Below are 142,437 nucleotides of genomic sequence, written 5' to 3' on the forward strand. Positions count from 1 at the left end.
CCTGACTCCAAAGTGACAATTTTAGCATGTGAACAATATGATAGTGCAAATGCGACAAAGTCTGTCAGTTCTCATGTATCTTCCAAAGCATGCATGGATGTCAACTTTTTTATGCCAGTGTTTAGCTTTAAATGGATTGATTTTCCCATATTCATAACCCTTATGAATAAGCTGGACAGCCTTTTCCAAAATCGTGAACAATTACGGCGCTGGCCACGTCTATCCTTGAGACATAGCCAGGATCTACATGCCCGATGGATTATCTACCCATGGAGTGAAAACTTACGGAGCTTTGATGGAGCGTGCAAGAGAGCCCGGCATGGCGATGGTAAATTGGATACGGATAATGGTCAGGGCTAACCAGGCCCTTTATCTGTAAGAAAGGAATAGTAAAAAGGTGTAATTAATTATGACATGCTTTAAACTGTATGTACTTAATATTTTGAATTAAATAAAATGGTTTTAAAATTGTATCTCACCCCTTAATGAACGGGAAGCTCTCGTTTTCTCTCTCACCCCGGTCTGTCGCGGAGAAAAATACTTACGGAAAAGCCATGGGCGTGCCTGTGTGTGCGTGCGTGTGTTGGCGTGTATGTGTGTGTTTCAAAAACAAAAGGGTAGGGGGTGTGTGTTCAACAGTGCCCAGGCATCTGCACTCAAGGCTCTCTCTCTCTCTCTGCAGGGGTCATTTGAAACCAAGGTTTGCACTATCATGCAAACAGTATGGACAGATATCTGCCTACCCCCCATCAAAAAGTGTGTCGGCGTCTCTTAAAATGGGGACATTCGATTCATTAACACATATGTCTTTCAAATCCTAATTTATCTCACCCCCCAGATGATGTGGGGGCTCATAAGTCAAACAGCCCCCAGAAAGAATAAAATATGTCTAGACCGACCCCCGGGGTTAAACATTGATATTTCTAATCAGCGCATATACTAATGGTGCCCCCACCCCGGTCTATAAATTTACATCGGACACTCCCCAAGGTGCTAACCCTGAGGATGTAGGAAATCAAAAGGCAAAACCGGCAAACAGAGTGTGTCTCGACACCCCTCCTGTTGTTTGAAATCACTACCTTTGTAATCTAAACCAAATATACAGGGTGTTGCATACAGGATATCGCCCGAAAAAACGACACCCCCATGCCCTGTAAACGCATTCCGTAGTATTTCTCCTTTTGAGCCAAGACCGCGAATGAGTCTAGTGACAACCGATCCACTCTGTTAGCACCGCTTTAGCGCAGGTACAAACCCACAGGGTTAGTTATCGGACTGAACATTTAAAAGGATAATCTGTGAATCCATCCTAATGGAGCTTTCTGAAGGTGAGTTCGTGAAAAAATATATATTAGATTTGGATGCGTGGAATTGTTTGCACATTAAGGATATTATTGTAATATTAAACATGAGTTATACAGTGGGGAGAACAAGTATTTGAGACACTGCCGATTTTACAGGTTGTCCTACTTACAAAGCATGTAGAGGTCTGTAATTTTTTATCATAGGTACACTTCAACTGTGAGAGACGGAATCTAAAACAAAAATCCAGAAAATCACATTGTATGATTTTTAAGTAATTCATTTGCATTTTATTGCATGACATAAGTATTTGATCACCTATCAATCAGTAAGAATTCCGGCTCTCACAGACCTGTTAGTTTTTCTTTAAGAAGCCCTCCTGTTCTCCACTCATTACCTGTATTAACTGCACCTGTTTGAACTCGTTACCTGTATAAAAGACACCTGTCCACACACTCAATCAAACAGACTCCAACCTCTCCACAATGGCCAAGACCAGAGAGCTGTGTAAGGACATCAGGGTTAAAATTTTAGACCTGCACAAGGCTGGGATGGGCTACAGGACAATAGGCAAGCAGCTTGGTGAGAAGGCAACAACTTTTGGCGCAATTATTAGAAAATGGAAGAAGTTCAAGATGACGGTCAATCACCCTCGGTCTGGGGCTCCATGCAAGATCTCACCTCGTGGGGCATCAATGATCATGAGGATTGATCAAACCATTAGTAACACACTACGCCGTCATGGATTAAAATCCTGCAGCGCACGCAAGGTCCCCCTGCTCAAGCCAGCGCATGTCCAGGCCCGTCTGAAGTTTGCCAATGACCATCTGGATGACCAGAGGAGGAATGGGAGAAGGTCATGTGGTCTGATGAGACAAAAATAGAGCTTTTTGGTCTAAACTCCACTCGCCGTGTTTGGAGGAAGAAAATTTGATTTGATTTGATTTGAACCGTGAAGCATGGAGGTGGAAACATCATTCTTTGGGGATGCTTTTCTGCAAAGGGGACAGGACGACTGCACCGTATTGAGGGGAGGATGGATGGGGCCATGTATCGCAAGATCTTGGCCAACAACCTCCTTCCCTCAGTAAGAGCATTGAAGATGGGTCGTGGCTGGATCTTCCAGCATGACAACGTCCCGAAACACACAGCCAGGGCAACTAAGGAGTGGCTCCGTAAGATGCATTTCAAGGTCCTGGAGTGGCCTAGCCAGTCTCCAGACCTGAACCCAATAGAAAATCTTTGGAGGGAGCTGAAAGTCCGTATTGCCCAGCGACAGCCCCGAAACCTGAAGGATCTGGAGAAGGTCTGTACGGAGGAGTGGGCCAAAATCCCTGCTGCAGTGTGTGCAAACCTGGTCAAGAACTACAGGAAACGTATGATCTCTGTAATTGCAAACAAAGGTTTCTGTACCAAATATTAAGTTCTGCTTTTCTGATGTATCAAATACTTATGTCATGCAATAAAATGCAAATTAATTACTTAAAAATCATACAATGTGATTTTCTGGATTTTTTAGATTCCGTCTCTCACAGTTGAAGTGTACCTATGATAAAAATTACAGACCTCTACATGCTTTGTAAGTAGGAAAACCTGCAAAATCGGCAGTGTATCAAATACTTGTTCTCCCCACTGTATGTGTTTTAAACGTGGGTCAATGCACGTATTCTTATAAGTAAAAAATGTATATAGGATAAATAAAATGTTTATATTATCTAACGTTAATATTATCTAACGTTTGTAGGGTCTCCAACCTTTACACAGTTGTTCAGAGGGATAAATGATCTGAAACAGACAGCGTTAGACGACGATTCTCAGGAGCAAATCGCATGCAGCCAAACCCCGTCAAATTATTGTAGACGTAAGTCCAATAATCACATACACAAGAATATTTATACATTAAAAACAAAAAGTGTGCACCCTATATTAAAAGCTATGTTTTGTGTTTACAGCTGACATACAGCCAAGAAGAATAACGGGGTCCATATGGACCCTGAACGGTTTCGGAAGAGCAGATGACACATCAGATGACACAGATGCAATTCTCCCGTTCTGTACGAACGTTTTTTCAAACACACCGAGAACAGAGGATTTAAACGTCCGGTCAACTCCCCCAGGAACCTCCACCCGCTCGCTTCATATTCCTAACCCAAACAAGCAACGTACAACTAGGGCGCAAATACATTGCTCAGAATCATCCCCTCCAGAAAAGTACTACAGGACAGGGAACTTACGGCTTCACGAGACGGCGCTCCATGGACACGGTATGAAGCCATTATATATATATATATTATTAGTTATACATATTTTATTATTTATACATTTTTAGGCTTGAATATGTTAAAACAAGAACAAATGATGTTTTTTCAGGCTCCAACGAGACAGGCCCAGCAGAATCGGGAATTCTTGGTGACAAAAGTCAAGCCCCCCCGGTTTCCGCGATTCGTCAGAACAGCCCTCGTCAAAAAAGCAGAGGTATTTTAATTATCTATTGTTAATATATAGTATTATACCTGAAATGTATTTGACATTTTTTATCTGACATTTTTATGTTTAATAACCTATTTTGTATGTATTATTTTCTTTCAGACTCCTCCCCGGCGTATAACGACACATCTAGAGCACGCGGAGGATTCCGGCTCACCGAACATTCACAATGAAACATCGAAACCGGAGGATTTCAACGTTATAAATGACATTTCCGAGGCAGGCGACCGGTTATTATGGGATGCGGCCAACCTTCTTGATTCGACCAATTCTGTGGTGACAACAGACGGATCTGAAATAGAACAAGCTAGGTTTTTCACAGCCTTTTCCAGGGCTCTAAAATCCCGAAAGGTTTTGCTACACAGACGTATGGGTGTTTTACTAGAGCGCCAATACCATCAGGCTATATCCTTCTGGCATAGAGCAATTCCATGTATGTTAAACAGCAATCCGATTTAAAAAACGCAAATACAGGCGTTAAAATCATATATGTAACACGGATCCTTCCAGAATAACCCAAGAACACACATCATTAATTATCCAAATGGCTGACCTAACAGCCCTAGGCGAGACAGTTGAAAACCTCTTATCCCAGATACCGCCAGAACTCCAAGCTATAATTAACCATATGAATGAGGCGGGGATAACAGACATAATACCAATAGATGAAAGCATATTATCACAGATTCCTGCCGAACTCATATAAATTATTAATCGTATGAATGAGTCAGGGCCGTCCAATGAAAACCTGTTATCACAGATTCCCGAAGCCCTCATTTAGCTAATTACCCAGATGAACGAGAGCCTGAGATCTAATTCTGCAACACACACCCCTCAAAACCAGCCATTAACACCCATGTCAGAAGAGTCTGAAACGCAATACAATGTTTTTGAGAAATTGGAAAATTGTCTAATAAATCAGGATGGAGACGGTATTGATAGAAGTGTTCATGTTGTGTACCGAAATAAATTCAACAATACAGAGATTCGACAGTTTTTCAATTTCGCATGGGTGAATCAGAATCTTGACTATGCTATGTTTTACGTAATGATATTGGACACTCTGAATGAACTGTTAGACAGGGCTAGAGATTATGGCGAACCACGTGATGTCTTACAGTTGGAAATTTGTGGAGATAGCATGCATAACACGGTATCTCTTATTACCCAATGGCGAAGCAGATCTTGAACAATTTATCGCCCTGCTAGAACGACTTGTTCAGTCAAATTTATCCGTCACAGCCGATAGGACCCTCGAGCTTGTAGTGCAAATAATACGTCAACCCCAGGGTGGTGGGGGTCAGAGAAGGAAGCTAGATAGCCTAATGCAATTAGAAATCATAAGCAATAAAAGGGCCTACCTCATAAACGTTCACAATCGTGGTAATAAGCTATGCTTTGCAATAGGTCTAGCACATTTACTCAACCCTGGATGTACGGATCTAGCGGCGTTACAAAGGGCTAGAGAGCTCCAAACTGCTGTGGGTCTAGGTATACATGATGCTGTGGCTTTCTCTGACATAGTCAAATTTGAAAACTTTCTGAATATCAAGATTGTGGTTTTGTACCACAGTAGAGCTAATGCAGCTCTCTTGAAATTCCAAAACTACCCCCAACCTCATCCTCAGACTCTGTACTTTTATGTGCAAAACGAACATTACTATGCCGTTACTGACATCACAGCGTTTTTAGGTCCACCATGTGTGTCCATCATGCCATACCGGCTACACCCGAATGGGGGGCATTCGTGCCGTTATAACTGTTCAGTATGTCTGGATGAAAATTGTCCTATGCAACCCTTAAACTTGACACCGTGTGAGGATTGCCACCGCACATGTCATTCGGCCTACTGTTACGAAAAACACAAAATTTAAACATGGCACCCCAAGGCCTGTAAATCTGTAAGCAGTTGTGCCATTAACAAGAAATGTCCAAAATGCCAGTGCAATTACAACCTTAAAATAGATAGCCCTAAACCACATGTGTGTGGAATCCTACATTGCCCAATCTGTAAAGGGCCTTTGAAAAGCAGAGACGCTGAAGTGGTTCAAGAAGTGCCACACGAGTGTTATATTCAGCCCTTGGCTGAAGATGAACATTCAGAGAAATACGTGTTCTATGATTTTGAAACAAATCAGCAATCAGGGGTTCACTTGCCTATTTTTGTATCTACCATGACTTTCAAGGGTGAAAAGTGGTCGGCCGAGGGACCCAATTGTGCATTGCTCTTTCTAAAACAGTTTAGAAAACCCCAGTACAGAAACGTCACGTTTATAGAGCACAATGCTCGAGCCAATGACTCCTACCTTCTTCTGAACCCCTTGATACAGCAAGGCGTTGCACCCAATGTCATAGCTCAAGGGAGCAAAATCTTGTGTTTTGTAGACCCCGCCTTCAACCAGAGATACATTGACAGTTTAAGCTTCTTACCCATGAGATTGGCTCAAATGCCAGAGGCCTTGGGTTTTGAAAACTCTGTGAAAGGCTTGTTCCGCCACTTCTTCACATCTGAGGAGAATCTACATTATATTGGATCTTATCCCAGCCCCGAAATGTACGGGTTTGATAAAATGTCTCTCAAAGAGCGTGAGAGATTCATGACTTGGTACGAGACAGTAAGACATGGCCCCTTTGATTTCCATAAAGAGATGGAATCATACTGTGACAATGATGTGGTTATACTTCGTGAAGGATGCCTCAGATTCAGAGAAGAGGTAATCAAAGATACAGGCATTGACCCCTGGAGTTGTACAACTACTGCATCGGCATGCATGAAAACCTATCGTACACACTATCTAACTCCAGCATCTATAGCTATCACCGCTCCTGACAACTACCGACGCCAATTCAAGGCATACTCTAGTGGGTCCATTCAATGGTTTGACTACTTGGCCCAGGATAAAGACATTTTTATTCAACATGCTTAATTATCGCAGAGATGCAATATGCTAACAACGTCAATCATTAAAGACCCCGAAGAATTTTTGGAATTAGTTTTTTCGGACCAATACGAAATTTCAAATTTTTCATTCTTGGGTCAAGACATTGCCCTGGTGCAATTGAGGCGGAACAAGAAGTGGGTTCTACCCCCGGGTAATGTAAATGTGTTTCTTGCAGCATTTTTCAGAGGCAGGTTCTTTACCACGACACAGACTCTGTGGTCTATGTAAGCAAACAGGGTGATTGGAACCCCCCACTTAGCAACTATCTGGGTGGTTTGAGTGAACTCGAAGAGGGTGACCATATCACAGAATGGTCCTCCTGTGGACCCAAAAGCTATGCTTTTAGGACTAAAGACAAACCCCTGGTGTTGAAAGCCAAAGGCGTGACTCAAACTATGAAAATGCCCCGCGTGTAAACTTGGAATCAATCACACGCTTGGTCGAGGGGTTCATAAACGACAGGAATAGTGACTTGGAGATTTTGAGCTCCTACAAAAAAATTGTTAGGGATAAAAAGGGCTTCCATCTAAGGAATGCCCCACTTACTAAAAGATTCAGGGTAGTCTATGACAAGAGACTGCTATTGCCTGACGGGACCACATTGCCCTTTGGCTACTGACTTATGCAACAAGCCCCCCCCCCCCCCCCCCAGTGTGTCTTAAAGCTTAAGATATAAGTACTGCTGTAGCTGGTTTTGACCCCCGGTTGCAACTGGCCTTAATCGCAGGCCCATCAAACAGTGGTAAAACTTGTTTTGTAAAAAGTATTTTAGAGAATTCTGAACGTGTTATCTCAAAAGCCTGATAATATTGTGTGGTGTTATTCATGTTATCAACCTCTGTATGATGAATTATTGAAGACAATAAAAATCAAGTTTGTTGAAGGAATACCTGAATCCCTGTCTGATGATGAACTTCTCCCTCCTCATAAAAACAATCTGCTGGTTTTGGATGATATGCTATTTGCAGGTAACGAACATCCCGATATTGCACGAGCTTTTACCCAATATACTCATCATAGAAACCTGTCCGTGCTTTACTTGGTGCAGAATGTTTTTCACCAACGTAAAAATAGCCGTACCATTAACTTGAACGCCAATTACATGGTTTTGTAAAAAAATCCTAGAGACAAACTACAAATTAGCACTCTAGCTCAGCAGATGTACCCGGGAAGGAAATCCTACTTTATGACGCTACCAAAGCGCCATTTTCTTATTTAATCATGGATTTAAAAGCAAATACTCCAGAACACCTGAGGCTACGAACAGGTCTGTTCCCATGGGAGTGGCCGGCTGTGTACATTCCTAAAAAGTAACAGCTATGTCTCTGCGTTTAAAAAGAAACCTGCCCCTCTTGAGAAGCCTAGTTGGGTCTACAGCTAAAGAACGGAAGGCCATCTTGGGTCACTGTTCTTCAGATCTCATATTATCCCTATGTGAGATTGCTTTGAAACTTCTCAAATGACGCATTCCACTCACCCTGACCCAAATGAAAAAATTAAAGAGACAAAAGACCGCGATCAAACTCTTTGCCAATAAAAGGGCCAGTCTTCAAAAGAAAAGACATAGCATACAACAGTCTGGGGGTTTTCTTCTACCTTTACTAAATATAGCTGTGCCCTTCATCACCAACCTTATTGCTGACCGACGTGGGGGATGAACACCGAGTGTGATGGCCAATTATATGTATTTGGTGCCACAACAAGAGTTGGATAGACTTAAAAAACAAATGCAGGTTCCTGAAAATATCAGACAAACAGCGGAAAATGATTTGGATACGGCCATGAAGGATATTTTGAACCGAAAAGTATTGAACCCCTATGATAAGATCCAAAATACACAAACCTATTGCAAAGGTATTTGGCCTTGGTAAAACAAGGGGAGAGAGAGACCAACCATTTAACGCTTTCCCTACCGGACCTTTAAAAGATGACGAGCCTAGCGAGAGCCAAGCCCCTGTAAGGCCTGTACCTGCGATCTTACCGGTGGAAGATCAAATGCCTGTTGAAGATAAAGTTATGCAGGACCTGTTGACACATGTTCCGGTACGTAACAGGAAAAATGTTAGATACATTATGAACAACATAAAAGACTCAAAGGGGACCGCTACTTGGAATGACAAAGGAGAGTTCATCCTTCAGGGCGCTGTTGTCAAGGGTTCACATATGCTTGACTTGCTTAAAAGTACCACGGCTGCCCACAAGGTTGCTGATGACAGAAGACCTCCCGGGTGGTGTCAGTTTCTTAAGGCCCTGGCAATCCTCAACATTCCCCTCTCGGGTGTACCCAACTAATAGCTACGTCAACAGATTCAAGCTTTAAAACAAAAACCTTCAACGAGACACAGCACCCCTAAAGATGCCCAAACAACCCCGCCCCCCTATGAAAGGGATGATGGTAACTCATTTACCCCCCTGAACGTCTCCGGACCTTTTCCTAATCCCGATCTCTCTGGGTGGTTAGACTTTTGAATGACTTTTGAATGACTATGATTAAATTCAATACATTTTATTTGAAAAATTAAGCAATTTAACATTTGTGGCATTCTTGAAACATTTGACATGAGCATACGCCTTGATTACACGGTCTTAAAGGACACACATTTGAACACTTTTGATATTTTCTAACAAAACAAGCTACAACGTTATCATTACTTCTTAAATCATCCTTATAAAGAGACATAACATCTTCAAAAGAAACTCCCCGGGCTCTTTGGCATAGGTAGAATATGCAGTGTTGACTGCATGTAGTGGAAAGGTTATCTTGCACTTGTTTGATGCTGTAGTATATCTTTGATCCGTTTTTGGTCAAAAATTCTTTAATAGATTTGGGGAAATGTGAAAAACCGGGGGGAAAGCCGTAGGAATCAAAAAAAGTGGATATTTTTCTTCCTCCTTCGTCTTCTAATGTCACAGCTAGCCAATGTTCACCTGGCATGTGTTTAGGATGAGTATTGACAATAAACATGGCCGGCCGCTCCGGCCATTTCTCAATAGGTAATTCATCACAAGCCAACACTCTACAAAATTGTTTTCCAATCAATCGGCTCATGAGCCCTTCCAACTCTTGGGTATTCATGTCTTTGCTCAACGATCCTTAATAATAATCCACTAAGACCAGTCTTCGGGCATTCACTTCCAAGATTGAATCAGAGCATGCATAAACAATCATGCTAACTGTACAGGCTTAAGGTGTACGGAAACGCATTTCCAGCCTGAGGTTACCTTGGGACACCACAGACAGATTTCCTGAGGTGTCATCATCAGGTGATAAATTGAAAGCATACAATGTGTAACCCTCTGCAAAATCATTTCTGTCAATAGGTAAAGAGAGATCTTTTAGATGCCTCCCTGTAGCCAGGAATAGATTGTAAAATTTTCGCACAGATTTGTTATTGAATTACGGTTGGAAAGCTTTAGCAGGGACCTGACGTCTGTCCTGACAGAGAGCTACATACTCTGCATTGAAGTGTTGAAAATTAAATGGGTTTTTATCTAAGCTGCCCGTATTAGAGGCGTGATCAACCAAACCTATAACCACATATCGAGGTAAAGGGCCTAGAAATAGGTTTTCTTGACTGCAGATTCTACTGCCCACAGGTATGCTAAAGGTTTTCATGGTAATTCTTTGGAGAGGGTAAAGGGCATTTCCTTTCATCAAAGCCTGTGAGTGACCCAGACGAACTGCCGGAGATACAGACACGTGTTGCCCCCAACACTTTTAAACTAAAGTCCCCGTCCTGGGCAGACATCAGGCAAAACTCATCCTTGGCCCTGGATAATTTTAGTCTTAAATCAACCGAATTTAAGAGTAAACGTTATTGAAAGAAAATGTCAGAGTGTATAGGCCCTAGCAAATGAAACTCTCGAGATTCGGCGCAGTAGCGAGCGCGTGCCTCCAGTTCTTTGTTTACACCGGTGGAAGGGTCTGTCGATTCCATAGAGCCTCCTGCAGTATCCTTGCTAAATAGCCCGGCGCTGAATTGTGTCTTGAGAGTATCTTCGGAGTAGTTGAGTAAACACTCCATGATGGCCCTATAAGGGTATGTGGCACTGCTTTGACTGATTAGGCGTTCACCCAAAGTCACGTCCACTTGGGAGAAGATGGTGGCCACTGGGTAATTAATGAGACTCACTTTGGCATCGCCTGCAATATTAGTACCATCTCTTTTGGTCACTTTTAGACGCAAATGCACCAAGGTGTTGTTGAAGTTCAGATAGTTGTCACCGTGGCCTGGTATGAAACATTCTATAGGACCGTTGTCGGTAATGGCAGAGAGTGGGGCTATCTCCACATAACTGGACCTCTCTATTGAATGTTGGGTTAAGGGGGCCGTGAAAAGATCGAGCTCTGTCTTTATAGCTTCAGAGGACATGCGGTGTAAAAGAGCCATGTTGCTTGTTCTTTTAGAAAATACTTCAGAGTATTCTTTTTGGCGTTTTTGGTCCAGACCTCCTCACTTTACCCCGTCTTTGACTTACTGAGTTTCTTTTAACTGTTAACCTCCGCTTTTTAGGGGCAAGCCTGCGCCTTATACCCGGAGGTCTCTTTTTTGGTCTTCGAGACAACATCATAAGCTCCGAGCCTTCTTGATGCTCGGCATCTGGTGACGCCCTTCGGGTCATAGCATTGGCTACAACCTCACTTACTATATTTTTAGCCGCTGATTTTAAATGTGGTTTGGCTATGCTGAAGCCTCTCTTCATAAATGGTAAAACCATCCTAAAGAGGTTACGAAATATACCTCCTATCCCCGAACAGTACATGGTCGGGGATCCATAATAGCCGGGTAGCCCATTTCCCACTTGATCAACATAGTATGAGACATAGAGGTTAGGGTCGAGATGTTGGTGGTCTATAACCCTTTTTTAATTGATTTGTATTATGTTTATAAATATATATAATACAAATATTATATACGTAGAGAGGTTTTGGAGGGTATGAAGTGGAGTTTTACAATTGTTTTACCATAAGCAAATTCAATGTTTTCGTTCTGATCCATTTTAAGATTAACCAGAATGTTTTCAATATATTTCTTGCTTACAGGTACGTAGTGTGGCTTGTTGTAGGTGACAGTGACTATGTCCCCATCCTTTCCGTCTATATGAACTGTTCTCAGGAGGGGCACACAGCTGTCTCCGACCTTTTGATAGGATATGATGTCGGTATACACAAATATGTTGTAAAATCCTGAATGTATATCCACAGGGAATGGGAATAATTAATCTTTCACATACGTCCATTTATTGGGACCCATCCCCAACATGTAGGCTAAATTACCGTTGGTCTTTATACCCCCGTCAGCATCCCCTGAGATTTGTACCCATTTATGTATAGGGTTGTAGATCACGAATATTTCCATATTGTTCAGTGTTCGGAGTTCATTCAACTCTGAGACGATCCTGTCGACGGTTCTATAGAATCCTTTTTTAAGCTTAATAAGTTTCGCAGGTTCCGATAACTTTTTGCAATAAAAATCACGGTCCTTATCTTTGATATTATACCAACTATGGGGGTATGTAATCTCGCTGAGACCTACTTCCCAGGCCTCTGATAACTCTATAGGCTTTGGAAAATTGGTTGTATAATTCGAACTCTGATTATTACGATATATATGTGCAGACGCATTACTGGGGAGAGTCAGGTAGAAGCCGCTGTGTTTCATGATGCACGCCTGTGTACACGCGTATGATGGGGTATTTATCATGCATGAGGGTTTAAGTTAACCCCCGATGCCTCCACCACATCGTGCTCTAATACCCAACTGTTGAACTTTTGTGGACAGTTTTTCCAGTGGACCAGCACCCATTCTTTTACCCTTTTCTCTCTTTTGATCTAGAATCTCCTCCACGTGAAAGACTTTGTCTTTACCCAACTGTACCTTCTGTAATTCCTTCTCATAAAAAGATCCCTCTATAAGCTCCCCGTCATAATCTTTTAACTTGTAGACCGGAGGTATGCGCGGCAGACACTCGGTAACGGTGAACATCGCTGTAACCTTGCTCATATTTTTTGTCGAAAACCCCCTTCAACTATGATATACGCACCAAGTCCCCCACTATGAATTTAAAAGTAATTTGTTTCTTACGGCAAAGGGATAACAAACCATACAGATTTTTAAAGACTTGAAAAGAGTTTTCAGAAGAGACCTCAGAGGGCTTCATACATACTATATATATACTCTTATGGTAGCTGTTGTTGTACCCCTTTACTGTAAAATATCGCCACATCCGCTCCTTCAGAGTTCTGTTAAAGCGTTCAACAACTGAAGCTTTCAAATCCGAGCCTGTTGCAAAATGTACTATATTGTGCTTCTTTATGAGTTTCTGAAAAGTATTATTAAAATAATATTTTCCGCCCATCAGTCTGCACTTTCTTGGGGGCTCCTCCTTCCTTCAAGATAGAGTCAAAGGCCTGGGTCACCTCTGCCCCGCTCTTATTTTTTAAGCCCCTTACAAATACTATTTTAGAGAAAATATCTATAACCGTTAGCATGTAGCGATTTCCATCATTTTTATCTGCAAGGGCCTGCATGTCACATAGATCCGCCTGAAATTGGGACAAGGGATGCGTAGAAAAAACTATATTTCTTGGAAAATGTTTTCTTACAGATTTATGGAGAGTATATGCATCCTGCTCTGATAACCACTCATTCACTTTAGCATCGCTTAACAGGCTACCTGTTTCTTTGGCTATAGCTCTCTGTAAACGCTCTTTACCCCCATAAGACCCGGGGTTAGAGGAATTATAATAAATGTTTTTCAACAGCTGCTCCGCCATCCTTCTTGCCTCGCTGAGGTACAATAACGTTAATGAGCCACTTTCAAATAACGACAACATTTAATTTTAATTTTAGATTTTTTTATTTTATGCATGCATCAAGTATGACGTATACAGACAATTCAGGATTCGTTGCAAGATACATGTCCCCGTTTTCTCAATGATCACAGCATGCAACACCCTGTATATTTGGTTTAGATTTACAGGCTTGTGTCGCTGAATTTTTTAAAAACACACACATCCGATATATAAGCATATAAGCAACAAATATGATACACGTTACAATGAAATGGTGTTTCAAACAAATAAAGTAAAATCTTAGACAAAGTTGTTTCTAATTCTTCAGAATCATCCACAAGACGTGATACCAGTTGTGTCCATTGTAGACTCTCGCCCGTTTGTCGTACATGATTCATGATTTGTTCCATTTTCAGCACACGCTCTACATTAACCCAGGCATTGTGTGTTGTGTAGAACGATACATTGCTCACTTTATTTTCAATAATTTGATGCATAACCTTTGTAAGTTCTCTCAAAAGAAAAAATGTCTTTATTCTCTCTAACATCGTAGACACATAGTTACCCATTGCTTTACAACTAAATAACAAAATGTCACTCGGTCTCTTGGGGTTTATTGAGCCAGAAAGTCATCACATTAGCCACCACAGCTTCCCGGTATTTATTGTCATCCACCAGGGTGTGTCGGATGTCTTTGAGTTTCTCGTGGATGTAGATTGCCTCCTTCATGTAGGAAAGCCTCGGTTACCCCGTAAACTCTGGGAATAGACGGCACAAGACCCATAGACTCCAGGGCTCTGACCAGCGATGGTATAAACCTGCAGGACCACAGTCTTTTCACCAGCTCCTCAAAATGGTTGAAGAAGTAGTATCTTGGCGGGTCGTATAGGCATGGATGACAGCGCTGGCTGGGGTGATTGATCTCACAACCGATGCATTGTTCTCATATACTCTCCAATCACCACGTCTAAAAGTGTGGCTACAGAGGCCTTGATGGTGTCCACAAAAATAGTACTGACCACCCCATCAAACACATCCTCAGGCTGTGTACATGTAGGAGGTGTCGTGGGTCTTGCCAGGGGGGAGTAGAATGTCGGGCTGCGAGGCATAGAGTCCTTAGGGTCTGGCCCCCATGTCGTATCGGAGTCCTGGTATGTTGTATGAATATCCATGGTATATGATGAAATGAAGAACTGGAGGCTTTAAGGGCCCTCCTTTTATTGTTGAACCAGTCCTTTGGGAATCAGGGCGTGGTTAACGCAGCCGCGTACTTAGTTTTCTTCGGGGGCTGACCCTTCTGAGGATGTACCTTCTTGGGGTTCCTTTGAATCATAATCGTCAGGATTCGTATATACTGTATTATGCACTTCCTTAGGTGAACAATGCTGTTGGCTCTGTACAAAGAGAGCGTCCAACAACTAACATTTTCAATTCCATTAGATCCCAATTTTTAAGAGGAATAAGCATGCGCAGCCTAAATTCCCCAGTCAGGCCACCATCACGAATGTTTTGGTTGCGGGTTTCCTCGTTGCTGATATAGAACTCCACGCATCCACATGGAAGTCCATTCTTTCTTTGTATTTTCACCCTGTGAAATATTCTTCCTGAGGAGTCAGGGGCACCTTCCCAACGGGTCTCGTTGGGAAGCTATACCCCTTGGTGATAAGGCTCAGTTCGGGACACACAACCTTGCGAAAAACCATCCAGTCTTCAAGCCCGTAGTCCACTCCTAAAGTCTGGTCTGTATATTCTTCTCCTTCGGCTACCGTATAGAGGTTCACTCTACAGGCCAGGTAATCAAACTGATACCCCCATTGCTGTCCATTAGACATCACTTGATCTTTCAGCGCAGTTGCGGGCGGTATTTGGGTTCTATACACACTTAGAAACCGCTTTTTTGGCTCTTCGTATATTGTGGCTTTATACTTAGCCCTTTCTCTATGTTTCAACCGAGGTCCTGCTTCCATTGTTACGGTCATCACTGCTTTGCCACTGATCACAAAATCCATGCAGATTTTTAAAATCTTGTTTAGTGTTCTGGGGCCGCATGTCTTGTTCTGGGCTTTATTTATAATGCGCCTGCCAACCCCAATACCTCAGGACATTCGTGTTTCATAGACAACAGCACTAAGGTCAATAAAACAGGGGGTGCGGGGCCATACTCTTTGAAATGTTCATCCCCCACCAGTTCAAAGAGGTCCCTAGACATCAATCATCATGACAACTTCAAAGACATTATATACATATTTTCGCACTCACTCTAAGGTGTGAGAACAGGAACAGGATGCCAATATATGGGCATAACCACATGATAACTTCCCGCCATGATGTCCTGACCGGATGCCCAAATATGGGCATGCACACATCATCCGGACATAGGGTCATAAATCAAATGTTTGACGTGTGCCGTCTACTTTATTCTCTCTCACTTATTTTTTGGAATAGGAAGAAATAGGCTCCAATTATATGTAATTCTCTGATTATGCCCATAACAAATGTTGGTGGACGCATGCACCTACAGGAGGTCCCAGGCAGAAGGGAATTTTACTTTAACCCCTGCATTGGAGAGTTACAATGTTGCTATCACTATGCAGCCAGCTGCCTATAGTAGGAAACAGAGTTTCTTACTAATAATATGACACCTGTTATCACACATGGCACGACCCCACAACTGTTACAATAAAATAACACTTTTACATAACATATTTAACAAATATTTTAATATTCCTGTAGAACTGTAAAAAAGAGTGAGATCATGTTAGCTTTAGAAACAAGTGCTTTCATAAATGCATGGTGGGCCTCGTTTCACTGGAGCAGTGTAAAATAAGCTTTATGTCAATGACCGAGCCTTAACCAATTACGTTTATTTACATATCGAATTTGATTGACCAACATCAGTTTCACCATTTATTTATTTAGTCTCCGCCTAAAGTGGCCCCTGTCCTCTTATTTGGTGCCGCATTGCAGTCAGCGATGTTTTCTCTCGGTAGCTGTCCATGGTCCTGAAATCAAATCATCTGAGAGAAAGAAAGAGAGAGAGAGAGGGGTGAGAGGAAGAGAGTGAGAGAGCGAGATTCGGATGGAGTCTATTTAAAAAAATTAAAAAATAAAGTAATCAAATCAAATCAAATGTATTTATATAGCCCTTCTTACATCAGCTGATATCTCAAAGTCCTGTACAGAAAACCAGCCTAAAACCCCAAACAGCAAGCAAGTAAACAGGTGATAGGTAATTGAGTAATCTTACAAATTAATGTGTATGATCAACGCTTACCTTTTATTCAGACAAATTGACTCGCCTGGCCTTCCTGGCAGCGAAAGCATGCACTCCTTCTTGGAGGTTGATTTCGTAAGCCAACTCGTGCTCAATTGATATGGTGGCGAGTCCATTGAGTCTCCCTTGACTCATAGTAGAACGCAGATAGTTTTTGGATAATCTCCACTTGACACTGTCACCGGGAGTGTGATAAGAACTCTCAGGGCAACAAAGGCATTGGGATACAAGGAGGCCATTTGGGGTCTCGATATGTACTCCAGTGCGTCCAGTGGTTTTGCCTCACTGTCCAGTCTCCTGCTCAAGACTTTGAGCTCATTACACAGATCTTTTGCGTCGATGTCCCTGGAATCCCCGTATGTAAGGGCCCTCTCCAGTGTTGCGCAGTCCCTGGTAAGTGGCGCAGTGGGGATGTTGTACAGAGAGCTGTCATCATCGGTGGAAGTGCATGGCTCGGACTCCTCCGGTTTCGTTGTTCTCGGCGAATGAATGGCCTGTCCTCGGTGGCTTGTCATTCTCAACACCGGCTGATGGACATTGCTGCAGGCTGTTAAATTTCAGCAGCGAATTTCTTTGGTTTAGAGATTGTGCCTCTTTTCTCATTAGTTTTTTAAATATTTGCTTCCTGATAGTTGTTATCTTTTAGACATGATAGAAATTGTTTCAAATCTCTATAGTTTAGTTTTAGCTAAAATGATATCCACTACTAGTAGCTAGCTAACAGGCTATGTTAGGCTACTGCCTTCATCACTAATCGTCTTCGTCACACACAAACATAAAAAACACTAATTTAATTGGCAGATTCATTTTTATTAATGTTTCACAATTGGATAATCCCATATAAACACACACACCACCATAGCTACCTAGGATAGTGGGAGTGAATTTTGGGAGAAGCGGGAATGGGGTGGGGGCGGAAACTGCAGCAACGCTATGAGCTGGTGACTGGGGTGCTGCCAGCAGTGCAGTAGCCAATCAGGGGCGCCGGAGGGCGGCAGCCAATTGTCAAAATGCCGCCCAAAATTCAAGTGACGCCATAGCCGGCTGCTTAATGCTTTCAACACTTAACCCTTGTGTGGTGTTCGGGTCTATGGGACCCATTTTCAATGTTTACTAAAAGAAAAAGGAGACTTATTGGCCTCATTTTTTGTGAAGAACATGTAAAATAACCCATTTTCATTGAGTGCACACTGTGCACCCCCTACACATCTATACTACATATGTGGTGTTCGGGTCCACTGGATCCGAGGGTAAAAGTGTGGAAAACTGTGTGTGTGTGAAGGTGAAAACAAGTTAAAATGATGCAAAAAGGTTTGCTGTGTGCCTTCACTCTGTCTTCCTCCCCCCTGGGCCCACTGTTTCAACATGGCACCAATAACCTGTCTGTTTCCCTGCCTGTCTCCCACCTTCGTCTCACTCTTTACCCTTTGTAGTGTGTGAAACTACAAAATGTCTTGCGGGAACCTGCACAATGTTATTGCATTACATTATTTCGATACAATGTAAAAATAAATCTGTATTTTCCCACACTCTACCCCAGCCAGGTGTAAATCTAAATGATCAGACCGAAAACATACAAGTAAAAGTGATCGAGTGAAATTATGACGTGTTACTGGAGAAATACAGCTTCACTCTATCCAATCAGAGCAGCAAGATTGACAGGCAAATTGCCAGTTGACGTATTAAGACCAAGTAGAACCTTACAAGACTGACTGACATGAGAAAGATGCTGCTGGCACCTGAACATTTATTTTTTTCCGGTCTGGGATAATTACAAAAAATTGTCATATCCAGAAAATTGGCCATATATCCTTTACATCACTCGTTTTGTCCGACAACTTGGCGCGCCTCTACGAATTCACGAACAGCGCTCTGACTGATGTTGATGTGTAGCTACTTTTATGTAGCTGGCTACATTATTTCAATGATAAACATTAGAAATATGATGCATCGTTTTTACAAAAAATACAGCTTTTTTTCATTGGAGGCTAAGCTCATTACATATGTGGCTGGTAGCCAAATAGTGTTGCACTTCTGTTGTCATCTGATGAAAATGAAACTATTTTCTACCAAATGTGTTGGACTAATGTGAAGAAAAACGCCCCTGATCACGCTATAAAAAACGCTCTTGACTTTCAATATAAAACGAAGGTGAAATCGTTGAAACAAATACTTTTTTATTGTGTGCGTTTTGAAAATATATATTTCTGAACTCTTAAGAGCCAATTGATACTTTATCTGAAAGATGTGGTCAGAGGCCCCAAAAGGATGGTGTGAGGCATTTGCGGAGTCTCTGGGAGCACGCAGAGGCCAAATTGAGCGCCTTACCTCAGTGCCGTCCGCCTCTCAAATTTTGTGACAATGTTGAGGTCTCCTTATAGCTCTGCATTGACATGATTTGTTGACGGTAGGTGGGGGTGGGAGGTCCTGTATAAACACAAACACACTTCCTAGACAACTTCTAACAGCTCTGTGCTGCTCAGTGAAGTGCAAGACGTATGAATGCCCTGACTTCTGCTGAGGCCATATCACAGTAAATGCTGCACGGCCAATGCAGACGTCAGAATGACCATACAGTGACTCCTGGGAGAATACGTTGCCATGACCTCAGCTTTTACACAATCATTGGTTCTTTGTTGCAGCTTTAATTATCATTTGAGGATGTTGTGCATTTAAGGCATATTGATTTGAGATAATGTCAAGTGTCTTATGAACACTAATAATTATACCATCCCTCAGTGGCTGTTTCCTGAAGTCCACGATCATCTCCTTAGTTTTGTTGACGTTGAGTGAGATGTTATTTTCCTGGAGCCCTCACCTACTTCCTGCAGGCTGTCTCATCGTTGTTGGTAATCAAGCCTACTACTGTTGTGTCGTCTGCAAACTTGATGATTGAGTTGGAGGCGTGCTTGGCCACGCAGTCATGTGTGAACAGGGAGTACAGAAGGGGGCTGAGCATGCACCCTTGTGGGGCCCCAGTGTTGAGGATCAGCAAGAGGAGGTGTTGTTTCCTACCACCTGGGGGCGACCCGTCCGGAAGTCCAGGACCCAGTTGTACAGGGCAGGGTTCAGACCCAGGGCCTCAAGCTTGATGATGAGCTTGGAGGGTACTATGGAGTTGAATACTGAGCTATAGTTGATGAACAGCATTCTTTCTTAGGTACAGGGACAATGGTGGCCATCTTGAAGCATGTGGGGACAACAGACTGGGATAGGGAGAGATTGAATATATCTGTGAACACATCAGCCAGCTGGTCTGCGCATGCTCTGAGGACACGGCTAAGGATACCATCTGGGCCGGCAGCCTTGCAAGGGTTAACACGCTTAGATGTCTTACTCACATCGGCCACGGAGAAGGAGAGCCCACAGTCCTTGATATTGGGCCGCGTTGGTGGCACTGTATTATCCTCAAAGCGAGCGAAGAAGGTGTTCAGTCTGTCCGGAAGCAAGACGTCGGTGTCCGCGACGTGGCTGGTTTTCCCTTTATGATCGTGATTGTCTGTATACCCTGCCACAAATGTCTCGTGTCTGAGCCGTTGAACTGGGAGTCAACTTTGTCCCTATACCGACGTTTAGCCTGCTTGATTGCTTTGCGGAGGGAACAACTACACTGTTTGTATTCTTCCATATTCCCAGTCTTCTTGCCCTGGTTAAATGCGGTGTTTCACGCTTTCAGTTTTGCGCGAATGCTTCCATCTACCCATGGTTTCTAGTTGGGGTACAGTAGGTTTAATTAGTCACAGTGGGTACAACATCTCCTATTCACTTCCTGATAAACTCATTCACTGTATCGGTATATGTGTTGATATTATTTTCTGAAGCTACTCTGAACATATTCCAGTCCGCATGATCAAAACAACCTTGAAGCGTGGATTCCGATTGGTCAGACCAGCGTCGAATAGTCCTTACCATGGGTGCTTCCTGTTTGAGTGTCTGCCTATAGGAGGGGTGGAGCAAGATAGAATCGTGGTCCGATTTGCCAAATGGAGGGCGGGGGATGGCCTTATATGCATTTCGGAAGGTAGTATAGCAATGGTCGAGGGTTTTAGAAGTGCGAGTACAACAATCAATATGTTGATAGAGCCCCAGCTGCAATAAATGCAGCCTCAGGATATGTGGTTTCCAGTTTGCATAAAGTCCAGTGAAGTTCTTTGAGGGCTGTCATGGTATCCGCTTGGGGGGGATATAGACCGCTGTGGCTATTATTGACAATAATTCTCTCGGGAGATAGTCTAGGTCCGGTGAACAGAAGGACTTGAGTTCCTGTATGTTATCACAGTTACACCATAAGTCGTTAATCATAAAACATATACCTCCACAATTCTGCTTCCCAGAAATGTGTTTGTTCCTGTCGGTGCGATGTACTGAGAAACGAACTGGCTTTACCGAGTCTGACAGTATATCTCGAGAGAGCCATGGTTCCGTGAAGCAGAGTATATTACAATCCCTGGTGTCTCTCTGAAATGCAAGTCTCGCATTGAGCTCATCAATTTTATTATCCAGAGATTGAACATTAGCGAGTAAAATACTCGGGAGTGGTGGGTGGTGTCGGACCAGAAGACTACCTCAAGTACCTCTCCTTTGCTGGCGTTGTTTTGGGTCAGCCTCTGGAATAAGTTTGATTGCTCTAGGGAGAGTAAACAAGGAGCCGCTCCAGGGAAGTCGTAATCCTGGTCGTAATGCTGGAAGTTCTGGTGAGTTACCGCCGCTCTAATATCCAATAGTTCTTCCCGGCTGAGTGTAATGACACAAAACAATTCCTGAGCTAATAACGTAAAAAATGGTACATAAACAAACAAAATACTGCAGAGTTGCTTAAGAGCTAGTCGCGATGCTGCCATCTCCGTCGGCGCCATCATTATTCAATGCTTCAGTCTGACAAAGATGGAGAGAGGGCATAATGGGGGTACTGACCCCTTGTTCAAGGCTCAGTGTTACAGCTAATCAGATCCCAAACATGAAGCAGTATTTTAGCTGTATGTAGCCCTGTTATTGAGCTGTCTCATCAAGCACTCAGAGATATATATCCAAGATGGCGTAGTTGTCAGACGTCTTTGTCCTTCGTCTTGTCGTGTCCCATGTATATATCGTTTTTTATCTTTGTCTTCGCATATCTTTTTATATTTTTCTAAACCTCAACTTCAAAATACTCTCCTGCAACCCGCCTCACCCAATGTGGTGTAGATATGTTTTTTTCTAAAGTATTTTTATCTACCTTTGAACCGGAATCCCCCAACAGAAGCTAGCCAGCTCACTAGCTGCTAGCTAGTAGCCAGCTCACTAGCTAGTAGTTAGCTAACCACTGCTAGCGGTCATCAGCTAACCTTTAGCTCGGAAAGCTCTCTCAAGTTTGTACAACGCGACTCAAACCAGAGCATACCGGACCTATTTCCTCTCCATATCCCCGGATTCCTACCGCAAGCTCTGAACCTTTTCACCTGGATCATCGCAGCTAGCTAGCTGCAATCCGAGTGACTACTTCTGGCTAACGTCTGTCCCGAAGCAAGCACCAATTATCCTGGACCTAGCCCATGCTAGGCCCATTCTCCCGGCTAAGAGGCCCATCAGCCACTCCTGGGCTACAATACCCGGACCCCTTCTGCTGCCGGTACGGGGCATGGAACCCCGCCGATCCTTCACGACTGGACTATCGACGTAATCTGCTCGAGGGGGTACTCAACTGGCCCCTACGTCGCAACGTCCCCTGAATGCGCATCTGCTAGACTGCTAGCCGTCTAGAGCATATTGGACTGTTAGCTGAATAGATCCATCGGCCAATTTCTTGGGCCACTATACCTATTTTGTAAATTGGACTTGGACCCCTCTGCTACTCGGAACCCTACTAATTCATCACAGCTGGTCTATCGACGTAACCGCACGCGGAGGTTGAAAACAGACTTTCCTCCATCGTAACGTCCGTCTAAGGCCCTCCTGCTAGCTGCCTGAATCACCGTGTCTCCAGCCAGCCTAACCACTCATTGGACCACTATGATCACTCGGCTACGCATGCCTCTCCCTAATATCAATATGCCTTGTCCATTACTATCCTGGTTAGTGGTTATTGTCTTATTTCACCGTAGAACCTCTAGCCCTGCTCAATATGCCTTAACCAACCATTTTGTTCCACCTCCCATATATACATCACCTTGTTTAAACGTCTCTAGAGACAATATCTCTCTCATCATTACTCAATGCCTAGGTTTACCTCCAATGTACTCACATCCTACCATTCCTAACTGCCCTTGACCAGCACAAAAACATCCTGTGTCGTTCTGCATTAGCATGGAATAGCCAACGTGATATGCAACTTTTCAGGGAAGTTAGGAACCAATATACACAGACAGTTAGGAAAGCCAAGGCTAGCTTTTTCAAGCAGAAATTTGCATCCTGTAGCACAAACTCCAAAAAAGTTCTGGGACACTGTAAAGTCCATGGAGAATAAGAGCACCTCCTCCCAGCTGCCCACTGCACTGAGGCTAGGAAACACTGTCACCACCGATGAATCCACTATAATTGAAAATTTCAATAAGCATTTTTCTACGGCTGGCCATGCTTTCCACCTGGCTACCCCAACCCCGATCAACAGCGCTGCACCCCCCACAGCAACTTGCCCAAGCCTCCACCCATTTCTCCTTCACCCAAATGCAGATAGCTGATGTTCTGAAAGAGCTGCAAAATCTGGACACCTACAAATCAGCCGGGCTAGACAATTTGGACCCTCTCTTTCTAAAATGGTCTGCCGAAATTGTTGCAACCCTTATTACTAGCCTGTTCAACCTCTCGTATTGTCTGAGATTCCCAAAGATTGGAAAGCTGCGGCGGTCATCCCCCTCTTCAAAGGGGGAGACAGTCTAGACCCAAACTGCTTCAGACCTATATCTATCCTACCCTGCCTTTCTAAGGTCTTCGAAAGCCAAGTTAAAAAACAGACTACCGACCATTTCGAATCCCACCGTACCTTCTCCGCTATGCAATCTGGTTTCAGAGCTGGTCATGGGTGCACCTCAGCCACGCTCAAGGTCCTAAACGATATCATAACCGCATCGATAAGAGACATTACTGTGCAGCCGTATTCATCGACCTGGCCAAGGCTTTCATCTCTGTCAATCACCACATTCTTAACGGCAGACTCAACAGCATTGGTTTCTCAAATGATTGCCCTGCCTGGTTCACCAACTACTTCTCTGATAGAGTTCAGTGTGTCAATTCAGAGCGCCTGTTGTTCGGACCTCTGGCAGTCTCTATGGGGGTGCCACAGGGTTAAATTCTCGGGCCAACTCTCTTCTCGGTATACATCAATGATGTTGCTCTTGCTGCTGGTGATTCTCTGATCCACCTCTACGCAGACAACACCATTCTGTATACCTCTGGCCCTTCTATGGACACTGTGATAAGGAACCTCCATACAACTCTCCTCCCATGGCCTCCAACTGCTCTTAAATGCAAGTAAAACTAAATGCATGCTCTTCAACCGATCACTGCACGCACCTGCCCGCCCGTCCAGCATCACTACTCTGGACAGTTCTGACTTAGAATATGTGGACAACTACAAATACCTAGGTGTCTGGTTAGACTGTAAACTCTCCTTCCAGACTCACATTAAGCATGTCCAATCCAAAATTAAATCAGCTTCCTATTTCGCAACAAAGCATCCTTCACTCATGCTGCCAAACATACCCTCGTAAAACTGACTATCCTACCAATCCTTGACTTCGGCGATGTCATTTACAAAATAGCCTCCAACACTTTACTCAGCAAACTGGATGTAGTCTATAACAGTGCCATCCTTTTCTCACCAAAGCCCCATATACTACCCACCACTGCAACCTGTATGCTCTCGTTGGCTGGCCCTCACTACATATTCGTCGCCAAACCCACTGGCTCCAGGTCATCTATAAGTCTTTGCTAGGTAAAAGCCACGTCTTATCTCCGCTCACTGGTCACCATAGCAACACCCACCCGTAGCACGCGCTCCAGCAGGTATATTTCACTGGTCATCCCCAAAGCCAACACTTCCTTTGACCGCCTTTCCTTCCAGGTCTCTGCTGCCAATGACTGGAACGAATTGCAAAAGTCACTGAAGCTGGAGTCTTATATCTCCCTCTCTAACTTTAAGCATCAGCTGTCAGAGCAGCTTACTGATCACTGTACCTGTACACAGCCCATCTGTAAATAGCACACCCAACTACCTCATCCCCATATTGTTATTTACCCTCTTGCTCTTTTGCACCCCAGTATCTCTACTTGCACATCATCATCTGCACATCTATCACACCAGAGTTAATTTGCTAAATTGTAATTATTTAGCCTCTGGCCTATGTATTGCCTTACCTCCCTTCTCTTCTACATTTGCACACACTGTACATAGATTTTTCTATTGTGTTATTGACTGTACGTTTGTTTATGTGTAACTCTGTGTTGTTGTTTTTGTCACATTGCTTTGCTTTATCTTGGCCAGGTCGCAGTTGTAAATGAGAACTTGTTCTCAACTTGCCTACCTGGTTAAATAAAAGGTAAAATATATATTTTTAAATGTGATAGACAAGCCTGACTTCTCCCCTCTCTGGGCCCCTAAGGTGACTGAGGTCAAATAGACTATGAGTGGCGTCTGAGGAGGATGTGAAAGCAGACGTGGGAGGAAGTGCAGCCGCCAACACCAGAGTCTGAAGCAGACAAATCAACAGTAATTAACACATAAAAGCCTATTCTGCAAATGAGACACCTTAGTTATGTCAATGTTACTTAGCTAATTCAGATTTCCCCCCCACAAGTGATACTAGCCAGAGCAGTGATACTAGCCAGAGCAGTGACAGTGATACTAGCCAGGGCAGTGATACTAGCCAGAGCAGTGATACTAGCCAGAGCAGTGATAGTGATACTAGCCAGAGCAGTGATACTAGCCAGAGCAGTGATACTAGCCAGAGCAGTGATACTAGCCAGAGCAGTGATACTAGCCAGAGCAGTGACAGTGATACTAGCCAGAGCAGTGACAGTGATACTAGCCAGAGCAGTGATACTAGCCAGAGCAGTGACACTAGCCAGAGCAGTGATACTAGCCAGAGCAGTGATACTAGCCAGAGCAGTGATACTAGCCAGAGCAGTGATACTAGCCAGAGCAGTGATAGTGATACTAGCCAGAGCAGTGACACTAGCCAGAGCAGTGATACTAGCCAGAGCAGTGATACTAGCCAGAGCAGTGACACTAGCCAGAGCAGTGACACTAGCCAAAGCAGTGATACTAGCCAAAGCAGTGATACTAGCCAAAGCAGTGACAGTGATACTAGCCAGGGCAGTGATACTAGCCAGAGCAGTGATACTAGCCAGAGCAGTGATAGTGATACTAGCAAGAGCAGTGATACTAGCCAGAGCGGTGATACTAGCCAGAGCGGTGATACTAGCCAGAGCGGTGATACTAGCCAGAGCAGTGATACTAGCCAGAGCAGTGACAGTGATACTAGCCAGAGCAGTGATACTAGCCAGAGCAGTGATACTAGCCAGAGCAGTGACACTAGCCAGAGCAGTGATACTAGCCAGAGCAGTGATACTAGCCAGAGCAGTGATACTAGCCAGAGCAGTGATACTAGCCAGAGCAGTGACACTAGCCAGAGCAGTGACACTAGCCAGAGCAGTGACACTAGCCAGAGCAGTGACACTAGCCAGAGCAGTGATACTAGCAAGAGCAGTGATACTAGCCAGAGCAGTGACAGTGAAACTAGCCAGAGCAGTGACAGTGAAACTAGCCAGAGCAGTGACAGTGATACTTGCCAGAGCAGTGATACTAGCCGGGAGCAGTGACAGTGATAACAGCCAGAGCAGTGACACTAGCCAGAGCAGTGACAGTGACACTAGCCAGAGCAGTGACAGTGACACTAGCCAGAGCAGTGACAGTGACACTAGCCAGAGCAGTGACAGTGACACTAGCCAGAGCAGTGACACTAGCCAGAGCAGTGACAGTGATACTAGCCAGAGCAGTGACAGTGACACTAGCCAGAGCAGTGACACTAGCCAGAGCAGTGACAGTGATACTAGCCAGAGCAGTGACAGTGATACTAGCCAGAGCAGTGATACTAGCCAGAGCAGTGACAGTGATACTAGCCAGAGAAGTGATACTAGCCAGAGCAGTAATACTAGCCAGAGCAGTGATACTAGCCAGAGCAGTGACAGTGATACTATCAAAAGCAGTGATACTAGCCAGAGCAGTGGCAGTGATACTAGCCAGAGCAGTGATACTAGCCAGAGCAGTGATACTAACCAGAGCAGTGACAGTGATACTAGCCAGAGCAGTGATACTAGCCAGAGCAGTGACAGTGATACTATCAAAAGCAGTGATACTAGCCAGAGCAGTGACAGTAATACTATCAAAAGCAGTGATACTAGCCAGAGCAGTGACAGTAATACTATCAAAAGCAGTGATACTAGGCAGAGCAGTGACAGTGACACTAGCCAGAGCGATCTAACCAAAGAAACAGACAGAAATAGGAGGGGCAATCAACAAGGTAATGGAGTCCAGGTGAGTCCAATGATGCGCTGCTGAGCATGATGGTGGGCACAACAATGGTGACAGGTGTGCGTAATGAAGGCAGTCTTGCACCATCGAGAGGGAGAGCTGGAGCAGGCGTGACAGGGTCAGTACCTTCTTTCTGTGTCAGACTGAAGCGTTGAAGAGTAGTTATTGTGATCACTTTGCACATAGATCCAACGTCTGTGCCAAGCGCAGACAGGTTCTAAATATAAGATTTCCCCTGAAATAACATTGTACTTATCTGGTATATCAACCAGCAAAAATACAGGTGAACTTTCTGCGTAGGGATCTCACCTATTCAATAAACAGCAATTACTTTTGTATGTTTTTACTTCGTCTATTTTCTATGAATTTGTATTAATTGTATTTAAAAAATACTTTGTTAATTTCAATTACTTTCCAACCCATATCAGTTGTATAAATACAACCAACTGTTATTGGTTCACGGACCTCACCTATAAATCATGACAAATACCTTTGTATTTTTTGACTTTGTGTCACGAATAGCGTCAGGGTGGAAATGACCGGACCAAGGTGCAGCGTGGTGACCGTACATTTTCTTTTAATGTTATAAATGTCACCAACAAAACACAACAGTGAAACTGACTAGTGCTATACAGGCCGCTATACAGGCCATTAACACAGACAACTACCCACAACTAAGGTGGGAAAAACAGGCTGCCTAAGTATGATTCCCAATCAGAGACAACGATAGACAGCTGTCCCTGATTGAGAACCATACCCGGCCAAAACATAGAAACAGAAAACATAGAAATAAAGAAACTAGAATGCCCACCCTAGTCACACCCTGGCCTAACCAAAATAGAGAATAAAAGCCTCTCTTTGGCCAGGGTGTGACACTTTGTCTATTTTCTATTCATTTTAATTGACTTTATGTTAAAAAAAATACTTCAGGTGCATCTATGTCAACAGACACAACAGACATTCAAAAGGCCTTGTGAACTTTCATTAATACTTGATTTGAAAATATTTCAAAAATACTTCCTTAAATTAGTTCTATTGGGGGTCCAAGATAGAGGTCTACAAGTTTTTTTGCAGGACGCCAACGATATGGCTTCCCACGAGCGCTAAATATGGAAAATCATCACAATGCAGTGATCATTCACTTTTGATTACTTCAACTTGAAGTTCAAGTTTGACAACAAACTGCTCAAAAACAAGTCTCCGTTGTGCAGTATGCCCATCTATTGAATATGATTTACCATATATAGAAATGCTAGATTATTTATTTATTTGACAGGGACAATGCACATCAATCAACATTTCTGTCAATGTGACAGATTTTGCCAGCTGGATAGTTTTTATCCGCCAGATAAGAGAGTGACATTTAGCATCACAAACAATTTACATTTAAAAAAGGTCCCTAAATGGGATTTAAAATAATTGTGAAAAAGAAAATACACTAAATATAAACAACCAAATAGTACAAACAGCAACAAATGTGTTAATTATTACATATTGCGAATATAATGTTAAGTATATATAGTATGCCTTATGATGCTTAAAGAACAATCGTTGTTGATCATTTATTACTTTATTGTTGACAAACATTTGGTGGTTAAAGATACCATTCCCATGTATTGTGACATTCCAGAGACATTTGGGATTAACCTATCGACAACATATAGTATAACTGAAAATAAATACAACATGCATATTGTCATTTTAGCAAAGCTCATTATATATTCAATAAACAATGTGTTATTTATTGGAAAAAACATGTACATTTCATGTTGGTGTAAATGTTATCCTTAATCTACATGGTGATGGTCATAGATCCCTTCCACTGCCACCAATTCATCAATCTTCCTGACCAGCTCAACAACTTGATCTCTCCTACGACTTTTGTTGTTGAAAACATGGTATCTGCCAGAACAGCGACGTATAATGTCTTTAAGATTTGGATGACCATCACGTACAAAGTCTTGTATTGTTATCCCCCCAAGTTGATCACTGTGAGTAAAGAGCACAATCATGTGCCTGTAAAGCTCTGGAAAGAGATCCTCAACGTTATCAACAGATTTCTGATCATCATCACTCCATGTCCCCAACTTCATCACCAACAGGAAGACATGAGGACCAGGGGATGAGACTTCAAGACACTTCAGTACTTCTCTTTGGATATACCCTGGTTTCCTACTACCATCTGTGTCTAACACTCCTGGTGTGTCCACCACATTTAACCATCTGTTTTCTCGAACCCTTTCTTCCCTACATTTATCAGTCACTGAGGTAGACATGGGTGCTGATGTAAATAAATGTTTTCCTACAATGGTGTTTCCACTTGAACTTTTACCAGATCCAGTTTTTCCAATCAACACAATTCTCAGGTCATGACCTGCAAACATAATACATTGTTAATGATCAATTCACTCAAAACCAGTAAAGAAATGTACAGGATCTGAACTGCAAAGTTACAATCAATTCTCACCTGCAGGCACTTGAGACAAGAAGGAACCCATTGTCTTGATGAAGTTGAAAATGAATGAAGAGAAAGAGCTTTTTCCAATGTTATATCCCCCAAGCTCTCTTAGAACCGCCCACACAGCTTCTCTCTACAATACAGTATATATAAAGGAAGATGCTAAACCGTTTCAGATTTTTACAGACCATGTGTTGAAGACCTCCCTGTGGACTTTTTTTATACCACGTCTATAATTGTTTGAAAAGTGAAAGTCTATTGAAAAAGGTATTGAAACTTTTTTCACAGTCAACTTGTCAATGATCAGATAACTAATGAACAACAGGAAAAGTCAGAGTACCTGTAGTGACATGTTATTTGAATGTCAGCATGTGTTGAATACCCAGGGTAAAGGTCCATTCCTTTTCTCTTTTCAGGCGTTTTGTATCTGTGACAAGCAGTTTCTGGCGAAACAAGAAGAGGAACATGTCACAAAGTAAGTGTTACTTTTTAAATGATTTAAGCCTACAATTTTTATGTAAATGCATTTTCATATTTATGTACAGTTTCATTTAGCACATACACCTTGAGCTGTTTTTAGAACAGATGCAGAATATTTCTCATAGTTGATTGCTCCTCTTAATGTTTAATCAGGTGAAAATCATCCCGGTCAAGAGAACCATGAAAGCAACATTTTGAACATTGTGTTACTGGGACAAGCAGGTAGTGGAAAGAGTGCTAGTGGAAACACAATCCTGGGCACAACCTGTTTTAAGTCAGAAAAAAACTCTTCACCAGTTACTAGTGAGTGTCAGGTAAAACAGAGACAGAGGTCAGGAAAAGAGTTTAGGGTCATTGATACTCCAGACTTCTTCCATGAATGTGTTGAAAATTCAGACAAACATGTTGAAGATTGTAAAATGCACTGTCGTATTGGGTCTTGTGTGTACTTACTGGTAATTCAGATTGGCCGATTCACAGAGGGCGAGAGAAAGATATTAAAACAATTGGAAGAAGCCTTGGGTGAAATCAAAAATAAAACGATTGTACTCTTTACTCATGGAGAGAACCTGGAAGTTGTCACCTTTGATCAGTTCATCAAAGAAGCTGACCCTCATCTGAAAGAAATACTACGTCTCTGTGGGGACAGGTGCCATCTGTTCAGAAACACTAGCACAGACCGCCATCAGGTAAAGGAGCTGAGCAGGACGATTTCCAGTTTGGCGGGCTTTCAAAGGATTCCAGATTTACAGGATTGGGGAATTATGAATGTAATTTCAATTTTGAGGCATAGAATGTACTCTTTATTTGAATGGATGAGAAATGTACTCAATATATAGCTCCATAGATTGTTAAACCTATTTTGATCATTTATATCAATTATAACTATGAAGCTTTCAGTTATGAATAACTGTGCATTTGTTCTAGATTCTGTTGAACTGTTTATAGCCACTGACAGATATTGAGAAGAGTGTAAGCTTAGTATACTTTTTTGACCCAAATGTTTATATTTTGTGACTTGTTTTACTGTTGTTTTAAAAAAGAAAACAAGCTGTATTCTGTTTTTCTTGTAAGATAACAGCATCACTGTGCTCTGAGAATGCATAGTTGATTAGTGTAATCAATAAACCAATGTTTATGATATAAAAAAGGAGATACTCACCATTGATTTACTCTCTGCTGTTAAGTCACACAGGAATTAGCTCAATGTGTTACAGGAGGAAATGAAATGCTGAAAGGAATTGTAAATATGAAGTGCAATGGTAAACCTGAGGAAGCACTGACACTTCACCATATTAAAATATGTTATGGTAATATGCATTTGAGTCTCATTTTAATAGTTTGTTGACCCTTTAAAAACTTAAAACAAGATATTCCATGAACAACTAAGTTCAATAAAAGAACCAAAGGATTCAATTAAGCTATTATCTCAAAATCTCTGAGGACTTTATACAGTAAAGCAGACCGTGTGTATATACAGTTGAAGTCGGAGGTTTACATACACTTAGGTTGGAGTCATTCAAACTTGTTTTTCAACCACTCCACAAATTTCTTGTTAACAAACTATAGTTTTGGCAAGTCGGTTAGAACATCTACTTTGTGCATGACACAAGTAATTTTTCCAACAATTGTTTACAGACAAGATTATTTCACTTATAATTTACTGTATCACAATTCCAGTGGGTCAGAAGTTTACATACACTAAGTTGACTGTGCCTTTAAACAGCTTGGAAAATTCCAGAAAATTATGTCATGGCTTTAGAAGCTTCTGATCGGCTAATTGACATCATTTGAGTCAATTGGAGGTGTACCTGTGGATGTATTTCAAGGCCTACCTTCAAATTCAGTGCCTCTTTGCTTGACATCATGGGAAAATCAAAAGAAATCAGGCAAGATATCCAAAAAGAAATTGTAGACCTCCACAAGTCTGGTTCATCCTTGGGAGCAATTACCAAATGCCTGAAGGTACCACGTTCATCTGTACAAACAATAGTACGCAAGTATAAACATCATGGGACCATGCAGCCGTCATACCGCTCAGGAAGGAGAAGCGTTCTGTCTCCTAGAGATGAACGTACTTTGGTCCGAAAAGTGCAAATCAATCCCAGAACAACAGCAAAGGACCTTGTGAAGATGCTGGAGGAAACAGGTACAAAAGTATCTATATCCACAGTAAAAAGAGTCCTACATTGACATAACCTCAAAGGCCGCTCAGCAAGGAAGAAACCATTGCTCCAAAACCGCCATATAAAAAAGCCAGACTACGGTTTTCAACTGCACATGGGGACAAATATCGTACTTTTTGGAGAAATGACCTCTGGTCTGATGAAACAAAAGTAGAACTGTTCAGCCATAATGACCATCGTTATGTTTGGAGGAAAAAGGGGGTGGCTTGCAAGCCGAAGAACACCATCCCAGCCGTGAAGCACGGAGGTGGCAGCATCATGTTGGTGGGGGTGCTTTGCTGCAGCAGGGACTGGTGCACTTCACAAAATAGATGGCATCATGAGGGAGGAAAATTATGTGGATATATTGAAGCAACATCTCAAGATGTCAGGAAGTTAAAGCTTGGTCGCAAATGGGTCTTCCAAATGGACAATGACCCCAAGCATACTTCCAAAGTTGTGGCAAAATGGCTTAAGGACAACAAAGTCAAGGTATTGGAGTGGCCATCACCAAGCCCTGACCTCAATCCTAAAGAAAATATGTGTGCAGAACTGAAAAAGCGTGTGCGAGCAAGGAGGCCTACAAACCTGACTCAGTTACACCAGCTCTGTCAGGAGGAATGGGCCAAAATTCACCCAACTTATTGTGGGAAGCTTGTGGAAGGCTACCCAAAACGTTTGACCCAAGTTAAACAATTTGTCAAATTATGTCAATTAGCCTATCAGAAGCTTCTAAAGCCATGACATCATTTTCTGAAATTTTCAAGTTTATTAAAGGTACAGTCAACTTAGTGTATGTAAACTTCTGACCCACTGGAATTGATATAGTGAGTTATAGGTGAAATAATCTGTCTGTAAACAATTGTTGGAAAAATTACCTGTATCATGCACAAAGTAGATGTCCTAACCGACTTGCCATAACTATAGTTTGTTAGCAAGACATTTGTGGAGTGGTTGAAAACAAGTATTAATGACTCCAACCTAAGTGTATGTAAACTTCTAACTTCAACTGTACATCTTCCGTTCATTTAGGGCTGGTGCTCATTTACACAACACTAACCACGTTTCCAGCCAACCAGTTCATGCGGATGAAATACCTGATGCATGAAAAAAGTCATGACCAGGTTGATGGAAACATGAAATGCCGGTACAATTTTATAAATGCCTACGGACAATGTTCGTCCGACATGGTGGGATCAATATGTGTCATTAAAATTAATTATGCGAGAAACAGCGGTGGGAACTCCTTTATGCGCAAATATTGGAATGTCTGTATAATAACCATCACATCGAAGTAAACTTGGAGTCACACAATGATATGTGTGGTCCTCCCACTACGACTTAGGAAAGCATGCAGTTTATTAGGCCACAGGTTAAATAAATGATATACGAATTTGTTCTTAACTGACTTGCCTAGTTAAATAAAGGTTACATAAAAAAATAAAAACATTTCAATGTAAATAATATACTTCACAGGATGGTGAATGTGCAAGGTGATGGCAAATAAATATTGAGGGTCTTATTCTGATGAAATGATCAATGTTTGGCTGCCGTTTGAAAAATAATATCACTCTTATTCATTATAATCTTATAATGTAGATAGCCTACCCCCACTGTATTTGTGAGCTGTTGGCTAGAGTGCATGTGCCAAGACCAGAGTGGGCGCATTTGCTATAATGCAATAGTTTGTGACAAAATCAGTAGAGTTGAAAACACATTAAAAAAATTAAAACAAATTCAGTACATGGGTATTTAACGGCAAAAGTTATTTTTATGTGCACAAAGTCGTCAAGCCCAGCTTTTCATCCACAAAAAGTCTGTTTGCTGGAAACATCTGATGGGAAAATGCACAAATTGTTTTATGCAGATTTTTCTATATTTGCATGAAATTCTTAGTGTTCAGTTATACGTATATACATACAGTTATACGTAACAGATTTTGGAACACTGTTCCTTTCATTCTAGGTTGTGGAATGGTGTTGGGAGAACCACTGGCAGAAGTCTTAAAGTGATGTCACCTTGTCTATCTGGATATAAGAATGTTTAGTGAATAAAATGAGCGGCTGAGAGAGGCACCATCAGCAGGATAATTTCAAACTATACCTGCACTCTGAAGAGAAGATCCTGGGCCTGCTTCTCTCACCTGGTGAAGCTAAGTATTTTGTCCTTGAAGACTGTGATCCAGTTAGTGAGTTTCCCGAGCAGGCTGGATTTAAGTCCTGAGCAATTTGTAGTAAAGCAGACAATTACATACACACATATAAACTCAGCAAAAAAATTAAACGTCCTCTCACTGTCACCTGCGTTTATTTTCAGCAAACTTAACATGTGTAAATATTTGTATGAACATAACAAGATTCAACAACTGAGACATAAACTGAACAAGTTCCACAGACATGTGACTAACAGAAATGGAATAATGTGTCCCTGAACAAGGGGGGGTCAAAATCCAAAGTAACAGTCAGTATCTGGTGTGGCCACCAGCTGCATTAACTACTGCAGTGCATCTCCTCCTCGTGGACTGCACCAGATTTGCCAGTTCTTGCTGTGAGATGTTACCCCACTCTTCCACCAAGGCACCTGCAAGTTCCCGGACATTTCTGGGGGGGGAATGGCCCTAGCCCTCACCCTCCGATCCAACAGGTCCCAGAGGTGCTCAATGGGATTGAGATCCGGGCTCTCCCCTGGCCATGGCAGAACACTAACATTCCTGTCTTAGGCGTCTCACAGTACAGACATTGCAATTTATTGCCCTGGCCACATCTGCAGTCCTCATGCCTCCTTGCAGCATGCCTAAGGCACGTTCACACAGATGAGCAGGGACCCTGTGCATCTTTCTTTTGGTGTTTTTCAGAGTCAGTAGAAAGGCCTCTTTAGTGTCCTAAGTTTTCATAACTGTGACCTTAATTGCCTACCGTCTGTAAGCTGTTAGTGTCTTAACGACCGATCCACAGGTGCATGTTCATTAATTGTTTATGGTTCATTGAACAAGCACGGGAAACCGTGTTTAAACTTTTTATGAATTATCTTTGAAAGACGGGGTCCTGAAAAAGAGACGTTTATTTTTTTGCTGAGTTAATATATCCAGACCAGCGTGGTCACATCTCTCCCTGCTGTCACGTGTGTCATGTCAGCCAGGCTAGTTAATCACAGCAAACAGAATCAAATTCAAATGTTTTTGTAAAAAATGTGACCATCATGCCTGGAGTATCCAGTAGGCATGGATACTCTCTGATCATCTCGACTGTCATCTGGGCTGCCCTCTCTATGAACTTGCTTGTTTACTCGACTGTGGGACAGACTATGTTTGTTCCCACACTCGGGACTCTGATTCTTTATTGGTAACACAGACTCTCATCCTATTCTAACTACTTTTCGCCAGCTTTGTATTCATGTTACCTGATGAAATTGCTGTACAATATGATCTTGTTGCCATTTGATGCACATTCAAATGTCATAAAAAAATCAACACTGCAGAGCTCTCCTGTCCTCTGTCGTCCCGGTTGTATTACTGCTGATGATATCTGGAAATGTGCATGTACACCCTGGCCCATCTATTGTTGCTAACCCTAATTCTGACTTGTGCTCTGATATCTGCTTTACTGATTTCTGCTCTCGTAAAAGCCTGGGTTTTCTGCACGTTAACACTAGAAGCTTATTACCTAACATCCAGATGTGTTGGTCATTACTGAGACGTGGTTAAGAAAGAGTGTTTCGAACACTGATGTTAACCTTTCTGGCTATAACCTTTGTCGGCAAGACAGATCTTCCGAAGGTGGTGGAGTGGAAATCTTTACCAAGGAACACCTTCAGTACTCGGTTGTCTCCACCAAGTCTGTCCCCAAACAATTTGATTTGCTGGTTTAAAGCATTCAACTTTACAATAGCTCTTTGTTGACTGTTGCTGGGTGTTATCGTCCACCATCAGTACCGGCCTGTACACTAAATGCCCTAAATTCTCTCCTGGCCCCTTACACTAAGTTTGAATTTGTCCCGCTAGGTGACCTAAACTGGGACATGCTTAAACCACCAAGTCCTAAAGCAACGGGACTCCCTAAATCTTTCTCAGATTATTACCAATCCCACAAGGTATAATTCCAAACACCCAGAAAAGGCTACTCTCCTTGATGTTATCCTCACAAATAATCCTGAGAGGTATGAGTCTGGTATTTTCTGTAATGACCTTAGTGATCACTGTTTTACAGCATGTGTCCGTAATGACTGCTCATTGAAACGACCTGTCCTGATTTGTCATATACGCTTGCAAAAAACTTTAATTAGCAAGCCTTCCTTCATGACCTGGCCTCTGTAAATTGGTATAGAATCAGCTTGATCCTCTCTGTCCAAGACACTTGGACCTTCTTTTTTATATAATTGTTGCGGTATTGCTAACAAACACATAAAGAAATAAAGAAATTTTCCATAAAGATTTTCCATAAAGAAAATGAGAATTAATCTGGCCGTGATCTGGCAGTGTAATGCGGTGTGTGCTGGTGGCAGGGAAGTCAGGCGCAGGAGAATGAACTTGGTAAAAACGGAGCTGTTTAATAAACATTCAAAAAACCTCCAAAAACCAAAGTATACAAAAATAACATAATAGGGTGCAAAACCCATCGCACACCAGAGAAAATAACACACCTACATACAACGAACAATCTCTGACAAGGACATGAGGGGAAACAGAGGGTTAAATACACAACATGTAATGAATGGGATTGGAACCAGGTGTGATGGAAGACAAGACAAAACCAATGGAACATGAAAAATGGATCAGCGATGGCTAGAAGGTCGGTGACGTCGACCGCCGAACACCACCCGAACAAGGAGAGGGACCGACTTCGGCGGAAGTCGTGACAGGCAGTGTTACTCCACCTCAAGAATTCCATTTGGCGAAAGGCACAGCACACGTATACTCAGGCTGACTGGCTCTCGTTCAGGCAAATGAGAAATAAGTGCACTCAGGCTATCCGGAAGGCCAAAGTTAGTTACTTTAAGTAGCAGTTCTCTCTCTGTGGGTCTAATGCCAAGAAGTTCTGGAAAATGGTTAAAGACCTGGAGAATAAACTCTCCTCCTCACAGCTGCCCATGTCCCTTAATGTTGATGGTGTGGTTGTTACTGACAAGAAGCACATGGCTGAGCTTTTTAATCACCACTTCATTAAGTCAGGATTCCTATTTGACTCAGCCATGCCTCCTTGTCCGTCCAACATTTCCCATCTCCCTCTCTTTTTCCCCTGCCCCGCTACAAAGTTTCTCCCTCCAGGCGATCACTGAGTCTGAGGTGCCAAAGGAGCTCCTTACACTTGACCCCAATAAACCATCTGGGTCAGATGGTTTAGACCCTTTCTTCTTTAAGGTTGCTGCCCCTATCATCGCCAAGCCTATCTCTGACCTTTTTAACATCTCTCCTCTCTGGGGAGGTTCCCATTGCTTGAAAGGCAGCCACGGTGCAATCTTTATTTAAAGGGGAGATCAAGCTGATCCTAACTGTTATAGGCCAATTTCTATTTTGCCCTGTTAATCAAAAGTGTTGGAAAAACTTGTCAATAATCAACTGACTGGCTTTCTTGATGTCTATAGTATTCTCTCTGGTATGCAATCTGGTTTCCGCTCAGGTTATGGATGTGTCACTGCAACTTTAAAGGTCCTAAATGATGCCACCATTGCCCTTGATTCTAAGCAATGTTGTGCTGCTATTTTTATTGACTTAGCCAAAGCTTTTGATACGGTAGACCATTCCATTCTTGTGGGCTGGCTAAGGAGTATTGGTGTCTTTTTGGCCTGGTTTGTTAACTACCTCTCTCAAGGAGTGCAGTGTATAACGTCAGAACATCTGCTGTCTCAGCCACTGCCTGTCACCAAGGGAGTACCCCAAGGCTCAATCCTAGGCCCCATGCTCTTCTCAATTTACATCAACAACATAGCTCAGGCAGTAGGAAGCTCTCTGATCCATTTATATGCAGATGATAGTCTTATACTCAGCTGGCACTTCCCCGGGTTTTGTGTTAAATGCTCTACAACAAAGCTTTCTTAGCATCCAACAAGCTTTCTCTACCCTTAACCTTGTTCTGAACACCTCCAAAACAAAGGTCATGTGGTTTGGTAAGAAGAATCCTCCTCTCCCCATCGGTGTGATTACTACCTCTGAGGGTTTAGAGCTCGAGGTAGTCACCGGATAGAAGTACTTGGGAGTATGGCTAGACGGTTACACTGTCCTTCTCTCAGCACATATCAAAGCTGCAGGCTAAGGTTAAATCTAGACTTGGTTTCCTCTATCGTAATCGCTCCTCTTTTACCCCAGCTGCCAAACTAACCCTGATTGAGATGACCATCCTACCCATGCTAGATTACGGAGACGTAATTTATAGATCGGCAGGTAAGGGTGCTCTCGAGCAGTTAGATGTTCTTTTCCATTCGGCCATCAGATTTGCCACCAATGCTCTTTATAGGACACAATACTGCACTCTATACTCCTCTGTAAACTGGTCATCTTTGTATACCTGTCGCAAGACCCACTGGTTGATGCTTATTGATAAAACCCTCTTAGGCCGCACTCCCCCCTGTCTGAAATACCTACTGCAGCCCTCATCCTCCACATATAACACCCGTTCTGCCAGTCACATTCTGTTTAAAGTCCCCAAAGCATCCATGGGTCGCTCCTCTTTTCAGTTTGCTGCAGCTAGAGACTGGAACGAGCTGCAAAAAACACTCAAACTGGACAGTTTTATCTCCATCTCTTCATGCAAAGACTCAATCATGGACACTCTTACTGACAGTTGTGGCTGCTTCGCGTGATGTATTGTTGTCTCTACTTTCTTGCCCTTTATGCTGTTGTCTGTGCCCAATAATGTTTGTACCATGTTTTGTGCTGCTACGATGTTGTGCTGCTGCCATGTTGTGTTGCTACCATGTTGTTGTCATGTGTTGCTGCCATGTTATGTGGTTGTCTTAGGTCTATCTTTATGTAGTTCTATCGTGTTGTGTGTTTTGTTCTATATTTTCTTATATTATTTATTTATTTTTAATCCCATGCCCCCGTCCCCGCAGGAGGCCTTTTGCCTTTTGGTAGGCCGTCATTGTAAATAAGAATTTGCTCTTAACTGACCTGCCTGCCCAGTTAAATAAAGGTTAAAAAAACAAAAAAACAAGTGGAGACAAGTTAAAGAGGATTTTTAAGCCTTGATACAATTGAGACATGGATTGTGTATGTGTGCAACTCAGTGGGTGAATGACCAAGACAAAAGATTTAAGTGCCTTTGAACAGGGTATTGTGGTAGGTGCCAGGCGCACCGGTTTGTGTCGAGAACTGCAACGCTGCTGGGTTTTTCATGCTCAACAGTTCCCTGTGTGTATCAAGAATGGTCCACCACCCAAAGGACATCCAGTCAACTTGACACAACTGCGGAAAGCATTGGAGTCAATTGAGGCTGTTCTGAGGGCAAAAGGGTGAGGACCCTCCATCCATCATGTAGGTCTAGGGTTGTCAACATCACACCCCAGCCTTCCCTGTTCCTCTAAAGGTCATCACCCTCTCTCAACCCCAGTCTCCATTTATCTTCTCTGCCTCAGTGGCCAGCTGCCTGTCTCTGACTCTCTGCCTTACACAATGTCATCCAGCCCTGACCCGCTGCACCGCATTGATGCTCCTATTTACAGTGCACTTACTAGATTTGTAGCATCCTGTGCCACCACTGTCAATCCTCAATAATAGTAATAGCTTAATACGGACACAGGGTGGCGCTATAATGTCAGAATTCAGCGTCGTCGTCATTATGAGGGCCTTGAAAAAAATGTATGGAAATTGTATGAAGGATGTAATAATGACAATTGCCATTGACATTACATATAAACATGCACACTTGTCCTACTACATATGGGCTCTGCATGAGCTATTCTTACACTTTTTCATCGACTTTTTAAATGAATTTAGTCTAATAAATATGATGTAGCGGTAGTATGAACACGCCCATTAAAATACAGAACAAAGGCATAGCAGTAGGTAGTAGCTTGAGATGTAATAAGTGATTAGGAAAGCCCTATCTGTGTTTTATTTTGAAAAACAAAACCCGGAAACTGATGGAAACAACTTCCGTTCCTTACTGCCTGAATGGTATGTGGAGAGAACGGCAACTTTAGACCGGGAAGTGGGGCATCTAAATCAAATCTAGCTAGCTAACTTTTCAAGTATACCTTAGCTTCCTGTTGACCATTGTATGAGGCCGAGATGCAAAGTCAGGATCCATGCGAAAATTGTAAGTTAACGATAGAAATTGTTAACAAATTTGATAACGTAGCTAACGTTAGCTAGGTTTGGTGTGCGTTCGATGTTCAACATGGCGTATGCCGTATCTTGCCCTATGATCCTGGCCTGCCTGAAATGGTGGCACTGGCAAGTCCACGTATCTGCAATATCGATATGTCTAGACCGTTTCGAAATAGCGTGAAATAAAGTTATGAACGATATCGTCAAATCAGCAGTTGCTTCATCCATTGTTGTTCTTATTAATAATGATATGTACCCATTGTTTCTTGAAAAATACACTTGTATGCCTCATGAGCTAAGTTCTGTCGTACCCAATGATGTATATAAACCATTGGTCGTACCCCATCATAACCCAAAATATAAGCTTGTTTTATTACAATCTTTGTCAATAATATAATTGTAAACAAACACTACATAGCCTCAAAACATGACTAAAACTATAATTTTGATATCATGGATAGCTATTTCTATTTGAGTGGTTACATTTCTCCAGCCCCGTCCCTTAACTTTTTACCTTAACGGAGTCGGGACTCCGCTTTGTCATTGTTTCTACTGCTGGTGGCTGCGTTAAATATGCCATTAACATAACATATATTTTTTACTAACGTTAGTCTAAAGTGTATTAACTTTTTAGCTAGAGCTAGCTAACTAGGTTTTATGAATGCACGCGCCTTGTCAAAATTGCGTGCGCCTAGTCTTGGTAACCGTGTGTCGGCTAACAACTTATTTTCCTGTTTTTAGGTCCCCCTCTTCTTCTTCCCTCTCTGCGTCTCTTCATTCCACCACTGCGGCTTGTCTCTGCAGCCATGTGGCAAGTGGTTCAACGAGGAGACGTTCAAGATTATGGGATGCTGGAAGAGTTTGTCACCATGGTTACAGAGATTGTGCCAGAGCTTTTGAGTTGCGGTCAGAGGGCCCAACTAGTCCTGGGGCTTAGAGCAAGGGTAAGAGATTGGGTGCAGAATGGGGAAAATAAACATGCAACAAGATGATGATGGTAGTCCTAGCTTTTAGCCCAAACATACACCTAGAACTCCTACATAGATCTAGAACTCCTACGTAGACCTAGAACTCCTACGTAGACCTAGAACTCCTACGTAGACCTAGAACTCCTACGTAGATCTAGAACTCCTACGTAGACCTAGAACTCCTACGTAGACCTAGAACTCCTACGTAGACCTAGAACTCCTACATAGTCCTAGAACTCCTACATATACCTTGAACTCCTACATAGATCTATAACTGCTACGTAGACCTAGAACTCCTACGTAGACCTAGAACTCCTACATAGTTCTAGAACTCCTACATAGACCTTGAACTCCTACATAGACCTTGAACTCCTACATAGACCTTGAACTCCTACATAGACCTTGAACTCCTACATAGACCTTGAACTCCTACATAGACCTAGAACTCCTACATAGTTCTAGAACTCCTACATAGACCTAGAACTCCTACGTAGACCTAGAACTCCTACATAGACCTTGAACTCCTACATAGACCTTGAACTCCTACATAGACCTTGAACTCCTACATAGATCTATAACTGCTACGTAGACCTAGAACTCCTACGTAGACCTAGAACTCCTACATAGTTCTAGAACTCCTACATAGACCTTGAACTCCTACATAGACCTTGAACTCCTACATAGACCTTGAACTCCTACATAGACCTAGAACTCCTAGCTATCTATTTGAGGTCTAAGCAGAACTTCTTCCGTGTACAGTATGAAGTTATATGCCTATCTATAATCAGAAGGCAGTTATTTTGCATCCTTTAGATCACTGAGCAGTCTACAAGAGCATGTTTCATCCACCTTTAGATGCAGATATTTCTAGTTATCATAGTAACACCACAATGCACCCTGGGGCTACCCTAGCCTTTAGCTCTGACCAGATAGTGTAGACAGTTGACTCTGGCCTGAGACAACGGTCTGGTAATGGTAATTGACTGAGATGAAGACCCTGACGTTGATTAACTCAATTGAATACTGACATTGGGCCTTATCTAGGCTATCTTTCATTTTCCCAATGAGAACAGAGCAGTGCCTAGGAAGTGTGGGGTTGACCTTTGACCGACTATTGACTGGCCATTTGTCATTTCAGTTGGTTCTGGAGTTGTGTCGCACTGAGCAGACATTAGACCTCACAAAAATTCAAAAACACCTGGACAGGATCCGATCCCTCACATCCACTGAGGAAGCAGAGGTAAGTATCTTTCAAAGAGGGATTGGAGGTGAAGAATACATGCCTATGTCAGTGGGCACACTAACTGATGTCCACTGATGGGTACATCCATTTGAATTCAATCACTTTTAGACATCACCCCTTTTAAATTGAACAAAACCTTCCATACATATTTGTCCATTGTAGAAGTGCTCAGAAAGTGACTTTTTGTACCTGAATGCCAAAACATTCAAGAGATAAAGGTATACCCGACCATACCATGACATCATGTCTTCATCACTAAAAAAGATAACCAGTTGAGATTGATATCATTGAAAAACGTGCAAACAGTGTTTTCAAACTATTTTATAGTTTATTATTTTTTTTTTTTAAATGTTTTTTAATAATCTTTGTTATTTTTTAACCTTAATAAATGTAAATTATCTAAAAACACTTAAACTCAGATTATTTTCATATTTGCATATGTTGTATCTCAGACCCTATTTTACATCAACTGAAGTTTTTGTGTTGAACCCGCAATGGGTTGAGACACAACGTACTCTTAAATACAGGTTGTCATGTTGTGGCTGATAAATGTGCTAAAATGGGAATCAAATTGAAATGTCTACTTTTAAATGGTACCACAAAAATTGTTGTAGGTCCACACATTAGAGAATGTTGACTAGAATGAAATATGTTGTTTTAAATGATACTATCAATCCTCCATAGGAAACCTATTGAAATCATAGAAATATGGATAATAGACATGACCATTTTAAGTTGACATTTGACGGTGGGTGGACCTGCGGTCATCTTTGTGGTAGAAAATTAGAAGAAAACATTTCCATTCAATTAAAATAATGGTGTACCAGCTAACTTGCAGTGGTCTGGGGAGATTTGTACATTCTATACATTCTATTTCTATGATTGAAATGACACCCACCCTGTATTCAAGAGCATGTTGTGTCTCAACCGATGGCAGGCTCAACACAAAAACCTCAGATGATGTAGTGACGGCAGGTAGCCTAGTGGTTAGAGCGTTGGGCCAGTAACCGAAAGGTTGCTAGGTCGAATCTGTCATTCCTGAACAAGGCAGTTAACCCACTAAGCCGTCATTGTAAATAAGAATTTGTTCTTAACTGACTTGCCAAGTTAAATAAAAAATGTAAAGGTTTAAGCTACAACATATGGGAATATGAAACAAATCTGAGATTATTTGTTTATATATATATATATATATATATATATATATTCGTTTTTTTTTAAAGAAATTATTTAAAAAAATGACAACCCTTCTTGTAAGCTTTTAAATTACATCAAACCCAACCGTTTCTCTTTTCCAGTAATGAAGACATGGATGTCTCATGGTGTGGTGGGGTATGCAAAATGGGTCAACTTTACCTCCTGAATGTTTTGGCATTCAGATACAAAAAGTAACTTTCTGACCACTTCTTCCATAGGTAAATATGTATGTAATTTTTTATTTAAATCAAAACAGATGCTGTCAAAAAGTAATTGAATTCAAATGGATTTAACCTGATGTGCACCCGGTTGTCTGGAGAGTCAGCTTTAGGACCAATGAAAAATGATCTATAATGTGCTAACTCCACCCACCCGTGTCACCAGGCGATACCAAACCAATAAGCCCAACCAGACATACAGTATTGTGTGATTGAGTTGTAAGCTTCAATGATGTAATAGTTGTGCGTGTTTTGTTGCAGTCAGGTGATGCAGAGGTGGAATTATCTGAATCAAAGTTTGTGGAGCTGGTTGAATCTCTGCTGAAAGACCCAAGTGAAAGGGAGAACTTCTACCAGGTTCGTTTCTCCATTTACAGTTGAAGTCGGAAGTTGACAAACACTTGCGTTGGAGTCATTAAAAGTTGTTTTTTAACCACTCCACACATTTCTAGTTAACAAACTATAGTTTTGGCAAGTCGGTTAGGACATCTACTTTGTGCATGACACAAATAATATTTCCAACAATTGTTTACAGAAAGATTATTTCACTTATAATTCACTGTATCACAATTCCAGTGGATCAGAAGTTTTCTGGAAAATTCCAGAAAATGATGTCATGGCTTTAGAAGCTTCTGTTAGGCTAATTGACATAATTTGAGTCAATTAGAGGTGTACCTGTGGATATATTCAAGGCCTACCTTCAAACTCAGTGCCTCTTTGCTTGACATCATGGAAAAATCAAAAGAAATCAGCCAAGACCTCAGGTTCATCCTTGGGAGCAATCAGGTTCATCCTTGGGAGCAATTTCCAAACGCCTGAAGGTACCGCGTTCATCTGTACAAACAATAGTATGCAAGTATAAACACCATGAGACCACGCAGCCGTCATACCGCTCAGGAAGGAGACGCGTTCTGTCTCCTAGAGATGAAAGTACTTTGGTGTGAAAAGTGCAAATCAATCCCAGAACAACAGCAAAGGACCTTGTGAAGATGCTGGAGGAAACAGGTACAAAAGTATCTATATCCACAGTAAAACGAGTCCTATATCGACATAACCTGAAAGGCTGCTCAGCAAGGAAGAAGCCACTGCTCCTAAACTGCCATAAAAAAAGCCAGAAATGTCCTCTGGTCTGATGAAACAAAAATAGAACTGTTTGGCCATAATGAACATCGTTATGTTTGGAGGAAAAAGGGGGATAATTGCAAGCCGAAGAACACCATCCCAACCGTGAAGCACGGGGGTGGCAGCATCATGTTGTGGGGGTGCTTTGCTGCAGGAGGGACTGGTGCACTTCACAAAATAGATGGCATCATGAAGGACAATTATCTGGATATATTGAAGCAACATCTCAAAACATCAGTAAGGATGTTAAAGCTTGGTCGCAAATGGGTCTTCCAAATGTAAAATGACCCCAAGCAAACTTTCAAAGTTGTGGCAAAATGGCTTAAGGACAACAAAGTCAAGGTATTGGAGTGGCCATCACAAAGCCCTGACCTCAATCCTATAGAAAATGTGTGGGCAGAACTGAAAAAGCGTGTGCGAGCAAGGAGGCCTACAAACCTGACTCAGTTACACCAGCTCTGTCAGGAGGAATGGGCCAACTTATTGTGGGAAGCTTGTGGAAGGCTACCCAAAATGTTTGACCCAAGTTGAACAATTTAAAGGCAATGCTACCAAATACTAATTGAGTGTATGTAAACTTCTGACCCACTGGGAATGTGATGAAAGAAATAAAAGCTGAAATAAATAATTATCTCTACTATTATTCTGGCATTTCACATTCTTCAAATAAAGTGATGATCCTAACTGACCTAAGACAGGGAATTTTTACTATGATTAAATGTCAGGAATTGTGAAAAACTGAGTTTAAATGTATTTGGCTAAGGTGTATGTAAACTTCCGACTTCAATTGTAGTCTTCGCTCCATTTAGTCTTCGCTACAGTTAGAACCTAGCCTGGTAGCAGATCTGATGGTGATTTTGCCTACTCCATTGTCAATGTTTGGCCTCACAATTCCATAAGGAGTTGGCAAGAAAGCAGAAACAGACTGGCACCCAGGCTAGTTAGAACTCTGAGAGGCTGAGTTTTTATATTCTGAATGTTACATCCATGTACAAGACTGCATCTCCAATACTTTAAAGTACAATATTTATATGTTTGAGTCCTTCTCGTTCACACATACTGTATCTCCACCTCCAGGTGTTTGTGGTTTAGTTATGATTTCTTTATAGATCAAACAAAAGGCTTAAACTTTCTGCTTTAGGATTTTGAAGTGGCTGTATGATGCTCTAAGACCAAAGGTAATATCAGTACACATTTTAGCCTAATTATGGACATTAATTATTTCATTAATTTATTCTCTCCTAGGACGTGTTCCCTGTGGAATTTGGGCCCAAGTATGACACTGCAATACAGATGCTGATGTTAGAATTCCTTTCCAGACTTGAGAAGTTACTTCCCATACCAGACCTTGAACAGGTAATAAGAATGAGTAACACCTTTATCTAATTAGCTTTGGGAATTAGAAGTCAAGAATACCAAGCAAGAATCAATAATATTTTCATGTATAATAAACTGTGTGTTGGACATGAGTATGCAGTTGTTAATGCTTTTAAACCATGTTCCACTCTCTCAAGACTGCCTCCTTGTTAAATGCTGTCCCCTCTGCCCTGGAGAAATGTGTACAGTTTGTACCTGACCCCAAACAATTGAGGACCCTGCTCCAGTACCACAGAAAACGTGGACATTTGGACTCCATCCGTAAGTATCACACAGATTTATAGAGAATCCATGGCTTGGATTGTTTCTGCAAAAATGGCAAATGATGAGTGTCAGGTAGAGGAAATATATTATTGGTTTTGTTTGTCTGGTAACAGTTTATATTTGAGGCATTGATATAATTATCATATATGCTGTTCAATTTAACCTTCATTTTTTTAATTGTCTCCCTCTTTTGCATAAAAAGGAACTCCATCGTCCTTTGGTGACTTCATCCTCTCCTCTCTGTCTCTTCCTCCATATGTGCGAGTGGTGACTGCCCCAGATGTAGACTCAGATACACAATCAGAAGGGATGAATTTGGAGGGAATGGAAGCAAGAGAGTTGTTGGAGAATCGGACAAAGGAAATCGATGTACTAGTCCCAGCAGATGAAGTTAAAAGATACATAATTACTGAGCAGGATTACGTTATGGACATGGAGTCTGCCGTTGGGGAAATTGACAATCAAGCTGTCACTGGCTTGAATTTACTCAGACCATCACATTTTCAACAATTAAAACGAAGCAAAAGGCTGCAAATTAAGAAAATGTTTTCAAAACGACGGAAACCTCGAAAGACCGATTCCTCCGGGCGCGCAATCAAACAGCCATCATCCAAGGTGCGCGTCTCCCCCAAAGGACGAAAACCACGAAAGACTGATTCTTCCGGGCGTGCAATCAAACAGCCATCATCCTCCAAGGGTCGGCCCTCCCCAAAGAAGTCATGCAATAGAGGCCCATTCAGTAAGACATGTGAAGTGTGTGGGAAGACTTTCACTCGAGTCACAGCCATGAAAAGGCATCAGCTAACCCACACTGGAGATCTCAAGTTTAAGTGCCTCATGTGTGAAAAAAGCTTCAGGGATGGTCATAATCTGAAGAGACACCAGAGGCGAGTTTGTGAAAAGGAGCTAAACATGTTGGATGAAGATAAAAATGAGGATGAGATCCCACAACCCTCAACTAGCAAACCTCAGATCACATCACTCCTCAAGACACCCTCTCCACCAGAGCCATCTCATCAAGGAACTCTGGACACTATCACATCCTCTAACACATGCTCTGTGTGTGGGAGGTATTTTGCTCGTACTTCAAGCTTGGTAAGGCACATGAGCTCCCACTCAAAAGAGCGTCCATTTGGGTGTGTCAATTGTGATAAGAGATTCAAGTATTCGTACGATTTGAAAAAACACCAGAGAGAATTGTGTCAGAAAGTGACCCAGGGAGATTTGTGTCAGGATGTTGGTCAGAACATGGCACAACAAAAGAGTGGCCTGCAACCAGAGAAGGATTTTCTTGCCACTGCAGAGAATCGAACCCAGATAGATTCCAAAACCTGTTATGTCTGTGGTAAGATTTTGACTTGTACCTCACAGATGGAAAGGCACTTGAAATCTCACTCAAAGGCACGTCCCTTTAATTGTGCTGTTTGTGAGAGAAGTTTTAAGTACAAAGATACCTTGAAGAAACATCAGGAAATCCTTGGCCACGAGGGCATCCTAGAAGACTTGGGTCAGAATGTGGACCAGCAAGAAGTGGAAGTTAACACCGAGAGTTGCATCAGCCCTCTCACTACCAAGGAAATCGACACTGAGCCCCTTATCACGGCTGCTACCTCAGTGCCGACTCTCAAAGAACCCAAACCATGCACTGTGTGTGGGAAGATTTTTAACCGTGCTTCAGTTATGGCTATTCATATGAGATCCCATTCAGATGAGCGTCCTTATCAATGTGGCAACTGTGAACAGCGCTTTAAGTACATGCACAATCTGAATCAACACCAGAGATATATCTGTAAGGTGAACCGAGAAGAGTCCTCTCAGATGGTAGACCAGCACCAAGAGGAGGCGTCTAGTGAACTGCTGGCTGTTAAGGCTGATAACCCAGAGACATCTACCAGTCAACTACAACTGGTTCACTGGTGTAAAAAATGTGGAAAGTGTTTCGATGACATCTGTAATTTGAAGCAACACCAGGAAAGTTCATGCAAAGAGGAAAAAGTAAAGGTGGTCTTCCAATGTGAAAAAAGAAAGGTAGTCTTCAAATGTGATGATTGTGGGAAGGACTTCAAAGGTTCATCATCCCTAAGGACACACAAGCGAATTCACAACCCATTCTATTGCTCTGATTGTGGAAGGGTCCTCCCAAACTCCATTGCCTTTGACAGACACAAGCTGATGCAGCACAAGGAAATCCAGTGTACCATGTGTGAGAAGACCTTTACCCTGTTGGGGCGTCTGAGAGATCACTACCTGCATCAACATAAATTCACAGGGCCATACGCCTGCTCTCAATGTGAGAAAACTTTTACCCAGTTAAGATACCTTGTTGAACATGAGAGAGTTCACTCAGGAGAGTACCCTTACCAGTGCTCTGTTTGTCAAGCAAAGTTCAATAAAGCAAATTCTCTAACAATACACAGTAGGAAGCACACAGGAGAAAAGCCATTCCTGTGCTGGCAGTGTGGAAAGAGTTACAAGGATCGTGGAAACCTGTCAATGCATATGGGGACTCACTCAGAGGAGAAACCCTTTTCTTGTTCGCAGTGTGACATGACTTATCGGACAAAGATTCAGCTGAATACACACATTGAACAAGTTCATGAGGGGGTGAGATATACCTGTGCAGTCTGTGGAAAGCAGTTTTTGAAAGCAGTGTCATTGATAAGACATGAACTCACTCACACAGGAGAAAGACCATGGCCATGCTCCTATTGCACAAAAACCTTCATCACTGCCAATGAAAGGAGATTGCATGAAAGATACCATACTGGTGAGAGACCATACAAATGCCAAGACTGTGGAAAGTCCTTCGTACAGTTATGTTTTCTGAAAGCACACCAACGACTTCACACAGGAGAGAAGCCATTTGCATGCAGCGTTTGTGACAAACGTTTCAGATTGAATTACCATAGGCAAAGACACGAGCAAACCCATACAGGAAAACAGAAGCCACATGTGTGTGCGGAATGTGGGTTAGCTTTCGCTCAAAGAAAGCGCTTGACTGAACACCAATGCACTCACTCCTTGAATTAAAATGTACTTTCTTTTAACTCTAATGTTTCTTTGTATTGTTATTCATTTTATGACAGTACAGTGGGGAAAGTAGTGAGGGAGACAGACAGAAAGAAGGGTAGAGAAGGGGCTTGAACCCTCGTCACCAAGCATTACCACTCTGTTAGACTCTGGCATTTGAGTTCTTGTTGTGTACTATAAATAAAAACACAGGTTTAACACCTCAGGTTTGAATTAATATTCTAATTTTCAGCTTTGTTTCATCATTACATCGATAATTTCAATAGCTAATTTGTAGTATGTACAGTAAAGGATGAACCATGTAAACAGTTCTCAAATAATGTGAACTGTTCTCAAATAACCACAACATTGCATTTTATGATCATGGCAATAATAAAGGAGGACATGAAAATATCCATGTGTATTCACATTTGTAACTTTTGGAAAATATACACTTCATAGAGAAGTCAACCAATGCATGCAAAAATATCTGTTTTATTAGGATCCTTCAGGATCATTACCGGTTAAACTGGAACAAAATTATTAATTACGTTTGATTTTACTGCAAGGTAGGCTAATCCCTGGAAAGGTCCTTTGCAGGAAGGGTATTCGGCAAAGGCTATTGACATTTTTATTTGACAGTTTCATGATATTTACGCACTTCCCGGTGGGTTTTCTTAATTGTAATAATTATCAAAGGGTATGGCTAACCTATAGTAAGCGTTCCAATATGGCAAACCAAGTCAGTAACTGAATTTGCTGGCAAATATGTCTTTCTTATAATGTACAACTTCACGGGGATTTGTTATTCAGAAATTTGTGGGCGGTAAACGCAACCGGAAATTGAACGGACTAAATTCTCTGTCACACTGCTACTGAAGATAAGGTTTAAAACTTGCAAGCCTTTTAAACGTAGAAATCATAGCTGTCACACTTAGCAACATTTCATGTTTTTTGGGTGAATATGGTATGAGGACGAGATGGACGAGAATCCTGACGAAAATGGTATTGTGGATTTTGTTAACTAGGCTTGGTGTGCAACATGTCGTATCCTTGCTAAATTTGCATTTGTTGTTCTTTTAGCATGCTAGGAATGTGAGGACTAGTATTTCAGAATCATCCACTGTTATGTTTTGTAAGGGATAGCCTGTTTTAATAATAATTGATTGGATATATGTAGTTATTCAGCACGCTTTGCATTGTAGGAGAAAATAGAGACCTGACGTTACCTTGACAAGAATGCATTGTTTTTACCCCAAATAAATAACCTGTCTTTTTAAACATATTCGAAACTAATCGGGTGCGCGTTGTTGGCTTGTGCATGCAGTTCGAACGTTTGGGGCATCACCATAGGTTTCATTGTCTGTTATTTGAAATCTGCTACATTTTAGTAAATATTTTAAACATGTATTTGAAGCAGCTCTGTTTTATGTTCAATTTAACTTTGAATCTGTTAAGTATTCAATCAGGGTTGCGGCTCATATCAATTTCTTTAGCCCCGCACTGTATGTAGATGCTGAGATTGGGCTCGTTGGGACGTCCTTACCCTTACTTTATTACATTTAAATTTAAATGGGGTGACGTCAGAGTTGGACGTCCCAATGGTCCCTTTTATACTGAACAAAACTTTAAACGCCACATGTAACGTTAGTGTTGGTCCCATGTTTCATGAGCTGAAATAAAAGATCCCAGAAATGTCCTATATGCACAAAAAGCTTACTTCTCTCAAATGTTGTGCACATATTTGTTTGCATCCCTGTTAATGAGCATTTCTAATTTGCCAAGATAATCTGTCCCCATGACAGTTGGAGCATATCAAGAAGCTGATTAAACAGCATGATCATTACACAGGTACACCTTGTGCTGGGGACAATAAAAGGCCATTCTAAAAGTTCAGTTTTGTCACACAACACAATGCCACAGATGTCTCAAGTTAAGAGGGAGTGTGCAATTGACATGCTGACTCCAGGAATGTCCACCAGAGCTGTTGCCAGACAATTGAATGTTCATATCTCTACCATAAGCCGCCTCCAACGACACCTGATGATGGCGTCGGAAGGGATGGCTGCCGTCTTATTGGGTCTTAACCAACCATTTTATTTTTCGCGTTCTTCATAACTTGTTTTGTACATAATGTTGCTGCTACTGTCTCTCATGACCGAAAAGAGCTGGACATCAGAACTGCGATTTACCTCAGATTAGACGAAGAGTTTTTCTAAAATGAGTCGGACGAGAAGGATATACTACAGACACCTGACCAGACCCAGATCTCCATCATTCGCTGGAGAAGGAAACCGAGATTTTTGCAGAAAAAGAAGTGGCTAATCAGCCGTTGCCTTCCGTCCTGCTAGCTAACGTTCATTTGCTGGAAAAGAAATAGAACGAACTGAAAGCACGTGTATATACTACCAACGAGACATTAATAACTGTAATATCTTATGTTTCACCGAGTCGTGGCTGAATGACGACATTAAGAACATACAGCTGGCGGGTTATACACTCTATCGGCAGGTTAGAACTGCAGCCTCTGGTAAGACACGGGGTGGGGGCCTATGCATATATGTAAACAACAGCTGGTGCACGATATCTAACCTGCTCACCTGAGGTAGTGTGGTCTACAGCTTATCATGAGATACTCTATCTACCTAGAGTTTTCATCTGTATTTTTTTGTAGCTGTCTACGTACTACCACAGACTGATGCTGGCACTAAAAGCACACTCAATGAGCTGTATACCGCCATAAGCAAACAGGAAAATGCTCATCCAGAGGCGGCACTCCTATTGGCCAGGGGCTTTAATGCAGGGATACTTAAATCAGTTTTACCTCATTTCTATCAGCACTAGAGGGGAAAAAGATATAGACCACCTTTACTCCACACACAGAGATGTGTACAAACCTCCCTTGTCCTCCATTTGGCAAATCTGACCATAATTCTATCTTCCTGATTACAAGCAAAAATGTAAACAGGAAGCACCAGTGACTGTCTATAAAAAAAAAAAAAAGTGGTCAGATGAAGCAGATGCTAAGCTACAGGACTGTTTTGCTAGCACAGACTGGAATATGTTCTGGGATTCTTCCGATGGCATTGAGGAGTAAACCACATCTGTCACTGGCTTTATCAATAAGTGAATCGAGGACGTCGTACCCAGAGGGACTGTACGTACATACCCCAACCAGAAGCCATGGATTACAGGCAACATACGGCACTGAGCTAAAGGGCAGAGCTGCCTCTTTCAAGGAGCGAGACTCTAACCCGGAAGCTTATGAGAAATCCCGCTATGCCCTCCGATGAACCATCAAACAGGCAAAGGGTCAATACAGGACTAAGATCGAATCGTACCTCACCGGCTCCGACGATCGTCGGATGTGGCAGGGCTTGCAAACTATTACAGACTACAAAGGGAAGCACAGCCGAGAGCAGCCCAGTGACACGAGCCTACCAGATGAGCTAAATCATTTCTATGGTCGCTTCAAGGCAAGTAACACTGAAACATGCATGAGAGCATCAGCTGTTCCGGATGACTGTGATCACGCTCTCCGCAGCCGATGTAAGACCTTTAAACAGGTCAACATTCACAAGGCCGCAGGGCCAGACGGATTACCAGGATGTGTACTCCGAGCATGTGCTGACCAACTGGCAAGTGTCTTCACTGACATTTTCAACCTCTCCCTGTCTGAGTCTGTAATACCAACATGTTTGAAGCAGACCACCATAGTCCCTGTGCCCAAGAACACTAAGGTAACCTGCCTAAATGACGACTGACCCGTAGCACTCATGTCTGTAGCCATGAAATGCTTTGAACGGCTGGTCATGGCTCAATTCAAAACCATAATCCAAGAAACCATAGACCCACTCCAATTTGCATACCGCACCAACAGATCCACAGATGATGCAATATTCATTGCACTCCACGCTGCCCTTTCACACCTAGACAAAAGGAACACCTATGTGAGAGTGCTATTCATTGACTACAGCTCAGCGTTCACCACCGTAGTGTCTTCCAAGTTCATCACTAAACTAAGGACCCTGGGACTAAACACCTCCCTCTGCAACTGGATCCTAGACTTCCTGACAGGCCGCCCCCAGGTGGTAAGGGTAGGCAACAACACATGCGCCACACTGATCCTCAACACGGGGGCCCCTCAGGCGTGCGTGCTCAGTCCCCTCCTGTACTCCCTGTTCACTCATGACTGCACGGCTAGGCATGACTCCAACGCCATCATTAAGATTGCTGATGACACAACAGTGGTAGGCCTGATCACCGACAACGATAAGACTGCCTATGGGGAGGAGGTCAGAGATCTGACCGTGTGGCACAAGGACAACAACCTCTCCCTCAACATGATCAAGACAAAGGAGTTGATCGTGGACTACAGGAAGAGGACCGAGCACGCCCCCATTCTCAGCGACAGGGTTGTTGTGGAGCAGGTTAGGAGCTTCAAGTTTCTTGCCGTCCACATCACTAACATGGTCCAAGTACACCAAGACAGTCGTGAAGAGGGCACGACAAAACCTATTCCCACCTCAGGAGACTGAAAAGATTTGGCATGGGTCCTCAGATCCTCAAAAGGTTTTACAGCGGCACCATCGAGAGCATCTTGATGGGTTGAATCACTGCCTGGTATGGCAACTGTTTGGCCTCCGACCGCAAGGCACTACAGAGGGTAGTGCGTACTGCCCAGTACATCACCATGGGCAAAGCTTCCTGCCATCCAGGACCTCTATACCAGGCATTGTCAGAGGAAGGCCCTAAAAATTGTCAAAGACTCCAGCCACCCTAGTCATACACTTTTCTCTCTGCTACTGCATGGCTTCTTCACCTGCGGGATCGTCTGAGACCAGCCACCCAGACAGCTGATGAAACTGAGAACTATTTATGTCTGTAATAAAGCACTTTTGTGGGGAAAAACTAATTCTGATTGGCTGGGCCTGGCTTCCAATTGGGTGGGCCTATGCCCAGTCATGTGAAATCCATAAATTAGAACCTAATGAAAATCGTAAATCGACTAATTTTCTTATTTGAACTGTAACTCAGTGAAATCGTTGAAATTGTATGTTGTGTTTTATATTTTTGTTCAGTATAGCATTTAGACCTCGCCTTCTAACTATACCTAGGTTCTATGAATGTGTACACCTGGTCAAGGTGACTGTATAGTGCAGTGGGAAAACTTCCTAGCTAGCCAGACATCTGGGTAGCTTTGTTTACAAATTTATTTTCCTATTTTTAGGTCCCCCTCTTCATCTTTCCTCTCTGCGTCTCTTCATTCCACCACTGCGGCTTGTCTCTGCAGCCATGTGGCAAGTGGTTCAGCGAGGAGATGTTCAAGATTATGGGATGCTGGAAGAGTTTGTCACCACGGTGACCGAGATTGTGCCAGAGCTTTTGAGTTGCAGTCAGAGGGCCCAACTCATTCTGGGGCTTCGAGCAAGGGTAAGAGATTGGGTTCAGAATGGGGAAAAAGAAGCATGCAACAAGATCATGTGAGGTTAGTCTCTGACAACACTATTGTTGACTCTAGCCTAAACAGCCAGCTGTTAAACATTGACTGAGATGAAGACCCTGACACTGGTTTCTCAAATACTGCTGCTGGCCCTTAGCTAGGCTATCTATCATTTTCTCCAAATGTGTCCCAATAAGAACAGAGCAATGCCTATGAAGCGTGTGGTTGACCTTTTCACTACTCCTGACTGGTCATCTGTAATTTTAGATGGTTCTGGAGTTGTGTCGCACTGAGCAGACAGCAGACCAAGACATTCAGCAACACCTGGACAGGATCCGAAGCCTCATATCCACTGGGGAAGCAGAGGTGAGTATCTTTCTGGGAGGGAGCAAAGACCTATGTCACTCAAAGTATTCTGTCATTGAGTTGTAAAATGTGATTATTTAATTGTTGTGTGTGTTTTGTTGCAGTCAGGTGATGCAGAGGTGGAATTATCTGAATCAAACTTTGTGGAGCTGGTTGAATCTCTGCTGAAAGACCCAAGTGAAAGGGAGACCTTTTACCAGGTTTGTTTTGCTCTTATACGGTGGGAAAGTATCAACGTTTTGCTGGTCTATGTTTTAGTGGCCTAGTTTTATATTGTTTCAAACCAATATAAATATAGGGTTTATTGGCATTTTAGGTTAATTTATTCTCTCCTAGGACGTGTTCCCTGTGGAATTTGGGCCCAAGTATGACACTGCAATACAGATGCTGATGTTAGAATTCCTTTCCAGACTTGAGAAGTTACTTCCCATACCAGACCTTGAACAGGTAATAAGAATGAATAACACCTTTATCTAATTAGCTTGGGGAATTAGAAGTCAAGAATAGCAATCAGTAATATGTTTCACTTTTAAACAAAGAAACTCAGTGTGACATGAGTTTGTAGTTAATGCTTTTAAACCATGTTCCTCTCTCTCAAGACTGCCTCCTTGTTAAATGCTGTCCCCTCTGCTCTGGAGAAATGTGTACAGTTTGTACCTGACCCCATACAATTGAGGACCCTGCTCCAGTACCACAGAAAACTTGGACATTTGGACTCCATCCGTAAGTATCACACAGTGTTATAGATTGGTTGTGCCAAAATTGCAATTATAAACGGGGTAGTTTGGGTCTTGGATACTGATTGGTTGATACCGCATTTCAGCCATGTGTATATCAAACAATTTACCACAGGTATGATGTATAAATACTTGTTTACTGCTCTAATTACGTTGGTAACCAGTTTATATTAGCAATAAGGCACCTCTGTTTTTTGGGGTGTATGGCCACTGCTAAGGGCTGTATACAGGCACTCCACATTGCGTCGTGCTTAAGAACAGCCCTTAGCCGTGGTATATTGGCCATATACCACACCCCCTCGGCCTTATTGCTTAAATGTACCACACACCCTCGGCCTTATTACTTGAATGATTTGTGTCAAGTAGAACAAATAAGACTTTTATCGGTTAAAGTTTATATTTGAGGCATTTACATAATTTGCATGTATGATGTTAGTCAACTACTGTTGCAAAAAAAGTGAATTCACAGTTTTTAACTTTTTTTTTTTCATTGTCTCCCTCTTTTGCATAAAAAGGAACTCCATCGTCCTTTGGTGACTTCATCCTCTCCTCTCTGTCTCTTCCACCATATGTGCGAGTGGTGACTGCCCCAGATGTAGACTCAGATACACAATCAGAAGGGATGAATTTGGAGGGAATGGAAGCAAGAGAGTTGTTGGAGAATCGGACAAAGGAAATCGATGTACTAGTCCCAGCAGATGAAGTTAGAAGATACATAATTACTGAGCAGGATTATGGTATGGACATGGAGTCTGCCGTTGGGGAAATTGACAATCAAGCTGTCACTGGCTTGAATTTACTCAGACCATCACATTTTCAACAATTAAAACGAAGCAAAAGGCTGCAGATTAAGGAAATGTGTTCAAAAGGTAGAACACCTCAAAATACTGGGCTTGCAAACAGACAGCCATCATCCTCCAAGGTGTGCCCTTCCCCAAAGAAGTCATACAAAAGAGGCCCATTCAGTAAGGCATGTGAAGTGTGTGGAAAGACTTTCACTCGGGTCGCAGCCATGAAAAGGCATCAGCTAACCCACACTGAAAATCTCAAGTTTAAGTGCCACAAATGTGAAAAATTATTCTCGGATGGTCATAATCTGAAGAGACACCAGAGGCGAGTTTGTGAAAAGGAGCTAAACATGTTGGATGAAGATAAAAATGAGGAAGAGATCCCACAACCCTCAACTAGCAAACCTCAGATCACATCACTCCTCAAGACTTCCTCTCCACCAGAGCCATCTCATCAAGGAACTCTGGACACTATCACAGCCACTAACACATGCTCTGTGTGTGGGAGGTTTTTTACTCGTACTTCCAGCTTGGTGAGGCACATGAGCTCCCACTCAAAAGAGCGTCCATTTAGGTGTGTCAATTGTGGTAAGAGATTCAAGTATTCATACGATTTTAGAAAACACCAGAGAGAATTGTGCCAGGATGTTGGTCAGAACATGGCACAACAAAAGAGTGGCCTGCAACCAGAGAAGGATTTTCTTGCCACTGCAGAGAATCGAACCCAGGTAGATTCCAAAACCTGTTATGTCTGTGGTAAGATTTTGACTTGTACCTCACAGATGGAAAGGCACTTGAAATCTCACTCAAAGGCACGTCCCTTTCATTGTGCTATTTGTGAGAGAAGTTTTAAGTACAAAGACTCTTTGAAGAAACATCAGGAAATCCTTGGACACGAGGGCATCCTAGAAGACTTTGGTCTGAGTGTGGACCATCAACAAGTGGAAGTTAACACAGAGAGTTGCAGCAGCCCTCTCACTACCAAGGAAAACAACACTGAGCCCCTTATCAAGGCTTTTATTCCAGCGCCAACTGCCAAAGAACACGCATGCACTGTGTGTGGGAAGATTTTGGACTGTGCTTCTCATTTAGCTACTCATATGAGATCCCATTCAGATGAGCGTCCTTATCAATGTGTCAACTGTGAACAGCGTTTTAAGTACAAGCAAAGTTTGAATCAACACCAGAGATATATCTGTAAGGTGAACCGAGAAGAGTCCTCTCAGATGGCAGACCAGCACCAAGAGGAGGCGTCTAGTGAACTGCTGGCTGTTAAGGCTGATAACCCAGAGACATCTACCAGTCAACTACAACTGGTTCACTGGTGTAAAAAATGTGGAAAGTGTTTCGATGACATCTGTAATTTGAAGCAACACCAGGAAAGTTCATGCAAAGAGGAAAAAATAAAGGTGGTCTTCAAATGTGATGATTGTGGGAAGGACTTCAAAGGTTCATCATCCCTAAGGACACACAAGCGAATTCACAACCCATTCTATTGCTCTGATTGTGGAAGGGTCCTCCCAAACTCCATTGCCTTTGACAGACACAAGCTGATGCAGCACAAGGAAATCCAATGTACCATGTGTGAGAAGACCTTTACCCTGTTGGGGCGTCTGAGAGAACACTATCTGCATCAACATAAATTTACAGGACCATACCCCTGCTCTCAATGTGAGAAAACCTTCACTCAGTTATCGTACCTTGTCATCCATGAGAGGGTTCATTCAGGAGAGTACCTGTACCAGTGCTCTGTTTGTCAAGCAAAGTTCAATTCAGCAAATTCTCTAACAATACACAGTAGGAAGCACACAGGAGAAAAGCCGTTCCTGTGCTGGCAGTGTGGAAAGAGCTTCAAGGCTGCTGGAGAACTGTCAGTGCATATGGGGACCCACTCAGAGGAGAGACCATTTTCCTGTTCGCAGTGTGACATGTCCTACAGAACAAAACTTCAGCTAAATTCACACATTGAGCAAGTTCATGAGGGGGTGAGATACCCTTGTACAATCTGTGGAAAGCAGTTTTACAAAGCAGTGTCATTGAAAAGACATGAACTCACTCACACAGGAGAAAGACCATTTCCATGCTCCTATTGCACAAAAACCTTCATCACTGCCAATGAAAAAAGGCTGCATGAAAGATACCATACTGGTGAGAGACCATACAAATGCCAAGACTGTGGAAAGTCGTTCATTCAGTCAGGTTACCTGAAATCACACCGACGTCTTCACACAGGAGAGAAGCCATTTGCATGTAGCTTTTGTGATAAAAGTTTCAGATTATCTTATCATAGGTTAAAACACGAGCGAACCCATACAAGAAAAAATAAGCCACATGTGTGTGGAGAATGTGGGTTAGCTTTCGCTCAAAAAAAGCGCCTGACTGAACACCTATGCACTCACCCCGTGAATTAAAATCGAAGGTTTTTTTGGAACTCTGATGTTCCTTTGTATTGTTATTAATTTTAAGACAGTACAGCAGGGAAAGTAGTGAGGGAGAAGGAAAGTAGGGGCACAGACAGAAGGGCAGAGAAGGAGTTTGAACCCTCGTCACCAGGAAGGTATATGTGGACCGGAGTCAAAAGCATTACCACTCTGGCATTTGAGTTCTTGTTGTGTGTGTGTGTATGTATGTATGTGTGTGTATATGTATATATATATATATATATATATATATACAAAAAAACACTGGTTTAACACCTTTTGCTTTTAATAGTTTTTTTGTTGTTCATTTAATCTAGTTTTCATATTCCCTATATAATTTCAATAGCTAAATTGTAATGTAAACTGTTGTTATCAAATAACTACAACATTGCATTTTCTGACAATAGCAATAATAAAGGAGGACATGAAAATATCTGATTAAAAACGTGTGTATTCCCATTCATATCTTGCACAGATTCACTTCATACATTTCTGCAAGCGTTTGTTGAATTTTGTATCAGTCATATTTGTATCATTCAGGTCAACATCACTGGTCCTCAAATGTCTGTGACACTGGAACAAAATTATTAATGATGTTTGATTTAACTGGAAGATAGGCTAATCCATAGAAAGGTCCTTTTGGAGGAAGGGTATTTTTGCGGGGCATATTGGCTATTTTAAATGTTTATCCAAAAGCTTAATGGAGAAATAATTAATCCAAGTTTGGAATATATTACTCAGGCCTTCTTTAAACCACTATAACTGTCTCCGCAGTGCAATTACTTTGGGCACGTGAGAGTCAGCAACATGACAGCATACACGAACAGCACAAATGACACTCATAACCAAATGCAACACCATGGATGCTCGAGTGGATCACGTTCGTTAAATCAGTGACACGACCTTTCAAACTGTGTTGCATTGTGGGGATTAACAATTTCCGACATTCGTCTACATGTGGACTGCATGAACTTTACAACAACCATGTGATCAAAAGTCACGCAGTTTCGACTGCAGTCGACTTCAATTTTCTGCAGTTGCTCCTCACCAGCTGCAATTTGCAGCCATCGCCTGTGTTGTGGGAGGCACAAATTTCCTTAAATGTACTATCTTTTTTTTCTTCTCACCAGTACCATGGTATTTTCCTGCCAAAAAAACGTGCTAGCTACCATGGTACAAAAATGAACAATGGTTTTGTACTAGTAGCATGTTGTAAAACAAAAGCATGGTACTTTACAGTGAATTATGATGTCTGTGCCCCACCGATTTCCTGCTAAAGTGACCAAAATCGAAGTAATTTATGATACTCGCATAATGCAACATTGACTACTATTGTAGCTCTGAAATGGCTAAGCATAAACCTAGTACCCTCTTAAACCCCTTTAACTCATAGTGAAAAACCACAACACACATGGTCTAGTAGTGTACCCTCTTAAACCTTGGGAGCTGGATGGAGTTTGAGAAGAATGACAGGAGTCGGAAAACTTGAGGATTTAAAATAGTTAATCTGGTAAGTTAACTAACTTCTCTCTTCAATATATTTTTCCGTTTGCTCTCTCATTCAACTGAATTGGTTACTATTATACAATTCTAAATAGCCAACATACTAAAAAAATGTATTTTTTTAAGGTATTAATAATATTATTTAATAGATTCTCAACATATCCCTTAAACAGCCATTTACAATGTTTCAATATATATCATTTTTGGAACCATTCATCATAATTGTGCATTACCATGGTAGAATGTATAATGCCGTTTAACACCATGGTATTTCCATGATCCACATCTATACCATGTTATAAATGAGGCAATACCATGGTAGTATTTAGGTACAATGGCAGTACCATGGTAATACCATCACACTTCAAGGCTAAAACCATGGTACATGACTACAACAGGCTAGCTTGACTGGAGCGAACTTTAGCCGACTTCTAGTTTGTTAACGGGCTTTTATAAATTAATTAAACTATCAAAACGTTTACAACTCGCTCACCGTGATGATAACGTTTAAAATATTTCGTTTATCTGGTGCCTCATCAGTTTTCTTGAATTGACTCACTAACTAGGCAGGCTAGCGCGAGAGCCACTGTGAGAGAGCGCGTGAAGCAACCACTAGAGCGAGCGGCTCCCTCTGCGGGCTGAAACAAGCACAACGCCCCTTGACTATAAATACTAAATTATTACAAAATGCCAAAGATCAGGCTACCATATATCTCACTTTCTCCCACATTTCAGGTTGGCAACACAGGGAACCCAAACATGAGCAAAATACGGTACTATTAATACAAAAAGTATTACCCCTTTTTTCACAGCAACTATTTCCCTTTTTCTTTGATGTTTCAGAAAACTAGGACCAACAAGTAGCCTGCCTCTTTTATCAGAAACTTGCCCATACTGGTACATCAATTCATCAATATAATGCCAACCAACCTCTTTTCACATTGGGGGGTTTATTTATTTAATGCATTATATAGCCATTGTACCATGGTAACGCACACTTAATAAAGATAGTACCATATATCATTTTTGGTACCATTCATCACAATTGTGCATTACCATGGTAGAATGTATAATGTCGTTTAACACCATGGTATTTCCATGATCCACATCTATACCATGGTATAAATAAGGCAATACCATGGTAGTATTTAGGTACAATGGCAGTACCATGGTAGTACCATCACACTTCAAGGCTAAAACCATGGTACATTTCCATAATTCAGACAATACCATGGTTTAAGTGAAAGTACCTTAGTAGTACCATGGTATGAATGAAAGTACCATAGTACTAGCATGGTACATTTTTGTAAGGGAATTGTCAACTGATCATTAGAGTGTTTTTGTTTGACAGATGCGAACGGAACCAAAGACTAACAGGTAGCAATTTAGCCGCGTGGATATAATTATAATTATTAAACATGTTTTATTGCAACAATAATAGCAATATTACACATCAATACAGGGACATTCCTGTGTATACAATAAATATTTTAAAAAACAACACCAGGACATCTTTAGATGTGACAAGGCTATGAGACATTAACAGACATTCAGAGACATGACTTCTAATAATTTTCCCAACTTTTTAAGTTTCACAAGTTTGAGGGATTTATAACATTTTAACAGTTCAATGAAAAAGAAAAAAATAATAATTTTCCTACCCCATTTACATGTGTGAATATATTATTTGGCCAAGAGAATAATAATGTTAATAAAATAGTTATTATCGGAATTACAAAGATAAGCATAATGCCATTTAACATCATCAAAGGTAAACATATACAGTGGATATGTACATTTACATTTACATTTAAGTCATTTAGCAGACGCTCTTATCCAGAGCGACTTACAAGTTGGATGTACAAATGAATGTGATATTTGAGGCTCTCTCCCCAATTTTTTACTCTTACATTTAATTTAACCTTTATTTAACTAGGCAAGTCAGTTAAGAACAAATTCTTATTTACAATGAGGGCCTACAACTTGATAGTACAATGTACACAAATATTTTCAGTGTGTGATATGAGGGTTGGAGACATGTTTATTTTGACATTACAAAGAATAACTTTTATAAACAATGACAACACTGCCATGTTGCACTGAGCCTTGCTGTTAGAAAACCACATCAATGTCAGTCTTTAAACTGTAGCAGATTCACTTCCCCTGACTTCACTCCTCGAATTTTTGTCTGCAGACGGTTGCTTCAGCCTTACCACTCATACAAGCCCACATAACACTGCTTTTAAGGGCAGCAAGCACATCCCAGGGGGCATCAGTTCCAATGAAGTGTAGAGAATATGGGAATGGTCATTGATTATGGTGTGGGCTTTTTTCCAGTTTGCTGTTTGTGGAAGGAGCATTACAGGGGTAAATCCATCTAGTAGGTTACACACGAGGAGATGGAGAAAGAGGGCAATCTTGATTTCATTGCACATAATGTGACCCACATAGTTTATGGTGTACTGTACATTGTTTCAAAGTCATCTTTTTAGGCTGTGTTTTCTTGTTGCACATTGTTGACCCTCACATTTAGGGACACATCCCAGACTCTGGGATTTACGCAGTTGCAGGTGAGTTTCTAAATTTTGTTTTATGATTATACAAGGGGATTGCTAACTATTGTGAGAATTATTTTTAGTTGGCACACCAAGTCGATAACCGAACTTGCTGACAAAGATGACTTTCTAAAAAATCTATTCCGAATTTTAACTCAATTCACGAGGACTTTTATTCTGGGGGGTGTAAACGCAACCGGAAATTGAACGGACTACGTTCAGTGTCACACTCAGTGCTACCGACGGTTAGGTTTTAAAACTGTTGTAAGCCTTTTAACTTTGGAAACCATCTTTAGAACAAACACTTAGCTAATTGACTACTTTTGTATGAGGACGAGATGCAATGTCAAAATCCCAGCGAAAATGGTATTGCGGATTTTTTTTTACTACACTTGGTGTGCTTGATGTTCAACATGGCGTATCCTCGCTAAATTTCCGTCTGTCTCGATCTTTTTAGTATGCTAGAAGCGGGAGGACTAGTACTTCTGAATCATCCACTGTTATGTTTTGTAAGGGATAGCCTATTTAGATGTTACAATTACCTTGGCAAGCATGTTATGTTTTTTTCCCTTTAACTAAATGAGTTGCTAGATAGGGACCTCAATATTTGGAACTAATCTGGTGCGCTTGATTAGTTTGTATGAATGCAGTTTCCACGTTTGGGGCAATTCCATTGGTTTCATTTTGTCTTACAAGTTAAATCAGGAACCTTGAGGAAATATTTTTAAGGTTTTTGAACCAGCTCTAACTTTCAATATCAGTTCAGTATTATTTCAATCATTATTGAGGCTCATATCCTTATTTTTAGGTCCCCCTCTTCTTCTTCCCTCTCTGCGTCTCTTCATTCCACCACTGCGGCTTGTCTCTGCAGCCATGTGGCAAGTGGTTCAGCGAGGAGACGTTCAAGATTATGGGATGCTGGAGGAGTTTGTCACCACGGTGACAGAGATTGTGCCAGAGCTTTTGAGTTGCAGTCAGAGGGCCCAACTCATTCTGGGGCTTCGAGCAAGGGTAAGAGATTGGGTTCAGAATGGGGGAAAAGAAACATGCAACAAGATCATGTGAGGTTACTCTCTGACAACAATATTGTTGACTCTAGCCTAAAACAGCCAGCTGTTAAACATTGATTGAGATAAAGACCCTGACACTGGTTTCTCAAATACTGCCGTTGGCCCTTAGCTAGTCTATCTATCATTATCTCCAAATGTGTCCCAATAAGAACAGAGCAATGCCTATGAAGCGTGTGGTTGACCTTTTCACTACTCCTGACTGGTCATCTGTAATTTTAGATGGTTCTGGAGTTGTGTCGCACTGAGCAGACAGCAGACCAAGACATTCAGCAACACCTGGACAGGATCCGAAGCCTCATATCCACTGGGGAAGCAGAGGTGACTGTCTTTCTGGGAGGGAGCAAAGACCTATGTCACTCAAATTATTCTGTCATTGAGTTGTAAAATGTGATTATTTAATTGTTGTGCGTGTTTTGTTGCAGTCAAGTGATGCAGAGGTGGAATTATCTGAATCAAACTTTGTGGAGCTGGTTGAATCTCTGCTGAAAGACCCAAGTGAAAGGGAGAACTTCTACCAGGTTTGTGTTGCTCTTATATGGTAGGAAAGTGACCACCTCTTTCTGCTTGATTTCCCTATCCAGTTCCATGATTATTTTGGATAAAAAAATAACTCCAGGCTACACTTTAACATATAAAACCAAATAGAAAGTATGTAGAAATAATAATGGACCTATATAATTTCAGATAACTGCCCTTATCTTGACAAAAGCCGTGCGGCCCTCAGAATTTTGAAACCCCGATGTGGCCCTTGAGCCAAAAAGTTTGCTGGTCTAGGTTACAAAAGGCAAATACTAGGCTAATTATTGATATTCATTATTACATAAATGTATTCTCTCCTAGGACGTGTTCCCTGTGGAATTTGGGCCCAAGTATGACACTGCAATACAGATGCTGATGTTAGAATTCCTTTCCAGACTTGAGAAGTTACTTCCCATACCAGACCTTGAACAGGTAATAAGAATGAATAACACCTTTATCTAATTAGTTTGGGAAATTAGAATTCAAGAATACCAAGCAAGAATCAATAATATTTTCATGTTTAATATACTGTGAGTCGGACATGAGTTTGTAGTGAGTTAATGATTTCAAACATGTTCCTCTCTCTCAAGACTGCCTCCTTGTTAAATGCCGTCCCCTCTGCCCTGGAGAAATGTGTACAGTTTGTACCTGACCCCATACAATTGAGGACCCTGCTCCAATACCACAGAAAACTTGGGCGTTTGGACTCCATCGGTGAGTATCATACAGACTCAGAGGATCCATAGCAGGTAGCCTAGCGGTTAGAGCGTTGGGCCAGTAACCGAGAGGTTGCTGGTTCGAATATCTGAGCCGACAAGGTGAAAATCTGTCTTTGCAATTGAGCAAGGCACTCAACCCTAATTTGCTCCAGGGTATTACTATGGCTGACCATGTAAAACAACACATTTCACTGCACCTATCTGGTGTATTTGACAATAAAACAGTTTTTTTTGTGCCAAAATTGCAAATATTTGAAGTATAAGCTAGTTGTACATGATGCAAATATGAATTGTGCATCTAAAGTGTAAAATGTAATTTTGTTTTTGTGTTTTTTTGCACAAGTGCTTGATGAATAGTGTCTTGTAAGTCATGGGTTGGGCACCAAATGGAATATGAAACTGAAATTAAATAAATAACAATTATATAAGATTGTGGAAAAGTAATTGACATGTATGACGTTGGTCAAACACTGTTGCAGAAAATATATTAATTCAGTTTAACCTGTCTTTTGTCTCCCTCTTGCACAAAAAGAAACTCCATCGTCCTTTGGTGACTACATCCTTTCCTCTCTGTCTCTCCCTCCACATGTACGTGTGGTGACTGCCACAGAAGTAGATTCACAATCAGAATATTTGGCTAGAGTGGAAGGAAAAGGGTTGGTGGAGGGTACAATGGAGAAAAATGGAGGACTACTTGCACCAAATGAGGATCAAAGAGACGCATTTACTGAGAAGGAGCATGCTATGAATAGGAAGCATGTATGTAGGGAAACGGACAATCAAGCTGTCACCGGAAGTCATGTTCAAACCTCAAAACAAAGCAAAAGGCTGCAGATTAAGAAAATACGGTCAAAAGTACAAAAGACATGTAAAACGGATTCTTCCGGGAATGCAATCCAACAGCCATCCTCCTCCAAGGTGCATACCTCCCTGAGGAAGTCATGCAAAAGAGGCCAGTTCAGTAAGACATACCCAGACTGTGAGAGGACTTTTGCTCGAGCCACGTCCTTTAGAAGGCACCAGCGAAGCCACACTCAAGATCATGATCATAGGTTTAAGTACCTCAAATGTGCAATAGGCTTCAAGGATCTTTATGATCTGAAGAAACACCAGCAGGGAGTTTGTGAAAAGAACCTCTCAACTTTGGTTGATGGGGAAAATAAAGAAGAGATCCCACAACCCTCAACTAGCAAATCTCCGAACACATCACCCCTTAAGATGCTCTCTCCATCAGGGCTAACACAGAAAAGACCTCTGGACACCAAAACATGCTCTTTGTGTAGGAGGTTTTTCACTCGTACTTCAGACATGGCAAGGCACATGAGATCCCACTCAAAAGAGCATTCATTTTGGTGTGTAAATTGTGATAAGAGATTCAAGTATTCATATGATTTGAAGAGGCACCAGAGAGATTTGTGTAAGAAAGTGAACCAGGAAGATTTAGGTCAGGTTGGTCAAAATTTGTCACAACAGAAGGGGAAACCGCAGCCAGAGAAAGATGAATCCCAATCAATGGGTAGCACTGGGTCTCTTGGCACTGATGAAAACCCGCAACCATCTCACAAAGGTCTGTCCGACTCAAAAACCTGTTGTGTCTGTGGTAGGATTTTGACTCGTACCTCAGACATGGAAAGGCACTTGAAATCTCACTCAAAGGAGCGTCCCTTTCATTGTGCTATTTGTGAGAGAAGTTTTAAGTACAAAGATACCTTGAAGAAACATCAGGAAATCCTTGGCCACGAGGGCATTCTAGAAGACTTGGGTCAGAATGTGGACCAGCAACAAGCGGAAGTTAAAAACGAAGGTTGCAGCAGCCCTCTCACTACCAAGGAAATCGACACTGAGCCCCTTATCACGGCTGCTACTTCAGTGCCGACTCTCAAAGAACCCAAACCATGCACTGTGTGTGGGAAGATTTTTAACCGTGCTTCAGGAATGGCTATTCATATGAGATCCCATTCAGATGAGCGTCCTTATCAATGTGGCAACTGTGAGCAGCGCTTCAAGTACATGCATGGTTTAAAGAAACACCAGAGGGATATCTGTCTGAAGGTGAACCAAGAGGAAGCATCTAAGTTGGTGGACCAGCAACAAGAGGATGCTACTCCAGAGGAGGCTGGTGAACTGCTAGCCACTGATGACACAAGGGCAGAATGCAAGGAGGAAGAAAGAAAGGTGGTATTCAAATGTGATGAATGCGACAAAGAATTCAAAGGCTCATCCTCCCTAAGAACACACAAACGAATTCACAATCCATTCTATTGCTCTGATTGTGGAAGGATATACCCGAACTCCATTGCCTTTGACAGACACAAGCTGATGCACAAGGAAATCCAGTGTACCATGTGTGAGAAGACCTTTACCCTGTTAGGGCGTCTGAGAGAACACTATCTGCATCAACATAAATTCGCAGGACCATACGCCTGCTCTCAATGTGAGAAAACGTTCACTCAGTTATCGTACCTTGTCATCCATGAGAGGGTTCATTCAGGAGAGTACCTGTACCAGTGCTCTGTTTGTCCAGAAAAATTCAGAACAGCCAATTCTCTAACAATACACAGTAGGAAGCACACAGGAGAAAAGCCGTTCCTGTGCTGGCAGTGTGGAAAGAGCTACCGGGCCGCTTCTGAACTGTCGGTGCATATGGGGACTCACTCAGAGGAGAAACCCTTTCCTTGTTCGCAGTGTGACATGACTTATCGGACAAAGATTCAGCTGAATACACATATTGAGCAAGTTCATGAGGGGGTGAGATTTACCTGTACAGTCTGTGGAAAGCAGTTTTACAAAGCAGTGTCATTGAAAAGACATGAACTTACTCACACAGGAGAAAGACCATTTCCATGCTCCTATTGCGAAAAAACTTTCATCACAGCAAATGAAAGGAGGTTGCATGAAAGATACCATACTGGTGAGCGACCATACAAATGCCAAGACTGTGGAAAGTCCTTCATCCAGTCAGGTTACCTGAAATCACACCAACGACTTCACACAGGAGAGAAGCCATTTTCATGCAGCGTTTGTGACAAACGTTTCAGATTTTCTCATCATATGAAAAGGCACCAGAAAACCCATATAGAGAAGCATGTATGTGGGGAATGTGGGGAATCTTTCACCCAAATTCGATGCCTCAAGGCTCACCAACTCACTCACTCACTCCCTCAATGAAAATTGAGTTATTGTTGTACATTTGCATATCAGTTGTTGAATGTTTTTTTGATTTTTCTTTTGGATAGATTTAATAACTAGGTCCGTCAGATAGTTAAGTGGATATTTTGAATAGATCATCTAAAATGTTGTATAGAGTCGGCTGCAAGTATTGATAGTAAGTCATTTGTAGAGAGAATCTAAATGACCAATGGGCAACTGATTTTACTTAATGGACAAATCCACCCAAAAACATATATTTGGTATTTGTTTCAATAGTCCATTGTTGACGTACAGTGCATTTGAAAATTATTTTGACCCCTTGACATTTTGTTACATTCCAGCCTTATTCTAAAATTGATACATTTGTTTTTTCCCCTCAATCTAAACACAATACCCCACAATGACAAAGCAAAAAAATGGTTTTTAGAAATGTTTGCAAATTTATAAAAAAAAATATTATAATAATATCACATTTACATAAGTATTCAGACCCTGTACTCAGTACTTTGTTGAAGCACCTTTAGCAGTGATTACAGCCTCGAGTCTTCTTGGGTGTGATGCTACAAGCTTGGCACGCCTGTATTTGGGGAGTTTCTCCCATTCTTCTCTGCAGATCCTCTCAAGCTCTGTCAGGTTGGATGGAGAGCGTCGCTGCACAGCTATTTTCAGGATACTCCAAAAATGATGTATCGGGTTCAAGTCTGGGTTCTGGTTGGACCACTCAAGGACTTTCAGAAACTTGTCCCGAAGCCACTCCTGCATTGTCTTGGCTGTGTGCTTAGGGTCGTTGTCCTGTTGGAAGGTGAACCTTTTCCCAGTCTGAGGTCCTGAGCAGGTTTTCATCAAGGATCTCTCTGTACTTTGCTCTAATCATATTTTTCCTCGATCCTGACTAGTCTCCCAGTGCCTGCCGCTGAAAAACATCCCAACAGCATGATGCTGCCACCATGCTTCACTGTAGGGATGGTGCTAGGTTTTTTCCAGATGTGACGCTTGGGATTCAGGCCAAAGAGTTCCATCTTGGTTTTATCAGACCAGAGAATCTTGTTTCTCATGGTCTGAGAGTCCTTTAGGTGCTTTTTGGCAAACTCCAAGCGGGCTGCCATGTGCCTTTTACTGAGGAGAGGCTTCCGTCTAGCCACTCTACCATAAAGGCCTGATTGGCGGAGTGCTGCAGAGATGGTTGGCCTTCTGGAAGGTTCTCCCATCTCCACAGAGGAACTCTGGAGCTCTTTCAGAGTGAACATCGGGTTCTTGGTCACCTCCCTGACTAAAGCCCTTCTCCCCCGATTGCTCAGTTTAGCCAGACGGCCAGCTCTAGGAAGAGTCTTGGTGGTTCCAAGCTTCTTCCATTTAAGAATGATGGAGGCCACTGTGTTCTTGGAGACCTGTCTCGGAGCACTACGGACAATTCTTCCGACCTCTTGGCTTGGTTTTTGCACTGACATGCACTGTCAACTGTTGGACCTTATATAGACAGGTCTGTGCCTTTCCAAATCATGTCCAATCAATTGAATTTAGCACAGGTGGACTCCAATCAAGTTGTAGAAACATCTCAAAGATGATCAATGGAAACAGGATGCACCAGAGCTCAATTTCGGGTCTCATAGCAAAGGATCTGAATACTTTTCTAAATTAGGTGTTTCAGTTTTTTATTTTTAATACATTTGCAAAAAATTCTAAAAACCTGTTTTAGCTCTGTCATTATGAGTTATGTTTCACTATATTAATATATTGGTATCACTCCGTGGCAGAGGGATACATCCGAGGTGAGGATTTACAGATTTACTCCTGTGTACACCTGTGTCACGGCTGGTGTCCGCCCCTATATATAGAACCCATGGCCGCAACACATGTTCTCTTTCATTTTCTCGGCGGACGTCCGTATGGTACAAACTTGAGGTACAAACTTTCTGAAGTTTGCTTGGTAAGTCACTGGTAAGTGTATTATCTTGCGTGTAAGTATACTCACTGGCTGTTTGCTGCTGGCCATATGGCCAGCCCCTCTTGAGTGCTCCACTCGCTGCGCTCGGTTGATTTGTATCTTCCGCCCGTGGTTTGTCGTACTTGTGTTTCGTTAGCGTTACACTACAACTCCGTGTGCATCCTTTAATATATTGGTGGCTCTTGCTGCCACAAACTGTATTTACCTTACACAACTTGCCGACTGGCTTGTTCTTTGTGTGTTGTGAATTGCTTAAGTGGCTTCTCTGCTAATTACTCTACAAGGTTTTTTTTCCTGTTCTTTCCCCTGCAGAATGTAAGAGCATCGTGGTGGGCTTCTACTACATTGAGGCATTAACTTTGGAGTTCCTTAGCGGAGTTACTCCATCATATGGTGCTGTTTTTACTGCTTAGATATTAAAACAGCTAGGTAATATTGCAGTTGGCGTAAAAAACAAACTACCAAAAAACATATAAATCAAATCCATTACCTGGTTGCTGTTTTTTGTCTGCCTGTTTTTCCCACACGGGTCTTCCCCATTTTGCAGAGGTACTGAGTAATTTATCCCTCACCGGGTTCCTATTCCTCCAACCGGGTCACGACAAGCTCTCCCAGCGCGTCGGACCCCTGCTCCGTGGCCTTGCTGGCTTGGCTGAGCTTATGGCTTCCCTTTGTGACAGGTGTGATGGTGGCATCCCCCCTGGAGATCGGCACACCTCGTGTATGCACTGCCTGGGTTTGAGCCACATGGAGATGGTGGTGGAGTGCCCTACTGGATGCCTGTTCTGTGTGGTGTTCTCAGAACGCCTGCGCCTGGCGCGATTGGAGGCCATGCGCGAGTGAGTTGGCCAGGCTCGGGCTCAGGCTGGGGACGAGCTCCCTCCCTCAGGAATGGTGCGCCAGCGAGCTGTTAGTCCCTCTACTGGGCCCAGTACCCCTCCCAGGAAGTGTAGCTGGAGCCACCGCAGGCAGAGCCCATCTTCTGCCAGTCCTGGACGGGGGCAGGAGTTGGACTGCTGGGACCACCTTGAACGGATGGCACATGCCCTGCATCAGGAGGTCAATAGCTTCGATGACGACCACAGCTGTTCCCCGTTCGCCAGTGATGGGCTGTTCCTGGGGGACAATGCTGGAACTGTTCACCACCGTGAGCGGGGCTACCAGGCTGACAGGTCATCAGAAGCCGGCCGGTGGAGCTTCATTGCCCCCAGCGGCTCGAGATGCTAGGAGGGGCCTACTCACTCGGGTAGCCACTGCACTGGACATCAAACTGGTGGACAGTGATGTCTCCATCTGTCCCCATCTCTGCTAAGTTCCGTGAGGCCTTGCAGGAGAGCTGGGCCTCTGCCAGGGGGCGCTTTTTCGGGAGATTATAGAGCGGAACCCGCAACTGAAGCCGGGACTCCCCAGAGTCTTTGAAGCCACATATGGGTCCCTCTGCTCTCTTGGCCGCCATTGCGGCCATGCTGCTGCAGGCCTACCTGCAGACTCTGTTTCCCCGGCTGCAGGGGGGCACAGAGGAGCTCCTCTAGGAAGCGATGGAGGTGTCTCGCCTGCTTTGCCTGCTTTGCGGATGTTGTCCGCTCCAACGGTCATGGCGCAGGTTGTTACCTCCCAGCGCCATATCTGGCTGGTCCAATCCCGCTGATTTCCAGAGCACATTTGTCACTCTCCCCATCACCCCAGGGCTGACCTTTGGCACAGGGGTTAAGGACATTCTGGAGCAGACCGATAAGGTTCGTATGAACCGGGAGACCCTGAGACGGTTAATGCCGTCTCCTCAGGCCCCGGGTCCAAGGCAGACGGACCGTCGCCACCACCTGCACCTGAATGACGGTGGGGTCCCTCCTGTCCCATCGCCTCGTGCTGAAGAACGACAGCGGGGAGGGGCACAGCAAGGTGGAACAACAACCTGTCAACCGTCACCACCATAGGGATGTGCCTGGGGGATCCAGGCGCCAGAGGAAAGGCGGGCCCCGGCAGGACCCCTGACACACCCTTCCCCAGCCTCGGCCGCTTCTCCTGGTCTCAAAGGGCAAAGTGGGAGGAGTGTGTGGAGTCCCCATGGGTGTTATCCACAATGCTCGAAGGGTACCAACTCCAATTCCGCTGCCGGCCCCCGTCCTTCGTGTCACCACAGTGGCCGCCCCCCTGAAGAAAACCCTGCGGCTGGAGATCTCCTCACTCCTGGACAAGGGTACCATCCGCAGGATCGAGAGTTCAGAACGTTTAGGTGGGTTCTACTCCCCTTATTTTGTGATCCCAAAAAGAGACAGAGGGTTTCGACCGATTCTGGACCTTCGCAACCTCAATGGGTATTTAAAGCTACTGAGGTTCCACATGCTGTCCCTAGCCCAGGTGTTGCAGGCTGTGTCCAGGGACCAGTGGTTTGTGATGCTGGACCTGAGGAATATGTATTTCCATGTTCCTGTTTACCCAGCTCATTGGCAGTACCTCCGATTCGCTTTCGAAGGGAGGGCTTACGAATTCATGGTTCTTCCCTTCGGCCTCTCCTTGGCACCCCGTACTTCACAAAGTGCATGCACGCTGTCCTAGCACCTTTCATGTCCCGAGGGTTGTTGATCCTCAATTACCTGGACGATTGGCTGATTTGTGCCCCAACCAGGACCCAGGTCCTGTCAGACCGAGACATGCTCCTGACCCACATCGGCGGGCTGGGCATTACTGTAAACGGCAAGAGTCGTCTGACGCAGTGGTGGGCCGTCAGGGCCTGCAAGGCCTTCTCTGCTGGCCTAAACATCATCAGAATAAAAAAAAAATTAAAATATATTTTCCCACAAATATGTATTAAATTATTCCCCAGAGTAAGAGTTATACTCTTCATTTCATAGCTTTCCTCTTGGTTGCACTGCTTCCAGCCCCAGGTTGAGATTTGGAGGGCTGGTCTTTGTTAGATCTTTTATCCAATCATATTCAGCCATCATGTGTTGCCAGGGGTCTAAAATCTGCCCTCAGGCCTTCAGAATCAACAGTGCGGGCGCTTGTCGCTTATAGTGAATGGAAATGAAAATTTAGTGTCAACCAATCAGCTTTAGAGTTGGCTATTGTACGCCTGCTGGCTGGCTCCAGTGTTACACAGGAGCCAGCTAGCAGGCGTAGTGCGTGCACGTCTTTTGATTGGATTACCAATATTGAGAGGCAGGTCCTATGGAGATCTAGGAAACTGAATTTGATAAACAAATTAATTTGCGTACTACTAAGCTGTTTTTTCAACCCACAATGGCGGAAGGAGGAGAAGATATCGATTTGGTCGAGGATATAATTATAACGCCATTCTCAAGACAAACTTTTCAAGAAAAGTTAGACATTGTAAGGAGAGGTCGCCCGACGCCACAAAGCCTGTCACAGGAAGAAATGTCCTGGTGAGATTGGACAACACCACAGTGGTGGCTTACATCAACCATCAGGGTGAACTGAGGTCGCACCGCCTCCATCTTATGGCACGGGTGCTCCTTCTCTGGGCTCAGGGACGTCTAGCATATCTACGCGCAGCACACGTACCTGGCATCCTGAATGTGGCAGTGGATATGCTCTCGAGGAAGGGCCCGCCACCTTGGGACTGAAGCCTACATCCCCAGGTGGAGCAGCACCTGTGGGACAAGTTCGGGAGGGTGCAGGTGGACCTGTTTGCCTTCCTGGACAATGCACACTGCCCCCAGTGGTACTCCATGTCTGGGCTTGGATGCTCTGGCTCACGATTGGCCAGGGCTGGAGCTTTATGCATTCCCCCCTTTTCCCCTGATCCAGGCTGTGCTGGACAGGACCAGGTTGGCAGAGCATCGTCTGCTTCTGGTGGCCCCATACTGGCTCAGACGACCCTGGTTCAGCCTTGTTCTGTAGCTGTTGTCTGGGACACCTTGGCAACTTCCCCTGAGACCGGACCTGCTGTCTCAGGCCGGGGGAACTCTGTGGTATCCAAGGCCGCACCGCAGTCTGTGGGCTTGGCCACTGAACGGCACCAATGGTCCATGTTAGGACTACAGGAGGGTGTAATGAACACCATGCAGAACGCAAGGGCACCGGCTACAACCGCGGCATACCAGTTGCACTGGCGGTTGTTCTGCTCTTGGTGCACTGGTATTGAGGTTGTGCCCGAGTCATGCAGGGTGCAGTATGTCCTCCAATACCTGCAGTCTCGCTTGGATGAGGGCTTGACAACCTCTACATTGAGAGGGTATTTGGCCGCTATATCTGCCTGCCATGTGGGGTGGATGGACAGGCCAGTGGGGCGCTGTCCCTTGGTCTCCAGGTTTATGAAGGGGGTTCGTCGTCTGCGTCCAGCAAGGACCCGCTCAATGGCGAGCTGGGATCTGGATGTGGTCTTGGCACACATCCAATTCTTCCTTTCAAACTATTGGAGTCTGCCTACCTGAAACACCTCTCTATGAAGGTGGCTTCTTGGTAGAGATTACTTCCATGAAGAGGGTGGGTGAGCTCCATGAAGAGGGTGGGTGAGCTCTATGAAGAGGGTGGGTGAGCTCCATGAAGAGGGTGGGTGAGCTCTATGCTCTTTCAGTAAGTTCTGAGTGCTACCGGATGGACCCCGGGGGAGGAATACATCTCTCCGCCCCAACCCTTTATTCTTCGCGAAAGTTCTGTCAGACAGGCATGTGAACATACCTTTTATCCTGTCTGCTTACGACCCTCCGGCAGTGGCGGGGGATTCTGGGCTCTCCCTCCGGCATGTTGTGCCCTGTGAGGGCACTGGCTGCCTATGTGGAGCGGACACGGTCAGTTAGAACAACAGACCAGCTCTTTGTCTGCTTTGTCCTTGTGCACTTTTTGCTAGGTACTATCAGGTAAATGTGGCACCTCCCTCTGCGGTTGGTTCAGCGGTCCTGGGCGTCGCCTCCCGTTCCACATTGACGGCCCCTGCGTCTCGGTCTCGCACTTGGATTTCGCCGCAGGCTGGTCAGGTCCCTCTAGCACCGACTAATCTGGTACGGGTATACCAATATATTGGAGTGATCCAATATAGTGGAATATAACTAAAGTTATGTATGTAACCACGGTTATGTGAGCTATTTGGATCACTCCAATCCTCTACGGTGCTAGAGTCGCCTCAAAAATGATGTAGAGAACGCATGTCGCGGCCATGGGTTCTATATATATATATATATATATATATATATATATATATAGGGGCAAACCCCAGCCGTGACACAGGTGTACACGGGAGTAAATCTGTTAATCCTCACCTCGGATGTATCCCTCCGCCGCGGAGTGATACCAATATATTGGAGTGATCCAAATAGCTCACATAACCGTGGTTACATATGTAACCTTCGGTATTGTGTAGGTTGTAACATAAAATGTGGAAAAAGTCAAGGGCTCTGAATACTTTCCGAATGCACTTTAAAAGTTACATATTTTAAAATCTTGATTCCTGACAAGCGAAACATCATCAATGGACTAATTACATTTTTTTTTAAAAGATCGTTATTGGGTGTAAATTGCCTTTAAGCTACTTATCGTAGTGGGTATATCCAGTCCAATACTTCAAGTATTGTTTTTTCTGTGATTGCTGAACTTTTCATTAAGAATGCACTCATTATTTTTATGGTTACATTTCTTTTATTAACCTTTATTTTAATATTGTATGAAACGTGTTGTAGATTATTTTTTTGTCATTTGAATTAAATTGACTTTTTTGGCAACATCAGAGGAGTTTATTGCATTATATTAGCATTTGTGAGATGATTCACTGATTACTAGAGACGATCTAGCCAAAGATTTGTATCACTAAACCAAGATAGACCACAGCCTGTAGTTTCCAATGGGAGCAGATGAGTCATAGTACGAAGAACAAGCAAGGAGGTGGGCAGAGCCAAGCACGAGATCCTATAGGCCCGTTCTAGCAGACAACTGCATATATCCGTTAGGGAACGCCTACTCTAAAATGCACGTGTGCAATAACTCAAGTCAACTTTTCACTCATAAACAACGCGATTAAAAAACACTTTGACAAAACTTAGTCCACTCTATTCATAACATATTTTAGTTTTGGGAACAGAAAACTGTATTGAGATCAAATGTTTCATTAATGAGAAAATGTTCAGAATGTAGGCCAAAATCCATCTCGCTCCATCTTCTCCCATCCCACTCCCGTCAGTGGGCTTCCGAGTGGAAAGGCCAATCGGATATTTATACATCCAGTACCTGTCTCATTGTTCAATCTGTGATATAGCGTTTCCCATGATCGTAACTTTTATTCTGAAGGCGAATATAAACCGGAACTAATGTTTTTTTAAGCGACTTCCTGCAAAATGAGAAAAAATATATAACTTCCAGGTAAACAGATATTTCAGCCAAGTGACTAAATGATTGCTTGGGTTTAGTTAAGGACGTCCCTGTGACTGATAATAATGGATTATCGGAATTTAACGGAACCGGTGGTGAATACGGGTAAGTTTATAGTTGTCGCATTGGAAGCTTCCACCAGACAGAAGCAGAGCAGGCAGGGGTTCCAGCTAGCAAGCCAACTTTCCAATCGTAGCCCTGTAGCTAGCTACTTGTGGTGTAACTATGTATGGAATCAATGCTTTTTTCCGTTTAATTATCGCTTTTATGTGGTCTGCATTCAGACACAATCTACTTAAAATGCAATGCGTAGTTAGCTATAGCAAGTAGTATCAATGTTTTACTCTTCTAGTCATAGCCTAGCTATGTGTGCTCTTGTTTGGCTCAGTCAGTGCAGCTGCTTACTGCCTGCGATATGTTCATTCATAGGGTTATCTTTTCCTCTACCTGCCCTGCGCCTGTTCATCCCACCGCTGCGGCTGTTTTCTGCAGCGATGTGGCAAGTGGCCCAACGAGGGGATATAATGGACTACGGGAAGCTGGAAGAGTTTGTGACATTTGTTACAGAGACGGTTCCAGAGCTGCTCAGTTTCAGACAGAGAACCCAGCTCATGTTGGGCTTACGAGCAAAGGTGAGAGAGAGAGAGGAGGTGATTATTTGCAGTAACTTTGACTCTGTCATAGCGCCCACACACACACACATCTTTCACGGTCCAAAAGAACCAGGAGTGAAAACCACAAAATCTATATATCCAGATTTGTCCTGTTACTTGAAAAGAACATGGTTAATTTAGTAATGAGTTGTAAGAAATTATATTTTAGTCATGAAACAGGGAATGGAATATTTGAAAAGAAAGGTTAGGCCAAGTTGTTTACCCAACAGTGTTCTTGTAGGAATAATCTGTTTTTCCCCCCAGTTGGTTTTGGAGTTGTGCCGCACGGAGCAGACAGCAGGACTTCAGAGCCATCTGGACAGGATCCACGCTGCAAGATCACATCCGGGGGATGCAGACGTGAGTTTTAAGATATTCCTCAATCCTCTGTAATGATGTTTTCTCTCTCGATCTTGTCAGAATTACAGTACATTTATTCAAGAGGTTATTTCCCCAGTTTTGTTGCGCAGAAGCGGAAGCCTCTAAATCAAATTTCCTTTCACTGGTACAAACTCTCATCCAAGACCCAGTTGAGAGGAAACATTTCTTCCAGGTCAGTATATGGTTTTGTTGGTTCAGTTTTTTAAACATCAAAGTTTGAACATTTGTATGGTCTGTCAACATTGGTATAACAAAACAGATAAAACCAGTAGTATCTAGGCTACATTGTCAATGTTTTATGTTTTTGTGATAATAAACCTATCGCTTCATATTCTTAGGCTACATTTAATCTTTGAAAGAAATGTGAAAAGTAGCCAGCCAAATAATTGATCCCCCTGTCTTTTTCATCTCTCCCATTAGGAAGTGTTTCCTGTAGACTATGGACCCAAGTATGACTCTGCCCTGCAAGGATTAATGTGGGAGTTTCTCTCCAGGCTGGAGCAGCTCCTTCCAGTACCAGACCTCAAACAGGTACTCATGCAGAACCTCGTCATTAGACCACTCCTTTGACCTCCGTTATCAAGCATGAGCTTGTGAATAAAGTTGGCTTATTGGAATGTTTGCATAAAGAATGTGTGCATCTTTCATGTCATAATGTCCACGCTGAATTAACATGCTGACACATCTCATGTAGCACTGCAGCACTCTTCACAAAACGTTACATTGGTTACTTTGTATATGTATTAGACATGAGACATCTTGGCGCATTTTATTTAAGATAATGGGCATTTAGAATATTTTATTGAAGAACAACTGGACCGATTGATTGATGCATATTATATTAATGTGTGCTCCCCATCTTGTAGACAGTGTCTTGGCTCAATGCTGCACCCTCTGTCTTGGAAGAGTGTGTCAACTCTCTATCTCAACCTCTACAGTTGAAGACTCTACTTCAACATCATAGAGAACTAGGATATTTGGACACCAATGGTAAACCACTTAAAAAAAACAAAAATCCAGAATTAGTAAAGGAGGTATGCAAATTGTTACATTTGAATGATTCAAGGAAATGCTTTTAGGATTGTAACATTCCCCCTTTATTCATATCATCCCTGCAGTTTATTAAAATAAATAACATCTCACTGTAATTGTCTCCTTTTACCTCTCAATCAGCAACTTCTTCCTCCTCTGCTGGCGACTGCATCTTCTCCTCTCTGTCTCTCACTCCGGTACTGGTGACGGCCACTAGAAAGACAGAAACAGAGATCCAATCAGAGTTGATGGATGGCTGTATGGACCCAGCCTTATATGGTGAAGAGATGGAAACAGAGTCTGTAGTAGTGACTGAGTATGCAGAAGTGGAGCTGGGGACCAGTACATACACCAGAGAGGAAAGGGAGTTTAGTATAGAGAAGACTGAGTCACAGAACCCAAGAGACAGTCAGGCTGAATTGAATGGGGAAGAGCGGGAGTTGGTAGCCATGCCAAGCGAGGAAGAACGTCAAGAGGGACAAGTGGAGGTTATTTGTGAGGAAGTGGGGCATCCTAACGGAGACACTGAGCTTGTTTCAGAGGAAACCAGTGCCATGAACACAGAGGAAGCCGTTTTCTGTGCAGAGGTGGGGGATGTGTGTGTGGATCTGGAGTCAATGAATAGAGAGGTGGAAATGATTTATGAGGAGGTGGAGCATGTTGAACATCAGGAGTTAGTTGGGCCTATATGTGCAGAGAATACAATTGACAGACCGGCCACCCACAATGAGAACCTACATGACGAAAATGGGGTCACAGAGGAGGTGCGTGAGAAGGATGCGCAGGAGAGAAATGAAGCTGGTTATGTCCCCCAAACTGTCACGGATCAAGGAAGTTCCCAATGTACGCCACAAGATGTAATGAACCAGCCTGAACTGGTCACATCCTGTCTGCACCAAAAACCCACATTAGGGTTCCAGAGACTGGACGTCAGTGTCCTGCCTCTCCAAATGTCCTCCCCCTCTCAACCATTGAGAAGAAACACAAGACTCCAGATGAAGACAGTGGGATCAAAAGGACCCAATGGAGGGCAGCACAAGGCATTGGAGGAGGAGGCTAATGGGACCTGGGGTGTCCCTTTATACTTGTCTCCAGACCCAAGGTAAGAATGAGAGGTGGGAGGGGACTTAAGGTTTTAAAGCAATTTCACCATTTACTTTAAAAGGACCACAATGGAAATGCGTCATTGACTTCATTGTGTTATCCCTGTCACGTTTTTAAAATGTTTGTACTGTCTGTATGGCTTTGTTAAACTGTCAAATAAAATCAATCAAGTGCAGTGTCATTGGACATCAATTGTGCTTTATCGCTATCTTTAGGGAAGACTCTGAAGACCTCAGCGCCACTTCTGACAGCTCCACAATGAATGGAAATAAAGGTTTGCAATGTTATATCAACACAAGGTTTCTATGGTACTATAGGTACACTTGGATATCGTTAGAATTCTCTGAATGTTTCATCATTTTAATTGAATAGATTTGGCAATGTTGAATATGGTCCAGATGCCTGGTTCAGAATAAGTTGGATTATAATTTTTGAAAACGTTCTAAATTTACAGTATGCTCCTTTCTCTGTTCCCCTGCAGGTGGGACGGTGGAGGCTCCCTCTCTTGTCTTCGCCTGCTCTCAGTGCTCTTTTAACCATGCCGACGAGGTGACCCTCCGGCAACACCTTAAAGCGCTTCACCCAGAGGAGTACAGAAGGATGCCTGCTGGAGAAAATGAAACAGAAACCCCTCCAGGGTCTTCCAGTAGCACCCCTCTGAACCCATGTCTCTCAGACATTCCCCACACACTGGGGAAGTCTGGCAGGCATACATCACGCTCCAAAACATGCTCTGTGTGTGGAAAGACCTTCTCTCGAGCGACAGATATGAGGAGACACCAGAGATCCCACACTGGGGAGCGGCCTTACAGGTGCACCCAATGTGGGAAGACTTTCCAGTACTCCTTCGACTTGAAAAGACACCAGCGAAAGGGCCTAGGGTCAAGGCCGTTCCAGTGCTGCGCGTGTGGAGAGGGCTTCGATCGGGAGGAAGATCTAAAGACACACTGCAGTGTGGCTCATTTAGCAGAGTCGCCAGTCTCTGATGATGACGTTGGGATCAAGTTAAACCTCCCAGCAGGCCTTGAGAATGAGCAGTTTCCCAGCGAAGAGGGTCAACACAAATGTCCAGAATGTGACATGTCTTTCAGTCAGATATCCCAAATGAAGCGACACCAGCTGATTCACTCCGGTGGTGACCCGCTGCAGTGCAACCAGTGTTTGAAGAAATGTCAAAACTCTGATGCCCTCACAAAACACATGCAAATGCACAACGGCGCTCGACCATTCCAGTGTTCTATGTGCAAGATTAACTTCACGCAGCTAGTTTGTCTTAGGCAACACTATTTGAATGCTCATAAGGAAGAGGGTTCATTTCTGTGTTCCCATTGTCCTAAAAGTTTCTCAAGGCTATCGAACTTGATCAAACACCAGAGAACTCATACAGGTGAGCGGCCTTACCAGTGCTCTCATTGTCCAAAGAGATTCACACAACTACAGATCTTGACTAGACATGAGAGAATTCACACAGGAGAGAGACCATTTCTTTGCCCTGACTGTGGAAAAAGCTTTCTCTCTTCTGGTGAATTGTCAAAACACCTTCAGTGTCACTCAGAGGAGAGACCCTTCCCTTGTCTCGAGTGTGGAAAGACTTTCAAGGCCAATCGGTTTTTGAAGAAACACTTACAGACTCATACAGGAGAGCGTCCTTTCCCCTGCTCCCAGTGTGGGAAGAGATTTTCCAAGTCGACTGATCTGACCAGGCATAATCGCATGCATACAGGGGAGAGGCCACATATGTGCTCTCAGTGCGGTAAAAGTTTCTTAACTTACTCCGAAGTGGTGAAACATCAGCGTTACCACACTGGAGAACGACCATTCAAATGTGAGCAGTGTGGGAAAAGTTTTACCCAGTCCTGCTATCTTACAGTACATAAGCGGATACACACAGGAGAGAAGCCCTACTCCTGCAGCGTGTGTGGAAATCGCTATAACAGCACCACTCCACTGAAGAGACACATGCTCAGCCACACGGGAGAGAAGCCATACGTGTGTACTGAATGTGGGAAGGCTTATAACAGATTGCATCTTCTGCGTACACACGAGCGAACTCATGCAGCAGTTGAGGCTGTTTGTTGAGGATATTGGTGTGTCATTGCTATTCATATGTTGTAGTGTCTTTGGTGGATCATTTGTTGTTTTTTGGAAATGTAAAGTAAGACAGGCCATTTGTATTAGAGGCCTGTAACAACAAGAGTTGAGCCTCATACTGTGAATTGTTAATTCTGTCACTGCTTGGAATTTGATTGTATTTTTGAGATGTGCATTTTTGTGACCAAGAATCATACATCAAAGGGCATATTCTTTTATTTAGGTTACTCGCCTTGTTTTGACATTAAAAAGAGTGAAGTATTGCGCACCTTCCTTTGCAGAATGAAGAGGACAGTTGCTGCCGGTACACAGGCTGGTTGTTCAGAGGCGAGTGCCAGGCCTCTACTGTATGTTCAAAACTGAGGGAAAATATGTATTCTCAAATGTAGGCTCGAGTGTTGTCTTTATGGTTGATAAACATAATATTAATCAATCTGCTATCTTGGTCAATAGACGATACAGTATTTCATTTTCTAAGGCACCCATTTTGGCTCAACAGCACCCCCAGAGGCAAAACTTCTTTATCTTTAATGGAGTATTCCTTAGGTAATAAAAATAGCGTTGCTTATTTTTGTCTTGCGGTAGGCTACAATATTTTTCAAAATAGAAATCAACTAAAATCTAACAGAGCCATGTTAGTGGTAATGTAAGTTGGCAGCTTGGAGGACTTATTCTATTACTTATTTTGGATAAGGTACAGGCGGAAAGAAAATTGAGTCCAGTCTTGGGTACCGGAAGTTTGGGGAAGTAGATCGATGTTACTTCGCTCGTTAGGGAGCAGTCAAATAATTTTGTTTTCAAATTATTCTGCGCTTTTACATAAGTATATTTATAGCCATGGATGCATGTGGACTATCTAAAGACATCAATGGTGTGTAAGAAAATAACGTATAGCTAACGTTACCATGCTAGCTAATATCAAAAGCCCCATGGAAAAAGTGGCATTGTTAGCTATCAGTTGAAAGCCGGTTAAAATCGGTTGTTATGACTGCATTGTTAAGCCAAGTGTGCTTGTAATCCTATCTAACTAGCTATCAATTTAAAGTAAAGACAATTTGAATAGTAAAGTTATTGCTTAATGCAAATTAATCCTGACAAAGGCTAATGTCTGATGCTACTCTTATATTCAATGGAGCCCCATCCTTTAACGACTGGATGAGAAATGCATGTCTGCCATCTTTAGCTGACAGACATAATGATATATTACTGCTGTATATATTTTGAACAGTGTTCTGACTTCTGATTAAATGTTTGTCAATTTGTACACCTACATTTTAGATCCAGTTCTCAGTCTTTCTTCTCTGCACCTCCTGGTTCCACCCTTGCGGCTCCTGTCTGCTGCCATGTGGCAGGTGGCTCAACAAAGAGATGTGAGGCACTATGAGAAGTTGGAGGAGTTTGTGACTCTGGTGACAGAGGCCATTCCAGAGCTGCTGAGCCACAGACATAGAGCTCAGCTCATTCTAGGTCTGAGAGCACGGGTGAGAGACAAGTCAGGGGGCATAGGGTTATTCAGTTGGATGGAGAGCCCTGAAAAGCGCAAATGAAATATATTGAACAGAAGAGAATTTCCTATGATGATGAGTAGAGAATTGGGTCTGTTCTATACATTATGTAACTGTCTGCAATCCTATGAATGGGTACTCCCCACCTGAGTTGATTGAGAGATTACAATGACATGGTTTCCCCAGCTACAGGTTTGTACCACAGTTAATACTTGTTTCTACTGCGTGTGATTCAGCTGGTTCTGGAGCTGTGCCGAGGCCCTGTCGACCCTCAAACCATCCAACCTTACCTGGACAGAATGCCCACTGTAACTCCAGGATGTACAGGAGTAAGTGGGCTACAGTCCTTTTAGAACAGAACTTGGTTGTTTTCCAAGTGGATTTGAGTGCACACAGCCACTATGTGATGATGATTCTATCTGTTTACTGTCTTGAAGTACAGAGACGCAGAGGTGGAAGCATCTGAATCAAATTTTGTGGTGCTTGTCCAATCACTGCTAAAGGACCCAGTCGAGAGGGAGTGCTTCTTTCAGGTAATTTTACACTCAGCTCTGTGAGCCTCTTGCAGGACCGCGCTGCTTACGCCAAGGTTTTACTGAAAACAATGGGAGTGTCACGCCCGGGAAAAGTTACTCATCCAGGCCTTCAAGAAAAAAAGTACTTGAAGTTACAATCCATCACCTTGCCTTAATTTTTAAATAATGTTCCCACAACAGGAGGTGTTCCCGGAACAATATGGCCGACATTATGACACAGCGGTGCAGACATTAACATGGGAGTTCCTCTCCAGACTGGAACAACTGTTTCCAGTACCAGACCTCAAGCAGGTATTGAGCAATATGGCATGCATAGCTTTTGGCAATTTAGCCTTTCTGATATTGGATGTAGCATAAATCTAGCACAAGTTAGGCATAGTACATTTTGGGAAGACAAACACAATTCTTTAGGCTACGTTGATTGAATATAAAATGCATTTCTAAAAGACATTCCCTTTCAGACGGCGACATGGCTCAGCTCTGCACCTTCCGTCCTGGAGGAGTGTATGCAGTCTACCCCAGAGAATCTGAACCTCATTCTCCAGCACCATAAGAGTTTTGGACATTTAAAAGAACCTTGTAAGTCTCCTGTAATGATTACCAAATCATGATGCAACGTCTTGTAGTTTAAAACTCGCAGGTCTTTTTATGACACAGTTCTTGTTTTCTCTCGTTCAGCTGCTCTCTCCTCCTCCATGGGCGGCGACATCCTTTCCTCTCTGTCCACCCCTAAAATGGTGGTCACCACTGAGCCGACCACTTTTGTAATCCGGTCAGAGTCGTCACATAACTCGGCAGACGTGCTGGGCCCCATGTCTTTAGAGGACACTGATGCGGTAGTGGTAACAGTTTACACTGAAGTGGAGGTTGGAACAGAGGTGGAAGAAGAGATTGTAGAGACGATGAACGAGGAATACGTACCGTCAAACGCCTCTCCACTGCGGGAGGAGGTGGTTGAACTTAAAGCTGAGGATATGAATCTGGAGATGACAGTCGTTGAAGAATATGGCTACGTGGGGGAGGAGATGAGTGCAGCCGAGGAAGAGATGGACACAGTGAGTGTTCCAGTGGAGCAAGCCGATGAAGCCGTTAATATCAGTGAAGACATTGGAACTGGGACAGAGACTGTAGCAGTCAAAACATATGTCCAAGATGAGGTGGTGGCAGATCAGGACGGCCAATCAGAGACTGTGAATGTATGTGTGAACCAGGAAGGGAAGGACACGTCCCATGTGGTCAACTTTCAAACCCAACAACCTGCGACGTCAAATGTGAGGCGGTCTACACGGCTGCAGTCGAAGACACCAAGAACTTGGAGGAGGAAAAATAACACTGAGAACAAGTATGAGTGATTATAGAATAGGTGTACTGTCATTTAAAAAGGAATCTGCCATTTTGTCATCAAATTAGTGATATTTTTGTTTTTAATCACAGGAAAAACGGTGAGGCCTCAAGCGTGGTTTATGTCATCTCACCCAGGGGAAGAGAAGCCGGTAATAATGATCTCTCCAACTATTCTGACAGTGACTATTCTGACAGTCATCAGGGAAATGGTTATATACAGTGAAGTTGGAAGTTTACACACACTTAGGTTGGAGTCATTAAAACAAATTTTTCAACCACTCCACAAATTTCCTGTTAGCAAACTATAGTTTTGGCAAGCCAGTTATGACATCTACTTTGTGCATGACACAAGTAATTTTGCCAACAATTGTTTACAGACAGATTATTTCACTTATAATTCACTGTATCACAATTCCAGTGGGTCAAAAGTTTACATACACTAAGTTGACTGTGCCTTTAAACAGCTTGGAAAATTCCAGAAAAGGATGTCATGGCTTTAGAAGCTTCTGATAGGCTAATTGACATACTTTGAGTCAATTGGAGGTGTACCTGTGGATGTATTTCAAGGCCTACCTTCAAAGACAATGCCTCTTTGCTTGACATCATGGGAAAATCTAAATAAATCAGCCAAGACCTCAGAAATAATTGTAGACCTCCACAAGTCTGGTTCATCCATGGCAGCAATTTCCAAATGCCTGAAGGTACCACGTTCATCTGTACAAACAATAGTACGCAAGTATATACACCATGGGACGACGCAGCCATCATACCGCTCAGGAAGGAGAAACATTCTGTCTCCTAGAGATGAATGTACTTTGGTGTGAAAAGTGCAAATCAATCCCAGAACAACAGCAAAGGACCTTGTGAAGATGCTGGAGGAAACAGGTACAGAAGTATCTATATCCACAGTAAAACGAGTCCTATAACGACATAACCTGAAAGGCCGCTCAGCAAGGCAGAAGCCACTGCTCCAAAACCGCCATAAAAAAGCCAGACTACGGTTTGAAACTGCACATGGGGACAAAGATCTTACTTTTTGGAGAAATGTCCTCTGATCTGATGACACAAAAATAGAACTGTTTGGCCATAATGACCATCGTTATGTTTGGAGGAAAAAGGGAGAGGCTGCAAGCTGAAGAACACCATCCCAACCCTGAAGCACGGGGGTGGCAGCATCATGTTGTGGGGGTGCTTTGCTGCAGGAGGGACTGATGCACTTCACAAAATAAATGGCATCATGAGGGAGGAAAATTGTGGATAAATTGAAGCAACATCTCAAGACATCAGTCAGGAAGTTAAAGCTTGGTCGCAAATGGGTCTTCTAAATGGACAATGACCCTAAGCATACTTCCAAAGTTGTGGCTTAAGGACAACAAAATCGAGGTGTCGGACTGGCCATCACAAAGCCCTGACCTCAATCCTATAGAAAATCTTTCGCAGAACTGAAAAAGCATGTGCGAGCAAGGAGGCCTATAAACCTGACTCAGTTACACCAGCTCTGTCAGGAGGAATGGTCCAAAATTCACCCAACTTATTGTGGGAAGCTTGTGGAAGGCTACCCAAAATGTTTGATCCAACTTAAACAATTTAAAGGCAATGCTACCAAATACTAATTGAGTGTATGATAACTTCTGACCCACTGGGAATGTCATTCTCTACTATTATTCTGACATTTCACATTCTTAAAATAAAGTGGTGATCCTAACTCACCTAAGACAGGGAATTTTTACTAGGATTAAATGTCAGGAATTGTGAAACCCAGAGTTTAAATGTATTTGGCAAAGGTGTATGTAAACTTCCGACTTCAACTGTACATATTTACAGTAACAAGAACTGAGGGACCAAAATTTGGAGAAAATATGAATGTTTGGAAGATGTATTGTATATTTACATGTCTTTCATTGTGGTCTCAAGATATTTTTCAATTAGCATGCCCTTTATTTCTTTCCCAAGCCATGCAAATAAAACATGCCTTGTCTGACTTCTGTCTCCCAGGTGGATCTGACAAGGTGACCCCCTTTACCTGCCCTAAGTGTGCCTACCACAGTCTGGAGGAAAAGAGCCTTCACCTCCACATGCAAAGCATTCACACAGAGGAGTACAACAAGCCCAATGTGTCTGGGAAAAACAGAGCAGAGGTTTCACCATGTCCCGACAGCACTCGCCAGATATTCACATCAATCAAACCTCTCCTTTCTTCAAAAACTTTAACAACTGAAAACTCTGAGAATCAAACCGGTAATGCTGGGACTCCCACCAAAGCAAAAGGCTACCATAAGGCCCACACATGCGCCACGTGCGGTAGGATCTTCACTCGCTCCTCAGATGTGAGGAGACACCAGCTCACCCACACGGGTGAGAGACCTTTCCACTGCTCTCAATGCGACAGGACCTTCCAGCATTCGTGGGACCTGACCAAGCATGAGAAGAAACATGGTGGGACATCTATCTCTTTCCCCTGCCAGAAGTGCGGGAGCTCCTTTGCCAACCTCCGCTCTCTGACAGCCCACCACAGAAGTTCCCACCTGGGCGAGAGCGACCTGCCCCACCTCTGCTCCATCTGTGGCAAGAGCTTCCCCTCCTCCTCTGAGTTGCTGGAGCACAGGAAGAGCCACGGGACCAGCCTCCAGTACATCTGCCAGCAGTGTGGCGAAAGCTTCCACTCCCTGCTGGCTCGCTCCCAACACCGGCAGACCCACCTGGTAAAGCGGCAGTTCAAGTGCCCGCACTGCGACAAGAGCTATACGCGCAAAGCTGATGTGAAGAGGCACATGTTCTCCCACAGCGGCGAGCGACCGCACCAGTGCAACCAGTGTGGGAGATGCTTTTCCTTCCTCTTCCTGCTCAAGAAACACCAAATAGTTCACACGGGCGAGAGGCCTTTCCAGTGCTCCTACTGTCCCAAGAGGTTCACATTGATATCCATCCTGAGCAGACATGAGAGAATGCACACCGGGGAGAGACCCTTCCTCTGCTCTCAGTGTGGGAAGAGCTTTCTGTCCCAGGGGGAGCTGTCCAAGCACCACCGCTCCCACACTGATGAGAGACCGTACGCTTGCAATCAGTGTGACAAGAGGTTTAAGAGCAAAAAATCCCAACAGGAACATATCATCTCCCACACCGGCGTGCGCCCTTACCCTTGCTCTTATTGTGGGAAAGGGTTCACCAAACCATACGCTCTGACCAGGCACCATCTCATACACACAGGGGAAAGACCATTCCCCTGCGTCCACTGTGGGAAGACATTTCTCACCCCCGCAGAGGTACAACTACACATCCGCATTCACACAGGGGAACGCCCTTACCCCTGCCCTGATTGTCAGCTGAAGTTTAGGAGTTCGTCAGACTTGGCACGACACAAACGCTTTCATACAGGGGTGCAGACATTTGTCTGTAACCAGTGTATGAAAAACTTTCCCACCTCGTCCAAACTGAAGAAACACATGGAGAACCACTCAGAGACAGAGGCAGTCCAGAGCTCAGACTTTGGAGAAAATTCAAACCAAGTGTGAAGTAAGGGCAGCAGCACAATTGGCAAAAATGGCAGACAATTCATTAAAGTAAATTTACCTTCACAGCTATTATATTCTACAATGTCTCTGTCAAGGAAGATCTTTCAACACCATTAGATCTCTAAAATAAGATATCTTGTCAATCTGGCTCATATCCATTGCAATATAGCTATCAATTATTATTTTGTGTCTGATCAAAGGGAGTTGCAACTCAATCATGTCCTTGACTTATTTTATTGTAAAACTGTATATGCTCAGCATCTTAAATGCAACGGTTTTAAACTGTAAAATCAGTGCTATGATCATCCAATTAGTAGTCAATCAGTAGCTGGTCTATTGGAAGCGCTGGTAAATTAAAATGTTTGTCAACTTTTGAAGAATGTCAAAGATTTGTAAAATGATCTGTTACGTAATGAACCAGCCTTAGGTGGATGCCAACTTGTCTCCTTGTCTTTACAGTTCCCAGCACAATACATGTATTTTGTTCTACTTTGTAGCGCTCTGTTTCTCTGACACACATACCAGTAATTAAAATGAAATCAGTTGGGCGGGGGGAACAGGTTAGGCCCATGTAGTGAAAACAATAGGCTTTGAGTAGCTTTGTGCAGAAGATCTGTTGGATGCCAGTTGAATCATTCCTAGGTGAACTATCCGATGCATTTCCGATGACAGGACCCTTTGTGACGCGCAGCAATTCCAGGATCACTTCCGGATTGCTTTTCGTTCGTGGCTACAAGCATGTTATTAACTGGTTTACAATTAAATTAGTAAAACATTCGTAGACAAAGCAAACGTAGTGTACACAACATTATTTGCTACAATCTGTAGCGTTCAGGAAGGAACCGATGCATTAAATCCCGTCGTCTAACGGGATCCTCCATCTAACTTTTGTAACAACAGTCAGCATTTGGCCCACGCGACAAAATGGACTCGGAATTTTCGGCAACGGACAATGCAGGTATGCAGGCTGTATCTAATAAATGACCATGCAAATATGCCAGCCGCTGCATATACTATTTGCTACTTGAGTTATTTTGGGGTATGTTCAGCAAGACACCATGTTCACAGCTTGTTTCCAGTCAAAAATTAAGTCCACAGGACACAAGCAGTACTCGTATATTTCTACAACAATTATGAACATTTGCTCCACTGAATATGCCCCAGTACCCATAATTAAGATGCATAAGCTACATTCAATTACACAAGACTGTTGCGAAACGTTATTTAACAATTTCAGAGAATGCACTAGCTATGTTGTAGATTGATTTCAAAATTGTTTACAATGTTCTTTTGAAATACTCTCCAAGCCAATGAAGGTACAACACATAACAAAGTTTGTGGACACCTGCTCCTCGAACATCTAATTGAAAAGTCATGGGCATTAATATGGGGTTGGTCCCCCCTTTGCTGCTATAACAGCCTCCACTAGACATCCTGTGAAGGCTTTCCACTAGATGTGGGGCTTGGTTTCTATTCGGCCACAAGAGCATTAGTGAGGTCGGGCACTGATGTTGGGCGATTAGGCCTGGCTCACAGTCGGCGTTCCAATTCATCCCAGAGGTGTTCGTTGAGGTCAGGGCTCAGTGCAGGCTAGTCAAGTTCTTACAGACCGATCTCGACAAACCATTTCTCTATGGATCTCGCTTTGTGCACGGGGGCATTGTCATGCTGAAACAGTAAAGGTCCTTCCCCAAACTTTTGCCACAAAGTTGAAAGGACAGAATCGTCTAGAATGTCATTGTATGCTGTAGTGTTAAGATGTCCCTTCACCTGAACCATGAAAAACAACCCCAGACCATTATTCCTCCTCCACCAAACTTTATAGTTGGCACTATGCATTGGGGCAGGTAGCGTTCTCCTGGACTCCGCCAAACCCAGATTCGTCGTTGGACTACCAGATGGTGAAGCGTGATTCACCATTCCAGAGAACGCTCCAGAGTCCAATGGCGGCAAGCTTTACACCACTCCAGCTGACGCTTGGCATTGCGCATGATGACCTTAGGCTTGTGTGCGGCTGCTCAGCCATGGAAACCCATTTCACGAAGCTCCCGACAAACAGTTATTGTGCTGACATTGCTTCCAGAGGCAGTTTGGAACTCTATAGTGAGTGTTGCAACCAAGGACCGACAAATTGTACGAGCTATGCTCTTCAGCACTCGACGGTCTCGTTCTGTGAGCTTGTGTGGCCTACCACTTTGCGGCTGAGCTGTTGTTGCTCCTAGAGTTTCCACTTCACAATAACAACACTTACAGTTGACTGGGGCAGCTCTAGCAGGGCAGAAATTTGATGAACTGACCTGTTGGAAAGTTGCCATTCTTTGACGGTGCCACTGTAACCGATGTGAAATGGCTAGCTAGTTAGCGGTGGTGCACGCTAATAGCGTTTCAATCGGTGACGTCACTCGCTCTGAGACCTGAAGTAGTTGTTCCCCTTGCTATGCAAGGGCCGTGGCTTTTGTGGCGCGATGGGTAACGATGCTTCGTGGGTGACTGTTGTTGATGTGTGCAGAGGGTCCCTGGTTCGAGCCCAGGTAGGGGCGAGGAGAGGGACGGAAGCTATACTGTTACATTGATGCTGTTGACCCGGATCACTGGTTGCTGGCGAATAAGGGTGAACGTGGAAAGAGGAAGCTGGCGGATCGTTGGGAGAACAACCTCTATATTGTTACGGAGAAGAATAGTGACAACCACATCTTCAAGATACAGAACATGTCGACTGGCCAGGAGAAAACGGTCCACCGTAATCTGATAATTCCTGTAAACTTCTTGTCTCTCCCTGACACTGCCTTGGAGACACCTAATACGGGAGACCGTGAGGATCCGAATGAGGAGATGGAGGACTCATCCATGAACGATATACAAGAAATGGACATTGGTGAGAGGACTAGTGCGGGGGTATCAGAACAGACCTCGGGGAAGCACAGCCGGAGCACGCTGAAAAAGAAACCCCAGATGTGCTGGAAGATGGGCCACTGGCGAGGGACCCTCAGAACTCACCACATTCTGAGGGTGCCACTGGTGGCACAAGCATGTCAGAGCTAACCTTTGGAGAAGAAATGTCCGAACCCTTTGAAGAAGAAAGGCATTCTGAAGATGCCGCTGGTAGCACAAGCTCCAGCAACAGTCACCCACGAAGCATCGTTACCCATCGCGCCACAAAAGCCGCGGCCCTTGCAGAGCAAGGGGAACAACTACTTCAGGTCTCAGAGCGAGTGACGTCACCCGATTGAAATGCTAATAGCGCACACCACCGCTAACAAGCCAGCCATTTCACATCGGTTACACCACGTTGGAAGTCACTGAGCTCTTAAGTAAGGCTATTCTACTGAAAATGTTTGTCTATGAAGATTGCATGGCTGTGTGCTAGATTTTATACATCTGTCAGCAACTGGTGTAGCTGAAATAGCCAAATCCACTCATTTGAAGGGGTGTCCACATACTTTTGTATATACAGTGTATGCATTTGACGTTCTGTCTGATTGCACCCTTATTATTCATTTTTCCATGCTGTTTTAGGTCTCCCTCTCCTCTCCCTCTGCCTCTTGGTTCCACCCATTCAGCTTATGTCAGCGTCCATATGGCAGGTGGTGCAACAGCGAGATGCCATGAATTATGCAATGCTGGCGGAGTTTGTCTCCCTGGTGACAGAGATGGTCCCGGAGTTGCTGATCTATAGGCACAGGGCCCAACTTATTTTGGGATTGCGAGCAAGGGTGAGTGTTACAACCCTAATGAGTGAGTGTAGAGGCATAGATAGAGCCCTGATGTATTCGGATCCCTTTTAGAATCCAAGAGTGGAAGATTTAGTCTCGTGTAGGCACACTAATTTCACAACAGTCCCTTTACAAGTCAGAATGTTGAATAAACTTCATTTGGACAAACTTTACCTGTTGTCTGCGGATTTTTTTATGTCGGAGGTAATCGGTGACAAAATATCCACAGTGAGGTGTTATTAGCCCGACTTTCAGTACGCTGGTCTGTATATGTTTTCAATACTGATGCATGGGACGTAAACACTTGCACAATATCTAAACAAGGGCCAAGCGTGACCAAACGTTGACAACTTTTCATTTGTAGTATATCGCATGCGGTTCCAGCTGATTGCGAAGGGGACATGCTTCGGTCGACAACGTTTGGTTACGTTCGGCTATTGTTTGCATATTGTGCATCATGTGCAATGCGTCAGGAGATAGAAAATACAAACCGTGGAAATGTTATCTTTATTTCCTACTGCCAAAAGGACAACAGCACGGGCAACCGGTGAATTGAGTGTAAATATCATTTTATTCAACATTCTGGCTTGTAGAGACTACTGCATATTTTTTTGTGCGTCTTTTTCAGATTGAAAAGCCATGGGGTGACCATGGTAACAGTCTGACGTACTATAACTATATAACTAATGAATAACGGTGCATGGGGTATGTGTTATTGCAGCACATTCTGGAGTTGTGTCGCAGTGAGCATCCTGTAGAACCTCAGGTCATCTTAACCCAGCTGTACATGATTCAACCACTTACCCACTTCAGTAATGATGTAAGTTGATCTTCAATGAATACCTTCTTCCTGGAGGAGTAGACTGGAATAACTGTGGAGTGAAATGCACTGCTATAGATAAACTATGTTGGACAAATGTGTCCTTATTTGATGTATTCTACAGGTAAGTGACACAGAGGTGGAGTCGTCAGAGACTAATTTTCTGGAGCTGGTCCAGACCCTGCTTAAAGACCCTGATGAGAGAGAGCATTTTTTCACAGTGAGACTTCATAGAACACATGTCCTCTTGCATTGGATTTACAGGTCAATGAAGTAAAGTGTTTTGCATTGCATTTACCTGTATATTAAATAATGTGGATGGGTTTTCTTCCTCATCTGTGTCCCTCAGGAGATATTCCCAGTGGAGTATGGACCACAATATGACATCGAGCTGCAGACTCTACTGTGGGAGTTCCTGTCCAGATTGGTTCAACTGTTACCGACCCCTGACCTCGCACAGGTGAGGGAAAGAATACCTTCCATTCACATCTACTGTTTAATAATCATTGTGCAGTACCAGATTAATTAAACTGTGCAAGGAACCATGTGAAGTGGAATATTCAGTAGATACATATCTATTATTTTATCTATCCCCCAGACAATGGCATGGCTCGGTACTGCCCCCTCAGTCTTGGATGATTGTGCCCATGTTATATCTCATCCAGCAGATCTGAAGAGTCTGCTCCAGCACCATAAACGTCTTGGACATTTGGAGCAACATGGTGGGTGACACGTAGCAAATGAATGCATCCTATTTTAAAACTGCACATGGCATTCATCCAAATGGATTGACTTTAATTGTAGCATCCTCTCTTTGAACAGTACCCCCCTGCGCCATGGGCGACTGCATCCTGTCCTCTCTCTCCATCCCGCCACACAGTAGAACGGTGATCAGCACTGAGCAGACCACCTGTGACAACCAGTCAGAACCCTCGCAGGAGTTTGTGGATGACTTCGAGGTGGAAATTGTAACTCTGACAGATTATGAAGAGGTTGAATTAGGTTTGAGTCAGGAGGAGGTGGAGGATGGGAACGATGACGAAGGACAGACCATGGAGGACAAGGAAGAAGAGCCTAAAGAAATGCCCGCTGAAGAAGTGGAGGAAGAGGAGAAAGTGATGGAGAACCATGAAGAGAGGGGCTTGGAGAACAACTCGCATCTAGAAGAAGCCGAGGATGACCCAGCATCCTCCCATCACCAAACATCCTCTGGGCCACACATCTGCTCAGTCTGTGAGAAGAGCTTCAAGTTTGCCTCTGCACTAATAGCCCACCAGGTCATCCATACAGGAGAGCGCCCGTATGTGTGCCATCTGTGCGGCCGGTGTTTCTCCTTCAGGCAGTCTCTGGACAGGCACAAACAGACACATAAGGATGGGCGCGTTTACGACTGCTTGATCTGTGGGGAGACCTTTCAGTCCTTGTCAGCCCGCACAGAGCACAAGAAGAGCCATATGGAGCAAGGCGCTTACCAGTGCTCACAGTGCCACAGGAAGTTCAACTGGGCGTCGGCTATGGTGAGACACCTGAAGGCTCACACAGAGGGCACTGAGGTCAAAACGCAGGAACTTACAAAAAGCCTGAAGTCTGAGAAAGAGGATATAGGGATTAAAGAGATTGTAGGAGAGGTGGCTATTGAACCCCCTGAAACAGACCCGGTGTTGGAGGATGGAGGGAAATCCTGTCACAATCCACAGGAAGGAGCGGGTCTCAAACAACAGGAAGGAGATGGTCAGTTTGGTCAGTCCACTTCATCTGAGCCTGCAGTGTTGGTGCCTGGACTTCTGGACAAGGTCGTAACACTTGTCAAGGTCCGTACCAGTGGTAGGAAAACGAAACCGACCTTGAAGGTGCAGATGGTGAACCTGCAGAAGCTCAAGGGAAAGGTTGCCACCCCAAAGAGGAGGACGGGTGGAAGCTTGATGAACCCCCAGGGTTTCACACCATTGCATTTTAAGAGGTAAAGTAGATGGATGCAGACAGTTTAAGGTTAAATAACAAGTTTGTTATTTTAAGTGAGAAATAAAATGTTACTCAAATGTCATCTCATGGCATTAATGCTTTAGGCGGGCAATTCCACAGTAACAGAGTGACACTGAGACTCTGATTTTTTACTTTAAAATGTATGTCAAACAAAAAAATAAGTTTGGTAACAGACAGCACAAACTGTCATTCTGTTACCAAACTACTGTTTATCAAGTAAATGTATCCTTGAAAAATTCTGTAGAAATTGTTCAACGTAGTCCTTGTGCATAGTTGTATGGTTTGTTTAACTTTGCAATCATTGGTTTTTGTTTGACATACATTTTAATGTGAAAAATCTGAGTCTCTGTGTCACTTTGTTACCTTGGATTTGCCCTCTACCTACTTGTTTATCTTCAACAGTGAGGAACACTCCTATGGCTCACCAGTGGTCTCAACAAAGGAAGGAGATACAGGTACAGATGTATTACCTTATTAGTTTTGCATACGTGTGTAATTGTTTGATCTGTTGAGTGGTTACCTACATGTATTATTTTGTTACATACATTGCTTAAATAATTGTTTGTATCCTGCCCTTATTGAATCCATCAGGTTTTCACTTTTACTTTGTTGGTCCTTCAGGGTGGTGTCCATTCTCCTGTCCCGAGTGCTCATTCGTCAACTCAGACGAGGCGTCCGTCCAGCAGCATATTGAGACGAACCACTCGGGGGAAGTACAGGAAGACGCTCCACACCAAACTGGCCAAGCTGGACACTATGATTGCCCAGACTGTAACAGCAGCTACAAGTTTCAGTCCTTACTGAAATACCATCGGCGCGTACACACCGGCGAGCGCCCATACGTGTGCCCTCAGTGCGGACGCCGCTTCTCCTTCAAGCAGTCACTAGAGAGGCACAAACAGACACACAAGGATGGGCGCAAGCATGACTGTCTGATCTGTGGGCAGAACTTCAAGTCCTTGTCAGCATACACAGAGCACAAGAAGAACCACATGGAGAACGGTGTGTATCGGTGTTCGGAATGCGACCGGCGGTTCTCCTGGAAGTCTGCGCTGGTAAGACACCTCCGGACTCACACGGAGAACGCCACCGAGGCTGAGCTCTCTTACAAATGCCCAAGGTGTGACTTGGGATTCAGCAGTAGTACGTACCTTAACAGGCACCTGCTCACACACCAAGAGGAGAGGTTGCATGTCTGCAGCTGTGGCAAGAACTTTGCCTACAAGGCTGCTCTGACCGCACACCAGCGCACCCACCTGAAAGAGAGGCCACACCAGTGCAAGCAGTGTGGAAAGGGTTTCCTCTACAAGGGAGGGCTGGTAAGTCACATGAAGATCCACTCTGAAGAAATGCCTTTCATGTGCTCATTCTGTGGGAAGAGCTTCAAGAGGGAGAGGAACATGAAGAAACACGAACGCTGCCACACCAGAGAGAACGTGTTCAGCTGCTCGCAGTGCGACAAGACCTTTGTGTACAAGGCCACACTGACCAGGCACGAGCTAACCCACTCGGGGGAGAGACCGTTCCTGTGCTCCGATTGTGGCAAAGGGTTTTTCTCCCATGCGGAGCTTCTAAAGCATGAGCGCTTCCACACGGGCCACAAGCCGTTCCAGTGCTCTCACTGCGGGAAGCAGTTCACCCAGTCCTGCTACCTGACCATTCACCTGCGCTACCACACAGGGGTACGGCCTTACTCCTGCACCCATTGTGACAAGAGCTTTCTCAGCGCCAACCGTCTAAAGAGACACCTGAGAACCCACACAGGAGAGAAACCCTACCTGTGTTCAGAGTGTGGCAAAGGGTTCAAACAGTCATATCACCTCAAGATGCACCAGCAGACTCATGCCACTAAGATTTACTGAGGCATGATTGTGTCTCTGTCCAGACTTCAATCAAATGATTTGGTAGAATGTAATGGTGAGTTAGCTGTCGACTGTAGACAACCAGGAGTGTTAAAATATAAATACTGAATAAAAATATAAATTCAATATGCAACATATTCAAAGATTTTAGTGAGTTACAGTTCATATAAGGAAATCATTCAATTGAAATAAATTCATTAGGCCATAATCTATGGATTTCACATGAATGGGCAGGGGTGCAGCCAGGGGTGGGCCTGGGAGGGCTTAGGACCACCCACTGGGGAGCCAGACCCAGCCAGTCAGAATGGCTTTTTTACAGACAGAAATACTCCTCCATTTCATCAGCTGTCTGGGTGGCTGGTCTCAGATGATCCCGCAGGTGAAGAAGCCGGATGTGGAGGTCCTGGGCTGGCGTGGTTACACGTGGTCTGCGGTTGTGAGACTGCCAACAGCTCTGGTGGACATTCCTGCAGTCAACATAACAATTGCACATTCCCTCAAAACTTGACGCCTCATCTGTGGCATTGTGTTGTGACAAAACTGCAAATTTTAAAGTGGCCTTTTATGGTCCCCCGCACAAGGTGCACCTGTGAGCTCCCATCAGATCCTTGGGCTCCCGAGTGGCACAGCGGTCTAAGGCACTGCATCTCAGTGCTAGAGACGTCACTACAGACCCTGGTTCAATCCCGGGCTGTATCACAACCGGCCGTGATCGGGAGTCCCATAGGGCGGCGGACAATTGGCCCAGCGTCTTCTGGGTTAGGGGAGAGTTTAGCTATCATTGTAAAATAAGAATTTGGTTTTAACTGACTTGCCTAGTTAAATAATGATAATGCTGTTTAATCAGCCTCTTGATATGTCACACCTGTCAGGTGGATGTATTATTTTGGCACGATAGAAATGCTCCCTAACATGGACGTAAACAATTTTGTGCATGAAAATTGAGAGAAATAAGTTTTTTGTGAGTATGAAACATACCTGGGATTTTTTATTTCAGCACATGAAACATGATTACACGTTTATATTTTTGTTCAGTATATTAGTGATAATTCCTAATCTAAGGATTCATGAAATGCATTTGAATTCTTTCCGGCTTTCCTCAGCTGAAATAATGATAGAAATACTGTGTCGTTGTTACTCATCAAGGCACATACAGCTCTTCTGTGTCGTTGTTACTCATCAAGGCACATACAGCTCTTCTGTGAGCTGAATCACTCATGTGACACAATTTTGGCCTGGATTTAATCTGTAGAGCCCTGGCTGCAATTAATCCCGGACAAAATTTTGTTTTTGGTTGATTATAACAATGTAGAAGTACTAAAAGAATTGTGCCTCATGTCCTTCTGCTAAAATGCATTTCATATGTATTGTACATTGTATTTTCAGAGTTGTAGCTCAAATGAGTTTAATGAAGAGACTTCAATGAACAATACAAATTGTTACTGTCTTTTAATGAAAACCTCAACTTAAAACCTACTAACAAAAAAAGGAAACTCAAGCATACTTAAAACTAAACTTTATTAGATGCATGGGTACATTTACCATCTATAAACTCAAGCTATGATTTGGGATATTTTTTTTTACAAAACAGGCATGTCTTAGAAACTTTGCTCCGGACATTGGCAGTAAGGGGTGAGATACCACTGTCTCATATCAGCTTTGCAGAGGTTGAAGTATTTGACAATCTTAATACTGGCCATCAATCTGGGTCTGAATGTTTGCATGCTAAATCTGTACCATGATTTAATTGATCAATATTCACTCAATGGTAATGACTTCATTACCATTATATATAATATTAATTAACAAAATAGGACTCACATTCCCTTCAAAGGAGCAATGTTTCAATGACAGACTAGCAGTTATTTAGCACCAACATCAGTTTCACATGTTTAAAGAACACAGTGCCTCAGAGGACTTGCGGGGATTATGCAGTTTGTTACCAGATGTCACTTAGGAGTGCATTGTGTGGGTGGGAAAGTAAAGGACAGTGTTGAATAGTCACTTCAAATGGGTGACAGGACAATTGTGACTAGTTTATACTATTTAAGATTTGAGGTGAAAGTAAACTCCTTTGAGAATCCCAGTTTCAGTAGGTTCTGATGTTTCACTCATGTTGAGTGTGCACACCGGCATACAGATTAGTTTCAGTAGTTAGGAATGCCATGACTTCATCTGAGGTCCGCCACCTAGGTCACATTTAACATGAGAAAACAATGCATGGCCACACTGCCAAAACTATTGAACTGGGAAACAATTGATCCAGCACTTTGGCCAGACTGATCTACACAACCATGTGTAGAGTGATGGGGCAGTGGTCACTGCCCATAGCTTGGTTGCGGATCTTGCTATCACAAAGGCCTGGCAGTAGAGCAGAGGACAACACAAAGTAGTCCAGACGCCAGCCTACGTTCTTAGACCGAGAGTTCATCATGTAGGTCCAGAAGGTGTACGCGTTGGCCTGCTCGGGGTACAGCTCGCGGAAGCTGTCGGTGAAGCCTGCAGCCAGCAGCTGATTGAAGCCCTCACGCTCCTCTGCTGTGAAGCCTGCATTTTTTTTGTTGCCTTTGGAGTTCTTCAGGTCGATCTCCTCATGGGCCACGTTCAGATCCCCACACAGCACCAGGGGCTTGCGCTTGTCCAGGTCGCTCAGGTAGGCCTTGAACTCCACATCCCAGGTCTTGCGATAGTCCAGGCGCACCAGGCCTCGGCCAGAGTTGGGCACGTAGGCGGTGACCAGGAAGAAGGTGGGGAACTCAGCAGTGATAACACGGCCCTCCTTATCATGCTCCTCTTTACCTGCAGACAGATTGGGGATAGGCAGGTTAACTAGGACACCTGGAGAGAACAGTCTGAATGAGTAAAGTTAAGACATTCACAGCCAACTAGAGTAACCAGGATCAGCCATTCACTCACCAATGCCATAGGTAACTTTGAGGGGCTCAGTCTTGCACAGCATAGCTACCCCGCTATAGCCCTCCTTCTCATCGGAGCCAGCCCAGTACTTGTGGGGGAACTCGGGCATGGAGGTGATTTCATCAGGAAGGGACTTCTCAGCGCACTTCGTCTCCTGTAGGCACAGCACATCCGGGGCCTCGTCACGCACCCACTGGGCAAGAGAGAGGGAAAATAACCAGTCAGCTCCTTCACATTGCACTGCCATGTATCAGTGTTTAAAAGGTGCAGCCACTGTGCAGATGAATGAACCAGACAATAGTATTAAACAGACGTTCATACGTCTCAATGTTTAAATCTCATGCATTGTATAACTGTAGTGTGTGGACTTATTTCACATGTGTAGTTAACAATTCTATGCACTATAGCTCAACTAACCCGGTGCCTCTGCACATTGACTCTGTACCAGTACCCCTGTATATAGTCTCGCTATTGTTATTTTACTGCTGCTCTTTAACTACTTGTTATTTTTATTTACGATTCTTATTCATATTTTTAAAACTGCATTGTTGGCAAGGGACTTGTCAGTAAGCATTTCACTGTAAGGTCTACACTTGTGGTATTCGGCGCATGTGACTAATACAATTTGATTTATAGCTCAATGCCAAGTCGTAATGCAGCTTTGGACTCTGTGGTTCCCAAACTCACATCAAGGCCCTTCTTCTTGACCCAAGATCTGAGCCCATCCACATTCCAGGAGGTGATCTTCATGTTAGCAGCACGACCATCTTTGCTGTTCATCTTATCAGGAGGGTCACTGTACAGAATGGGGGCCTCTGGTTCCTTGACCTTCTTTCCTTTCTTGGCAGCGGAAGCTGTAAGGTAACAGAGAAAACAGGAGGGGTAGTGAGACTGATGTAACAGTATGTTCTTTCCATTTGTATTCTGTTCTGCTTCAGACATACTGTAAGTGTAAGATACATATCGCAAAAAACAGTTAACATCAATTGACTAGATGTCTCACCTGTGCCGTTGTCATGGTCACCATCTCCAGCCTCCTGCTCATTTTTCTTCGATCTTTTCGACATACTTGCACTCGTTCTTATCCCACACACGCCCCGAAGACACACAACACGCACACACAAGTACACACGCCGCTGGGAAAAGAAAAACATATGATCTAGTCATTAGCTTTATTTATAGCAGCCAATTTAGCAAATACTATAGCGATGCTTAGCTCATCAGCTACTGCCACAATAGCTACTAGTTTGTACGCCAGATATGTGATAAAGATGTTTACATTACTGTATTACATATCCATTTAACAATTCTGTAACTACTGCAAAAACAGGCGAATCTTTGATAATAAGCTAGTTAGCTAGGACATATACATAACTTTATGTGCGGCCTATGGCTCAATCCATGTCGAATGAAGATCGAGTCTGAATAAATGGGGGAAATGTGCACGAGCAATCTGGCAGAAAATGAATGCAACTAATGCTGCTACTGCTACTTCTTTGCAAATTAAGAATTGAACTAGAGAGAACCCAAAGTATTCTTACTTTGCTTTTTCACAACAAAGGATTCAACCGTGTCACACTCGCGCAGTCACTCCTCCAAAACAAAGCAGTGGGTTTTGAGGAACATTGTCACACAGACACGCATTTGCTGTTAGGCTGCCCTATATTATGCCTGATGTGATTTTCCTCTGAATCCGTGAACGCACCAGGTATCAGCTCTTTATGCATGTTATGTATTTGTTTACGTCAAACATTAAATGTCTATAATTAGCTTCCAATTTGTTTTGGTTAATACAATACCTTGAAAGATACAATTATGTAAGGAAATCATCAAACGACCTCTTGTTATGGGTCCTCACTGCCTAGAGTACTGTCTGAAACCCGAAATACTCAGCAACTGAAAGGTTGGTATTACACTTTTTGCATTCTCTACTGAAATGATAATGTTTTTCATTTAAAACACGTGAAATTGGCTCTTAATGTGCCTTCGTTTTTGGCATGTGAAATGAATAATTGATGGTAGATCTAGATCGCCACCTGGTGTGCAACCCGAGTGTTAGCTAACTAATGATGCTCCTAATAGTTTTAACCAAACATGACACTGTTTTGATATCTATATTCTAGTGCTTATGTTCTACTTTTCGTATTGCTTTTGAATAATGAATAAAATAACACTTGTACTTTTTAGTCGTTGACATTGCACTGTTTATTCTTGTATGAACTGATGTATGCAACTGTTTCTGATATTTGTAGCTATGTCATCGCACTCTGAACATATTTTTTTCAGATAAACACAAGACCACTAGCTATGACATTTACGACATTCTTTCAATGTGCACAAGTTTTTATTTTATTCATAACAATATAATTCTCCATCTCCCTCAACCTCTCTAGCTGTCATGACTGTAGTGATTGGATTTGAGGGCAGTGCCAACAAGATTGGTGTGGGCATTGTGAGGGATGGGGAAGTACTCTCAAACCCCAGACGCACCTACATTACACCCCCTGGTCAAGGCAAGTTGGTTGAATTCAAAGTAGACTCAAATGACAACTGAACAATTGCGTTTGTCCTAATGCTCATGTGTGTAGTTGCAGTAACAGACTAACTCTCCATCCCAGGGTTCCTGCCTAGTGAGACAGCCAGACATCACCGCAGTGTCATCCTAACAGTTCTGAAGGAGGCGCTGGAGGAGGCAGGGCTGAAGCCTGCTGACGTTGATTGCGTGGCATACACAAAGGGTCAGGAACTCCTATGTCACTGATTCCTATAAAGCTGAAATGGCCTTTTCTGACCTGTAGTACCATTCAGTTTTCACCAACACAATATTATTTACCCCAGGACCAGGGATGGGTGCCCCCTTGGTGACGGTGGCTCTGGTGGCGCGCACAGTGGCCCAGCTGTGGGGGAAGCCTCTCCTGGGTGTCAACCACTGTATTGGCCACATTGAGATGGGCCGCCTCATCACGCAAGCCAATAACCCCACTGTGCTATATGTCAGTGGGGGTAACACACAGGTCAGTCACCCATACATACTTACTAAGACAGACTTGGGATGCCCCGCACAACTTGAGAGTTCTTAGGGTTTCCCCTTAGTTAGCACTCATACCTGTCTCAACTGAGGTTTTTGGGTTTAGTTGTGCTCTAATGCAATGTTTCCTCATGAAGGTGATTGCATACTCTGAGCGGCGCTACAGGATATTTGGTGAGACCATCGACATTGCAGTGGGCAACTGCCTGGACAGGTTTGCCAGGGTGATAAAGGTGAGTTCTGCATGGCTCTTCAGGGGACTAAACTGAAACAAACCTGATTAAGTAATGCTCCTATAAAGGCTACATGCTGAAACATGTAGTCCACTTCCATCGTCTTACAAGAGTTGCTGAATATCATTTTCAATTTGCTCCTCTTTTCATGCATCTTGTTTTTAAAGCGAGATAGCAACATCATTTTTTTCTCTTTAAGATTTATTGTGGACTCGGACTATACCTTGTATAAATTGTTTTACCATTCTCATGAATCAAAATGGTTTGTGCTCAGATTTCCAATGATCCCAGCCCTGGTTACAACATTGAGCAGATGGCCAAGAAGTGAGTACATGTGTTTTCTTTGGAATTGCTGTCGGCCAGTTGATATTTTCAGATGTATATATTTACATCATTGATTTCCTGTTTGTTTTGTCAGGGGTACACAGTATGTGGAGCTTCCATACACAGTGAAGGGGATGGACGTGTCATTCTCTGGGATTTTATCCTATATCGAGGTAAGATGCAGAGCCAGACAGGGTTTTTGTGATAGTTAGATGGACTGTGGTTATAATAAGGGGTGCATGTTTGATGTGTTCATATTTGTCCCTTTTCTTTCAGGAAGCAGCTGGGAAGATGTTGAAATGTAATCAGTGTACAGCAGAAGACCTGTGCTTCTCCCTACAGGTCAGAACAAAAGCAATAAACTGCCCCAGTGCATTGTCAGCCTGTTTCCTGCATCGGCACGGCAACACCCTTCCCCTTCAAAATGATGGCGGCTACATGGTGGCATCAATCACTGTCTGAGAGGTGGCAGAGCACACCACTGTGTAATGATCCGTTCACTACTTGTGTGTCCTGTAGGAGACCCTGTTTTCCATGCTGGTGGAGATCACAGAGAGGGCCATGGCTCACTGCAGCTCCCAGGAAGTGCTCATCGTTGGAGGCGTTGGCTGTAAGTCAACTGTACTTCATTGTGGGGGTTGTGGGCTTTCCAATGTAATTCATGTAAATCTGGCTGACCACTGATTATAGACGGGCACAACTCAAACACAACCCTTCAGGAATGCTGATGAGGGTTTTGCTCTGTAGGTAATCTGCGTCTGCAGGAGATGATGGGAGTCATGTGCAAGGAGAGAGGTGCAAAGCTCTTCGCTACAGATGAGAGGTAAGGTTCTACATACTATGTTTTCAATACAAGGGATCTGACAAGTGTAACTAAGACATTCAATGCTTACCTTTATTATTTATGAACTAATACAAGTAAAATGGCTTATGTTGATGCTAATTTCATAATGTACTTTAACTTTGTACATCCTTCCGTTATTAAAATGTGATATTCTGTTTCGTTGTGTCACAGCTTTTGTATCGATAACGGAGCAATGATTGCACAGGCTGGCTGGGAGATGTTCCGGTCCGGTCAGACGACTGAGCTGTCAGACTCATGGATCACTCAAAGGTAATTCCACTATACCTGCAACTCAAATTATTCCCTTTCATTATATTATACAGTGAATCCCTTTCCTTATATTCTATTATACAGTACAGTGATTTATCATATTTATATTGTACAGTACAATGATTTCCTTTCATTCTATTGTACAGTGATTCCCTTTACATAACAATTTTTGCTAAACTGTTACAGGAAGTTCTTGTCTATTTTACGAAAGTGTATTGAGATGTTAACTGGATATTTTTGACAACAGGTCTACCATATTGTGCTGTCCATCCAGTGACAAGAGAAACATTGTTGTTGGCAGGTACAGAACAGATGAAGTGGAGGTGACCTGGAGAGATTGACAGCTCACTACCCAACAGGCTCTAACTTGCACCCACCTTCCCTTTACCTGGATTGTATGCGGTGTCATGGAGGGAAAGAATGTAGAAATATTCTATGCCTCACTTCTATTGTTCTGAACCTCTCAACACAACAGTTTATAGCCACACGCATTAGTATTTTAGGTTTAGATTCAATCCGGACTGCAGAAAACCTGCGCTGTAGCGCGATTGAAATGTAAAGGCAATGTTCCCGCATTTGAAGAAAACACTTTTATCTTTTGATATTTTTTGGCTTTCTCTAGCGCTGGATTCAATCCGTATCGCAGAAGATCCGCATTAAAATAAGTCATTTCTGATTCAGCCAACATATGCACGTTTACCGTGAATGAAGTCTTCGAACTATGCCTTTAAATGTCAATATAATGCAGATCTTCCGCGATACGGATTTAATCCAGCCACTAGTCCACAATATAGCCACGTTTATACTTGGTGTTAACGTGTCCTGATCTTGTCAACATTCTGATTGCGCCCATATTTTTTGACAAATGTATACATTTAAAAGTGATTGTAATCAGATCTTCCTGACCACCTCCGGAGATAGTCAGTGATGCGTTGTAATGTAGCTAGATTTCTTTACAACTAAACAGATCTGGATTATCAAACCATTTAAATCATCCCTTCTAAAATCATTGACAGGTGGCAATATTGGCTTAACGTTAAATAAAAATTTGCTTTACACTGAAAGCTGAAATGTACCTTTTTCGAGGATGGGGATCAGCAAGATTAGAACCTGTGATCTTCTGGTCCCTAATCAATGCATTGCACCAGCAGAGGTGAGGGCACTATGCCTTTTCCCCACATATTTAAATCTGTTCAGGCAGAAAGTTAGGCAAGTTCGGAACTCAAGACGCAACAGATTTCCCCCCTCCTGTAACTCCGCCCACTGAGCATTTATCCAATCAAGTCGTCCAAGGATCACAATCAATTATTTTTGGGCTTTATTCAGTCCGTATTGCAGGTGTTCAGCGCCATAGAAATTGAAAGGCAATGTTCTTGCGTTAGCAACACTGCATGTCGGCTAAACTGGAAATAACCTTTACATTTCAATCGTGCTGAACTTCGGCGACAAGGATAGTCAAGCCCCCAGTTTACTTTAAAAAAAAGTAAATACATTTTAAACTTGTCCTTATTAACAAAGCAAATACTGCTGTGGGTTTAATGTATCGTATGTGAAAATGATAAACAATGAAGTATGAGCATTACCAGTAAGACCATGGGGCATGTCAAGTTCATTCAATTTTATTATGCAATACTTTTCACTTATCCTCCAGTGTATTTTTTTTATATATATTTAAAATTTCAAATCATAAAAACTGAGCTAGTGTGATCATGAGTAATCATATGGATTCATGAGTAACATTCACCCAATCAGGGTACAAAAAAACAGCATTAGGATCAGACAGGGGAAGGGTGCGTTCTTATTGTGCTGTCTGCACCCCTGTAAACTGGAGACATGATCACACATCTGTCCCGTGTAAAATACGGTGAAATGAAGCAGGTATAACATTTTCAAATTTGTGAAAAAAATAAACACCTGGTAGGGTAGGCGTACCAAGGATTGGTCACAACAGATTAGAAAGTGCTTGACGGATCCCTCACAACAGAGGACAAAACAGAAAATGTCTGATAAAACTGCAGTTCCTCACAATAAAATGACAGCTCTTAAGATTGTTAAAAAGACCAGCTCAACACGACATTAAAACGAATCATTTTGAGCTGATAGGAACTCCAGGTCCAATTCATTAAGGCAGGCCTTTGAAGGCGTTAGAAAAGTCCCTAGTTGTGGATCTCATCAAGGAGTTAGTCCAAAGTGTCTCAGTGTGGCTTTGTGTAAAGACATCGACCTGAGTGCGTGTGTGTGTGTGTGTGTGTGTGTGTGTGGGGGGGGGGGGGGGGGTGTTGTGGCAGACAGGTCCATGCGTCACTAGACTGGCTGGTCCAGGGAGTTCTTATACCAAACTACCTTATTGGGATCTGAAACAGAAAATAAGACAGCATTGTCAAACCTCTCATACAATCTAGCCCTTGGGGGCTGCAGCAAGAACTTCTGAAAAGGGAAACCCACTAGATTAAAAAAAAAAAAAAAATCTCACGTTGTATCCTTCCTTCTTTAGAACCATTAGGGTGCATGATACAAATGTTTTTGCAGACGAGATGCAGCAAGTTTAAATGATGTCACTTGTAGGATCTCTCCTAGAACCAAAGCAATTTGCCTACTGGTCATGTTGAATAACCACAAACACTTAGAGCATGCAAATAGCCTAGTGAAAATTGTGTTCTTGATTTCAGTAGCGCTTTCAACACCATCTACTTATTGAGAAGCTGGTGAACTTCAGTGGATTATCAGATTCCTTGTAAACCGTAGTCAGGTGAGATTTAACCCTGCCATCTCTTCATCTAGAAAGGTTAACAAGGGAGCCCTGTAAGGTTGCGTACAATCACCGATACTGTGTACACTATACAGTAACAAATGCCAAGCCTCTGGCCCAGCCCATGGATTCTTTAAATATGCGGACGACACTCCACTGGTGAGATTCTTTAAAATCATATCAAGCCTCCACTGAAGGTCTTGACAGAGAAACATCCAAATTCATCCAGTGATGCTCAGACAACTTCCTTCAAAAATAAACATTAAAAATGGAGATGGCAATTGATTTAAAAAATATGAACAACCCCCCCCCCCTGAAGAGCAACGGGGAATCTGTTGATAGTGATAACATAAATAAATACCATGGAATTGAGAGAACCTGAAATTCAATGACTGTGCCCTCAAAGACAGAGAAACCACAGGAGATTGTTCTTCACTGCACGCATTGCACTTATTCTTCTACGCGTTTAAATCAAAGATTTTTATAACTAAACCAAGAGACCACAGCCCGTCGTTTCAAATTGGAACAAATGAGTCAGTAGTCCAAGCGGATCCTTCACATTTATAGATCAGTCTCATCGTTCCATCTGTGTTTAAACCGTCTTGTATTATTGGGTGTTTTTACATATTATGGTGGGATAATAAAATATCAACATTTAACAAATCAAACCATTAAAAGAGACAATTTAATTTGAAGTAACGTTTCTGTTTTTTCCCCCAACCTCGAAAGTAGTGTCAAGATGAAACCATGTCCCACGACAGTCGTTGTGTAAATCCAGCTATACACCACAATTGAATGGAAAGATGAGCACCGTTTAATTTCCTGGTTTTATTGTGTGACCATATTTTCTAGTAATTTGGGGTGGAGGCATATAGCTAAACTGAATTTACACCACTGATGTCGTGGGATGTGGTTTTCTCTTGCAATTAGACTACTTTAGAAGTCTGAAAACATCCTTTAAATTATGAGCCCTGCTTCAGAGATTCTAGTGCCCAGCATGGAGAATCCGGTCCAAATTCTAATAATGAACATCTCACCTTCTTTCTGTTTGTTGCAGGTGACATTCCATTCTAAAAATGAACAAGGTATAGTTAGGATGCATATAACGTCAACCACAATTTTGAGATGCAACAGAAAAATAACATTTATAATAAATTCATGTATTATTGAGGTCTCAACCACATCAGCCCTTACCTATTGTGTGATAGCGCAGAGCCTCCTTTAGATGGCGACAGGTGAGAAGCAGCTTCCCATTGATCTTTGCTTCCTCCTCTCTGTACTGGTCAATGGAGATTGAGGTAGTGACAGGAACTGGGATTTCACCACTGGCCTGGACTGTGTGATGCCTCTCTTGTGTTGGGTTGGCGGTTTCACCTCCAAATGTGAGCTGAGGTGGTGCTACGGGGGCAGGGCAGGGAACTGACCCCTCTGTGGCTTGGAGGACCTCACTGATGAAACTAAGTCCCCACTGGTTCTGCAGCAGGACACCGATGGCTGGGCGGCCCTCCTCCTCCAGCACTCCACCCACAGCCCCTGACTTCACCTTCGAGGCATAGCTGATGGTTGGCTGCAGCTTGGCAGGGCTGTCCTGCACTGGAAAAGCAGGTGGGTGCTTTAGTAGAGACAGGCTGTCCTCCACCCACCTCTCCTTCTGGCTCTGCTTCGGGGGCCTATCTGCTACACGCCCTGCCCCCCTGGGCCCCTCTCTGCGAGGGCCACGGCCTTTGTGCTGGCCTCTGCGATCTCTGTCTCTACGGTAGGTGAAGGCATGTACATGGGCGGGTCCGTTCAGGTTGCCCTCTAGGGCCTGAGGTGAAGCTTGGCAGGGCTGCTGGTCAACCCCAGTTGGGCAGCCTCCACCACCTCCACCACAGTTGCCAGACCCAGGTGATAGGCGGCGGTTGCCAATGTGCGCCTCTGGGTTGGTGGAGGACACAAGGCCAGCAGGATCACACAGGGTGTCAGACTCGCACACTGTGTTGGCCTCCCACGTACCTAAAGTTATATACAAGGCAAAGGAAGATCGTTAAAATCCCCTAATAATTTAAAAAATATTAAAAAATGGGAACAGTTTAAAATACGCATTTATGTTAAGGTTTATTGGTGAAATTATGAACTAGCTAACTATCAAAGTACCCATAACACAAAGTACTTGTGTTAGGTTTTGTTGGGGCTTGGGGTTAACTGGCTAACTAACGTTAGCTAGCCACATAGCTACGCAGAGCTAGAATGCACGCCACGGTTGGCCTAGCTAGCTACCGATTAAGCTGAATCCAGAAAAAAAAATCCAGTGGCAAATTTTATAATGACACTTAAATTACTTGTAACTAGCTAGTTAACCATTTTATGCAAGTTGTATGTCATATGAGCAAATAGCTATGTAACTAACGTTATAACCTTATCGAACTGCCTTGCCAAGCAACCACTTGCTAACTAGCTAGCTAGTCTGCTAAGAAACAGAAAAGCAACGTGTATGTACCGTTAACAGTAGCCAACGTCAGCTAACCTGAAACGTAATTTATTTATAACAGTAACTTATAACTAAGCAGGAGGTACTATAATAAGGCCATACAATCTACCGTTCGTCTTCCAAGTATGCATTGGAACAATAAACAATTTCCTGGCTAGCTAACATTACGTTAGATAAGTTTCATAACACCCCGGCTCCGGGAGTGTTCATTTCAGAACGTTTTGCTAACGTTGGCAAAGTAGAAAGTCACAAAGTAATGTGCTAATAGCTACCGGTACCCACAACTCACCTGTTTTGATATGCATATCTTTTTGTTTAAATGTACTTCTTCTGGAATTAAACCGTTACTGAAAGTTTGTTTACAGCGGGTGTCTTGATTGTGGCCACACGGAAACTGTCGGAGGTGGAAATGACCGTCACCGTTCAACTTTGCCGGATATTGAAGCGCGAATAGAGGAGGGATATTAATCAAATAGTTTTCCCGCTCACAACCCCTTTGCAGAAAGGGATATAATAACATACTTTGTCTTAGTGATTAATAATATTAATGGATTTCCTTTTGTCTGAATCATATGTAATCTTTAATCGTACTCTGTAATTCCATGGCTGCATCTCTGAACTCCCCCTTCAATGATGTGCCTGGATTTACCAATAACTTCTATAATCCAATTTCTGATATCTGAAATAATATTTATTTAACACACATCAAAGTATTTCTTTCCTTTAGCTCTTTTCCCCCTCCCGAGGCCTCTCACCTCTCTGCCTATCCATCCTACTCTCAACATGTTTCTCAGGCGCCTCTTTCTCCCTGCTCCTCCAGTCACAGCTGCTCTCTGATGGATGAGAGTCATTCCAGTTGCTGTGCTTTTGCCTTTGCCTAGAAAAAAGCAGCAACTGGTTTCCTCTCTGTCTAGCTCTTCTACTCCTACCAACTCCACCCCTCTCTGTCTGTCCATTCCATTGATCCCTGCCATTTCCCCCCTGGTCTCGCCATGTCTGGCCCACTCTGTCCTTCTCCTCTCTGTCTTTCTCCTTGTGGACTCTTTTCTCCTTTCTCCAGAAGCCTGCAACATCACCCAACTCACCCGGACTTCTGTGTTTCTGTGCCTGGCACCCAGGGAAGTTGACTTGTCTTCCACCCTCAAGCATTTCACCCTTTGAATTGATCTCCTCTTGAAGTCCTTCCGTTCTCTTGTATGGAAGGTTACGTTGTTGCTTTCCTTTGCCCTTCAATGAAGTCTGGGAGTCTGTCATAGGCCTAGCATTGCCTTGGTTCTCCAGAACCATGATGGACATTTCATCACAGGAGGTACAGATTTTTGTAACCTCTACCTCCACTTCCTTTCTTTTACCAATCTCTCTCATTTTCACATATCCATCACTGTTTCGTATCTCCTCACTGTCTCTGGCCTTCTGATGCTCTAACTTTCTTCCTGTAGGACCTTCTTCTCCATCTATGACCTCTGAAAGTATTTTTTTTAAATCAGTTCACTCATAATTCACAAACAGGACAAACATTTATATCAACATCAACATCAGTTATGGTGGCCGGTGACTTTAATGCAGGGAAACTTAAATCAGTTTTACCGAATTTCTATCAGCATGTTAAATGTGCAACCAGAGGGAAAAAAACTATAGACCACCTTTACTCCATACACAGAGACGTGTACAAAGCTCTCCCTCGCCCTCCATTTGGCAAATCTGACCAGAACTCTATCCTCCTGATTCCTGCTTACAAGCTCAAATTAAAGCAGGAAGCACCAGTGACTCGGTCTATAAAACAGTGGTCAGATGAAGCAGATGCTAAACTACAGGACTGTTTTGCTAGCACAGACTAGAATATGTTCCGGGATTCTTCCGATGTCATTGAGGAGTACACCACATCAGTCACTGGCTTTATCAATAAGTGCATCGAGGATGTCGTCCCCACACTGACTGTACGTACATACTCAAACCAAAAGCCATGGATTACAGGCAACATTCGCACCGAGCTAAAGGGCAGAGCTGCTGCTTTCAAGGAGCGGGACTCTAACCCAGAAGCTTATAAGAAATCCCACTCTGACCTCAGACGAACCATCAAACAGCCTAAGCGTCAATACAGGACTAAGATCTAATCGTACTAGACCGGCTCCGATGCTTGTTGGATGTGGCAGGGCTTGCAAACTATTACAGACTACAAAGGGAAACACAACCGAGAGCTGCCCAGTGACACGAGCCTACCAGACGAGCTAAATAACTTCTATGCTCGCTTCGAGGCAAGTAACACTGACTGTGTGATCATGATCTCCGCAACCAATGTGAGTAAGACCTTTAAACAGGTCAACATTCACAAGGCCGCAGGGCCAGATGGATACCCAGGATGTGTACTCCGAGCATGCGCTGACCAACTGGCAAGTGTCTTCACTGATATTTTCAACCTTTCCCTGACTGAGTCTGTAATACCAACATGTTTCAAGCAGACCACCATAATCCCTGTGCCAAAGAACACTAAGGTAACCTGCCTAAATGACTACTGACCCGCGTCTGTAGCCATGAAATGCTTTGAAAGGCTGGTAATGGCTCACATCAACACCATTATCCCAGAAACCGTAGACCCACTCCAATTTGCATACCACACCAACAGATCTACAGATGATGCAATCTCTATTGCACTCCACACTGCCCTTTCCCACCTGGACAAAAGGAACACCTATGTCAGAATGCTATTCATTGACTACAGCTCAGCGTTCAACACCATAGTGCTCTCAAAGCTCATCACTAAGCTATGGACCCTGGGACTAGACACCTGCAACTGGATCCTATACTTCCTGATGGGCCGCTCCCAGGTGGTAAGGGTAGGTAACAACACATCCGCCACGCTGATCCTCAATACGGGGGCCCCTCAGAGGGGTGCGTGCTCAGTCCCCTCCTGTACTCCCTGTTCACTCATGACTGCACGGCCAGGCACAACTCCAACACCATCATTAAGTTTGCTGATGACACAACAGTGGTAGGCCTGATCACCGAAAACGATGAGACAGCCTATAGGGAGGAGGTCAGAGACCTGACCGTGTGGTGCAAGGACAACAACCTCTCCCTCAACGTGATCAAGACAAAGGAGATGATTGTGGACTACAGGAAAAGGAGGACAGAGTACGCCCCCATTCTCAGCGACAGAGCTGTAGTGTAGCAGGTTGAGAGCTTCAAGTTCCTTGGCGTCCACATCACCAACAAACTAACATGGTCCAAGCACATCAAAACAGTCGTGAAGAGGGCACGACAAAACCTATTCCCCCTCAGGAGACTGAAAAGACTTGGCATGGGTCATCAGATCCTCAAAAGGTTTTACAACTGCACCATCGAGAGCATCCTGACGGGTTGCATCACTGCCTGGTATGGCAACTGCTCGGCCTCTGACCGCAAGGCACTACAGAGGGTAGTGCGTATGGCCCAGTACATCACCGGGGCCAAGCTTCCTGCCATACAGGACCTCTATATCAGGCGGTGTCAGAGGAAGACCCTAAAAATTGTCAAAGACTCCAGCCACCCTAGTCATAGACTGTTCTCTCTGCTACCGCACGGCAAGCGGTACCGGAGCGCCATGTCTAGGTCCAAGAGGCTTCTAAACAGCTTTTACCCCAAGCCATAAGACTCCTGAACAGCTAATCAAATGGCTACTCAGACTATCCCCCCCCCCCCCCCCCCCCCCACTCCCCCTATGCTCCTGCTACTCTCTGTTATTATCTATGCATAGCCACTTTAATAACCCTACCTGCATGTACATAATTACCCCAATTACCTTGACACCGGTGCCACCGCACATTGACACATTGACTCTGAACTGGTACACCCTGTATATAGCCCCGCTATTGTTATTTACTGCTGTTCCTTAAATATTTGTTTTTCTTATCTTTTATCTTTTTTGTGTTGGTATTTTCTTAAAACTGCACTGTTGGTTAAGGGCTTGTAAGTAAGCATTTCACTGTAAGGTCTACCAACACCTGTTGTGACAAATATAATTTGATTTGATTTATGACACATTATACTTATCATTAACTTGAATGTTATGCTCTTACCCTGGACTTTTAAGCTCTCTTGAAATGTCTTAGCATTCTCCTCTCCAGCCTCTTCTCTTTCCCATGATGCTTTGCTCATCACTCCCTCATCAGTAGGTACATTTGTTCTGTTTGTCTTTTCTTTCATCTGTTTTCTATCATCTTTTTCTCCCTCATTTGTCTCTACACAACAGTTGTTAGAAATCTTTTCCTCAGAGATCTTGCTCACCGTCTCATCCTCTTTATGTCCATCTATTTTTTCTATGTCCATTCTTGCTAATTCGTCTGAGATCAAATCTGTTTCCTTACTACATCTTTGTCTCTCTCGTTCCTCTCTTCGCCTGTCCTTACTTCTCTGTCCTGTCCGTACTTTGGTTCTCTTCTCTTTATTCCTGTCATCTATCTCCACAATTTCCTCCAGACCTAATTTGGCCCAGTCACTACCTTCCCCTCCTCCACTCTCTTTGCCCTTTGACCCCTTGCCCTTTGAGGCTTTCTTACTTTGCCCTGTAATGTCCATCACTGTCTCTCTGTCACCCCCATCCTCAGGCCCTCCACCTCCCTCAGTCAGTGTCAACCCCTCAGCAGCCGCTTTCCGGCGTTGCAGGCACTTGATCTTGTAGGCAATGCGGCTCCTTTGCAGGATCATCTCCCTAACCTCTATCGTTCTGGCGTCGGTGCGGCTGAAGCTGGTTCTGGCTAAGACTGGTTCTCTGAGCAGTGGCCGGGACGGAGGCCTGGGACGGAGTCCTATAATGGAACTTTCCAGTCCGGACCGGGAGGGCATCCATGTGGTCACATCACAGTTCCTCTCTCGCTCTCGCTCCCTCCTCCTTTCCTTCTTTCTCTCTGCCCTTCGCTCTTTGGCACTGTTAAAGTTCCTCATGTCTTTCTTCTTCATCTCAACTTTAATTCTCTCGTTTTCCCTCATTAATTTATTGATCCCCTCTCTCAATGACCTCCAAAAAGCTTTGTCCTTCTTAACTTCATTGAGAGCCCTTGAGAGAGAGGAGAGGACCAGCTGATTTCCCACTCTCTCCTCATTTAGCTGGTTGAATCCATCGTACATAACTAAGTCTCTCATGTACGGCTTGGGAAGGATTTCTTCAGTGTCTGCCTCTACTGCTCTGGCTATCCTCCACTGTCCATTATGCTCTAAAGAGCGAGAGGGAAAATTTAAATCCAATCAATACATACCTGTAATCTAACCTTACACTAAGAATCACAATAATTAAAATGTTGGATTCAATTGAATCTATTTAATCCACCTTGTAGTAACATGGAAACATAGGCTACCCCTTTCCTGTGGTCAAAATATGTCTTGAAATATAATCAACTACATCATTATCACAATACTCACCAATCGGAGAGTTCCTGTCACACTGTGAGCAGCACTTCTCCCATTCCTTTTCTCCATACTTCTTCTCTCCATCCATCCTTTTGGTCACACTCTCCCCTCTCGTCAAAATGTAGTGTGGCACAGAAACCCACGCAGACTTTAGGTCCCAGCTGTATTTGAATTTGTATTCCATCATGTTGTGGTCTTGAGCATAGCGATGGCAGTCGTCAGTCTCATAAGAGGGTGACCAAGTATGTCCACTGAGTTGGACTTGACCTTTGGGCCTCATGACTGACTCGCACAGATGATGGCTATGACTGGTGTGAGACAAAGGGTCAACCATGTCATCCTTACTGTCTGACTCCAAACACTGGTCATCATGACAGGTGATAACACTGCCTAAGTGCATTCTAGATATAAATATTTCAATCTCACGTGATCCTACATGGTCTGTAGTGAACAGAGTTCTGTCATCAGGGGCTGAGATAATGTTATCTTCCAGGATTTCATTGATGAGAGGTTGAATGGACTCTGACACCAACGTGGGGATAATTCGATTTTCAGTGGTCTGAGACTTCACTACAGGCTGGTCAATAGGGTTATCTTTGCCTTGGTCCAACGTATTGGAAACCAACAGAGCCTTATTGAAAGAGTCAATAGTGACTATTGATCCAAGAGCAGTGGCAACAAGGGACAAAGACTGGTCAGACGAGCTCACAGAATCTCTGCTAAAGTCTACTGCAGGTCGGTCATCATGGTCTTTAATGTTGAGGGAGATTTCCTTGTCAGAGTTCAAAGAGTCCTCAAAGGGTACAGCATAGTGCTTCTCTGTGGTCACACAGTCTGCACAGGACCTCGTTAGCAGCTGGTCAGTGCTTTGTAAGTCATCCTCTGCCCTCTGCTGCCCTCTGGAGTCCACAGCTGAGTCCACCACTGGCAGGTCGCCAGTGATCAGAGACACTTCACTGGAGTCAGACACAGTCAGGTCAGGGTCATTGCCAGGATTCACCAAGGTCTCCATCAGTACCAGGGCAGTGTGCCACCCAGGGTCCAGCCCTTCTACCAATGCCAGGTCATAGTCTGGAGTCAGAGAACCCACCACAGCATGGTCAGCATCATCTCCATTACCTTCAGTGCCCAGAAGCACTTCACTGGACAGTGCCTCGGGTTGACCATAGACCACTGTGGCCGTAGTAACCACTGAGTGGATTTCAGTGTTCAGAGATGCCTTGATGGCGTCAACTTGGTCAGCATGATGTTCAGCAATCAGGGAGTCCTCACAGGATCCTGATTTCAAGCTGTCATCACTGTCTTTGGGCAGCTGAATGGACTCCAAGGTTGATTGGGCTTTAGGTGTCTTAGACATATCAATGCATTTCAGCTCCATTATTCTTAGGCTTGAAAACTCCCCATGGCGTCCATCTGTCAGAACTGTGTGCACAGCTTCCCTAATGGCTTTCTCTGCCAGCTGTAAGGAAACATGTATGGTTCAGTATTGACTGCGTTTACTACACATTAACATCACCTAAATATTTGTCAAAGAATTACATTTTTTTAAATAACATGCTGCATTGTCAGCAACTAACGTCAGCTAAGTTACGTTGCTAGATAAATTAGCAACGCAGTTGTAGTGGAAAATGTATTTCATTAAAAAAAAGGCAAACAACCCATAACTCAAGATAATTTACCTCCTTTGTAACTTTGTCAATATCAATCACAGCGTCCCTCAAACAAACGACGAAACGCTAGAGTTAAACGATATCAAGCAAACATCGGCAGCTAGCAAGCTACTATTTTTGCTGTTTCTTTTAGCAAGCAACAAGTTGATGATTGTTTGTGTTCAAGTATTCGACTCGTTAGTAGAAGACTTTAGCTAGCTACGTCAGATGCCAAATGTCCAAATCAAAACATTTTGACTACAGCGCGTTTACGTTTTCAGCACTAGGCGCTGTCCACTGGCTCATATGTACAGGCCATACCAGGCTCCATGTGCAACAGTGTTGCAATTGCGACTTTGATGTTATTTTCCTGTATGTGTGTGTGTGCATACATATTGTAGCCTATTTGCTTCGCATACATGGCTTTAATGTGTGTGGTGGGGGGGGGACGGGGGGGGGACGACGACGACGACGACGACGACGACGACTTTAAATACCTGAACCTGTTGACTATATACAGGGAAATATTACACATTGTGTCAGCTGAACAAGACCTGTCAAGTGTTAGCATCTTGACATGTATTTCATGGGTACAGACTCAAACTGCATTATTGGTTGTATGGCTGGTGAGCCCTGAGTTTGGTTCCAATGCATAGCTTACTCCCCACCATTGGTCCAAAGGAAAGGAATATGCAACTCCTGAATATTGAAAATCAAAAACCCATATTGAGAAACTCAGGCATGTAACTTCTACACCTTTTCTTTGTTTTAAAACGTGCTTGCTATAATCAATGCTATTATTCTAGAGTAGAACACGTCTGGTGACCTGAATGTATTCTTGGATGGAGTCTTGTTCAACATTGTTTTGTTGTTGGAAAATATCATATCATGATATCTGCACTGCCATTTCACATTCAGTACTTGACTCTGTAACTGACATTCATCTTTTAACATAACGTTCTGTGTTAAATCCCTTCATAAGGCTTTCATATAAAAATAAAAAAACAGTAGTACATTTGACTTTATTTCATGTTTTTGTTGCCATAGAAACAAACTGCTGACTCACCTTTTAACAACATATTTGTTTAATGAATGCTTTTATGAATTGGCTTCACATGTTTGTTTTCTGCATCAGCTCCATAAAAAGGGGGCATCCAGTCTACTGGGTGCAGCTTGGCAGAAGTCCATGCCTGGCTAAATCCGCTACTGACCGTAGAATAGTTTCAATCACTAGAGATGTAATCTCCTCCCCTGGGTCCTGCTGCCTTTCGGAGAGTCTCTGAACTCCTTCTGTTGATTGTCTTGGCTTCCTGACTTGTGAGGACCCTGAGTCAGTAGATCTGGGACTGGCTGAGCTCACCTTTGAGACAGGTGTGGGAACAGTGGATGTTGGCAAGGCATTTTGGGGGGGTGCTGGTTGACTGGGCCCAGAGGAGAGATTGCTCAGTGGTCTCTGAAAGAGAGGAACTCCTCCGACTGTGAACTGACTGAAATCATTACTTGTGGCGTTTGCTGCACATTCTGCTACTTCACGTATGATCTTTACCATTTCCACGGTGAGCCCCAGTTCTTCTAAGAATGAACTGTGTGTGGGGTCCATAGTGCAACTCTCCATAACACTATCCAACATGGTGATAATTACAGTCCCTGTCAGTCGGATAATTATCAGTTCACAGTCTTCCTCAGTGCAGTCCTGCCATCTTTTTTCCATTTTCTGATTGTCCCCATTTGGAGTTACAGGCAAGAGATTTACTGGGATCACCGCATCAGACAACACCCCCGCCCCATACAAATATTTGTTCAGGATGCTTGAGACCCCTCCGCACACTTTTTGGAGAAGGCCCTCTACCGTCTTCCCCAAGATGTTATGTAGGCCAACACCGGAAACATCTTCCTGAGAGAAAGCAGTGGTTGACTGGGCAATGTATTCCTACAAGTAAATGAAAGATGTATGTTTAAAATAATGCAGGTTTATTAATACAAGTCAAGGCAAATGTTTATACAGTGAAACCACATACAGAGCAAAGGTATAGTTCACAATTGATGGCTCACCACAATTTTTCCTGCGTAACGGCGTATCGAGTCAGGTGTCGTCTCATTGTTCCTGCAGATATTTGACCATATATGTATTAGTCAGCTATGTGTTAGCTGACTAAACTCCCCTCCATGGTGAAGGAAGTTTCTGATGAACAGGCTTTGTGGAGAAGTCTTTGTGGAATTCAGCTCTGACAACATCAATTCGCCCAAGGTCAATTCTTCAAAAAATGTAAATAATGAAATGCTTACCTTATACCTATGTTTGTCCTCTGTAGTTGCGTGCCTTTATTTGCTGAAATCCATACCTTTTCAATAAATGTTAATGAAATACAACCACTGACTGTTTGCTCATTGCTGTTGCTCTAAGATGGCAACTCAGTGAAAATGAGCATGTGCCAATTGAATCTTAAGGAAACAGCAGGTGGTTGTATTTGATTAACGTTTATTGAAAAAGTAAGGATTTCAGCAAACAAAGAAAGGCACGCAACTACTGAGGACAAACATAGGTACAAGGTAAGCATTTCATAATATTATATATATTTTTACAAGTATTGACTTTGGGCGAATCAATGTAGTCGTAGCTGAATTCCACAAAGACTGACTTGTCTCTGCTTCACTCTGTTGGTGTTCATTAGAAACTTCCTTTACCATGGCTGGGGTTTCATGTGACATGAATGATACTATTAGATAATTCATTAGATTATTTTCTGTGGGAAAAAAATGTATATAGGCCTAAATATAGAATTACATATTATAATTAAATAGGATCTATGTGGGCCTCAATTTTCTAATGTAATTTCACCTGGCGTTCTCAATGGTTACAGGGGTTGACCTCTTCTTCTAGTTCCATGTTAAAATAAACAAAAACACACAAACTCAAGTTAACACCGTTTGAAACACGACTTCTACAGTAATTTATCCGGCAATAAATTCTTGTTTTTTAGCCTTTACAAATATAGTCTACCAATCGACATACCTTTCTCCCTCTCTTCGGCATTGTAGCAGTTGCTTAGATTCAAAACAAATGGAACACAGTTAACCACGGCAAATGTCGTGTCATAACATGATGTATCGTCATACAATATTGTTTTGAACATTCGTTTTATTGGACTGATGCCCAGCTGAGCATTCTATTTAATGTGGTCTTGGTGTTGATGAAGATATTGTATGAAGTGCATTACCGTGGCTTGGAAACACAATGACATTTTAAAAAGGAGGAAAATAATTAGGACAAGCTTTTGTCATCATTGTAATGTCGCCAGATTGACTTTATATGCAGTATAACTTCAGCTAGCTAGCTACGATTGTGGGGAGAGCATCGACATTTAGTTAGCTTAACGTTAGCACTGCTAGCTTTTTCTGCCGAACTTTGCTAGCTCATGATGCCAACATTGCCATTTCTCAAGTAAACTTGACATAATGATGCCAATTTTGTTTTCTACAAATGTTATCTACTTTAGCAATGTCATTAGCCCCAGTTCAGAAAGACTAAGCATCAGTTGGACATCAATATGATGCGGCAACGGTGCAACCCATGAATAGCTAGCTACATTATGTTTTGACAGAATCATAAAAGAGAAAGGGATTTTGTAGAACCTTGTTTTGTTAAGTCAGTTGTAAAGTTTACAGGCGAGATGTTGATCGTCACCTGAATTTTGTCGCCAGACACGACTCGATCTCCACCAGTAGGTGTCAGTAGCTCGTTAGACTCCAGGGGTGTGTTCAGTTAGGTTTAACGTTTACGCTGCGTGACGGTTTGTAGTGAACGACACGATAACCCCCCGCCGATGATAAATGGTATACTTTATTAAGAAAAGTTCAGTTGTAATAAAATACTTCATAATGAACCATAGTATTTTCTCAGATTAAAAGACGGATGACCTAAGCATTCTAAATAAAACATTTAAATACATGTTCATCCTTGATATGGTATACGCCATTATCAGAAAAAGCCTTAGTATATCAGAAAGCATATTTGTGTAGTGTTACAATTTAATTTTGTCAACTCAACCTCAAATGATAATTACCTAACCATACCTTACCATTGTGCCCAATGATCATTTAAATCATTGGTTGCTTATTTCTAAATGTCTCACATGACTGTTGCTTTAACCTCAAAAGGGATATCTTTACACATAATTATTTCACACCAATCTTGCTTGGTGCAGTACTTCCTAACGAAACAGAAAAGCCATCTGATCAGAGAGGGAGCACCATATTGTTTTTCAGTTGACTAGTTTATGGGCAGTGGGCTGATCTAACAGGTCTACTGTTGGAAAATGTGTGTGTACAACATTTGTGTTGGAATGTTAACAGGGAAATACAAGAGATGAGCCAAGAAAAATTCCACACCAAGTGTTAAAATAAAATGTTTAATGTGAATTAAAGGCATAATTGTATTTTTTAATAGAGGCATGTTGTAAGGCTGAGTTTGAGTAAAATGCATATATTTTGTCCTCATACTATTCAGTAATGCAGTCCATAAACATGATTTGGAAAATATATTAATATACATGACAATATTTTCTTAGGTTCTCGCCATGATTAGACACCTTTCCCTATGTGAGTGCGCAGGTGCCTTTTGAGACGCGTTGAGGTGGAGAAGCACTTTTTACACAACATACAGGAGTATGGGCGCTCTCCTGTGTGTGTCCGCAGATGCATCGTCAGGTCTGACGAACACCTAAACCTCCGTTCACAGACCGAGCACGGGTATGGCCGCTCCCCTGTGTGTATTCGCCTGTGGAGGAGCAGCTCCCCAGAGGTAAGGAAGGTCTTGCCACACTGAGCGCACTGATGCGGTCTCTCCCCTGTGTGCATCAGGTTGTGTCTTATGAGTGAAGTAGACTTGGCAAACTCCTTCCCACAGTGTGCGCAAGAGAACGGTCGCTCCCCTGTGTGGGTATTCATGTGTTCACTCTGTGCACGCTTGGTTTTGAAGCTCTTGGGACACTGAGAGCAAGAGAACGGTCTGAAGTCGCTGTGGCTGCGTTGGTGTCTTACCAGCTCCCCATGTGTTAAGAAGGTCTTCTGACAGACGGTGCAGAGGTATGGCCTCTCCCCTGTATGAATCCTCTCGTGTCTTGTCAGACCCGCGAGCTGAGTAAAGCTTTTCTCGCAGAAGGAGCACTGGAAAGGCCTCTGCCCGTTGTGAATCAGTTGGTGTCTGTTCAGTATCTGTAACTGGGTGAAACTCTTGCCGCACTCCGGGCACGGGTACGGCCGCTCCTTGGTGTGGATTTGCCGGTGCTTGTTCAGCAGCCACACGTGAGTGAAGCCCTTGCCGCACTCTGCGCAGGGGAAGGGTCTCTCTCCGGTGTGCTTCATCTGATGTCTCCTCAGGTCAGACGGGCGGCCGTAGATCTTCTCGCACTGGGAACACTTGTAATGGCGATTCACCACGTGGGTTTGCCTATGCTTCAGCCGCTCTAGTACGGTGTCAAAGCTAGCCCCACATTTCTGACACTTGTACTGACCACTCCCTTTGTCGTTTGGCTCCTCCTGCTGCTCTGTGGACTGTAGTGGGGGATCAGTACTCTGGCCACAAGGCGTTCTGGTGAAGTGCAGGGACAGTAGGCCCAGTTGGGTGAACCCCTTGCCACATTGAGGGCAGATATATGGGCGTTCCCCGGTGTGAATCCGCTGATGCCTCGTCAGATCCCAGGAGTTTTTGAAACCCTTGTCGCACTCCTTGCAGGTGTACGGACGCTCCCCTGTGTGAATGCGCTGGTGCCTGGTCACGTCTGACGAGCGAGTGAAAGTCTTTCCACACTCGTGGCATGTGTGAGCACCGGGTTCAGAGCTTACGTGGATAGGGAAAGGCTTGGGGAATTCAGGACGGGGTAACTTTTTCCTGGGAAGCGCTGGGTTCTCTTCAGTTTTCTGGAGCTTGCTGTACTCCTCTGGGTGATTTCGCTCAATGTGCTGGAGGAGGTAGGATTCCTGCATGTGGAAGAATGGGCACTGGGAACAGGCAAAGACCTGGGAAGACATCTCAACGGTGTGACCTGAAGGAATACAATGGGAAAAGGAGACTAATAATGTGAGAGGCAGCACAAGCATTAGGTGGTTGTTTTTACAGGGCATACCACAGTCTCCACATTTTATTATATGTAGTAACAGAGAAAGACATTCAATATTTCCTCCTTACTCTGAGTGCCCAAGTTTTCAAGACATGTGTGGTGTTGCAGCAGGGATTTCAGGTCCTCAGGTTGAGAGAGGGCCTGCAAACACTCCTCCAGGACAGAGGGAGCAGAACTGAGCCATGACACAGTCTATAGGAGCAGAGATGCAAACAAGTGAGTGACAATATGCTCGAAAGTTTACATGTTTTTTTTTCACACCGGGGAACGTTACAAAATGCTAGGCCCATTTCAAGAAAACCAGAGAAGCCGCTGGCTAGCACCTCAGCTAACAGCGTGGCCCCAGAGTGGCTATAAGGCAGAGGTTATGTGCAGAAAGTGACAGTACAGCTTGGATATCTTCTCCTAATAAGATACAGAAGATATTACCCTCCTATAACTTAACCAGTCTAAATGTTGCCATCATGATCAGCACTGCAGGATTTTCCCAATACAATAACAGAAGGTGACTTGAACCCAGCTGAAGGTGACCTAGTGAGGTGTTACTTTGTGGTACCTGTCCAAGGTCTGGTACTGGCAGTATCTTCTCCAGTTTAGAAAGGAATTCCCACACAAGTAGTTGCATATCTGTGTCATAGCTGGCGCCGTACTCCGTCGGAAACACCTCCTGGAATCAAGATAGATGGGGATATAATCGGCGTAGGGTGAAGTTGACCCTAGATGCTAATCTTGGGTCAGTTCTGCATTTACCCCACTGGTGGTCAAGGTTAGATTGGGGGCGGGGAAGCTGATCCTAGATCTGTACCTATGGGAAACTTCCCTCCGGGGCAATATAATTCCAAGGACTGTAAATATTGTCTTTGGTAACTAAACAGAACCAGGAAGCTAGAGAGAGACATTAACATATGATGGAGGCAGACTGACCTGGAAGAAGTGTTCTCTCTCCGCTGGGTCTTTCAGCAAAGTCTGGATGAGCTCCAGGAAGATGGCCTCTTCTGCATCCACCTCAGCATCTCCACTCTGTGAAATAGAACTTATCAGTGATAAGGGAACAGTAAACCACCGTCACCCACCACTGAAAATAAGAGGGAGCAACACTGCAGTCCTTGACATATAGGAGCAAGCACTGGAAATTAGCGCAAGCTAATTGGTGCAAAGGATCTGACGGTTTCTTATTCAATATGTCAATGTTTTAATTCTCTTATCCTAGGCAAATAAGTGATTTAAATAAGCACATTTCAAATGATAGGAATGGCAAAGGCGGTTCCATAAAGACAAGGGGCCCTATACATCAAGCATCTCAAAGTAAGCTGATTTAGGATCAGTTAAGCCTTTTACATCACAATGAAAAGGATTACAAGGACAGAGGGGACCTGATCCTAGATCAGCACTCCTCCTCTGATAAGTTTGATACATATGGTCCCAGGACAATTTGAACAGTTGTCCTCCACAGAGTATCATTACTTACCCCTGTGTGTCCAGGGGGGCGAATTCTGTCCAGGTGGGGTTGGATGATCTGGATATCAGCTGTATGATCAGCGGAACACAACTCTAGTATCACCTGAAAGGAATAACAGTATTCAAGGAAGTAGACAACAGCACCCAACAAATGATGACCACCGACAGAACCTGAGCAATCAGGACAATAGAACCCAACTCATCAGGACCATGGACAACCCCCATGCAATCAGGAAAATGGACAGAACCTAACTAATCAGCAGCTACATAAACCGCAAGATAAAGACCGTTTTAATCACAGATGGCTCTAAACACACTGTCCAAACTACTGCTGTTAGGGGTTCCAGTTTACAAAAACAACATCCTTAACTGTATTCGCTACTAACCCTTGTTCGCAGCCGCAGAAGAAGCTTGGCTCTCTGTTTCTCATTCAACAGGTCTGGAACTGTCGCTGTCACAAGGCCGACGAACTCCTCTAGTTTCTCATAATCCATGACATCTCTTCGTTGCGCTACTTGCCACATGGCCGCAGAGAGCAGCCTCAGAGGTGGTATCAACAGGCGCAAAGAGGATAACGGGAGGAAGATATCTACGGGCAAAAATTGGTCATTGAGTTTGGTGAGAGAGACGACACAATCTTTGGACAATAATTATTGGTAGTGCGGGTTAGGAGGCATAACGTTACATTGCCGCATAACTTGAGTAGACCCTAGCAAATAAAGATGTAGCTAAAATGTGAATCAGTGGCCCAACTATTTTATCTATTCGATCCATCTTCTAGTAGCTAGTCTACCCCAATGGCTGGTCCACCCTAGACAGTCTGTATCTTTGCTACAACTAACAGTAGCCGCAAGTTGCTAGCTAGCCAACGTTAGCTAGGTACTTATTTTAAACGAACCTGCATTCTCCACTGGTTTTGTCGTGACACAGATTTCCATCATTATGGATAATTGAGTTGTGACTTATATAACTTTAATTAACTAGTTTGGTTTATATTAAACCCAGAAAGACATTTGGGAGTATAATAGTTTAGCTTATCCACTATCTGGCAGGCTAGCGTTCTTCCGCTTCTTTTTTATCTTCCGGGAAAGTTTTCTTCCTCTCTGGTCCTTCAATGGGAAAAGGCGCTTATACTGCCACCTACCGACCATTCATTGGCACGACTCTGGTGTAAACTTCCAGCTGTCTTTATTTACTGTGCTACTACAAAAACACAGATACAAAAACAAACTATATATTTGTATAAAACATACTGTCAAAATTATTAGTAAATATGATTCCCCTATGCACATCTGAGAATGTGACAAAAAAAAAACATGTTTATTTAGGAATTTACATAAGTTTATATCATAGTGTACATCACTTTTATTCCAGACAACAGACTTACAGACCTGTGGTTTATGCCGATGCAGTTTCAGTAGGATCTTTGTTCAAGAGATCGGGAATACATCTCTTTCCCCTTATTGCTGTAATCTTGTTCCAATCATCATGTTTAGGTGGCTCAATCAAGTCGCCTTCTCTCATTTGTCTCATATCCAAATCAGAAATACACATTTTAGAGAGAGCACACTTTATTCCACTAGCTACATCATGTTAACCTGCAGTTCTTGTGACGTTGCAGTCATTTAGCAGTCACTTTTATCCAGAATGAGGTGTTGTCTTGAAGTTGAGTTTCACATTTTAAATAGTCAGACTGCCACAAATCATTGTCTTGATTTAAACAACAGGCATATTCAAATGTTATGGTCTCACAATTTTGCTATTTTCTGGACATACTGACAAATACTGGTAAATATTCCATATAATGCCAAAATGTGGGCAGTTAAAAACAAAACATAGGCCTAACAAAGGAAGACATCCAATATAATTTGAACACCAATCTGGTCGAGGCGTGTAAACCTTATACTTCAGTGGTGTAAACACTCCTTTTTAAAGATCGATCATTTCAGGCAACAGGGGGTCATGGTTAAAGGGGGCAGCATTTCAAGTGTAGAATTCCAAGTCACTCCTGCAAGGGATACAATTCAACACATCATTAATCATCGCAACCAGATTTTAAAAAAAGTGGTATTTGTATATATTTTTTTAATATGATAAATTAACTAACTTTAACATACACAGGGTGCGCCCAAACACAACAAACTTTACTGGCACTCTCACTTCCTTAGCCACCATAGCTAGCAAGTCTCATTTGTAGCTAGCTATCTGTGGTATTGCAGTAGTACTCAAACTTACCATTTTAGCTAGGGAACTATGAAATACATAACGAGGAAAAATGCGATGTCAAACATCACAAACAGCCAAAAGTCAAACCAGTATGAGTGTTTTGGTAAAGATACCAAAGCTCCTTTCGTGTCCAAACTCTCTTCCGAGCCCATTTTCAGGAAGTGTGTGGATGAAGAGCACCGCCCCAGTGCTATCGTAGCCCTGTCTATTTCTTACTCTTTGCCTCCACCTAGTGGCTTCTTCTTCGATGTTTAACGGCGGTTGGCATCCAATTTGTTGCATTACCGCCACCTACTAGATTGGAGTACAACTTCCTTGTACTTTGCTTAAAAATAAAAATGTACTAAATAAATACCTTACCATCTAACATTACACTCACACATTAAAAAAATAATTAAATGAACACCACCCTACTCCACTAATTAAATGTATTTATTCCTACCTCATGCCATCATCCTGAAAGGATGGGACATCACCACTTAACACATCCTGTAACTCTTCTGATGTCAAGTCTCGCACACCCAAATACCACTCTGCAGCTGCCACCACAACCTCCATTTTATGCGACTTCCATTCCATCCCTGCAGTACAGTTGATAACCATTGCTATAAATGCTAAAAATCCAATCTTACTGAAACTTATATCACTTTACGGCCTATCCCTATGTACTGTTATGTCTCTACTACTCTCCCCACGCCTCCCCCTTAACCCATCTTCCTCTACTTTCTTCACTGCCTCAGCATATGACAACTTCTGTACTACTCTAACCCTAGAAACCTCAACCTGCCTCTCTCGCACGGGACATTTCTGATCCCCAGCTCCATGGGCACCCCTACAATTAACACATTCCACTACTTTCCCCAATACTACACATTCCTTTGTCTCATGCCCTTCTGCACACTTCTCACACCTTGGACCCCCCCTCCTACACACTGCTGCCACATGTCCATAAGCTTGACACCTGTAACATTGTAATGTATTTGGCACATACACTCGTACAGGATAACTTATATATCCTAACTTCACTTTGTCGGGCAAAGACTCAACTTCAAAACTCAAAAGAACAGACAATGACTCTTCTGTTCCCCACTCTCGCCACCCTGTCTGCATCGCATCAAATGACGAGCATCACATACACCAAGAATCTTTCCCCTCAGCTGATCAACTTTTATATTTACTGCTTCCCCAGTTATCACTCCTTTCATTGGTGCACTTTTCTTGAGAGTGAAACAATTCACTTTTCTTGCCCCCATTCGTTTTACTCTGAGTGCATTCTCCCTCTGACCAACAGAAACACAAACAATTATCACTAGACCACTTCTGGTTACCCTCACTGATTCCACATTACCCAAATCTTTTTTTCACCCACTGTGAAACCACAAATGAATCAGCCAAAAGGCAAGAGTCCACTTTTTCCATAAACTTCACTCCTACTGTCATAAACTCATCCTTTTCCTGATCCTCGGTGCATACCTCGGTCTCCGATAACTTCACCACACCTACCACCTCCGATACTTCACCCTCATTCGCTTCCATTTCTCCTCCTGTCTTCAGCTCCCTCTGCTTACACTTTCTACCATTCTTTAACAAATCATCTCCCTTTTCCCCACAATTTTTATCCGACAAGCTCACCCTCTTCTTCCCTCTCTCTCTTAGACCTCTTCTCCCTCTCTTTTTCCCTCCATTCCTCCTCCGTTTTCCAAGTATACGTCTCCTTATGATAATACTGCACTACTCCTGACAACTATCTTGTTCTTGCTTTCTCTAGGGACTCCATTTCCGCTGAGGTGTCCGTCCTCCTCCCCCTCCACCTAGTGGAGCTTATAGTACAGTTTCTTCTTCTTTTTCTTCTTCTTCTTCTTCTATGATATCATGGCGGTCCGCAAACAAACGTTTAAAGTGCATGTCGCCACATACTATGCTGGAATGTACAATCAATCATGATCTGTCCAAGTCTGTACTACCATGAAAATAAAATTCAAAGCAAAATAAATCACTAACTTCTACCACACCCTCCCCCCTCCCAAACCCCATTAAACTTTATATCATGCTGAATCACTCCACCCTTAGGATTGTTCAGCATGTCAACAACCATTTCAAAAGTAACATCTATTACCCCCAATATCTCTTTTGCCGTCTCCACAATAACCTTCAACCTGGTATTTCTGCTTTCCACAACCCGAGTCGTATTGATAACCTTACCAATAAAAGCTTTGAAGTCAACTTTATTCATTATCAAAGTGTCCTTTGACACCACACATTCATGAGCACAAGATTTCTGAACAAGCTTCCAAACCATGCCAGGACCATCAGAAACACCAGCCCAGACAGTAGGTCCACTTACTACACGTACATCCATGTAAGATCCATCAGTCTGACAGTAGATCCACTTACTACATGTACATCCATGTAAGATCCATCAGTCTGACAGTAGGTCCACTTACTACAGGTACATCCATGTAAGATCCATCAGTCTGACAGTAGGTCCACTTACTACAGGTACATCCATGTACGATCCATGTACGATCCATCAGTCTGACAGTAGGTCCACTCACTACAGGTACATCCATGTACATCCATGTAAGATACATCAGTCTGACAGTAGGTCCACTTACTACAGGTACATCCATGTAAGATACATCAGTCTGACAGTAGGTCCACTCACTACAGGTACATCCATGTAAGATCCATCAGTCTGACAGTAGGTCCACTCACTACACATACATCCATGTAAGATCCATCAGAACCTGCCTCTGAATATGAAACATCATGACTGATCCTCCTTTCACTGTAACTGGCATCCATCAAGTGCTGCACCGTGTTCTCCGCCACAATTACGGTACTTAACCTTCACATTGTTTTCACGGTAATCATGTGCCCCTCCACACTTGGCACATCTTTTCTTTCCTTTACAATGAGCAGTTACATGTCCCATTCTTTGGCATTTAAAACACTGCAGTGCATATGGGACAAATTCTCTAACATTAAAACTAAGGAATCCTATCTGTACTTTTCCCGGCAAGACATCATTGATAAGCTTTCACTTCTTTGACCCTCTTTCCTACTGAACAACGTTTTGGCCTCAATCACTCTGCATGCCTTCACATTGTCTTTAATTATCATCTGTGGACATAGATATTGGGACCCCAGTGATGACTCCCCTCAATCTAGCATAAACACCAGGGGCATGGCTTTTCATCTTCTTTCCATTAAGCTTTTCCATGTCCAGTATCTTCTCTTGCTGAGCCGGACTACCACACAATATTTACAATCTACCATTTCCAATGAGCCGAGCTGATTTCACTTCACCTTCCTCTTTCTCTACGGCATTAGTTCGTCAGATAGGGTGTTGGTGAGGCCCTGTGGTCTCATCAAACACCATCACCATTTCCACTCCAACACTTCATTACTCTTGCTTCCTACCATGGCCCTCTTTATGCTTTCTTTACTAGAAAATCCACTACTACTCTGTATCATGATCTCTCTTCTTCCTATGTCTTTCCACTACCGACCATTCCGGTCCTTGACCCTCATCCTCCCGCTCCATAGCATCAGAACTGACACCCATATTGACCTCATTCCAGCACAGCTGTTGTTTCACCAACCTTTTCTCCATTTCGTCTGCACTACTTGCCGCCATTTCCGACCTCCAACCCTCACTCACACCCCCCTTCTTCCCAAATCCTTCCAATCAGGTTCCAATGAATCGTCAGGTTTCCCCATGTAACTACTGGCAGATATAACTCAAGGGTCTTTTCTCAATTGCATTCTCCCCGTGTCCTCTCTCATCGCCCCCTTCTCAAAACCCAATGGAAGAAAGGGTCAGAGGGGCGGGACCTCTGGCTTTCTCATCCAATGGGTTTTGAGGAGGCGGCAAAGAGAGAGGACGCAAGAAGGATACAATTGAGAATCTCTCATTATCAATGTAACTGCTTAGTATTATAGCAGTTCATAATATAAATGTATTGTAATATTGTATTATTGCTTATACCTGATATTGTATTATAATTACTAATCATTCCTCTTCTGTACTTTCAGAAACTAAGTTAAAACATTTTTTTTTTTTTTTTTTTTATCAATTGAAGCACATTTGAAGGAACCCCTGTTAATAACAATTGGCCATTTAACACAAATGGGCCTGGAGTTGCTTTGACGCCAGCTTTTGTTGGACTAGCAACATAATGTGAACGTACACTCATTTACAAGTGAGCTTTTTAGAATTTCAAATATGGTGTATTTGATCAAGAGCACTCAGAGTTCTGGAGTGGCTCACAGGGTTGGCCATTACTCATCCAGATTACTTATCCACTGACACGGATAGGTAAGCCAAAGCTGAATGATAGACAAACACTTGTTGGCACAGTAATCGGTTATAGTGGCATAATCTATTGGGCACAATAATGTTACCCAGCCAGCACCTTCCATCCCCAACATGATTCTCTATGAGGGATAGGTTAATGTTAAGTTTAGGCATAGTTGTAGAACTAAGTGGAAACCCTGTCCACAGCTGTACTCTATGTCCAGATACAGGTGCTGGTTCTGGCAGGAACAAAGTTACATCCCAAACAAATGTATGTTCAAATAAAACTGCACAGTAGCAAAGAGCGACCGTAAATAAAGGTAAGACCAGTTGTGTGTTTTAACATTTCTTTGGGATATCTCCGAGTCTGTACTAGAGGAAAGATATGGTGGAGAAAAAATGAACAGAGACATGAGATAGAACAGGACGCATTGTTTGCTCATGTGACACCAAATACCATTTATTAGGGCTTTACAAAGACTACAAAATCCCTCCAGATGATTTAAATCGCTGTCTCTGTCTATTTACACGATATGTTACATACAAATGTACAAAATATAAAACATTTAAGGACAAATGTTTCAACAAAAAAGAAACTCTTCTCTCAAAGCAGTAAATGCAATGTTTTCAACTAAGATGTAATTGCAATTTTATGGCGTCACCATGACATAATGGTACACTGTTTGTGTTGTGAAAACATCTGGTTAACTAGGCAACTGATGGTGTCCTAGGGGAGCGGGGAGGAGTGACTAGATGTCTGCTGTGTTGGAGGGGAGCTATGTCTTACCGACAATCCGTGTGTGTGTGTGTGTGTGTGTGTGTGTGTGTGTGTGTGTGTGTGTGTGTGTGTGTGTGTGTGTGTGTGTGTCAGGCTCTAAGTTTAGATGCAGACTGATGGCGTAGACCAACAATGATGCGTGCAAAAACAAAATAAAAAATACATTTGTCACAGACAAGTGATGACAACAAGAGCTTGTCCTGAGGTTGTGACAACATTTTCTGCAGAAAATGGAATCTGATAGATTTAGTTGACCAGTAGCACCTGTTATTTGGAATTGTAAATAGCACAACAGCAGGTAAATAGTACCTCAGAATGGGATGACAAACAAAATTGGATTCTACTAAAACCGGTGAATACAAGACTGAATGAAAGTATATTCAGAAATGTTACAGTGTAATGCTTTGTGAAGTGAATTTTCGCCTGTTGAATAGGGGGATGTGTCACCAAATACTAGTTCCAGAGAATACACAAAAGGGAAATCTGTGACAATGACCAGATTTGCTTTTCTTGATAAATTTAATGGTTTGCTCCTCAAATCAGTGACTTAGTGAACATTAATATACGGCGTTAAAAAAAATAATATCATACTGTACATTGTATGCCTCCTGCATAGGCAAGACAGCCAATCACCACAAGACATACACCTGTTTCTGACAGCTTGTTGGTTTTTGCATTTCTATTTTGTATTTTTTTGCAACGTACAATAATTCTCAGCGAGTTAAAGCGTAATATAACATCAACAGGGAAGAATGCATCTCTGATTCACTGTGCAATACTTTATTATTTACACCCCCACTTTAACTGTGCAAAACCAACCCACTCATTAATGGAGGAAGGACAATCAAAATCCAAAATGGCTTCTGTCCCTACCACACGCTGTTATGTAAAAGTAAAAGTCTCCTTCAAATGTTCCCCCCTAGAAAGCTTAAAACATGCTCCTTAGGCTATAAAATCAAAAGGGTCGGGTTGTGCTCATGACAGTTCAAGTGAACCCAGCTCAACTGGGTAAAAGCAACAACTAAAAAAATGCCCACCCCTTTGAACTTTTATACAATTGGTCAGTTCTACTTGCAAATACAGTATAACAGCCATTATGCTTGTACAATATTACTGTCAGAAACAAACGTGGATGGTTTTGGGCAACATACTTTTTGACAGGATTTGTGAAATATTTTGGCCTAAATGTAGTTATAAAACTCTCCTTTAAGATTAAAGCACCCACTGAGACGATATGGGACCACTTCATTTGAATGGTTGTGTGTCAGGAAGTGTGTGTTCCTGTCAATCTCCTATCCACTCAGGATGGTCAGCAGGGAGCCAAAGGCTGAAGTAATACACCCCCTGTCTCAGAGCTTTGTATTGAGAAAGCACCAATATCAGGCTTGTACTGTTCTTGACCTGGCCCTTGGATTGAAGGAGCCATCACTCCCTTCATCACCCATCTGTTGGTATAGTGCTGTTGATCTTTTAAGGAAAGGGTGAACAACTGGTCTGCTAGTGTGAAAAACCTAAAAGGAATCTGTGGATGTGGACGGACACGTCGCAGTGCACTTGGCAGTAAATCAAACGGTAACATTGGCACTGCCCATTGTTTCACAGTAGCAGTTGGTTGGACGACACACAATGCTCTTTTTGTGCTTGTTGGCGAGTGGTGTATGGAGGGTCTTGGCATTGCCTGTAAACTAGGGACAGGTTTGAGCACGGGACCAGCACCATGTGGCTCGTCTGAGGTCTGGGTTTGACGGGAGGGATACGTGCCTTTTTTTGTTCAGCACCTTAGTAAACGAAACCAGAATTTGGCCCTTGTAAACATCCGTAGTTAATACAACAACTGTGAATCAACATAAATAAAACTATAATGTCAATTCCAGTTTTATGGTGTAGAACCACAGACATAATTGTCTCTCACTGTGTACGTGCAGCCTGCATTTTGGGATGCCACATCCAGTGGAGAAATGGAGGACTGTGTCTCAACCACCATACACAAAAATCTACTCCATTTTGTCAGAGGGCTTACTCCCCCCCGACCCCGCTAACAGACATCTCCTGACTACACACATCTCTCTGTCTTATGTGTGGGGTGCCTGGAAGTGTTCGAGCCGCCACGTCTCGCTGACGCTACGCTGAAAAACGCTTCGCTCCATCACTCCATCTGAGGTCTCCTCTCCGAGCTCTCGTCTAGAGCGCCGACTCCAGCGACGAGTCCAGCTGGTCGTCATGGTGACTGGCGCTGTCGCTGTCGCAGCTCTGCGCGCTGGAGTAGTTAGCCGCCTCCTGCAGCCTCATTAGCATGTTCATCTGGAAAACACAGAAAACAAACAACCAATAAAAAGAGTGGTAAACAAAAAGAGAGCCAACACCACATTGATATTCAGAGTCCACTATCACAACTACAAGGTCTTAGACTGGGTATTATCATTAAGGTGACATTGCAGTGGTCCTTTATCAGAGATAGACACCAGGGGGCCCGAGTGTCAGTTGCTTTTTCCACTTGCATCGTGCTTAATTGCACACAAGTGCACACACCTGGTTCCTCAGGTCTACATCAGACGTGGTTTTAAAAGAAAGATGAAAACCAGCCGATCCTCAAGGCCCTGAGGAACGGAGAGGCCCATTCCTACCATATATGGAAAGCACCGGGCACAGCGGTCTTCATTTTCCCTGTAATGGTCCTGGTGGGCCTATAGGGAGGCGAGCGGCCAGGGCTGGGCAGCTCTGTGCAGGCCTCCTCTGATGATTACACAGTAATGTGTTGAGGATTAAGTGGCCAACAGAGAAAGCCCATTCCTATTCAACTCCCCAGGAATCGCCTGCCACACGGTTTATCACGACGCACAAAGTGGAATTAAAGTGTAGTCATCCGAATAACGAGCTGCTGACATTTCAGAGCTTAATGGGTAGTGTGTGTGTGTGTGTGTGTGTGTGTGTGTGTGTGTGTGTGTGTGTGTGTGTGTGTGTGTGTGTGTGTGTGTGTGTGTGTGTGTGTGTGTGTGTGTATGGGGGGGGGGGGGGGGTTGTGTGTTTAAATCCCCCTTTGTCTTTTCTTCTTTCAAAAGACAAGGTCATCTGCGGTCACGTTTGTTATTGGTATCCTTGGAAACTGGCTTCCACCTTTACTCACTGTTGTGTCTCTTTTTTTATTGTTTATTATTTATTATTATTATGTCCACCAACATGGTCTCCTTCATGTTACTTCACTTAGCTTCAGGAAACGTAAAACTCTTAGCAAACTCTTTTCATATGACTCTATTTTACATATCACTGTACAAATAAAACGGTCATTAAAATCAGCATTCAGAGTTAGAATCAGCTATCAGTTAGAACATGCCTGTGATTTCAGTCTTCATCGTGTTTTTTATTTTTTTTATTCAAGCTTTATTTAACTAGGCAAATCAGTTGAGAACAATGACGGCCTAGGAACAGTGGGTTAACTGCCTTGTTCAGGGGCAGAACGACAGATTTTTACCTTATCAGCTCGGGGATTCAATCTAGCAACCTTTCGGTTACTGGCCCAACTCTCTAACCACTAGGCTACCTGCCGCCCTGAATCATTGTGTTGTGCTAGCTCTCTAACCAATATGTTTATATTTTCTGGACCACTGAAGTGGCCCCCCCTTGGGTTGTGCCGTGGCGGAGATCTTTGTGGGCTATACTCGGCCTTGTCTCAGGATGGTAAGTTGGTGGTTGAAGATATCCCTCTAGTGGTGTGGGGGCTGTGCTTTGGCAAAGTGGGTGGGGTTATATCCTGCCTGTTTGGCCCTGTCCGGGAGTATCATCGGATGCGGCCACAGTGTCTCCTGACCCCTCCTGTCTCAGCCTCCAGTATTTATGCTGCAGTAGTTTATGTGTCGGGAGGCTACGTGTCTGTTATATCTGGAGTACTTCTCCTGTCTTATCCGGTGTCCTGTGTGAATTTAAGTATGCTCTCTCTAATTCTCTCTTTCTCTCTTTCTTTCTTTCTCTCTCTCGGAGGACCTGAGCCCTAGGACCATGACTCAGGACTACCTGGCATGATGACTCCTTGCTGTCCCCAGTCCACCTGGCCGTGCTGCTGCTCCAGTTTCAACTGTTCTGCCTGCGGCTATGGAACCCTGACCTGTTCACAGGACGTGCTACCTGTCCCAGACCTGCTGTTTTCAACTCTCTAGAGACAGCAGGAGCGGTAGAGATACTCTTAATGATCAGCTATGAAAAGCCAACTGACATTTACTCCTGAGGTGCTGACTTGTTCCACCCTCGACAACTACTGTGATTATTATTATTTGACCATGCTGGTCATTTATGAACATTTGAACATCTTGGCCATGTTCTGTTATAATCTCCACTCGGCACAGCCAGAAGAGGACTGGCCACCCCTCATAGCCTGGTTCCTCTCTAGGTTTCTTCCTAGGTTTTGGCATTTCTAGGGAGTTTTTCCTAGCCACCGTGCTTCTACACCTGCATTGCTTGCTGTTTGGGGTTTTAGGCTGGGTTTCTGTACAGCACTTTGAGATATCAGCTGATGTAAGAAGGGCTATATAAATACATTTGATTTGATTTGCTCAGTCCTAGGACTATAAAACTGAAGTGCTGATAGAAGGGCTCAGGGCGGAAACTTAATTCAATAATGTTCAATAATGTTTAACGATGCTACGAAACATGATAGAAGGAAATTAAGTAATTGGACAGGAAAAGGTGCAACACTCGCTCACCATGAGAGCGAAATCCCCATACTGGACCTTCTTTCAGCATTTCAGGGCTTTGTTTTAATTTCTCCTTACCAGTGGGTCTCCTTCCGTGTCACTCTGTGACACTTGTTTGGAGGAGGCGCCCTCTTTGGAGGAGCTGTAGCCGTCATAGCCCACGTCCTCTGGCCGTAACTGGAGCAGGGCCTGGCTGTCATGCTGCAAGGAGACAGATCTCCAGGGGTAGGTGTCCTTCACCCACTTAGACGGGTCCTCCCACGCCGCCCTCTTGCCGTACAGCTGTAATGGTGGCCACAAAACGAGAAACGAGTTAAGCGAAAGGAGAAATCATAGATGCTGATGACAGGGGCAACTTCACCCTACACCGGTACCCCTCTACTTTGTGTCCTTTGACCTCTGTCTGTACCCACCTGGAGCCCTTCTCTAACGGCTTCCAGCAGGTAAGGCACCAGGGAGTAGTTCCATAGGTCAGTGAACCACACCCGCGAGCCATCTGCATCCATGGGGCAGGACAGGAAGAGCCTGGGACCTGTAGGCAGAACACAACACATTCAGTGTGTTTTGTGGGATCAGAGACAATTAATGCTTGATTGGAAAATGTGGTCAGAGGCGCAGTACGGATGGTGTGACGCAGAGGCCAAATTGAGCTCTGTACCGCATCGCCGTGTGCCTCTCAAATTTTGTAACAATGCGGAGGGCTCAGTATAGCTCCGCATTGACATGATTTGTTGACGGTAGGTGGCAGCGGGAGGTCCGGTATAAACACATTCACTTCCTTGACAACTTCTAACAGCTCTGTGCTGCTCAGTGAAGTGCAAGAAGTATGAATGCCCTGACTTCTGCAGAGCCCCTATCACCGTAAATGCTGCATGGCCGCCAATGCAGACGTCTGATTGACCATGTAGCGCCTTTCAGTTTGAGCACATAGCCAAAGTCACAACACCAAAATACACTTATTAAGTGTCATGTGTGCAATGTTCAAACGATCATTTAGAAATATGTGAACTCAGTGTGTGTGTGGGCATGCGTGCGTGCATTGTCTAACCGATGGTGACGTCTGAGGAGCTGTGAGCCTCCAGGAAGCCGTTGAGGTGCTGCCACGTCTTGGGAATCCAGTCGATGACCTTGATGAGGTCATTGCTGCGCATGTTCCTGTTGATCTCTGTCTCGATCAGCTTCCTGCGCAGAAATCGTCCCAGGAAACCCTTGACCGGCTCCGTGTGGTTGGCACACAGCACCCACCTGGAGACGGGGGGAAAGGATGACGAGACAACATGCATGACATCACACTCTATGGAGCAGCTGTGATGGAATTGGAGGCTACACCGCTACATGATTCCGGTAGACCTGTAATGATTGGATGTGGTGGTTATTCTAATCAGCCTATAGAAAGAAAAGATGAAGCATCAAGTTTCTTATACCTAGGTCCAATTCTTTCAGATCAGTGACTAGAGAATGGCACTAGAGGTCGATTTGGAATTCAGCATTAGGGAAATTCCACGCAAGTTTGGCCCAAGGATAAGGGCCGTTTGGGGGATGGATGTTTGGCATATATTTTAAATCTGTATCCCAAATAAAGCCCCATTGGTGATAACTGCTCTGTTGTCAGTTGTCATAATAAAGATGACTGCTTGTTCTGAGGCTTGCACTCTGGTTTGATCATTCCATATTGTAATTCCGACTCATAGTCAGGAAGACCAGTATCAGCGTGGAGGTTGTGCAACATTTGGCCTCATGGCATTTTATGAAATGCTGGGCTGTTTCCTGTACCTTCCATGGTGACAGTGTGATGAAAATGTTAATCAATGAATGTCAGTGTGATTTTGCATGCACCCAATGACAAATATATCTGTTGCCACATTAGTCATGTAATTATCTTCTCAAATATGTCACGTAAAAAATTACCAGGTGTGTAAGGCCTAAAATTATATCAGGTCAAATTAGCAAAGCTAATTAGCCAAGTTTAAGATGCACTATGCATAAATCACTCCGCCATTGCCTGTTTAGAAAAATTCTAATAGTTAACCTAATTTCAGTTTATGTAACAAAACCAGCAAGTATAGTGTAGAGAATCATTGTATCATCTAAACCGCTGTGAAATATTTTCCATAACCAAAAATATTGTATTGTCAGCTGTTTGAAGCTGGTGTACAAAACCAATGTTAAAGACGCAAAAACTAAACTTAACTGGAAGCATAGAAATAGCTCATATAGAACTTACTTTCAATTAGAATGACAGATCTATAATACATATTTCTATGTGAATTTTGTCAAGTCGCCCAAAAAGTTAAATTTTGCAGCTTAATTACTGTGCCCCCCCTCCCCCCATTTTTTTATTCTACTTTCTAATCTGTAATATCTGAAGTTGACTGACTTCATGGTTTGAAAGACATCCACACAACTATTTTGTGGCAGTAGGCCTGGTGGTGGTATTATTGTTTCTACTAGTGGAAGCAGGAATGAAATGCTGATGAAATACTGTACATAATCACAATGTTCTTATTGGTAGTTTTACTATTGACTATTGATTCATTTTTAATTGAGTTACCATTTTTTATATTTTTTATAGTCGTCCTTTTTAAAATAATACAGCACATCTTATTGTTGAAAAAGGCCCCGAGCCAAACTGGGAAGAATATTCTCAGATTTTGATCCTACCTGTGTCCGATGTAAAACAGAACCAGCCACACTGTATCATATGTTTTGGGGCTGTCATAAACTGTCAGGTTTCTGGGAATTAATATTTAAATGTTTCTCTGATATATATGACACTGTTATAGATCCGTCTCCCCTTACATCCCTTTTTGGAGTACTGCCCATAGGTACCCCCCTGTCAAGAATCCAGTTGGACACTGTTGCTTATACAACTCTTTTAGCTAGACGGCTAATACTACAGAACTGGAAGATGGCAGCTCCCCCATCTTATAAATATTGGGTGCGAGATGTGTTGTGCTCTCAGAAACTAGAAAAAATGTAATTCAATACACGTGGGAACCCCAAACTGTTTAATGAGGCTTGGGCTCCATTCCGGTCTTACTTTAAACAGTCCATCCTTTAATGGCATTCATATTAAAACAAAAATAAGTCTGTATTTGACTCCCCTGTGAATTAAGGGCTGGATGAGCATTTCTTTGTGTTTTTTTTTTTGGGGGGGGGGGGGCCATTAAGGTTGATGTGCCTATTGATTCTTATTGAATGTGACCTGCGGATGCCTTGTTCATCTTGCCCTGTCAGAGTCTAAAATGTGAGCTCGTTTTGCCCTGTTTTTAATTTTTTAATTTTGTTCACGCTTACATAATTATATATATATATTTTTTAAAGCATTGTAAAAAAATAAAAAAAAATTGTCCAGTGGATGGTTGGGTGGTTGCATTTCTCCACCCCTATTCTTTGTCTGTTTACAGGAACAATGGTGAGGTGTCTGCTCTGTCCCTGTACTACAGATGGCCCTGGTAGCCTTCTGCCCGGTGTGTTCAACTTGTCCAAAGTACGGTATCTTTAAAGCTATTATTTTTTATTTGTATTTTTTCTAGTTGAGTATATTATTTATGTTGTCTTGTGTGTAAAACTGAATAAACAGAGTTAAAAAAAAGAAGAAAAAAGCCCCAAAATAATGTTAGTTTGCAAAATCTGCTTGGATATGTTGTCTGTACAGGAAAAACAATATGTTCAAAGCAAAGAGCAAATGAAGCTTTTGAATCCTGGTTTGAGTGTTGGTGAAGACATACCTGAAATTGTGGTGAAGCTCAAGGTTGGGAGAGGAAGACACTCCCTGGTTCATGGTTCCAATTACATACGGGCTGCAGACAAGACAGAACAATTAAACTGAGGACAGTGCAGTTACGTACCAGGGCCAGGCAATAAAGATATTTACCTTTCCTTTCACAACAGTGATTGCGCTTATCAGGGAACAGTAGGTAAACTATCTTGAATAGAATACAAATTGCATCATCTTGTAATGAGTAAAGCTAGAAATGGTTGTTGGTACAGAATCCCAGTGTTCACATTAACTTTTAACTGTTGCATTTGAGTTAAACACAATCATCATCATCACCCCCATCATCATCATCATCATCATCACCACCACCATCCTATAGCGGCTAGACTTGCTTCCTGTGCCGGTGGAGCTATACTCACCATTTGTGGTACTTGTAGTTGAGGAATCCGTTGAAGATGTCGCTGAGTGAGCCGATGTGGTGGAGGTTGTCCAGTATGACCACGGTGGGCAGCTCCGTCTCGCTGTCTTCAGAGTTGCACTGCTCTGCCAGGCTGGATAGGTACTGACGCAGGTCCTGCACAGAAACAACACACAGTGAGCTTAAAGATGTGGCGATTATTCATAAAGTGAGTGTTACTTTGTCTTTGAAATAGGACCACTGTCCTTGATATACTGTATAGTGCCAAACGAGGCGATTTATAGACAAATATGCCGACTCCTTAGCGACTAGCTCCTTAATACTCTTGGCTGAGCATTTTCTTACCTTGCTGGATTTCTGGTCCACGTTGAAGCTAGCCAAGTTGCTCTCCGTGACCTTTCGACCAGACTTGGTGACAATGAACTCTGCCAGCTTGCTGGCCAGGAAGGACTTCCCGGTGCCGCTGGGGCCAGAGAGGATGATGCGGCGATGCTCCATGAGCAGGTTGAGGTATCTCTGGATGATGGGCTTGGGGATGAGGGTGTCAAATACCAGGCTGTCTATGCTGTTCTCCTTCACACCTGCAGGAGGAGAGACGTGATTGTCTGATGATACTAGGTGCTAATAATACAGGATATTATCATGTTAACGGTATATAACGGTACATAGCCTCTCACAACCTGTGTTAGACTGAATAGAATTCATGCCACTCTAAAACGAATG

At 43.2% G+C, this 142,437-nt stretch overlaps 9 protein-coding genes and 1 long non-coding RNA gene across 13 annotated transcripts in view; 4 read left to right on the top strand and 6 right to left on the bottom strand.

Annotated features, from left to right (window-relative positions):
• Positions 1-29,095: 29,095 nt before the first annotated feature.
• LOC120049160 (GTPase IMAP family member 7-like) lies at positions 29,096-29,806 on the bottom strand. Its single transcript, XM_038995387.1, has 2 exons — positions 29,776-29,806; positions 29,096-29,682 (listed from the first exon to the last, which is right to left on the bottom strand). Exons 1-2 carry the CDS (start codon positions 29,804-29,806, stop codon positions 29,096-29,098), a joined length of 618 nt encoding a protein of 205 aa, XP_038851315.1.
• A 10,710-nt stretch (positions 29,807-40,516) lies between these two features.
• LOC120050106 (zinc finger protein 420-like) lies at positions 40,517-50,116 on the top strand. The gene is made up of 7 exons (XM_038996749.1): positions 40,517-40,663; positions 41,416-41,618; positions 42,781-42,882; positions 44,562-44,657; positions 46,668-46,778; positions 46,937-47,060; positions 47,266-50,116. The coding sequence occupies exons 1-7, from the start codon at positions 40,636-40,638 to the stop codon at positions 50,091-50,093; spliced, it is 3,492 nt and encodes a 1,163-aa protein (XP_038852677.1). The 5' UTR covers positions 40,517-40,635; the 3' UTR covers positions 50,094-50,116.
• An 831-nt stretch (positions 50,117-50,947) lies between these two features.
• LOC120050105 (zinc finger protein 135-like) lies at positions 50,948-83,137 on the top strand. Of its 2 annotated transcripts, XM_038996747.1 has the most exons (14): positions 50,948-51,077; positions 64,693-64,895; positions 65,174-65,272; positions 65,377-65,472; positions 65,795-65,905; positions 66,064-66,187; positions 78,038-78,240; positions 78,526-78,621; positions 78,719-78,814; positions 79,063-79,173; positions 79,509-79,632; positions 79,816-80,776; positions 80,994-81,052; positions 81,260-83,137. In XM_038996747.1, exons 1-14 carry the CDS (start codon positions 51,053-51,055, stop codon positions 82,855-82,857), a joined length of 3,906 nt encoding a protein of 1,301 aa, XP_038852675.1. In that variant the 5' UTR covers positions 50,948-51,052; the 3' UTR covers positions 82,858-83,137. The 2 variants fall into 2 exon arrangements, with proteins under 2 accessions (XP_038852675.1, XP_038852676.1); XM_038996748.1 differs by lacking the exons at positions 50,948-51,077; positions 64,693-64,895; positions 65,174-65,272; ... (1 more) ...; positions 65,795-65,905; positions 66,064-66,187 and adding an exon at positions 77,575-77,713.
• A 116-nt stretch (positions 83,138-83,253) lies between these two features.
• On the top strand, positions 83,254-98,384 carry LOC120049161. Its single transcript, XM_038995388.1, has 18 exons — positions 83,254-83,740; positions 84,148-84,350; positions 84,611-84,703; positions 84,812-84,907; positions 85,091-85,201; positions 85,372-85,489; positions 85,589-86,252; positions 86,345-86,403; positions 88,250-89,763; positions 92,560-92,797; positions 93,283-93,479; positions 94,201-94,299; positions 94,424-94,519; positions 94,649-94,759; positions 94,898-95,021; positions 95,122-96,259; positions 96,685-96,737; positions 96,904-98,384. The coding sequence occupies exons 1-18, from the start codon at positions 83,707-83,709 to the stop codon at positions 98,142-98,144; spliced, it is 6,189 nt and encodes a 2,062-aa protein (XP_038851316.1). The 5' UTR covers positions 83,254-83,706; the 3' UTR covers positions 98,145-98,384.
• A 1,259-nt stretch (positions 98,385-99,643) lies between these two features.
• Positions 99,644-102,707, bottom strand: LOC120050108 (DNA-(apurinic or apyrimidinic site) endonuclease-like). Its single transcript, XM_038996751.1, has 5 exons — positions 102,602-102,707; positions 102,064-102,196; positions 101,748-101,914; positions 101,061-101,253; positions 99,644-100,943 (listed from the first exon to the last, which is right to left on the bottom strand). Exons 2-5 carry the CDS (start codon positions 102,125-102,127, stop codon positions 100,429-100,431), a joined length of 939 nt encoding a protein of 312 aa, XP_038852679.1. The 5' UTR covers positions 102,128-102,196; positions 102,602-102,707; the 3' UTR covers positions 99,644-100,428.
• A 115-nt stretch (positions 102,708-102,822) lies between these two features.
• LOC120050107 (probable tRNA N6-adenosine threonylcarbamoyltransferase) lies at positions 102,823-107,242 on the top strand. The gene is made up of 12 exons (XM_038996750.1): positions 102,823-102,963; positions 103,454-103,573; positions 103,679-103,798; positions 103,899-104,074; positions 104,226-104,321; positions 104,596-104,645; positions 104,740-104,818; positions 104,922-104,987; positions 105,165-105,255; positions 105,393-105,468; positions 105,661-105,759; positions 106,061-107,242. The coding sequence occupies exons 2-12, from the start codon at positions 103,459-103,461 to the stop codon at positions 106,098-106,100; spliced, it is 1,008 nt and encodes a 335-aa protein (XP_038852678.1). The 5' UTR covers positions 102,823-102,963; positions 103,454-103,458; the 3' UTR covers positions 106,101-107,242.
• A 120-nt stretch (positions 107,243-107,362) lies between these two features.
• LOC120050109 lies at positions 107,363-111,392 on the bottom strand. The gene is made up of 4 exons (XM_038996752.1): positions 111,268-111,392; positions 109,703-110,503; positions 109,546-109,578; positions 107,363-108,113 (listed from the first exon to the last, which is right to left on the bottom strand). Exons 1-4 carry the CDS (start codon positions 111,281-111,283, stop codon positions 108,064-108,066), a joined length of 900 nt encoding a protein of 299 aa, XP_038852680.1. The 5' UTR covers positions 111,284-111,392; the 3' UTR covers positions 107,363-108,063.
• Positions 111,393-122,402: 11,010 nt separating this feature from the next.
• On the bottom strand, positions 122,403-126,673 carry LOC120050115 (zinc finger protein 2 homolog). Its single transcript, XM_038996763.1, has 7 exons — positions 126,485-126,673; positions 125,973-126,175; positions 125,597-125,689; positions 125,053-125,148; positions 124,685-124,795; positions 124,197-124,320; positions 122,403-124,053 (listed from the first exon to the last, which is right to left on the bottom strand). Exons 1-7 carry the CDS (start codon positions 126,525-126,527, stop codon positions 122,591-122,593), a joined length of 2,133 nt encoding a protein of 710 aa, XP_038852691.1. The 5' UTR covers positions 126,528-126,673; the 3' UTR covers positions 122,403-122,590.
• A 206-nt stretch (positions 126,674-126,879) lies between these two features.
• Positions 126,880-127,997, bottom strand: LOC120050121. Its single transcript, XR_005477159.1, has 2 exons — positions 127,822-127,997; positions 126,880-127,594 (listed from the first exon to the last, which is right to left on the bottom strand). It is a non-coding gene; the product is annotated as an uncharacterized LOC120050121 (long non-coding RNA).
• A 4,554-nt stretch (positions 127,998-132,551) lies between these two features.
• Positions 132,552-142,437, bottom strand: part of LOC120050110 (neuron navigator 3-like) — a 226,253-nt gene continuing 216,367 nt past the window's right edge. For all 3 annotated transcript variants that reach the window (XM_038996755.1, XM_038996754.1, XM_038996753.1), the window contains 7 exons: positions 142,060-142,295; positions 141,716-141,870; positions 141,307-141,378; positions 138,624-138,820; positions 137,989-138,107; positions 137,654-137,857; positions 132,552-135,191 (listed from right to left, as the gene is read on the bottom strand). In XM_038996755.1, the coding sequence (XP_038852683.1) occupies positions 135,072-135,191; positions 137,654-137,857; positions 137,989-138,107; positions 138,624-138,820; positions 141,307-141,378; positions 141,716-141,870; positions 142,060-142,295 (1,103 nt within the window). In that variant the 3' untranslated portion in view covers positions 132,552-135,071. The remainder of the gene's footprint in view (positions 135,192-137,653; positions 137,858-137,988; positions 138,108-138,623; positions 138,821-141,306; positions 141,379-141,715; positions 141,871-142,059; positions 142,296-142,437) is intronic.

This window comes from Salvelinus namaycush, chromosome 6 (assembly GCF_016432855.1).
Source record: "Salvelinus namaycush isolate Seneca chromosome 6, SaNama_1.0, whole genome shotgun sequence".
Classification (NCBI taxonomy): domain Eukaryota; kingdom Metazoa; phylum Chordata; class Actinopteri; order Salmoniformes; family Salmonidae; genus Salvelinus; species Salvelinus namaycush.

What these genes read in the sequence shown, in the direction of transcription:
- LOC120049160 (XM_038995387.1), bottom strand. Translation starts at nt 29,806, where the DNA reads ATGGGTTCCTTCTTGTCTCAAGTGCCTGCAG. An exon ending in CTTGTCTCAAGTGCCTGCAG is followed by an intron (nt 29,683 to 29,775) that starts GTGAGAATTGAT and finishes TTATGTTTGCAG; the next exon opens with GTCATGACCTGAGAATTGTG.
- LOC120050108 (XM_038996751.1), bottom strand. Translation starts at nt 102,127, where the DNA reads ATGTCGAAAAGATCGAAGAAAAATGAGCAGGAGGCTGGAGATGGTGAC. An exon ending in TCAAGAAGAAGGGCCTTGAT is followed by an intron (nt 101,254 to 101,747) that starts GTGAGTTTGGGA and finishes TCTCTTGCCCAG; the next exon opens with TGGGTGCGTGACGAGGCCCC. An exon ending in CAAAGTTACCTATGGCATTG is followed by an intron (nt 100,944 to 101,060) that starts GTGAGTGAATGG and finishes ATCTGTCTGCAG; the next exon opens with GTAAAGAGGAGCATGATAAG.
- LOC120050115 (XM_038996763.1), bottom strand. Translation starts at nt 126,527, where the DNA reads ATGATGGAAATCTGTGTCACGACAAAACCAGTGGAGAATGCAG. An exon ending in TTCTGCGGCTGCGAACAAGG is followed by an intron (nt 125,690 to 125,972) that starts GTTAGTAGCGAA and finishes TATTCCTTTCAG; the next exon opens with GTGATACTAGAGTTGTGTTC. An exon ending in GCCCCCCTGGACACACAGGG is followed by an intron (nt 125,149 to 125,596) that starts GTAAGTAATGAT and finishes TCTATTTCACAG; the next exon opens with AGTGGAGATGCTGAGGTGGA.
- LOC120050106 (XM_038996749.1), top strand. Translation starts at nt 40,636, where the DNA reads ATGCAAAGTCAGGATCCATGCGAAAATT. An exon ending in TCCTGGGGCTTAGAGCAAGG is followed by an intron (nt 41,619 to 42,780) that starts GTAAGAGATTGG and finishes TTGTCATTTCAG; the next exon opens with TTGGTTCTGGAGTTGTGTCG. An exon ending in CATCCACTGAGGAAGCAGAG is followed by an intron (nt 42,883 to 44,561) that starts GTAAGTATCTTT and finishes GTTTTGTTGCAG; the next exon opens with TCAGGTGATGCAGAGGTGGA.
- LOC120049161 (XM_038995388.1), top strand. Translation starts at nt 83,707, where the DNA reads ATGGATGCATGTGGACTATCTAAAGACATCAATG. An exon ending in AGAGGGAGTGCTTCTTTCAG is followed by an intron (nt 84,908 to 85,090) that starts GTAATTTTACAC and finishes TTCCCACAACAG; the next exon opens with GAGGTGTTCCCGGAACAATA. An exon ending in TGGACATTTGGAGCAACATG is followed by an intron (nt 95,022 to 95,121) that starts GTGGGTGACACG and finishes CTCTTTGAACAG; the next exon opens with TACCCCCCTGCGCCATGGGC.
- LOC120050107 (XM_038996750.1), top strand. Translation starts at nt 103,459, where the DNA reads ATGACTGTAGTGATTGGATTTGAGGGCAGTGCCAACAAGATTGGTGTG. An exon ending in GGTTTGCCAGGGTGATAAAG is followed by an intron (nt 104,322 to 104,595) that starts GTGAGTTCTGCA and finishes GTTTGTGCTCAG; the next exon opens with ATTTCCAATGATCCCAGCCC. An exon ending in CATCGTTGGAGGCGTTGGCT is followed by an intron (nt 105,256 to 105,392) that starts GTAAGTCAACTG and finishes TTTGCTCTGTAG; the next exon opens with GTAATCTGCGTCTGCAGGAG.
- LOC120050105 (XM_038996747.1), top strand. Translation starts at nt 51,053, where the DNA reads ATGGACGAGAATCCTGACGAAAATG. An exon ending in TGGGCGTTTGGACTCCATCG is followed by an intron (nt 66,188 to 78,037) that starts GTGAGTATCATA and finishes GTTCATTCATAG; the next exon opens with GGTTATCTTTTCCTCTACCT. An exon ending in AGGATATTTGGACACCAATG is followed by an intron (nt 79,633 to 79,815) that starts GTAAACCACTTA and finishes CCTCTCAATCAG; the next exon opens with CAACTTCTTCCTCCTCTGCT.
- LOC120050109 (XM_038996752.1), bottom strand. An exon ending in TCTGCGCTATCACACAATAG is followed by an intron (nt 109,579 to 109,702) that starts GTAAGGGCTGAT and finishes GTTCATTTTTAG; the next exon opens with AATGGAATGTCACCTGCAAC. An exon ending in CTGCAACAAACAGAAAGAAG is followed by an intron (nt 108,114 to 109,545) that starts GTGAGATGTTCA and finishes TTTCTGTTTCAG; the next exon opens with ATCCCAATAAGGTAGTTTGG.